The sequence below is a fragment of the Ovis canadensis genome, chromosome 17, assembly GCF_042477335.2.
Source record: "Ovis canadensis isolate MfBH-ARS-UI-01 breed Bighorn chromosome 17, ARS-UI_OviCan_v2, whole genome shotgun sequence".
Taxonomy (NCBI): Eukaryota; Metazoa; Chordata; class Mammalia; order Artiodactyla; family Bovidae; genus Ovis; species Ovis canadensis.
The window spans coordinates 63,222,208-63,357,219 of record NC_091261.1 but is presented as its reverse complement, the minus strand read 5'-3'; the positions used below and the strand labels follow the sequence as shown (position 1 = coordinate 63,357,219).

At 38.5% G+C, this 135,012-nt stretch overlaps 3 protein-coding genes across 12 annotated transcripts; 1 reads left to right on the top strand and 2 right to left on the bottom strand.

The window, feature by feature from the left end:
• Positions 1-16,872: 16,872 nt before the first annotated feature.
• Positions 16,873-39,350, bottom strand: ZCCHC8 (zinc finger CCHC-type containing 8). 4 transcript variants are annotated; one of them, XM_069557763.1, is made up of 14 exons: positions 38,684-39,350; positions 37,420-37,462; positions 34,037-34,111; positions 31,965-32,070; positions 30,736-30,810; positions 28,444-28,547; positions 28,266-28,331; positions 27,641-27,701; positions 27,032-27,174; positions 25,989-26,131; positions 23,174-23,295; positions 21,389-21,475; positions 21,016-21,133; positions 16,873-19,213 (listed from the first exon to the last, which is right to left on the bottom strand). In XM_069557763.1, the coding sequence occupies exons 1-14, from the start codon at positions 38,880-38,882 to the stop codon at positions 18,432-18,434; spliced, it is 2,124 nt and encodes a 707-aa protein (XP_069413864.1). In that variant the 5' UTR covers positions 38,883-39,350; the 3' UTR covers positions 16,873-18,431. The 4 variants fall into 4 exon arrangements, with proteins under 4 accessions (XP_069413864.1, XP_069413865.1, XP_069413866.1 ...); XM_069557764.1 differs by lacking the exon at positions 31,965-32,070 and having other exon boundaries at positions 38,684-38,980; XM_069557765.1 differs by lacking the exons at positions 28,266-28,331; positions 28,444-28,547 and having other exon boundaries at positions 38,684-38,913.
• Positions 39,351-44,554: 5,204 nt separating this feature from the next.
• RSRC2 (arginine and serine rich coiled-coil 2) lies at positions 44,555-60,836 on the bottom strand. Of its 6 annotated transcripts, none has more exons than XM_069557761.1 (11): positions 60,579-60,746; positions 56,530-56,686; positions 55,400-55,443; positions 54,524-54,601; positions 52,780-52,992; positions 52,112-52,315; positions 50,974-51,096; positions 48,529-48,608; positions 47,020-47,252; positions 46,582-46,671; positions 44,555-45,533 (listed from the first exon to the last, which is right to left on the bottom strand). In XM_069557761.1, the coding sequence occupies exons 4-11, from the start codon at positions 54,529-54,531 to the stop codon at positions 45,354-45,356; spliced, it is 1,131 nt and encodes a 376-aa protein (XP_069413862.1). In that variant the 5' UTR covers positions 54,532-54,601; positions 55,400-55,443; positions 56,530-56,686; positions 60,579-60,746; the 3' UTR covers positions 44,555-45,353. The 6 variants fall into 6 exon arrangements, with proteins under 6 accessions (XP_069413862.1, XP_069413863.1, XP_069413858.1 ...); XM_069557762.1 differs by having other exon boundaries at positions 47,020-47,249; XM_069557757.1 differs by lacking the exon at positions 54,524-54,601 and having other exon boundaries at positions 52,780-52,970; positions 60,579-60,836.
• Positions 60,837-60,932: 96 nt separating this feature from the next.
• On the top strand, positions 60,933-130,067 carry KNTC1 (kinetochore associated 1). 2 transcript variants are annotated; one of them, XM_069557755.1, is made up of 64 exons: positions 60,933-61,041; positions 63,141-63,319; positions 66,637-66,757; positions 68,231-68,346; positions 69,190-69,268; positions 70,046-70,123; positions 71,623-71,657; positions 71,894-72,004; positions 72,981-73,074; positions 73,443-73,495; positions 73,707-73,822; positions 74,314-74,368; positions 74,910-75,008; positions 76,126-76,169; positions 76,275-76,340; positions 76,436-76,511; positions 81,134-81,259; positions 81,350-81,439; positions 81,838-81,891; positions 83,183-83,244; positions 86,109-86,220; positions 86,925-87,068; positions 87,254-87,310; positions 87,414-87,509; positions 88,981-89,097; positions 89,188-89,331; positions 89,761-89,859; positions 90,555-90,658; positions 90,805-90,904; positions 91,347-91,481; positions 92,298-92,417; positions 94,003-94,075; positions 95,169-95,233; positions 99,156-99,436; positions 100,489-100,661; positions 101,286-101,383; positions 101,951-102,089; positions 102,675-102,731; positions 103,233-103,396; positions 104,074-104,178; positions 104,475-104,603; positions 105,242-105,358; positions 106,398-106,507; positions 107,841-108,048; positions 109,449-109,538; positions 111,168-111,339; positions 111,426-111,484; positions 111,615-111,831; positions 112,998-113,071; positions 114,163-114,373; positions 114,491-114,600; positions 116,901-116,947; positions 118,344-118,422; positions 120,227-120,345; positions 120,725-120,860; positions 121,513-121,608; positions 121,990-122,046; positions 123,794-123,848; positions 124,157-124,220; positions 124,620-124,749; positions 125,827-125,916; positions 126,391-126,536; positions 127,565-127,655; positions 128,783-130,067. In XM_069557755.1, exons 2-64 carry the CDS (start codon positions 63,191-63,193, stop codon positions 128,798-128,800), a joined length of 6,612 nt encoding a protein of 2,203 aa, XP_069413856.1. In that variant the 5' UTR covers positions 60,933-61,041; positions 63,141-63,190; the 3' UTR covers positions 128,801-130,067. The 2 variants fall into 2 exon arrangements, with proteins under 2 accessions (XP_069413856.1, XP_069413857.1); XM_069557756.1 differs by having other exon boundaries at positions 60,986-61,074.
• Positions 130,068-135,012: the final 4,945 nt, after the last annotated feature.

Genomic DNA, 135,012 nt, shown 5'->3' with positions numbered 1-135,012 from the left:
AAAGTTAATTTTAGTTTAGAATGTTCCTTTTGTCATTATGGAGCAAGGCTTCAGGCTGCTAATGTTAATTCTCCTTCCTGTGTTTATTTCAGGGAACTTAAGTGCGAAAGAAAATCAGTTTGTTTTTTTTCCCATTATATAATCTGTATACAATGCTTCTGGTCTGGCAGTAAAATTACAAACATTAGCAGCAGTAACAACAACAAAACACATGCAAGTGCTTGCGCACATACACACAAACACACACACACAGGCTTTAAACCTAAATGCACAGAGTCATAAGGCCAATTTTATCTAAGTGAATTTATTCACATATGATATCTCCTTCAGAAAACAGAGCCAAAGAAAGAAAGAAAGAAAGAAAACAGAGCAAATGAAGATGATGTTCAAGTTGTACTGCTCAAGAGGAAAAGGTACAATCTCTTCCCAACAGACACCTTTTACTTTCCAGCTATTCATGTCTGTTAAAAGCTGCATTAGAGGGACTCTCTGGCAGTCCTGTGATTAAGACATTACCTACCAATGCAGGGGGTGTGGGCTCAGTCCCTAGATGGGGAACTAAGATCCCACATTCCTCCAGACCAAAAAATCCAAAACATAAAACAGAAATGATATTGTAACAAATTCAATAAAGACTTTAAAAATGGTCCACATCAAAAAAAAAAAATCTTAAAAAGAAAAACTGCATTAGAACACTACCTCCCAAGAAAACCAGCCAGTTATAGTTTCCATGTCTTCCAGCTATAAATACAACCAGCATAAGAACAAACAATAATGCCCTGCTTTAGATCTCTGCCTCTGAATAGCACAGGCTAATTACTTGCTATAATACTGTGTCCTTGTGAGAACAGGAGGTATAGTATTATTATCCCCATTTCACAGATTAAAGAACTGAGACCATGTAAGTTAAAAGCTCAAGGCTACTGGAGTAACTGAAGGCTGAAATTCAAAGAGTTCATAGGCCTTCCTCTAAAATTGATGACTATGCTTTTTAGCAGACTCTTGGCAACTGTCAGGTTGAGCCAGGTGAAATTTCTGGCAATCTTTTCCTGTGTTAGTAGCTTAGTCGTATCTGACTCTTTGCAACCCCATGACCTGCCAGACTCTGTCCATGGAATTCTCCAGGCAAGAATACTGGAATGGGTTGCCATTCCTTCTCCAAATCTTTCCCTGTAGCCAGTCAATATATCTTCCTGTGTGGATTACTGCTTTATATGTTACCATTATTCCATTGGATTGTCTTTAATTTTTTAATTTGATTACAGAGGTTCTTTATATATTCTGGATATATATGTTTGTATATAGGTATATATATATTCTTTCCCCAATCTGTGGTCTATTTTTTTTCAGTTTTTGAAAATGCTGCTTTTCTTTTTTTTAATATTTATTTATTTATATTAGTTACAGCATGAGGGTTCTTATTAAGTTGATAAAAAAGTAATTGCGGTTTCAGACCATAACTTTTAAATCATTATAACTAGGCTCAAACACATTTTTATTAATCAAAATAGGAACCATTACAATCAATATATTTTTGCCAACAAGAAATAAGTTTGTTTATTTCTGTGGCATAAAAATCCGTGCTTCAGGATTCAATAAACTCTTGGAAAGCTGCTTTCCAAGACCAAATGTCTGCATCCTGCTGGTTGTGGAAGTTATTTTTCCTGCTAAAAGTTGTCAAGATGCTTGAAGAAGTGGTAGTCTGTCGGCGAGAGGTCCGCCAAGTATGGCAGATGAGGCAAAAGTTGTAGCACAATTTGTTCAACTTTTGAAGTGCTGGTTGCAGTTCAACGTTGTTGTGGAGAAAAATTGGGCTATTCTGTTGACCAATGCTGGCTGCAGGCATTGCAGTTTTTGGTGCATCTCATTGATTTGCTGAGCATACTTCTCAGATGTAATGGTTTTGCTGGGATTCAGAATACTGTAGTGGATCAGACAGGCAGGAGACCACCAAGCAGTGATTGTGACCTTTTTTTGGTGCAAGTTTGGCTTTGGGAAGTGCTTTGGAGCTTCTTCTCGGTCCAGCCACTGAGTTGGTCATTGCTGGTTTTCATATAAAACCCACTTTTCACCACACATCACAATTCAATCAAGAAATGGTTCGTTGTTGCATAGAATAAGAGAAGATGACACTTCAAAGTGCTGATTTTTTTGATTTGTGGTCAGCTCATGAGGCACCCACTTATCAAGCCTTTTCACCTTTCCAATTTGCTTCAAATGCCACATGACCCTACATAGAATGGTCAATACTGAGTTATTTTTTTTTCTCATGTAGTTGTAAGAGGATCAGCTTTGAAGATTGCTCTCAACTGGTTGTTGTCAACTTCCAATGGCCAGCCACTACCCTCCTCATCTTCAAAGCTCTCGTCTCCTTTGCAAAACTTCTTGAACCACCACTACACTGTTCATTCATTAGCAGTTCCTGGGCCAAATGTGTCGTTGATGTTGCAAGTTGTCTCCACTGCTTTATGACCCATTTTGAACTCAAAAAAATTGCTCAAATTTGCTTTTTGTTCAACATCATTCATATAGTCTAAAATAAATATAAACAGTAAGTAATAAGTCATTAGCAAAAAATATAGTGAGAAATGCACATTAAAATGATATATAACATAACCACATTTATTTAAGTATGTATTCCAATATCAAACATCAAAGTTCAACAGTGCAAAACCGCAATTACTTTTGCACCAACCTAACCGTTGGAGCGTGTGAAATCTAGTTTCCTGATCAGGGATAGAACCCGGGACCCCTACTTTGGGAGCATGGAGTCTTAGCCACGGGACCACCTAGGGAAGTCCCTGAAAATGCTGCTTTTCAATGAACAAATGTTTTTAAAACTCTTGTTCACAAAGTATTCTACTATGCTCATGCTTAGTCACTCACTTGTGTCCTACTCTTTGTGACCCCATGAACTGTAGCCTGTCATCTCCAGGGAATCTTTCCGACCCAGGGATCAAACCTGGGTATCCTGCATTGCAGGCAGATTCTCTATTGTCTGAGCCAGGAAGCTATATTTTCTTATAAAAAAAAAAAATTTAAGGGCTTCCCTGATGGTTCAGTGGTAAAGAATCTGCTTGCCAATGCAGGAGACATGGGTTGGATCCCTGACCCAGGTGAACCACATACCTTGGAGCAACGAAGCCTGTGTGCCACAGCTGCTGAGCCTTCGCTCTGGAGCCTGGGAGCCACAAACACTAAGGCCATGTGCCACAATTACCGAGCCCCCGGGAGCCTGTGCTCTGCAGCGAGAGGCCACTGCAATGAGAAGCCCTCGCACCAGAACTAGAGAGTAGCCCCCACGCACTGCAACTAGAGAAAAAAATTTGCACAGCAACTAAGACCCCGTGCAGCCAAAAATAAATAAATGAATTTAAGTTTTGCTTTTCACACTAAGACTTTATTCTCCTGGGATAGATTTTTGGGTATGATGTGAGGCAGCAAATCAAAATTGTTTAATCTTATTAACAATATAAAATCATATACATATAACTTAGTTAATGTTTATGGGTACTATATAAAAGTTAACATACATTACATAATACATGTTATATATATTAACTTATATATAAATATATATTAACATGCATATATAGTCACACATACTATTTAGCTAACGCATATATTTGGGAGATGACTCTCTTTCCATGTCAGAAGATGCAGAATTCCTCATTTTTTTCAATTATTACAGGATCATGAGGGTGCTATGATTTAATGAGACTCCTATCAATAGATGTTTAGGTTATTTTTAGTATTTGCTACTACATTCGCTGCTTCATTAAACAATCTTGTACATTGTGTATTTTGTATTATGGACATATATTTGTAGGATTAATTCTTAGATTATAACTATTTAATCTAAAGTATATACATTTAAATTTCATTTTTAGGTTGCCCTCCAAAAAAGAATGAATCAATTTACAGCTCCACCAGCAATGTCTGAGAATGTCTGTGCCCCCATACTTGAACCTTTTCTGAATGCAAAATCAATATTACTCCATCAAAGACAGGCCATCAAAACTACCTGGAAATCACTGTGCATAGCTTCCTGTCAGATAAAGCTATTTGAGTCCCTGGTGAAATTCCCAAAGCTAAAAGAAGATAAGGGGGCTTAAATCTGCAGTGGCCAGTCAGATGCAGAGGTTCCTATTCTGTTCAAAATTCTTACATTGTAACAGCGATGATTTCAGCACCTAGTCTAACTCAGCCTAGCTCAAACAATAAATCTGTTTGCAAAACAGGAATTGTGGAGCAGGGTTGAATTTCAGGTCTGGTTGATGTAGCAACTCAACTTTTTCAAGAACCCACAAACTTTTATTTTTCCCTGCCTTTGGCAGAGTCTCTTCCTAAGGCTGGTGGTAAGATGGTTACCAGAGCAATGGATAATACACATTTCCTTATTCATGTTTACATGTGGCTTTCTAAGCACGCACACACACACACACACACACACATATCCTCTGGCTTGCCTCTGCTTGCCTCTAACATACATCTGTCCATTCTAGACATACCACAATCAGGGTAAATTGAGTATTGCATTCACCATATGTCCTACACTGCTTCGGTTTTCAAAGGCTATGCTGGAGACTATTAGATGCCTGCCTCCGCCAACTGGGGGGAAAAAAAAAACTTCCTTTTTTCTGCACCTGAATTTTCCAGCACGTGGATATACAGAATGAAGGCTGTTTCTAAATGTGGCCCTGAGACTAAGTCTGGCCAAGCTGAAGTAACATGTGCAACATCTGGGAAGTGTCCTTAAAGGTAGAAGGCAAACCCGTCCCTTTCTTTTTTCCTTCCTGCTGACTGGAATACAGATGTGATGGATGGAGCTGGCATTGTTATGTTGACACCAAGGAGGAAAACCACTTGTTGTAACTAACAGAGCACCAAGAAAAGAGGGTCCTGTGTCCCTGATAATGGAGGTACAGAAGCATGCTAATTAGCTAATTGGGCATTATGAATCTCATGAGATCACCCTAAGAAAGTACTAGGAACTGAATGGCTTAAACAACTGTCATTGTCTCACATTGCTAGAGGAGGAAGTCAGCGAGGTTACTTCCTTCTGGGCACTCCAAGGGAAAACCTGTCCCATGCCTCTCTCCTGCTTCTGGTATTTGCTGGCATTACTTGGCTTGTAGGTGCATCATTCCAGTCTCTACCTCCATCTCCACCTAGAAGATGTGTCTCTTTGTGTCCAAATTTTCCTCTTTAAGGACATCAGTCAGATTGTATGAAACGCTCACCCTCCTCCAGAATGACCTCATCTTAACTAAATATAACTGCAACAACCCTATTTCCAGATAAGGTCACCTTCTGAGCTCCTGGATCACATTCAACTAGGTAATGCCAGTGGTAACATCTTCAAATAGAAGCTAAACTGACTAATTCTGGTACTAGCTGTCTTCCTCAGGAACATAGCCTAGCACCTCTAAGCTGATATCTAAGAACCAAGTCTAATCATCAAAGTCATTAATTTCAATAAGCATCCCTTTCACTGTATTATAGCTTCAAGAAATATAATCTTTTCTCGAAGTTACTCTTGGATTTCTCACCTCTATTTGACTAAAGTCTAATGCATTTTGATTAAACGGCAGCATTCTCGGCCACTCTGAACTTTCAGTCATACTTCATGGTCATCTTCTGATGTTTATCGTGTCCTGCCACATCGAGTAGTTAATCATTGCTTTCTCTTTTCTCCCAGGACTAGAGGCCTTATTCCCCTCTGCATAAAGATGTCTCAGAAGGGACTACCCTGGCGGTCCAGAGGTTAAGACTTTGCCTTCCAGTGCAGGGGATGTGGGTCTGATCCCTGGTCGGGGAGCTTACATCCCACATGCCTCACAGCCAAAACATAAAACAGAAGCAATATTGTAACAAATTCAATAAAGATTGTTTAAAAGGTTCACATCAACAAAATATTTTAAAAAAAGGAAAAAAGACGTCTCAGAAAAGTATAATGCATAGGGTAGGTGCCACGCAAATATTTATGCCATATACTATCTTTTTCATTTCAACAGGATTGAATTTGTGTCAACTTGAAATTTTATCAATATAATGTCTCATGTCAATCATGTGACACAAAATATATGAGTTTAAACTTGGATGTGATATTTTGGGCCAATCCTAAGACAAACAATTCCTTGAGTAATCTATTTTTGCTAGCCAAATGGATAAGGGTAGAGTGTTTTCAAAATTCAGTGTACTAAAATTAGTGTGGCTTGTTAGCATTACCATTTGACATTGTTATCCCAGGGGTTTCTGATTTTAAACACTATCTTATTCCACTTAATTTTTTTCCTATTCTGGAAGTTACTTGTTTTTAATCTCAATTTCCAAAACAGGTGAGTTTCAAAACCATTTTAAAGCATATTATCATTCATACTTTCTAGACAGAACAGATTGCGCTAAGTGTTAATGTGATACATGAGAATTTTCAGTTAAAGAACTGAAGTGACTTACAATACTTTGCTTGAAATATATATGGTAGTAGATTTTCAAAAATAGCCACGTTTTATGGATCATCTTCTCAAGATGTGGAATTTTTTTACCTTTTAAAAATATTTTGGCCACATGGCATATGGAATCTTAGTTCCTAGATCAGGGATTGAACCCACAACCCCCTACAGTGGAAGTGCAGAGTCTTAACCACTGGACTGCCACGGAAGTCCCAAGAGGTGGGTTTTTTTTTTTTCCCATCCTTTGAATCTGAGCTGGTCTTTTCAACTTGCAGTAGAATTTGGTAAAAGTGACATTGTATGAACATCACATTGTAGGCTCAAGAGACCTTGCAGCATCTGCTTCTGCCTTCCTGGAATGCTTCTGCTATAAGTAAATGAACTCATTCCAGACAACTGAATGGAAAGAGGGGTCTAGCTGACAACAAACCCCAAGTGCCCAGCAATGGAAGTAAAGTATCTCGGGCCTTCTGTCTCCAGTCAAGCTACCAACTGAATGCAGCACCTGAATGAACTTCATTGAGATGAGCAGAACCACCCACTCAACCTACAGAATCATGAGCAATAATGAAATGCGAATGTTTTAAGTCGCTCAGTTTTGAGATCATGTTACACAGCAATAGGTCGCTTCAGTCGTGTCCGACTCTGTGCAACCCCATAGACGGCAGCCTGCCAGGCTCCCCGTCCCCAGGGTTCTCCAGGCAAGAACACTGGAGTGGGTTGCCATTTCCTTCTCCAAGGTAACTGATACACAGTCTTTAATATGACATTACTAAATTATTAGCCAAGTCTCAGTTTTACATATCAACAAAAGTCAGAGTTAGATGTAAAATGCCCAGAAAGCAGATGCTGGAGATAAAATTGGCAAAAGTTAAAGAATGTGTTATTATTTATTAATTCATTTATTTATTTTTGGCTGCACTGCGTGGCTGTGGGATCTTAGTTTCCCAATCAGGGATTGAACCTGGGCCGCCACAGTGAAAGCACTAAGTCCTAACCATGGGACTGCCAGAGAATGCCTGAAAGTTAAGAATTTAAATTCAACTAAATTGGATAATAATTACATAACATTTATAAATAAATTTTATTTTGGGGGGCTCCAAAATCACTGCAGGTGGTGACTGCAGCCATGAAATTAAAAGATGCTTTCTCCTTGGAAGAAAAGTTATGAACAATCTAGAGTGAGTGAAGTTGCTCAAGTCGTGTCCGACTCTTTGCGACCCCATGGACTGACTGTAGCCTACCAGGCTCCTCTCTCCATGGGATTCTGTAGGCAAGAGTACTGGAGTGGGTTGCCATTTCCTTTTCCAGGGGATCTTCCCGACCCAGGGATTGAACCCAGGTCTCCCACATTCCAGGCAGACACTTTAACCTCTGAGCCACCAGGGAAGCCCTACAATCTAGACAGCATATTAAAAAGCAGAAACATGACTTTGCCAACAAAAGTCTGTCTAGTCAAAGCTATGGTTTTTCCAGTAGCTATGTATGGATGTGAGAGTTGGACTATAAAGAAAGCTGAGCGCCGAAGAACTGATGCTTTTGAACTGTGGTGCTGGAGAAGACTCTTGAGAATTCCTTGGACTGCAAGGAGATCCAACCAGTCAGTCCTAAAGGAAGTCAGTCCTGAATACTCACTGGAAGGACTGATGCTGAAGCTGAAAAACCAATACTTTGGCCACCTGATTTGAAGAACTGACTCATTGGAAAAGACCCTGATGCTGGGAAAGATTGAAGGCGGGAGGAGAAGGGGATGACAGAGGATGAAATGGTTGGATGGCATCACCAACTCAATGGACATGAGCTTGAGTAAACTCCAGGAGTTGGTGATGGACAGGTGTGCTACAGTCCATGGGGTTGCAAAGAGTTGGGCATGACTGAGCGACTGAACTGAACTGAACTGACTGTGCCCTTTGGCACATGTATATAAGATCATAGAATGGAATATATCATTGCCCTTAAGGTTTATAATGAGATAACTTTCTCCATAATTGTTCAATAATAATGAATAACTTCCTTAATAACTCAGAAAAATGAAAGATGAAAGTTTTTTAAAAATAACTGTTCAAGGACGCAAGTTCTTAGACAATTGGATTACTATCCACAGACTCATTTATCTTCATTGTATTTTAAAAATCAATATAACATAAAGAGAAAGTTATACACCAATATTTTTAATAAATATAGATATAAAATTCTCAACAAAACAGTAGCAAATTGAATCCATCAGTATATAAAAAGGATTATACATTATGTTCAAGTGAGATTTATCCCAACAATGTAAAGTTGGCTTAACATCTGAAAATCAGTTAATGGGATACACTGTATCAATAGTGAAAGCCACTCAGTCGTGTATGACTCTTTGTGGCCCCATGAACTATACAGTCCATGGAATTCTCTAGGCCAGAACACTGGAGTGGGTAGCCTTTCCCTTCTCCAGGGGATCTTCCCAACCCAGGGAGTGAACCCAGGTCTCCCGCACTGCAGGCAGATTCTTTACCAGCTGAGCCACAAGGGAAGCCCTGTATCAACAGAATGAAAGACAAAAACCACTGGATAGGGGCTTGCATGATGCTCAGTGGTGAAAAATCCTCCTGCCAACGCAGGAGACACAGATTCAATCCTTGGTCTGGGAAGATCCCACATGCCTCAGAGCAAATGAGCCCACGCACCATGACTACTGAGCCTGGGCTCCAGAGCCCAGGAGCTGAAACCACTGAAGTCCACACGCCCTAGGGCCTGTGCTCCATCCACAATGAGAAGCTGGCGCACCGCAACTAGAGAATAGCCCCCGCTCGCAGCAACCAGAGAAAGGGCCACACAGCAACGAAGACCTCGCACAGCCCCAAAATTAAATAGTACATACAATTTTAAAAAAGGAAGGTTTTAGAAAAAACAACACATGATAATCTCCATGCAGATAAGGTATTTGACAAACTTCGATACTGCTTCACGAGCAAAGGCTAAATGAACTAGGAAATCAACATGACCTATCCCATTGTAACTGAGGACTGTTCAATAGATCATGTTCTGTGCCTCCAGTTTTTCACTTTTGTGAAATACACTTGGCTACAACTTCTCCTTGAGAGCACAATATGATCTACCTACCTATGATTTGCCTACACACCCAACATTCATCCGAGAGTGAATCGTTCACACAAAGCATGTTAAACATGAGGGCAATTTTGCTCAGAATGAAGAATGAGCTTAGAAAATTGCTTTGGTTCCTCAGAAATGAAATGCAGTTCATGGTGAAGGAAGCCTAAGTGAGGACAAAACCCAGAAATACATTAAGATGGGAGGGATCTTAGAGATCTTACCTTGTGCGTGAATACACTTCTCTGCCAAGATGCCAGCCCGTCTTTGAAAGGTAATAAACAAGTATGATATTCCAACTTCCAAATCTAGTCACTTAACCAACAAGGATTTATTGAGCATTTACTAATGCGCCAGGCACTGTTCTAGGTGCTTGGGACATATCACTGGACAAAAAGATTTCTGAGTCTGTGGAACTTAAATTCTAGTAGGGGACAAAAGTCAATAAACAATAACCCAACTAATTTGATAATATGTTAGAGAGTGAAAAATCCTTACAGAGAAGAGGAAATCAATATTGGAAGTAATTGGGTGTGTGCATGTGTGTGGAGGTTTATTTTTCAAAAATATTTATTTGGCTGTGCTGCGTCTTAGTTGTGGCATGTGGGAATCTTCATTGCAGCATGCAGAATCTTTCAGTTATGGCATATGAATTCTTAGTTGCAGTATGTGGGATCTAGTTCCCTGACCAGGGATCAAACCTGAGCCCCTTGCATTGAGATTGCAGTGTCTTAGCCACTGGACTGCCAGGGCAGTTCCAGGTGTGTGGACTTTTAAATTGGTGGTCGGGCTGGTCTCAGTGAGATGAAATTTAAGCAGAGTTGAAGGAGCTGAGGGACTTAGCCAACTGGATTTCAGGGAAAAAGCAGTCATGGAAGAGACAGTCAGAACAAAAGCCCTAAGGCAGGCCCTAGACGCCCTTCCTCTCTGATTGCTCTAATGTGAGGTTCTTAACTGTGAGTCACCACAACTGCAGGATAGAATTCAGGGAAACTGTTTCCTTCAATTATGAAGGTTGGCAACCCTTTCTGCTCCTACCAACGCCTGCTGACTGTCCTAATCTTTGATTCTCTAAATTATGAAACCACATTATGTCATGAAAATACATTGTTTCACCCACTCTAACACAGTAGAGCCTCAGGATTCCTCTGTATATTCTCATATAAAAGCATTAAAGCAGGATAAATAACAAGGTCCTATGGTATAGCACAGGTTTCCCAAGTGGCTCAGCTGTTAAGAATCCGCCTGCCGATGCAGGAGACTCGGGTTCGATTCCTGGGTCAGGAAGATCCCCTGGAGAAGGAAATGACAACCCACTCCAGTGTTCTTGCCTCGGGAATCCCACAGACAAAGGAACCTGCTGGGCTACAAGTCCAAGGGGTCACAAAGAGTCAGACACAACTTAGCAACTAAACAACAATAATACTGTATAGCACAGGGAACTATATACAATGTCCTGTGGTAAACCATAATGGAAAACGTGAAAAAGAATTATATATGTACAACTGAGTCACTTCGTTGTATAACAGCAATTAAATACAACACTGTTAATCAACTATGCTTCATTAATATTTAAAAAAAATCAACAAAGACAACCAAATGGAGATGTTGCTTATTAAATAACTGAAAAAAATATTCTAGAATTCAAGAGGATTTTAGCAGCTAGTCATGTAGATTTGAAAATCATTTGTACCTAGATGGTATTGAAAGCCATGGGGTTGAATGAGATCACAGAGGTTTGCAACAAGCAACTGTGCTAACCCTTTCTTTTGTTCACTGGATGTTATTGCCTGTTGTTAATTAAATTCCCAATGTTAAAAAATATCAACAGAAAATTCAAAAGTGCACAACCAAAGCAAAAAACAAAACCCCCCAAAAAAACAACCCCAAATTTCCACCACCACCAATACCAAACATTAAAGTAAACTGGAGCAATACAAGAAGCAGAACTGTAACTGGTCTAGAGTCAAAGATCAGGACAGGCATGGAAAGCACGAGGTAGGAACAGAAGGACACTTGTTAGAAGGCCGTGAGAAATTTGCCCCAGGTCTAATCCCACAACCTGTCCTAATTCTGTTTCATTTGTCATTCTTGCTTATGACTCATGAACTAGCTGCTGGCATGATGTCACCCCTCTGGAGGAGCAATCTCAGCTGTCTACTGTGACAGAACGCTGAGTCAGGGTTAGACCCTTGCTTTTTCAGTAATTCTTCATATTACAAAAATCCCAAATGTGGCCAGATTGTTGAATTTTATTTTATTTAAAAAAATGCACTTCCAGGAAATTCCCTGGTGGTCCAGCGGTTAAGAGCTCATCTTGAAATGCAGGGGACACGGGTTTGACCCCTGGCTGGGGGGACATAAGATCCCATGTGCTTCAGGGCAGCAAAGCCTGTGCACCATACTAGAGAGAAACCTGAGCACTGCAACTAAGACCCAATGCTGGAATAAATAAATAAATAAAAATATTTTTTAAAAAATGCACTCCTGATAAACAGAATCTCCCCTTTACCATAGATATAATAAAATAATTAGGTTCATAACATTTTTTTCTTTCCCCCAGCCTGATCTGTTTCTCTGGTTGGTTGGGTTTTAAGATATTTTGAGTTTTTTTTTAAAATTTAATCCTATGTAAAAATAATGCAATAAAATGAAAGACAATGTCATTGTCTTTTCAGCTTATTCCAAAAGAAAATCCAAAAGAGAGGGATATAGTAGGGTAGAGTAGACCAAATCTAGACAGCAATTAGTCAAATCTACATGAAAATAAACCTGGAGAATTGCATAGAGGGTAGTCTTACTAATCACACAATTTAAATAGTAGGGATGGCCTTCCCTGGTGGTCCAGTGGTTAAGAATCCACCCGCCAATGCGGGGGACTAGGATTCCCACTTGTCTCAGGCAACTAAGCCTGTGCACTGCCACCACTGAAGCCCGTGCAGCCCAGAGCGCATGCTCCTCAACAAGGAAAGCCATCACTGGAAGTCCACGCACCGCAGCTGGACATGGAGCCCCCGCTTGCCACGACTAGAGAAGGTCTGTGCTCAGCAATGAAGACCCAGCACAGCCAAAAATAAATAGGTATTTAACAAATAAATACACAAATCCCATGGGTGGAGGAGCCTGGTAGGCTGCAGTCCATGGGGGGCTAAGAGTCGGACACGACTGAGCGACTTCCCTTTCCCTTTTCACTTTCATGCACTGGAGAAGGAAATGGCAACCCACTCCAGTGTTCTTGCCTGGAGAATCCCAGGGACGGGGGAGCCTGAGGGGCTGCGGTCTATGGGATCCCACAGAGTCGGACACGACTGAAGCGACTTAGCAGCAGCAGCAGCGGAAGGGAAGTAATTTTTCAATAACAGCTTCAGTCAATAGCTACATTATTGGAATATCAGTTGGTGAATATCCTGTAAGAATGTGAAACTTCTGTACTTCAAAGGACACAATAAACAAGTTAAAATATACATGACAAATTAAGAACATAATTTTGCAGTACACCTGAAAACAGAGTTTTTTAATGAAAGGATTATATATCATTAAGTAAACTAGTACAAGAATGAGCAAAGGATACAAAGACATTGCATAGAAGAATAAAAATAGCCCATAAACCTAAGATATTGAATTAGACTTATAATCTAGAAATGATACATTGCATGCACATATTTCCACAAATATTCAGATTTCATTGTATTATTATTGTAAACAATATTTAATAAAACATGGTACACTATTGTACAGCCATTAATAATAAACATTCAGATTTCAAATACCGACAAGGAAAGTATAGTATAACCTCGCTTTTGTTAAAAACCGCTTATACATACAACACATTAATAAAAAAATTCTTCAGTTCAGTTTAGTTGCATGTATTTGCTCAGGAAGACAATATACCAAACTATGAACAAAATTTTCTCTGAAAGTTGTGGTTATAAAGGATGTTTATTGTATTCTATATCTCAATTTATAAAGCAAACGTGTATTATAAGCCACAACAAAATCAAGAATTTCCATTTGGGGAAAGAAAAAAAAGTTTGGGGTTTAGAAAATTATTTGGTGAGAAAATATATTTCTGTACCTTATGAAGAAAAAAAGGATGTGGGCTTTCTCTATGGGTTATTTTCCTTCAAATTTATGGCTTTGTTATTCTTTCTGCTTATAACTTTAAAAGTAACCATTTTAAACCAAGAGAAATCAAGCATCATATGTATTCTTTAAATGGTTATGAAAGAGTGTAACTTAATTGCAAATAAAAATGTCTTAGAAGTTCGATCCAACTCATAGGCATTGAACATCAGCTAACAGAAGGGTATGGGAGGTGAATTTTACATTTTTTGTGGATGACAGAGACAGGCCTAGCCATAGAGTGATGAAATACAATTTATATTTTAAGGTATAACAAAAAATAGTTAATATAAAAATTTCTCTGCTGGTTTGGGTCTCCTCTCTTCCCTCTAATGTGTACTCTGCATCCACACTGCGTTAACCAGATATTCACAGCAAAAATAACTGCTTAACCATAAAGGCCAGTTTTCCCTTCTGACACCAAACCTAACTCCTTAGAAGACAATTTACTTACTGATGACCTTATTAATGTCACAAGCTATATTATTCGTAGTCTGCCTATTTTACAATTTGCATTCTGCCTATTTTTTTCTTGCATTACCAAATGTGTGACTGAGCCTCTGATAAAAATAATGACTAGGTGACTTAATCAATGTATAGTTCCATAAGATCCATGATTGTATAGCTCTAGATATGGGAAGAAGCAATAAGAAGGAACAATTTCCTGGACAATAACAGACCAGTAAGAGAAATTAACAGGGGCCTAATTCAGCAATGGCACATTGACAGGCCTATCAACAAAATCCCCATCTGACCTCGGAATGATTATTCCTAGGGTCATGACAAATTGATCACAAAATGCCTCCCAAAACCTTAGTCAAAATTAAGATCAAAAGGGAGGGGATTGTAAAGAATGTTGCCCCCATCCAGTTCTACAGGAATCAAGTCATGAGCCACTGTAGTCACTGTCCTTCAACACACCCTGAAAGGAATTCAGGGCAAAGACCAGGATGAGGATTTTGTGCTCTGGGAAAACTGGTAGAACTGGCTCTTGGATAGATATTTTCAGGAGAAAACTTTATGAACCCAGTTTCTTGCAGTTTCCCATACTTAGAAAAGGACTCAAACCATTAACTGAGGTGTCTATTCCTTTTGAATAGCAGTCAGTTTCAAAGATATGCGCACATACCCCTTTGCCAAAATCACATATTCCCTGACCATCACCCTTACCTCTTTGGAATAGTTCGGAGATTTCTGCAAGACTGTCTCACAGGCTATAATCCTCTGGTTGGCTTGGATAAAATATTCCATTTCTTTCTTAGACTGACTATGGATCACCTTTACGAGGGAGGTATTTTAGCTTAATCTTATTTTATAGCCTCACTCCATTTCTCCCATCTCCCTCCCACAAAAGTTGTTTCTTTAGGAGACAAATTTAAAAAGATATCTTCTTTAAGACAGCTGTCACTTTTCCCCCCTCTACTCCAACATTTCAATATAAACATTCTAGCTAGAATGCTGGTGATTTTCAAAACATGCTTATTCAGAGATCTCCATGTTATTAATAGAAAGAGCTCTGTAATTAGGAACTCTTTAGAAATGCTTTAACAAAATAATTTAACCCTAAACATTTAAAAGTGAATTTGTACAAGTCCAACAAATACATTGAAAAAAAATTTTTTTCCTAGAGGCTAAAGAAAAACACAAGTTCTTAGGAACTGAGTCCTACCTTATAAATTCACAATTGTTACAACACCCTTGTTGGTTTTATGTGCTAATGATAGTCTACCAACTATGAGGCAGAAGGGCAAAATGATTCCAGCAGAGAAACTAAAGAACAGAACCAACCAGGAGGAAGCTTCTTGTTGGCACAAAGTAAACTATACTTTTGCCCATGTAAGGACATGCAAACTTCTGAAAAAAGAAATCAGTCCTTTGGTATTTTAGAAAGGAAAGTGCCTTCTTACCTGCTCAAGGAGCTGACAAACAGCTAGCTGGCCTTGTTTTGGTGGCCTGTGTGACAATTCACATTCCTTTTCACTGAAAGGCAAAGATTAGATACGGGTCCCCACCCTGGCTCCAAGTCCATCCTGAAGTACAAGTGTTTGGTTATGACCTCACCTCCCCACACCTGGAGACTTGTCACAACATGGCCAAGTCCAAACAATAACTCGCTCCTCCACCCAACACTCTTCCTAATACTCCAATACATGGGACAGAATACATTTGAAAAATGGGGCACCTTCTTAAGGCAACTACTTCCTGCTTTTCTGAGTTCCCTTCCATAAAATGTCTCCTCTCAAATTATTCTGAATTCTGCTTTAGGATTCTCTTCCTCAAATACCAGTTGGGTGAGGTCAAGTCACACTGCAAAATCTTCAGCAGATCCTTAGTCTTAATAAAATTCCAACCCATAGTAAAGCAATCAAGAGTCCTTAGCATCAATGAAGTCTTTTTTCTACCCCTACCATCCTACATTTCTTGAGTGTTCCTGCCTGGTTTTCCTCATGCCATTTCTTGTATATTCCAACGCTCATTCTGTCTACGGAAATCTGTAGTTCTACCTACCTTTTCTAAGGATTAGCTTAAAGGTTCTTTGTTCCAAAAGTTTTCAAATGCCCTCTAAATGAATATTGAAACTCCTGGCTCTGTGAATTTAAAGGCAGTCTTCCCTAGCTGCCTCTCCCACCACCCCAGAATAGCTGAGGTACCTTGCCCACGTCATATGGCCATGTGATAAATCTCCTAAGAGGAAACCATCCATTTTCTCCTACTAGTATCCAAGCTCTTCTTAAAACAGATTCTATTTTACAGTTTTCCTCTATTAATGCCCCAAAGCACACAGAACAACTCAACACAAGTGTGTCTTTAATACGTAACTGAATAAATCGAGAAATAGCAATCAGTTGAGAATCTAGTGCTTTTCTGGAGCTTTTGACAGAGAGGCAGTACAATGGATATGGATAGTGGGGGTCTGAGTGATCAAGATTAGCTTCACCACATTACTTCCCTGCTGTGTCTCAAGCATTTCCTCTAAAAATGAAGCTAAGGATCCCTACTTAATATGGTGATTGTGGCAATCGGATAGTAATGCACAAAGAACCTCAACACGAACTGTCTGTGGGACATGCTATAGAGATAACAGTTAGCTATCTCTGGTCATAGGAGACCGCAATGCAATGTTTAAGGGGGTAGTTAAACAACTGTGTGTATGATTTAGGGAATGGTCAAGTCTTCAGTTGGACTGGCCTCTCAACAACCATTTCTTTTTTTTTTTTGGCTGTGCCTTGTGGCATGTGAGATCTTAGTTCCCCAACCAGGGTTCGAATGTGTGTTCCCTGAAGTGGAAGCTAACCCCTGGACCACCAGGGAAGTCCCAACAACCACTTCTTGAATGCTGACAAGTCCCCTTGACTTCTCCATGCTGCTGAAGTTTCCTCAGGTTATATACATAATGTGAAGAAGACATTTACCTAACAGAAATGTTGAGTATGATAATGTATGTAAAAACACTATGTAAAACTATGGTAAAAGATCAGTTTTATTATGGACTTTGACTCAGACAAAAAAGCCAAAAGGATTAAACATTTTATTCAATTTCTAGCATGTTCTATTAGGGCCTTGAAAATAATTTTTCCCTTTTCATATAATTTCCCTTCTCTTTACTGTTTATAGAACACTAAATTTGGATACTCAAAAGTTGCCAAAATGAAAACTAAACCTGGAAGGGTTATATTTTGCACCCTCTGCTGGCCTCTGAGGAGAATAACATTACCTAAGACTAATTCAAGATCATCTATATGTTTATTTTCATGGATCTGACTGTAAAGATGTCATGGCATTCCACATAAAGACAAAAACATAGTTTCAGCTCTATATTATGTATCGGACAATTAAACACAATTTGTGTATGCCTACTTTTTGTTTGTAACAATTATCATAGGATTCAAATCTAGAAAATTGTTTTTGTACAAAGGCTAGCTGCCCACCATTTATTTTTTCGAAATAATTACTTTAAAAGATTCTGCTGTTTCTATTGATATATTTAAGGCTGAAATCCACTGAAAATACCCAAACTTGTAACGTCTTAATTTCCTTTGCTACCACTAATGTTTGCAACCACATAATTTACTACCAAACTTACAAGGTTGTATATACTAACTGTGAATCATTTTTTTATATTCAAAGTCTTAGATTATATATATGAAAACTAATTTATTAAACCTTTGTACACAAAGATGAACATACCTGTATAGCAAGCTTATATGAAGAATGAAGTTACAAAAAAGTAAAAGTGTTATTAAAACGGATGCATGTAAATCATTTACAAAAATACCCCAAATGGTATAAAGCTGCTCATCCCTGATTTTTCTCATTTGGTTGTTAAGAGTTGAAATATGAATTTTAAATGGTTAAATTTTTTCTTTTTAAAAAGTGATATATTAAACTTACGTACAGGATAATTAGCAAAATGTAGAAAGGGAAAACGATGTACAAAAGACAGATTAAAAACCATCACTCCTGACAGACATTCACAATCCAAAAATAGTATAAACCTTAACAAACTATCTCTAAACCGGCTCCTCCCAAGTTTTACCTCCCCCCAAGTTTTTATCAGTGAGAATAAAATATAGTAAACCTGCAAGCTCAGTCTTTCTGTTCTTAAAAAGAGGCCTGACCTTAGACCACAATTAAGCCTTGGATAGATTTTTTTTCTTTCACGTGGGAGGGACAAATAGGAAAACAATTTTACCTGTCCATTTAGTCCTAATTACCAGAACACAGTTATAATTAAATAGCACTGGGTGCTATGTCAAGCAGTCATTCAGAAGTCTTCTTGTTCTTTTGCTGGTTTCGAGGTGAATTCTTTAACAAGTTTCTTATCCTGAGGTACATTCCAGTAGATTCCGCCATGTTCTCGAATTCAAACGGTGTTATTCCGGTTGCAAACTTGCTCATGTCGGGGATAGCACTGTGGGCCTTCGTGGCTGCTGCAGGACTGCAGTCCGCATGAAGGAGCTGCTGGCTGCTCCCTCCATTCCTTACCTCACTGTTTGACTCGACCCTGCCGTGGTCAAGAGCACCTTTAGGGTCTACCTGAGTGGACTCTTCCTTTTCCTTCTGGCCAAGCAAAGCAGTCTCAGAACCTGGGCTCGAGGCTTGCTCCTCTTCCGATTTCTTTGCAGCAGTGCCTGGTACCTCGGCCTCCCCTGGCACCTGCCTTTGGGATGTTTTTCCCTCTGGGACAGGGAGGTCAGGTTCGTTTGGACAAGGTGAAGAGGCCACCGAATTCCCGGTTAAAGGTGTGTCTACAGGAATATCCGAATCACTGTTGACGCTCTCGGCCTGCTCCAGGGCCGCCCATATCTGCCTCTGCTGTTCTTCTAGTTCCTCCAGAGTCAGCGCGTCCTCGTCCATAGTCACGGATGCCGTTCTCGTCCGAGGTGAGTCACTGGGAGTCAGCGGCGGGGTGCCCTTGGGGAGTGGAGGAGTGAAGATGGGCGGAGGGGTGCCCCGGGGGAGCGGGGGAGGCGTGCCAGGGGGCAGCGGGGGCTGAAACCGAAAAGCTTCGCTGTTTGGGGACCCATGCGGGACCTCGGCATCTGAAATGAGGATGTTGAGATACTGAGTTGTCATACAGCACTTGATTTTACTAGCATCTATTATTTGAACTCAGGTGAATCCAGAGGTTTGATTGCAAAATAACAGGCTCAAGAGAGGAAAACTGGATCCTCAGATACCCGCTGTGTAAGGTGTACTCAGTGGTGTCCGACTCTTTGCAACCCTATGGACTGTAGCCCACCAGGCTCTTCTGTCCATGGAATTCTCCAGCCAAGAATACTGGAGTGGGACGCCATTTCCTTCACCAAGGGATCTTCTCGACCCAGGAATCAAACCTGCATCTCCTGCATTGGCAGGCAGATTCTTTACCACTGAGCCCCCTGGGAAGCATACCATCATCATTGTTTAATGGCCTCAGTCCGTCTGAAAAGAACATCTACAGTGGGAGAAGTCAGGATCTCTGGTGCCAGGAACTCTAACCGAGGGTAACACAGTAGGAAATCTGGCTGGAAATGAGGCTGCCTAGACCCTTGAGTGGGCAGATGTGGAAGAAGCAGCGGAGGAGACAACTGGGAAACTCCCTGGCTTATTTCCCAGTTCTGTACCCCAGTCTAGATTGTTCAACTGAACTGTCGGTTCATGTGGTCAACTGGTCACTGGTCATCACTATTTGGGTGTCTCACAGACACAAGGGATCTGACCTGTATAAAACAAGCAATCTTTTCCTGGAACTCAGACTCTTCCCCCGTTTGTTAACTCGTTCACTGGCACCACCAGTAGTATCTGGTTTAAGTCTCCAAAACTGAAACCTAGTCACCAGAGTCCTCCTCCTTTCCTTCCGCCCACACCCGGTCCTTAGCTCTCTGGGGTCCACCCTCTCCCACAGCCTGTCACAGCTGCTACATTATTTTGGGACCATTACTGTTGGTCAGGAATATCAGAGTTGTTCCTGCCTCTCGACTCGTCTTCCTTATACTCATCTTCAAACAATTAGTCTTTCTAAAACACAAATCTGGTCCTACTAACCTTTCCATCTCATTAGAAACCCTTTAGTGCCTTGCCATGATCTAGAAGTTCAATCTCCTCTGTACCAGATGAGGCTCTCACAACCAAACACTTGCCTATTTTGACTACGTCATTTCTTATAGCCCAGTCTGTACTCCAACTATCACACTGTTGGTGGACAAACATGCCATGATGCTTCATGCTTCTGTATTTGCATTTCTGACTTTCTCAAATGCCCTAACCCTACTCATCTCACCCTGGTCACATCCCTCAGGACCATCACAACCCTGCTTGACCACAGGTTCCATGGTCAACCCAGAGGATTCAGACAGTAAAAGACTAGGGGAGTACAGAGGGCAAGGCCTTTGTTCCCTTCCCTTGGCTTTCTGAAAGGATGGACTTTCCTCACAGTCTCTTTCCTGGGGGGAGACGGGATTTCGTGAATTTATACACTTGGGAAGAATAGCTGAGAAAGCCTGACTCAGTCCCGCCCTTCCTCCTCTTGGGAATGAGCTGCCAAAGGGGAATATTTTCCACTGTGTGTCTCAAAGCACTGCCCATCTGGGGGCCAGTCCAGATCCAGGGCCGCTGGGACTGGGTGCGAAGATTTGTCTAAAGAGCCCGGTTGGCGGGCCCATCCGGCTCTCACACCAAGCTATAAGCCTTCCAATTCGGCTCTGACCAGCAACAGTGGGGGTGCTCTGATACTCAAGGATAAAAGGGAAGATTTACTCTTGAGTTACTGCTCATTAAGACCTTCCTCTTTCTTAGGGAACTCAGCAGCATACAAACTCGTCCTACTTTCTCAATGAAAGCAGAACCACGGGGTGGGACCTACCCGAGTCCAGTTCCATGTCGGCGGGTGAGGCTGCTGCGCTGTCTTCCTTCTTCTGCTTCTTTGGACTACTGGGGCTGGACTGAGACGAAGACCTTTTGCTGCTAGGCTTCATGCTTGGCTAACGGAGAACCAAACCAAACACAAGTGAGTTGGGGGAGACCAAGCATTACACTCCATCCCTCCATTTAAACATGATACAGAGGACCAATCCAGGTAACTGATGAATGTAGTTACCTTTTTCCTTTGGATTCATCAGAAAACATAGAGCGCTTTATATACAAACAAAAAAAGGCAACAAGATGCCCATGAGTTACAAAACCCCATGGATGAAAGCTATACATTTTTCTAAACCACACTCTGAAAATCTATTTACCGCTTGGAAGTTAGAAGTTAGGTAATTGGCAAACACGTCCTTCTGCTGACACGCCTGCATTGGTATTGACCCAAATATCCTCCATTCCTATCAATGAAAAGAGAAGGGAAAAAGAAGTGTGTATTTGGAAAATGTCATGCTCTGAAGTCTGCTTACAGTAGGTGAAGTGGTGATATCAAATTACATTCCTGCTTCATATGTGACTTTTCCTTTTTGCAGGGGGTGGGGGGTAAAAATAACAGTGTGCTGAAAGGGGAAAAAAAACCCCAACTCTGCCCGTATAACAGGCAGGACAGGATACTAAAAGAATACTTGACAAAACCACTTGGGCAAAAAAGGCTCTGCCTACTACTGAGAAGTTACAGGCAGTGACGACAGCCTCTCAGCAGCGTGGCTGGTCCCCACGCCCCTCCTGACACTAACCAGTACTGTCCATAGGCTGTTCCTTGCCCCTTTCTCCTAACTTGCTCACTCATGCTGTTTTCTACCTTCTGTCTTTTCAAACTGAGTAGTAATCACTCCTTTCTCTCTTATTGCCAGTAACACATTCAACAGCGGCTCCCAACAGGAATCAATTTGGGCTCCTGTGAAACCAACAGACTCTAGGGACTAAGTTAAGTCTAAGGAGAGGGGGTGCTCAGGAATGTGTACTTCTAATGCGTACCCCAAGGGGATTCTGATGTAGGCTGGGACTTGGACCCAATTTGCAGAGGCACTGATAGTTTGTACACCCCATTTAGCCAGCCCTTTACTAACTACACACATCTTCAGATCTGTTCACCAGACTCTTAAGTTCAGACCTTTGGCTGCTTCTCTACTGCGCAGTCCCCAAGAATAGCTAGAATGATTTTTTTTTTAAAGTCATTTACTTATTTGGCTGCACTGGGTCTTAGTTGCAGCATGTGGGATCTAGTTCCCTGAGCAGGGACTGAACCCAGGCCTCCTGCGTTGGGAGCTCAGAGTCTTTGCCACTGGACCATGAAGGAAGTCCCTAGAATGCCTTTTTATTAAAATGTCACCACCACCATCACCACTACTACAGTTAGTTGTTGAATCCTGAAACATAAGATAAAAGTTGGAAAAGATTAAGTATAGCAAACCTTTCTTGTATTGGAGAAATTTTACTTTGTGGGGGGAAAAGAAGGAAAAGTAGGAAAAAGTTATAGTACATGTAGATTGATTACAGGTAGAAAAATACTTCCCAAGCAATTCTGTAAAACTTACAATACTGCTTCAAACCACCCCATGTTGTTAAAAAAGAAATAATAATCTTTTAATTTTAGGATAGCGTCAGATTTACAGAATCTAATCATTCTATTTTAGTTCCTTAGGGCATAAAGTCAGAAAAAACTGGGTTTTCTTTTTGACGTATTCAAGATTTCATTTAACATTCTAGTCAACACAAAGGAAATTAAAAAGTTAAACTCCTAAGTAACACATTTTGTTGTCGTCGTTCAGTTGGTAAGTCATGTCCAACTCTTGACCCCATGGACTGTAGCACGCCAGGCTCCTCTGTCTCCACTATCTCCCAGAGTTTGCTCAAATTCATGTCACATTTACTATTTTTTTCTGGCCACACTGCATGGCTTATGGGAGCTTAGTTTCCCAACCCAGGATTGAGCTTCCACCCTCATCACTGAAAGTAGAGAGTCCTAACCACTGCACAGCAAAGGAATTCTCAACCTTTACTTCTTTATGAGACAGTAATTGCTATATAAGGTAACATTTTGACAGTTTACACAAATAATTTTATATCCCCAAAGAATATAAAACCAATATACTTACATCTGGAATTCCTCTGGGAGTAGATATATTAAAACCTGGATAGTTTACCAGTTTCGAGAGATCATAAGTGACGCTTTTATTTTGCTGTACTTCTCCAGCTTCTGTCTCTCCATCAGCACCATCTATTATGGGTCATCAAAAAGGTTAATATTGCTAAGTGCCCATATAAATCCCTCTCTGGACCAAAAGCAGACCTGGAAAGTGCTTGTATTTATGGCCACAAAATTATTCTGAGAATGGCTTTCATTATTTGTCTGAACCATTAGATTAGAATTCTTAAACAACACGGACATACCATTTTGATAAAAATATAAATATTGAAAAACTTGGAAAGTTTAGTTCTTCCATGAATTCCTTAAAAGTCTATTTTGCACTGATTTTATGATTTGCCTAATGCTCTATTCCAGTTCTTTTATTTAAGAGACATTTATATAATGGTTACTATATATGAAAAATGTTTTCTTCTCAGATGGTACTTTAAACAGTTTGTAAGTTTATAAGTATTCACTCACTTATTCTTCACAACAACCCTAAGAGGTACTTACTACTAATACCACTTTACAGATGACAGCAATCCTTGAAGGATGGTTGAGAACTACTTCATTCTTTTTGAAAAGTACTAAGTAAAGCGAACATTTATGTTGCTAATCCCATGTCTATATACCTAAGGCAACCAAATGGTTGATGAGAAGTTTTTCTTTATAGAAGTTTTCAGGATAATAAGCCAAGAAGTAATGAAAGAATGAGAATACAACCACTGTGCCATCCCCAATAATTAGATATTGGCAATGCTCACCAATGACTGGTTTTACCACCACTTCACAGGAAACAGGGACAGAGAGAAACATACTAAAAGGAAACCATGGGGATGATCAGCAAAATCTCAAAAAACCCAAAAGGACAAAATTCAGAGCTTTGTTAAAAACAAGAAAGGGAACTTACAGATTAAAAGACATTTAAGAGACTCTCAATTATCTACAATCATGTGTCCAAAGAATCCCTAGGTGAACAAATAAATTTAAGGAGACCAGTGGGGGGACTCCTCTGGTAGTCAGTGGCTAAGACTGCATTTTCAATGCAGGGGACCCAGGTTCCATTCTTGGTCAGGGAACTAGATCCCACATGCCACAAGAAGATCAAAGATCCTGTGTGCTGCAACTAGGACTAGGTGCAGCCAGATAAATTTTGTTTTTTTTAGAGAGAACAGCAGACTTGCAAGCACCTACAGAAAGTGGCATGAGTAATGATAATTTGAATGTCAGCATGACTTGGGGATATAAAATATTAAAAGGACTGTGCTAAATATACTTTTTGGTACTACGTGAGAAGGGGGGCTTGGTAAATGTTTTGTTTTTATTTTAATGACCTAAGTAATATCTAGAAACACTTTCTTTTCTAATTTAGAGCATTAGAGATAATACTAAAATCTTAAGAGCAATCCTGTTTTCCCTCTCAGGGATAACCACTGTTGAGTTTGCTGTATATTGGTTAAGACTTTTAAAAACTTATTTACTATCTACCAGATGTCAGGCACTGTGCTACACGATAAACAAACATGTATGAACTGTGACAGGGCATGAAGAAAACACACAGGGTGCAGTGACAGAGACTGGCAGGACACGCAGGTGAACATGGGAGACCGACGTTCAAACCAGGTGGTCAGGGAAGGCCTCTGTGAGTCTAAACCCTAAAATCTAGATGGTTCTTTTCAAAAATATCTTTTACAAACATAACTCCTCATAGAAAATATACAGCATGGTTTCATCCATGTGGGATTTTTGTTTTTTAAGATCAACGGTACTGGTAGCAGCAGTGTTAGCACTGTCGTGTCTGACTCTTTGCGAACCCACAGACTGTAGCCTGCCAGGTTGCTCTGTCCCTGGGATTCTCCAGGCAAGAATATTAGAGTGGGTTGCCATTCCTTTCTCTAGGGGATCTTTCCAAGACAGGAATCAAAGTCGGGTCTCTCTCACTGAAGGTAGATTTTTTACCATCTGAGCCACCAGGAAGATCAACAGTATCATAATAAGTAAGCTATCCAGAAATTTATCTTTTAAACTCAGTATTGCATAAGAATCTTGCCATGGGAGCTCCATGGATTTACTCCATTTATTAAGTTCTACAAGGATTCTACCCCTTAGATCTACCACGGTTTACTTAGACATTCTCCCTTACGGCCTTAATGTTGTCTTAAAATATATATATATATATTCTTAAAAGTAATTTATTTTGGCTGCGCCGGGTCTTAGTTGTGGCATGTGGGATCTAGCTCCCCAACCAGGGCTTGAACCGGAGTCCCCTGCATTGGGAGCAGAGTCTTAGCCACTGGACCACCAGGGAAGATCCCTTAATGTTGTTTTTTATTTTTCACTACCATATTCAATGCTAAAAAGTATTTTCATATATAGACATTTCCTGGGGCACATGTGTGAATATTTTTCTAGATACCTAAGAGAAGTTTTAGATTATATTAATAAGAAGGTTTATTTATTCTAACTTTTATAGATCTCCTGGAAGAGACAGGTCACATTTCTGTTACTATTACTGAGAAAGGCAAGAGTTTATGAGGTCTAGCTGGAGAGCTACTACCTTGCTAGGTAGTCACTGAGCAAGTCCAGATAATTACTTGATAACTCTAAGTGAAGTTTTAGTTCCTTCCTTATAAAACAAAGGAAAATCATGATGTTTTTTAGTCAACTCAGTACACATTAAACAAGACAGCCATTCCCATTCTATTTTATTGTTATTCTTTAATTTAAAAAAACAGAAAGACACAGAACCCTTAAGTTGACTTATCTAACTGAACATACTATACCTTTCCCATCATAGAGCGCAAGCCCTGAGTTCTCCAGTTCGGCCTCTTTGAGCCACCCTGGTGGGTATCCTAGCTGGCGCATTCGATATATAAAAGGTGGAAGACTCTTGTCCGTCACACCCAGTGCGTCCTGGAGTTCCTCACTGAGTAAAAATAGAAGAGGAGGAAAAAAAATACTGTATTCTTGCTTGGATGAAGATACATACTGTTCTAGTATTTTAAACACATCCACGTCCTTACAGCACAGACTTGTGGACACGGCGGGGGTGGGGAAGAGGTTGGGGCAAACGGAGACAGCAGCATGGAGACATACACATCACCATATGCAAAACAGACAGACAACGGGAATCTGCTGCATGACTCACGGAACTCAAACCGGGGCTCTGTAACAACCTAGAGGGTGGAATGGGGTGGGAGGTTCAGGAGGGAGGGGACACATGCATACTTGGGGCTGGTTCATGTTGATGTATGGCAGGAAACACCACAATATTGTAAAGCAATTATCCTTCAATTAAAAAAAAAAAAACAAACCCACATCCATGTCTCATATTACACAGCATGTGGCACAGCAGTGCCATCAATCACAATACAGTTAAGTCCCCTACATACGAACCTTCAAGGTGCGAACTTTCAAAGACGTGACTGCCTCTTATGCTAGCTGTTGTAGTGTTAACTACTGTCCTTTTCAAGGAACTGTACTACAAGATTAAAATTATTTTTTGTGTTAGTTTTTTTATGTATTATTTGTGTGAAAAATATTAGAAACCTATTAAGCTATATACGCCCAACTGTGTTAGCTGGATACCTAGGCTAACTTTGTTGGACTAATGAACAAACTGGACTTACGAACATGCTTCTGGAAAAGAACTCCTTTATATGTAGGGGACTTACTGTAGATATCTTTTGGATTAATCGATGTACCTTTTATATAGAGACTTGCGGGAGAACACTTATTTTCTGATTATTACCCTGAAGATACACAGAACTTGTTCCAAAAGGTGGGGACATAGAAATGACATTCTAAGGTAAAATGACACAGGTACCTAATAACTCCTGGCTTAAATCTTCCAAATCTCTCTTCTACTTCTTCTGCATGGTATCGCTGCTGAAAATTCTGATTGTTTGTCTCACCACAGGCATCCATATACTCTTTTCTCTTTTCACTTATTCGAGCAGCATTTCGAGGCTAAATCGTAATGTGTTTAGAAAGAATGGTATCAAACAGTGTAGAAATATTTCAGAAATTAAATAAACATAAGCACTTTTCCTAGGTCAAGCACACAGATTATTTCAGTTTTACTGCATAAGGAGCAAGTATAAAAGAGACTGGATAGTTTAGAAAAATAAGCAAGGAAGAGAGGCAGTCCTTCAATTTCTTATTACCTTGGTACTATCACAAAGTTTTTAAAATAAATTGTCTAAACATGAATTCTCATCATGTTTTATTCATCTTAAATAGAGAGCACTGTAATAAATTATTATTTTTTAAAATAATGTCTTAAAACTTATGGACAAATTTGGAAAGATTTAAAAATTAAGGACTACAGGAAAGTAAGACAGGAAGTTTCTTTATATCGCACAATGCTATAGATGCATTGAAAATATTAGAAAGCTCTGGTTCAAAGATTTTTTTTTATATGAGAAAAATTTACCATTGGGCAATCTTTCATTTGATGCTCTTCAGAACCACAATTGAAACAGTGAGGCTTTGGCCTATTTGGTCAAAAAACAAAGATTTTCACAATGTAAATAGAAATATCAAAGCAAATCAATAAAATTCTGTGTGACAGCAACGTGTATCAGAACAAGAAAGCACGCAGATCACCAATTACTAACATCTGCAGAAATGACCTCACTTTCACCTCCTGTCCTAATGAGTTACGCAAATATTACTTTTGATCAAGTCTTTTAACCAAGAGCCCTTATGTTCCCGACTGATCTGTTACCTCTGAATTTTGTCAGTGGCTGATAACAGAAGGATTTGAGGCAAACAGATTATCATATTTTCTTTTAGGAAACTTGGAAAGGGGTAGATGGTTATAAGACAGCAATCAAAGACAGCAGTAATTAATCCTTTCCACCCACCCAGGCACATCAGGCCTGAACCAATGAGCTGCAATATGAGTGACTTAGAGATTTACTCTATGTCTATGTACTGAAATTCTGGTTTAATCTGCTTATTTATAGTAAGCCAGTAATATTAACTTTTCAAGCTATAAGAGTTTATGGTTTTGGTTAAAAAAGAAGAAGAAAACAAAAGCAACTCCCCACACAAACCTTTTTGCCTTTACTTGTATTTCTTGCCCTTCTAGAGAAACAATGTGGCTGAAGACTTGCTGGTACCTTTAGTGAGTTTTATTAAGGAATAGTTATCATAGTCTGCACAATTTGGTTTTTTTTAAAGGTGAACTTAATGGCAAGATGCATAAAGATCTTCATTCACTATGTAGGATACTTGGGTATTTCCCATCCTTCCGTAAGCTGAGGGTTTTCATTTAGTAGCGGTTGCCCCAATTTATCAAGGCAAAAATTAGTAAAATACAGGACACTTCCTACAACCTGCAGAAAACAAGTCAAAAAATATTGCTATTTAAGCAGAAAAAAAAAAAAGATGACATTAGATACTGTAAGACTATGATTAATTGTTTTTACCAACTTATTTCTGGATGATGAAATTACTAGAAATAATAATCAACTCCCTAGTGAAGGAGTCACATCCTGATGTGTCAGTAAAATCTCCATCACTGAATTCCCTCACGTTGCCTAGATCATGGAGTTTTTCCTGTTGGATTGCTACTGTCAGGGGCACTCCCTCCAGACTTAAAGAGCAAAAATTGTCAACAATTCTTCTATTTCCCATTTCTTTGCTTCCTTTTGTAGCAAGATCCTCAGAAAGCTGTCTTTATTTCTATATTCATTGTTTCCATTTCCTTGTCTCCCAATAGGAGAAAAATTCCATACAAATTTGGAAAAATTTCATACAGAAAAGTTGAAACACCATGAGCCCTCATCTGGATTCAACGATGGTTAACTGACATTTCTGTGTGCACATCGCTCTCTCCACACAAAAACATACTTTTTACTGAGCCATTTTTAAAAAGTAAGCTGCCACCACTCTCACCTTGGTCTAAGCTATTATTTGCTCCTGCTGGAGACTAACAACTTCCTACCTGAGTTCCAGCTTCCACATATAACCAGCTACCGCATTGCACCATTCACAACATGGCACCCCTAATACTTCAGTATGAGCCTCCTAAGAATAAGAACATTCTCCTACAAATCATGGTACCACCGTCACACTTGAGAAAACTAGTAACACTTTATATCATCTGTATCCTGTCTGTGCTGGGAGGATGAAGAGCCCACAGATTTTACTGAGAAGATTTATAAGACATGGACACAACTCTGCATATGTGATAAAGGCTAATATCTCCAAAGGTATTACGCAAGATCACCCTATAGAGTGCCAAGTGGAAAGACCAGGACCAGTGAGTACAAGAAGCACATTTCAGCTCAACCTTTAGAGAGTGCAAATTTCTATCAGAGATGTGAGAAATGAAGAAGTATGTCTCTCTTTTTCTTTTTTAAGGGAATTCCACGTTACTGAGAAGAGTCAAAAAAAAAAAAAAAAAAAAGACCAGGATGCTAGCTATCAGGGCACTTTAAAGAAAGATCCCTGACCTTGAACTGGATAACTTCATCTCCCTTCTAAACAATAAGGTTCTTGGATTTAAGGTGGCACCTGCCTAGGATCTTGCACACTTATTAGTCTAAACTGTGGTATGTCAATGGCACACAATACTCCATGAACATGAAAACTGGTCTTTCTTTAATGGAATCCAGGATTCCATCATCTTCTTTAAAAACTTCTTTAAAAGTTGCAAAATCACACATGACACTGCACTGACACTTCTGAATTTTGCATAGGCATCAAAAGGCCTACATACAGGCTCATCTCTGTTAAAAATCTTCTGTTTTTCACTCACTATATGAGTCTTTCAAATATTTAACATTCCCAAGTTGCCACTTGTTATACTAGTTATCCCTCTTGGATTCACCCATCTATAAGTTCCACAAGCATGCTTTCTATATTTTCATCCAAGTTCTTGAAAATGATGAGTGGGGAGAGGATGATGAACGGGTGGAATAAAGAGAATTTTTAGGGCAGTGAAACTGCGCTATATGAAGCAGTAGATACACATGGTAGATGCGTAATGGTAGATGCGTGTGACTGTATAAATCCATAGACCGTACAGCGCCAGAAGTGAACCCTAGCATAGACCATGGACTCTGGGTGATAATGATGTGTCACTGCAGAGTCATCAATTGTAACAAATGTACCATCTGGTGGGAGATGTTGACAGAGGGGGAGGTTATAAGTGTGTGGGGGCAGGGGATGTGTGGCAAATCTCTGTGTGTTTCACTCAATTTCTCTGTGAACTTGAGAAAAATATAAAATCTATTTAAAAAAGAAAAGAAAAGAGAATGAACAGATAGGATAGTCAGGAGAAAAAGTCCTCTGAGGTGTATCCATTGTACCCCTAGGTCACAATGAAATAGTTCTTAAAAAGCAAACTATAATATTTAGAAGGCTGAAGTCGACACTGTTGTTTAGAACAAATTTAATGAAAGAATGTGTGATCATTAGATGACACGTGACTACATCAGTTTACCATTTAAAGGCTCCCAATGGACAGAGGATAGGAAATATATCTGCAGAATTCAAAACTAAAGCGTCCAAACTTACACTAAAAGCTTCCTTATTATTAACGGCACTGGATTCTTCTACTTTATGGTCCTCTTCTAGCATAACACTGGATGGCTAACACAAAGAAAAATACAAGTTACAAAAGCTAAACAATTTTTAACAACTTTAAATTTCATAATTGAATGTGAACAAATTCACTTTATTTTCTAATACATACCATTAAGATATATATAAGTTTGAATTCATTGCTGTGATAATTAGGGGGAGTGAGAAGTTAAGCTAGGTAGGAAAGTTTATGAAAGCTATTTTCAAAGTGAGGAAGTTAAAAAAGATATAAAAGATAGTATCTTCTGAAGCATTAGCTTACACAATGACTTTTATGTTAATAAATATTAATTATGGAACTTTCAACATTTAAACTGACAAGACAGGCTTTATCTTCAAATCAGATAATCAAAAATTTAAATATATAAACTTGACATTGCTGGTCGATACTGATACTCAAGGCACAAAATTCTGAAGTGTTTCTTGAATCAAAAATTAAATAACATTCAGTACGGTTTTTATTGGTAAATGTATCCTGTTCCTTGAATCTTTAAAAAAAATTGTATATAATAGATGAAAACTAAAGGTGACAAAAATTTAGTAAATTAGAATACTCCATTCTCCAACCTCTGAGGATAAACAGCTAAAGATCCTTATTTGAGAGCCTCTACTTACCTTAACTTTTAATTAAAAAAAAAAAAAAGCCCAGAAATCATAATCCTGATATTCTTGAGATAAATTTATGCCCTAATATTCACACAGTGGAATCTCTCAGATTTCTTTGGGCATGCTACTGATTTTTAAAACAACTAGAGGGGGGGAAAAGGATGACATATGAACTTCTTCATTTTAGGAAAAAAAAAAACCACAAGAAAATCCATTTTTTATAGTCCCCACAAAAAGAGATGTTTTTCCCTGGCCTAAAATTAATTTTCTGCCCCAAACCATGTGTCCAAGTTAGGGAATGGTGCACAGGGAAAGGCTTTGAGTGTAGCCAGGTATGAATATTATCCCTAAGAAAAGCAATCACAATCCAAAAGAAAAAAGCCCCATGGCTGCATTGGTCAGATTGTGGAGAAGGAAGCCAGGTTGCAGGATGGAAAGTGAACAGACAATCTCAACAACCATTTTGGTTTTGATTCAAGAGGATCCCCAGAGTCGCCTAATAATTGGCAGTAAAACGCAAAACCTACTAATCTTAAAGTCTCTTAAGTTTGAAATACCTGGGGCAAAAGATTAAAGGAAGTCTTTTCCACATCATTTTTCTGCTGTTCCTCAAATCTTTTTACTAAATTTGATACAAATTCCTCTATTTCTTGATGATATTGCCTGCATAAGAGGACAAAATGGTCAGAACCCAGACAGAGTAAAACACTGACTTGACTGAAGTCATGCATTTTTAGAAGATGGCATGTGTTATTTTGTTTTTCAGAGTTTATATCAAATCACTGACTCTATGTAACAGTCTAATCTATTCTTTAGGGAAAAAAAAAACAAAACCCATTTTTGCCAAGTTAACAAAATGATGATGATTATCTAACACAGTGCCTGGCATATAACAGCTGGCAGATACTTACACAAAGACTACATGGATTTATAAATTTTACAAACAATTTGTAAATATATAACACATGAAAATGGTTCAAAATTCAAAAGAAGAAAAAGAGTTAGTTACATGACAAAAAGCCCCCTTCCTACCCTGTCTCACAGCCACTTATTTCTGCAACACACACACAATCAATGCATTCAGCTCTTCCACAGCCTCTTCCTACAGACTCTTTCTGCACACACAAGACAACACCTATGTAAATATGACACTGCAGGAAAAAAAAAAAAGACCAAAATGCAACGCAAGAAAAATGACCGAGGTCTATGTTCTCCAGCTCTCCAGGTCAAGAACCGTGTTCATCAAATACTCCTCGGTACTCAGTTCAGAAGTGGCCAAAAGAGCCAAATTCCTCTTCGTGGACTTGATGATTTGTCAGGTCTCTTTAGCCCTGACATCTAAGATTTCTGCAGGCACAACCCCAGGGGAGTGGTGCAGACATTAAGACTGTCAGGAGGGACTTCCCTGGGGGTCCAGTGATTGAGACTCAGCGCTCCCAATGCAGGGGGTGCACGTTCGATCCCTGTTTGGGGAACTGAGATCCTACATGCTGTGCAGCGTGGCCAAAAAAAATTTTTTTAATTAAAAAAAGAAAAAAGGTCTGCCAGGAGCTTGAGTTAGAAGCTGACTCTAATGGTGACAGTAGCCCTGAAGTCCCACGTGCCCAGCACCATGCCACCAGCTGTACCACTCCACAGAGCCTCAGGTTCCACTTCTGTGAGATAAAGTAGCCAATGGATCTGCCATGCAGGTTAACACCTCAATATGCTCCCTTTACCGTGCACAGCGTCTAAGATAACAACATGTGATGCGGGAGGGGGCAAGCAACTATCTGAAATGTCCATGACCATGCTTCAAGCAACGCATGGGCCAAGGCCTCAAACCATTTCAGAACATTCTAGCAAGCATCGTAGGAAAGCACTGAGTCATCCTAGACCCAAGAATACTGAAAACTAGCAAAGATCTAGTTCTGCTATTCAAAAAAAAAAAAAAAAAAATCACGTGGTAAGTTTTGACCATAGTCAACAGGGAAAACTCAGCTCCCTGATTTTGGTAGCGAAATGGTGGTAGCAGTGCCTTTTATTAGTGGCTGTCTATTGGGCTACTGGGGCTTCCCTGGTGACTAAGTGGTAAAGAATCCACCCGCTAAAAAAAAAAAAAAAAAAGAATCCACCCGCTAAAAAAAAAAAAGAATCCACCCGCTAATGCAGGAGCTGCAGGTTCAATCCCTGGGTAGGGAAGAGCCCCTGGAGAAGGAAATAGCAACCCACTCCAGTATTCTTGCCTGGAAGAAATCCCATGGACTGAGGAACGTAGTGGGCTACAGTCGATGGGGTTGCAAAGAGTCAAACACCGTTTAGTAACTAAACAACAACAACACTGGGCTCTTACAGGTGCTCATTTAGTTACCTAAAAGGTAGTTACTATTAGTGTCCTGTTTTCCAGTAAGGAAACTGATATGCAGAGAGGGTCAGTGACCTCTCCAGGTTCACATATGTAGAAAGCAGAGGTAGTCAGATTCAAATTCAGGTTTATATGACTGCAAAGTCCTGGCTCTTACCATGATTCCATAAATTTTAAGTAAAAGAATACAGATGGTATAAATACAGATGACAACAGCATATTTATATAAACATTGTATCATAAACACATTAGCTCATAATATTTAGGAAAGAAAAAACTACTTACTTTGAAATAACATTGTTCATAAATAGAATCTGTAATAAAGGTCCATCTAACTTAGTATTGTTCACCAATATTCCACTAGAACAGAAGTTAAAACATATTCTTAGAAGACATTAAAGTAAAACTTGCATATGTATATATAAACACTGAACCTTTATCATTTCTAAGTACCAAAGATCATATAATATTTTACAAATAAGATCAAGAACCACCGGGAACTCCGGTTTTCACCAATTTTACATACTTGAACAATTTTATAAAGATTATCTTTTACTTTACATATATATTTTAAATATTCCATAAAAAATTAAAAGCTGCAGTTCAGTTTTCAACCAAAAAGTTTCTTTACCTAATGGCTGTTTGTTTATAAATTGAGGAGAAGGAGGAACTGAGTAAACCAGCAGGTTACAAAGAATATAATTCTGAAAGAATCAGAATAAATTTGGCTTGGAAATATATAGGAAATGGAAACACTTTATAAATAAATGGGTAGACTCTTTTTGGAGGGCAGAGCACACTGCACTATATATCTCGGATCCAAAATTTTAAAGTAAAGATGTAAAATTACACTGTTTCTGGATGTGACTTTCAAAAACTGGAAAAAATAGAACTAGACTGCAGCCTTGAAATCTGCTATATATTCCTTCGGTAACCTGCAAGCAGCTGTATCTGATTTCTCCACCCCTTCCTCAAATCCTTGTACCTGTACAGCATGTGAAATCAATCAATCTGTATGTGGAACTGCTCACATCAAGTAGAGAAATAAAATTAAAATATGAAGACATTCAGAAACTTGTTTCAATTTGCACAAACTTCAGTTTTAAAAAAAAGATACATTGTGGGCTTCCCTGGTGGCTCAGTGGTGAAGAATTCGCCTGCTAACGCAGGAGGCACGGGTTCGATCCCTGGTCCAGGAAGATCCTACATGCCATAGAGTAACTAATCCCACCCACCACAACTATTGAGCCTGTGCTCTACAGCCCAGGAACTGCAACTTCTGAGCCCTTGTGCCACAACTACTGAAAGCCAAGCGCCCTGGAACCCGTGCTCCACAAGGGAAGCCACCGCAACGAGAAGCCCGCACACCACAACTAGAGTAGCCCACACAGCAACAAAGACCCAGCACAGCCAAAAATAAATAAATAAATAAAACTATCCAACAAAACAAAACACCCTGTTTTTAAAAACCACATGCAATTGTGTGGCTCTTGATTGGAGTTCAGTTTGAGCAATCAGGGATAAAGACATTCAGTTGGGGAAATCTGAATATGGTTGAGAATGTTATTAAGGAAATCATGTATTAAGTGTGATCATGGTGTTGTGGTAATACATGAAAGTTTTTAGAGAAAAGAATACATGCTGAAATATTTGGGGTAAAATATGTATATGGAATTAGAAGAAGGTGATATGTCAAAATATTGTTAAATCTAAGTGATAAAAAGGAGTATTAATTATACTATTGTTTCCACTTTCTGTACATTAAAAATTTTCATCATATAAAGAAGAAACAACAACAAAAACCAACTCACAATGTTTACTGGCTAAAAGAAAGAGACACTTTAATATGCAAGTTCCAAAAATAAGGGTTAAATCAAGACAAATGGGGTACAAATTTTATCTAAATTTTTTTCTTCCTTGGTTTTCTACAGAAAGTTCTGTCAGTCTCACAATGTGGAAAACCCTAATTCTAAATAAATGAATAAATATATGATTACTCCTTTTTCAGGATACTAATGCTTCCTTCTTATAAATTGGCAAAGCCTATAATGCTGCAATCGTTTGAACTCAGGTGATTGTAACCCACTTATAAAATAAATATTTAATGTTCAAATGATCGACTCTATTACAAAGTATGCGCCTGTCTAAATAAAAAATCTCTACATGTATAAAAATTATGATTTTTTTTTTAGGAATCCTACTCACATTCAATACATTTACTACCTAACCAGAAACAACCGTAGATCCACAGAGTGTCCTCACATAGATAGGAAGGAAGGTAGGGCATAGAGAAATTATTCTTTAGACATATTCTGAAATATGTTTAAATTCTAAAATTTTAGTCACCAATGTAGCAGGTTATTTCAGCTGGTACCAGGGACAAAAAAATTCCACGTGAAACTGCATCATGGCACCCCGAAGTCTGAAAGCCTTAACATACCACTCTGTGTAATAAATCTGTTTTAACAAATATTTTAGATTTAGTGACTACTAAATAAATGCACACTGAGAAATATTGGGGCCTTCCTGATGGCTCCATGGTAAAGAACCCACCTACCAATGAAGGAGACACGGTTCGCTCCCTCATTCGGGAAGATCCCACTTGTTGTGGAGCAACTAAGCCTGTGCGATTCAACTACTGAACCTGTACCCTAGAGTCCAGGAACCATAACTACTGAGCCCAACTGCCACAGCTACTGAAGCCTGAGCCCTAGAGGCTGTGCTCGGCAAGAGAAGCCACAGCAAGGAGAAGCCTGCACACTGCAATTGGAGAGTGTCCCTGCTCGCTGCAACTAGGGAGAAGGCAATGGCACCCCACTCCGGTACTCTTGCCTGGAAAATCCCATGGGCTGAGGAGCCTGGTGGGCTGCAGTCCATGGGGTCGCTAACAGTTGGAAAAGACTGAGCGACTTCACTTTTGCTTTTCACTTGCATGCATTGGAAAAGGAAATGGCAACCTACTCCAGTATTCTTGCCTGGAGAATCCCAGGGACGGGGGAGCCTGGTGGGCTGCCGTCTATGGGGTCGCACAGAGTCGGACACGACTGAAGTGACTTGGCGGCAGCAGCAGCAGCTGCAACTAGAGCAAAGCTTGTGCAGCAATGAAGATCCAGCATAGCCAACAAATAAATAAAATTACATAAAAAAGGAAATATCAACATGTAATTATCTATTAAAATTAGGTGCCTGAAAGCAAATTTACTCACTGTACCTTTTTCAAAAGCAACTCCTTTCTCTTCTTCTAAAATTTACCTCGCATTGTTTCTATTTACAGACACATTTTAATTGTGTAAATAAATCTTCAGCTATATCAATACTGTAATTTGAATTGTAACTTCCCAGAAATGTTCACTGAATAGAAACAACGTGAATAGGTTGATAACTTGCCTGAAGATAACTGGTTTTGAAGATTAAGTAAAAAATTTCTGGTGTTTCACACGTATTTTCACCCAGTCAGTTTCAAAGTTTAATGCAGTTATGAGAATTCAAATTTTACCCTCACAAATTAAAGGATCATTACTGTGCTTTCTTCAGAGTACATGGAACAAATAGAAGTGATACAAAAGTCCCAAATACTTTTTAAAAAAACAAACAAAAAACCTGTGATTAAATATTAATATCAGGACAAAATAAAAAGTACATTATAGTGCAAATTCAAGATCTCATACCTTGGTCGAGTCAAAATATTCAATTTTCTTTTAAGTTCTTGATGTTATTACTTGTTAAGGAGTATCGCCCTCATTAAACAGAAATAAGATCATAAAATTCAACTACTAACCTCACTTTTGATGTCAATGTTATAAACATACGTTACAAAAGTTAAAAGATAAATGTTTTGAGGACGACACATTTACTGACCTTTTCTGTTGCAGGACTCGTACCTGGATCTAAAAAACTAAAATACATACCCTTCCAACATGGTATTTCTAAGACAGGGTCATGTAATTCAAAAGAGACTAACAGACTGAAACCAAAAATGCTATTCGGACAACGGTGTACCGTCAGAAGTTAAACAGCCACTTAAGAAAACGTTCCAGGTCAAAAGCATCATGATAACTCAATAAGGTAAATGCAGCATAACAAACTGTTAAGAAATGAAAAATCTAGGATGGGATCTATGAATGTTCACCGCCAAATCCTTTCAACTTTTCTATCTTTAGAAATTTTCCACAATAAAATGTCCAGGAAAAAGGCATTATGAAAAAAATGGCTTCGAAAACCTTACACTAGAAAACAGTTCCTGAACCAAAATTGTAAGCTAAGTAAAAATAAACAAAAAATTTTAAAATAAGTTAACCCCCACCCGCAAACACCCAGTAAGAATATATTAACACATTTTACTAGAAAGCCTGTGGACACGTAACTATCAAACGGAAACGTAATGCACATTCCACACGGAAGCTGATTCAAAGTGGAAGAACTTTCAAATGAATCCCCAATGGTCATCAGGCAATGAACCATTTCTCTGTGCATGCCTCGGCTCCTTAGGAACCCCAACTCCGCAGAATAGGACCACTAACTTTGGCCCCGCCTTAAAGACACATCTGCGCCCAGGTCAAAGTAGCCGGTATCGCCTAATACACCACACAGCGTGTCTGCATCAACTTTACACTGGTTCCGAAAAAGGAGACCGGATAATGACTCAAAAGACGGGAAGAGACGTGGTGAACAGTCTATAACTGAACAGTTCAAACAGTCCGGAATAGCGCTAAAATCCCGCCCCAGACTCGCGGACGGGAGAAGCGAATGAGGTCGAGGAGACGAATCCCACAAGGAGAGAGGTCTGCGCCGAGGCCTCGAGGACAGCTTACGCAACCTGAACCCTAGATTCTCAGGCTGAATTCTGGCCCTTGTGGAATTTCCGCCTGAGCCCTCCCGGCACGGGCCCCACCACAAGCCCCGGTGACAGGGCCCAGCGAACGGGAAGGATATTCTCGGCGCGGAGCTGCTCGATGGTTTCCTCGCACTGCCGAAGCCGTTCCCGCAGCTCCGCGTCGCCAGTCCCATTCTCGTCCTCCTCGTCGCCATTGTCGTCCTTGAAGCGGGTATGAACGGGCTTCGGAGTCGACTCCTCGGGGTGGTCAAACGCCTCGAACAGCTCTAAGTCGCCAAAATCCACCTCCGCCGCCATTTTGGGTTGTGGGAAAGATACGAGAAGAGGCGGAGCTGGCCACCAGGCCGGAGGCGAAGGTTTTGTTGGGCGGAACCGCTCTCTACTGCCCCCAACGCGCTAAGCCACCCAAGCAGCGTTTCCTCCAAACGTAGGCCGCCGAAGTTGCACAAGGGGCGGGCCAGTCCTGTGAGACTACAACTCCCAGAATGCAGTGGCGTCTCCTTTACCCACTTCTGAAATTGCTTGGGACCATGGCATTCTGGGATATGTGGTTTCTAGGAGACTGTTAACTCATTGTTTGCATTGCATACTGGGATCGGTTGGTTTTAACGTGAAAAAAGCCGAACCAGATCAGAAAGTGTTACAAAGCGAGTTGTCCCCGTTTTGCCTCAAAAGCAGAAAAAAAAAAAAAAGAGCACGATGAATGGATTGTCACAGATTCTGGTGTTCGTCCCAAACAGCAATAAGGAACTCCAGTTTTGCCACAGACTACCTTTTTTGTTCTTGGAGAAGGTACTTCAGTTGATTGGACTTGTTTCACTTTTTCATAAAAAGCTAGCTTGATTTTAAATTATTTTAGATTTGTCCCTAGAAGCTTTTGGTGGTATCTCTCCTTCAATCAGCCCACTCCAGTACTCTTGCCGAGAAAATCCCATGGACGGAGGAGCCTGGTAGGCTGCAGGCCATGGGGTCGCTAAGAGTCAGACACAACTGAGCGGCTTCACTTTCGCTTTTCACTTTCATGCATTGGAGAAGGAAATGGCAACCCACTCCAGTGTTCTTGCCTGGAGAATTCCAGGGACAGGGGAGCCTGGTGGGCTGTCGTCTATGGGGTCGCACAGACACGACAGAAGCGACTTCGCAGCATCACTCTTTCATTCAACATTTATTTACCGAGTTCTGTGTGCCAGGCACTGTTCTAGGGGCTGAGGATGCAAGAGTGAGCGAAATAGAGATGGCCCTGCTTTCACAGGGGGTGCAGTCTAGCAAAAGAAACAAAAGAAAAGTGAAAGTCGCCAAGTAGTTTCCACCTTTGGGACCCTATGGACTGTAGCCTGCCAGGCTCCTTTGTCCATGGAATTCTCCCGGCCAGAATACTGAAGTGGGTAGCATTCCCTTCTCCAAGGGATCTCCCAACCCATGGATTGAACACAGGTCTCTCGCATTGTGAGCCAAGTCTTTACCAGCTGAGTCACAAGGGAAGCCCAAGAAGACTGGAGTGGGTAGCCTATCCCTTCTCCAGGGGATTTTCTGGACCCAGGAATGGAACTGGGGGTCTCCTGCATTGCAGGCAGATTCTTTACCCGCTGAGCTACCAGCTGAACTTGGGAAGCCCAAGTTCAGTTCAGTTGCTCAGTCGTGTCTGACTCTTTTTGACCCCATCGACTGCAGCACACCAGGCCTCCCTGTCCATCATTAACTTCCAGAGTTTACTCAAACTCATGTCCATTGAGTCGGTCATGCCATCCAACCATCTCATCCTCTGTCATCCCCTTCTCCTCCTGCCTTCAATCTTTCCCAGCATCAGGGTCTTTTCCAGTGAGTCAGCTCTTCCCATCAGGTGGCCAAAGTATTGGAGTTTCAGCTTCAACATCAGTCCTTCCAATGATTATTCAGGACTGATTTCCTTTAGGATGGGCTGGTTGGACTCCTTGTTGTCCAAGGGACTCTCAAGAGTCTAGACAACACCACAGTTCAAAAGCATCAATTCTTCAGGGCTCAGCTTTCTTTATGGTCCAACTCTCACATCTATACATAACTACTGAAAAAACCCATAGCCTTGACTAGACAGACCTTTGTTGACAAAGTAATGTCTCTGCTTTTCAATATGCTGTCTAGGTTGGTCATAACTTTTCTTGCAAGGAATAGGCGTCTTTTAATTTCATGGCTGCAGTCACCATTTGCAGTGATTTTAGAGCCCCCAAAATAAAGTCTGTCACTGTTTCCACATCTATTTGCCATGAAGTGATGGGACCAGATGCCATGATCTTAGTTTTCTGAATGTTGAGTTTTAAGCCAACTTTTTCACTCTCTTCTTTCAATCTCAAGAGGCTGTTTAGTTCTTCTTCACTTCCTGCCATAAAGGTGGTATCATCTGCATATCTGAGGTTATTGATATTTCTCCTGGCAATCTTGATTCCAGCTTGTGCTTCATCCAGCCCGGCATTTTGCATGATGTACTCTGCATATAAGTTAAATAAGCAGGGTGACAATATACAGCCTTGACATACTCGTTTCCCCGTTTGGAACAAGTCTGTTCCATGTCCAGTTCAAACTGTTGCTTCCTGACCTGCATACAGATTTCTCAAGAGGCAGATCAGGTAGTCTGGTATCCCCATCTTTTTAAGGATTTTCCAGTTTGTGGTGATCCACACAGTTAAAGGGTTTGGCATAGTCTATAAAGCAGAAATAGATGTTTTTCTGGAACTTTCTTGTTTTTTCAGTGATCCAGCAGTTGTTGGCAATTTGATCTCTGGTTCCTCTGGTTCCTTTTGGGAAGCCCAAAAGAAACAAAAAATACACATATATGTTCCTGATCTTGGGTCAAAATGGATGTTGATGGGAATTCATCGTATTAAGAAATAAATATGCATAATAAAAACACAGGAAATTATTGAAATGTAATAAATTTGAGATTTCTGTAGGAGTCTAAATTGAGGAATTGAGGTTTGAACTGAATTATGAAATGTTAAGAGGGCAAAGTTGGTTGTGAGCATGGGGGATGGTATTAAGAGTCTTAGGGTGGGACTTCCCTGGTAGTACAGTGGAAAAGAATCTGCCTGCCAGTGTAGGGGACAGGTTTGATCCCTGGTCTAGAAAGATTTCATACACCTCAGAGCAACTGAGCCTGTGAACCACAACTACTAAGTTGGCTCTGGAGCCCTTAAGCCACAACTACTGAAGCCTGCTCACCCTAGAGCTCGTCTCTGCAATGAGAAGCCACCACATGAGAAACCAGTGCACCACAATGAAGAGTAGCCCCCACTCTCTGCAACTAGAGAGCTTGCATAGCAATGAAGGCAGAGTACAACCAAAAACAGATAAACAGAAGTGGAGGCTTAGGCAGAGTGGAGCAAAATGTGGCTGGAACATTAGGCAATTACTCACAGACCACACTAGGGATATTCTTTCCACTCCTATAATTGGGAAGTCATTTCAACATTTTAAACAAGTGATGTATCCATGACCCACAAATTTTCAATGTGATAAGATGATTGTGATTCCATGATTGGAAAAGGATTGGCATGGAGCAATAACATTCTGATTGTAGTAGAGATTGCCATTTCATAATAAAATCAACAAATGTTAGCTTGGATTAGGGTAGTGTCAACAGTAACATAGAGCTGATATTCAAATAGAGGATATTTAAGCGGCTTCCCTGGTGGCTCAGTGGTTAAGAATCTGCCTGCAATGCAGGAAACCGGGTTCGATCCCTGGGTCGGGAAGATCCCCTGGAAGAGGGCATGGCAACCCATTCTAGTACTCTTGCCTAAAGAATCACATGGACAGAGGAGCCTGGCAGGCTGCAGTCCTTAGGGTTACACAGACTGGAATGACTAAGCAGCAGCAGCAGCAGAGGATATTCATAAGATAAAGTAACAGGTAACTGAAGGGTTGTATATGGGGAATGAGAGAAAAGAGTGAATTATTTGCCCAGGTTGACTTAAGAAACCGGCTGAATGATTGCTTGAAATTGAGAAAAACTGATGTTGACTATGTTTGGGAGTAAAGAGCAAGTTCCATTTTCACTATGTGGTAACTTGAGGCAATTTTATCCTTAGAGATAAGTAACTATTAATAAACTAGTAGAAAAAATTCTTGAAGCACTGGTGTATTAGTATATTGAAGGTAGAATTTTAGGCCCCAGTGGAGGCATGCATTAGTCAGGTATTTGAGACTAAACTCCAGAAAGAGGTCTGAACTAAAGATTAGCATTTGACTGGTTCAAATTTTTATGGAAAGCCAATACAAGGATGATAGGAGAATGAGTCTGCATAATGTAGAATGGGAAGTCTGGGCCTGAGTCCTAGAGGGCTGGGATTGAGAAGGATGAGACAACTGCAGAAATTGATGAATGGCCAATGGGAGAACTTGGAGAGGGCTCCAGAGAAATTAAGTACTTATTCTTAAAATCATCTTTTGGCCTATGAAATGTAACTTGGAATGATAAATAACACAATTTGTTTCTACCTCCTTCTACCAACCTACCACTTAAAATGGAATTTACATTAAAAAAACAAACAAACTGGGAGTTTTATTTCAAATTTAAATCACAGTCATCACCCAAATTGGAACCCTCATCTTTAAATTTACTTACCCACCAAGCCAACTGCATTTACATAGTTTATTAGACCTTGCCTCAAATAGTGTGGTCTTATTTTCCTGCCTGCCTAGCTACCATGTCTTTACAGAACCTACTGGACCATTTATGTTCCTGTTGCATACAAAAGTAAACCCTACATCCATCAGAAAGTACCAGGCTTTGAAAAAGAAAGCATAGTAGTAGCCAGGAAAAAGGGGAAACAAAGTTTAACCACATAAAAACTATGGAGTGTATCTTCCTATGAAGTCATTTCCAACTGACCAAGCAGTTAACTATCCCTTGCCTCCAGGACTCCAGTAATTGTTTCCTAAAGTTTAATCATGCAAATTACAATAACCTATATGCCTCCCTCTAAATTTATTGTCCAGGACAGTTGCCCTGGGCTGTATGTGGCTATTATAGTCCAAGTCACTCAGTCCTGTCCTACTCTTTGTGACCCAATGGACTATTGCCCACCAGGCTCCTGTCTATGGGATTTTCCGGGCAAGAATACTGGAGTGGGTTGCCATTTCCTCCTCCAGGGGATCTTCCCGATCTAAGGATCAAACCCAGGTCTCCCGCATTACGGGCAGGCTCTTTACCATTTGAGGTATAAGGGAAGCCCAGGACAGGTTTTTCACCACAGGACCACCAGGGAAGCCCCTACTCTTTAAATGTAGCTAGTCCCAACTGGGTTAAAATACAAAATATCCACTGGATTTCAAAAATAAACATGAAAATAACAAATGAAACCTCAACTAAAAGTATGTATTACTATTCAATTATTTAGACATTATACTAAATGAATCAAAATCAGCTCCCTGTTTAAAACTGGCTACAAAAATTCTTAGAATGGACTGTTATTCATAATGTATGGCCAGCACCTAAAATACCACAGAAAAATACAGGCAGTTTAATGTGTGCTCTCCATAAACCCACATTGCATTACAAGCCCACAGACTTTAACAAAACTGATTTCACAAGGTGCAGCTCAATAGCAAATGTGAATTTGGGATGACTTCCAAAATGAAAAACCATGGTGTTACCTTCCCCAGAAACTTAACTTTGTCACTTTCTTAAGGCCTCTCTCCCTAGAATTACTGTGCTCTGGGAAAACTAAACATTTATCAGAATGCATTAAGTAGTCTTCCCTTGTTCTACTGTGCTGCCACATTGCGGAAATGTTTTTCAAAGGGCTTTTCCAGGGAAAGCTAAAAATTATGAATTTAATAGAAGTAAATGAAGTACAAGTTCTGTAGTCCCCTCCTTCTGCAAATCTATGCCCTAAAATTTATTCAATTTAGTGACAAAGTGGTTTTCTCTTTTAGTACTTAAGTCTACGCTAGAGAATTCTAAATGGATAATGAGGAAAGGGCATACAAAGAACTTGTTATAAGGCACTTTATTAAAATAAAAGTGCTTACATCCCTTTAATGTATTAATCTATTTCCTGAATAACATATGGAATATTTAACAAATACTGTACACCAATTCTGTCCCTTGTAATAGTAGGAAAACAGTATTATTTTAGTAAGTTTTTTCACTGCTCCCAACTTCCTTTTTACATTTTTGCTCACCATGGTATTGCCTATAGCATAGTTGTTCTTAAAAAAAGAAAAAAGGAATTTCCAGCCAGTGTCTTCTAACAGAAATTGCAAAACGCCATAGAAACCATAAAACAAATTCAAATAAGAATTCCAGGTAACTTAAATTAACACCAGTCTTGAGAAAACCAATTTTATTATCATTACCACCCAGCCTATCTGTGCTGGATTATGTACCAAATGGCCAGATCTTCTAAAGAACATCTACATAACATTTCTTTCATGTTTCAAGAGATGAAAATAACTGTACAAGGTTAAGTACAAAAGGTACACAAGACAGCGGACACCAAAAATTCATGTATGAGATATTTATCCCACCTGCAGCTTTTATATATTTGAAAAGTAGAATTCATGAACTAAAAAATATTGTCCTTCTATAGTCCTGTCAAGTTTAATGGAAGTGGGTTTAACCTGATTACAACACTAACACCAGTATCACTGATCTGATATTTACAAAAAAATCGTATTTTTCAATAAATTAAAGTCAATGCAACGCCCATGCAAGCTAGAATGCCAGCTGTTCGGTGATCAAGGACCTGGCATCAGAACCAGTCTGTAAGAGTCCCCAATATAGTGTGGTCTTCAAACCGTGTCCATTCCTCGCATCGATGAGGTGAACCCCAAACCCATTCCTCTCTGTGTGTGGGTTTGTGATCTTGCCATTTCATACTGAGCATCTAGATTTCTAAACACTTCTTCCTGCTGTTTCAGTGTCTTGTAACTTTCTTCATCAACAGAGCTACATCCAGCTTCATCTTCACTCTAAGCAACAGATACAAAAATATACTATTAAGATGAATTCACCTAGACTAGAAAGTACTTCTCTCACTTAAAAGTCCTGGTAGATCATATTTTTGCAGTATATACTTGATCTCACTTAGCTTTAATTCGTCGTTCAAGGCAATGTTCATTCTTGGTACTGGGATAGAAGATGTTAACAAAAATCAACTTCATTCAGTGGGAATGAGAAAGAACATGTAGAACATGAAAAACTATGTGAATAAATGTCTGGAAGAAAAGTAAGTAGAAAATGGGGATCGAGTTTCATCTTTTCAATGAAAAACCAACTCCCTTACTAATGACCAATATTTGAACGTTTGTGGACATTATCAGGTTACTGTACAAAGCCTAATACTGTACTTGTATATCTAATACAATATTCAGCAAAAAACCACAACCTTCTACATCTCCTTTAATGGTCCACTGACTGGGAAGCTGCCTTCCAACAGTGGACGCAGGTTCCATTCCTTGTCAGGAAACTAAGATACCACATGCCATGGGGCAATTAAGTCCATAAAAAAGACCCTGCATGCTACAACTAAGACATAATGCAGCCAAAAATTATATTAAAAAAAAATCTTTCTTGAAAAAAATAAAGAAGGTCTGATGACAGTTAAACCTTAACACTCTATCAACAAATATTTAATCAAATTTAACACTCTCTATTGTCAGCTAGTGATAATTTACTGGTCTAGAGTGTTTTCATTTATTTTCTATTCTCAAAATTAACCTAGAGAATATAAATGAAAATGCACTAGATCTATAGCAAAGGGAACTATGCTTAATGTTATGTGGCAGCCTAATGGAAAGGGAAGGGGAGAATGAATACACGTGTATGTATGGCTGAGTTCCTTTGATGCTCATCTGAAACTATCACAACAGTCCTAATCAACTGTACTTCAATATAAAGCTAAAAAAAAAGCATTATGAAGTATCCAGAGATGGCATATCACTAAAACAATATTTGAGAACCAATGTTACCCTAAAGATATAAATTAACATGAGTTTTAATACAAAGTGTCTAACTCACCTTAATACCCATTAATTTCCTAAATTTGACATTTTGGTCCTTGTTTCCAAAATTCAATTTCTCCCATATTTCAGCAGACTGGGATTTGTCCTGTTAAGAAACAATAAACTTTTAGGATATGTAAAATTTAAATATCTTTTATTAGGATACTAAAATTTTCCGTAATTCAGCCTAAGTAAAAAACCATTTATGACATTCTATCAATGGAGTTGGTAACTGTCTTATGTAAGACATATAAACTAAGGAACTCTTTCCCTTTAATAAATGTATGGGCATACTGGTTTTCTCTGAAAGTCTCACTTAGATCATGCATTTTCCCCCCAGTATTAATAACGGTAACAAGAAAGAGAAACCCAAACCAAATTATTCCAATCCAAATCCAAATGAATTTTTCTAACTTAGAAATCAACAATAAAACAGGGGAATAAGAAAACTTACTCCTTCTTTCTTGCCTTGCCATAGCATTTTCCTTTTTTTCTCTTGTTCAGCAAATTTCATTGGATTCACAGCTGCTGGGTTGTAATAGCTAGGTACAGCTATTCCGGTCTCTGCCAAAGCTTTCGCCTGCAAGGCTGCCATCTGAGCTGCCATAGCTATCTGAGGAGTTACTTGTGTTCCTGACGCCAAGAGGGCAGCAACATTGAGAACAGAACCTCCAGTAGCAGCAGCTGCTGATGAGGAAGCAAGTATGGATTTTAATGAAAACAAGCATCTTAATTTATAGTAACATTTATATGCAAGAGCTACTAAGGTGCAAAAAGGCAGAATATTTTCACCAAATATAAAAAAATGACTTGAGTGTTAAGCTTATAAAGCAATAATATTCTAGCAAACAATGTATTCATCAATAGACATTTCTGTATGTAACTCTTTGTATGAACTAAAACTTCATTTTCTTCTCTGAGGATAAAGAGAATTCTGTAAACGTGAAACAGGGGTACGATTTCAATGGAAATGAACTATGGTGACTGTACCTAGACTTTTAATAACTTTCATTTGTATGATTCTTGATAGGTCACAATATGATTTCACTATATCTCATTTGAAACTCATAAGAAACATTTAAAACTATTAAACAGGTTGTTGTTGTTTAGTTGTTAAATTGCGTCTGACCCTTTGCGACCCCATGGACTATAGCCTGCCAAACTCCTCTGTTCATGGGGTTTTCCAGGCAAGAAGACTGGAGTGGGTTGCCATTTCCTTCTCCAGGGGATCTCCTCGATCCAGGGATCAAACCCACATTTCCTGCACTAGCAGGCGGATTCTTATCACTAAGCCACCTGGGAAACCCAAATAGGTTATTACACTCACTTAACAGATATCTGGCCCAAGTCTTATAAAGTATCAGGTCTGGTACTTTTACCTTCCAGATTACATTTTATACAAGCTCTCTTTGATCACCTCTAAAACATCGACAGGCAGTGCATTTGTGTCACATATAAAAACTTGGAATCCTTAAGCAGTGATGGCTAACATGCTACATGAACAACAGTAGTCACTATTCACTTGTCAAAATTATCTACACTGACCAAATCAGAAATTCAGCACAAAAAAAGTTTTATGAGGTAGAAAATTACACTAAAAATAACATATTCAGGACTTCCTGGTATTACAGAGAATAGAAACCTGCCTGCCAATGCAGGGGAAACGGGTTCAATTTCTGGTCTAAGGAGATTCCACATGCCATGGAGCAACTAAAGCTCGTGTACCACAGCCAGTGAGCCTGTGTGCTGCCCCTAATAAAGACTGTGGACCTGGGGCATGTACTCTGTAACACGAGAAGCCACCACAATGGGAAGTCTGAGCACCGCAACTAGAGAAAGCCTGTGCACAGCAACAAAAACCCAGAGCAACCAAAAATGGTATTAAAAAAAAAACAAAACACATTTACAAGTCAGTAATGATTTTTTAAATGCCATACATCCATAAAAAAGAAGAAAGAGTTACCTGCAGCTATTTCCTGTTGTTTTTGTTTTTCAACCATTTCCTTTTCTCTCTGTTCTTGTAATTTCTTTGCCCTTTCCAACCTGTCAAAGACAATTTAATAAGAAATAACAACATAAAGCCAACATTTATCTCTATATACACATGTGTAGGCACAAAACACTATATAGAATTTTAAATAAATTTAGTATTTTCCCCAAACTGACATCTGCATATGAGAAAAAAAGCAATCATTCTTAAGATGGTATCACAGTCACAATCCAATGGTATTTCAATACTGGTTTTAAACATTTTTAAACTCACTGAATAGCCAACAATTCTAATTGCTTTTATATACGGTTCCCGGAGAATGGTTAAAATGGTTAAGAGATAAAAATTATTCAGTCTTCATCAGTGCTGGTTACAGGAAAAGGATAAAATTTAACCTTGCAAATTTGAAATACTGAAAAAATATATCTGAGTAAATTTTAGGGTATGTTCAATAATTTACAGAATTACCTAAAAGCTTCTTAAGTGAGGCTGATTGGGGTAAGGCCAATCAAAACATGCAGATGATATTTATATTTAAACAGACATTATTGGTCTCTAAATTAATGGAAATTAAAAAGGCAAAAATAAAATTTCTAAAAGGGCAAGGCAAACCCTACCTATAATCTAATAAAACAGGGAAAAAACTATTAGAAAATTATTTTTAGGAGATGAAGAAATTAGTAAAGGAATTGGAAACATGAAACACAAACTCATCCCCAAGCAAAATAAAAACAAATTCTGGTTCACACTAAATTCACTAATGAATACAAAATGTGCTGTCAAGTCAGCGCTGCTATATTACAAATCTTAAGTAATGTTATCTTCATAATAAGTTCCTGAAAGAGAAACCCCTTTTCTTCTCTGAAGACTCCTTGATTTACCAATCATAAGTTAAACACTGCCCCCTCCCTCCTTTTAATATGGTATAAAGAGGCAAGGATTGGATAAAAGTTTTTTGCGGGAGGGGAGCAGTGGGCACGGTGGGTAAAATACAGTGGTAGAAAACTGGCATTCCCTTTAACAATTGCTGAAATTTACATAAAAGGAATACAGCAATCTTGCACACATAAAAGAAAGGCATGTAGTAAAGCCTTGAACTTGTCCTTGGAAACAAAAGTTTCTGATTAGAATTAATGTTAAAATGTAGATTTATAAATACTTAAAAATATTTCAAACGCAGTTTTAAAATTCTGTTATTTAAAAACAAAAAAGGAACAAAAAAAGGTCTATATACTGTAGTTTAACAACAAACGACCACCCTTCAAATTTCAAGGTAGCCAAAGAATAATTTGGTATTCTGAAATTAGAGCGTTTCATGTATTGTCATCTGAAAATCACTCAGGAGACTAAGTCAGTTTTAGAGGCTAGTCACAGACTCAACTTTAATAAAATCAAAAAATAAAACACAAAAAAATTCATGATCAAAGTTAATGGACTATTCTTCATAAATCAGTTCAGATATTGTGGAAAATTATTTCCTAACTCCGTTGATTTTAGTTTCAGGAAGAAAGTGATTGACAACTTTTTGTTTGCATATTTTAAATGGCCATTGCAGGTTTGAAATCAACACCATTCACGAAGGTGAATGGAATGAGGAAGGGGTGAGCTCACACCTTTGCTGCTGCTGTTCAGCTGGAGTTTCTGCCAGGCTGGGTTCGCAGGGCAGCAGCCCATCAGGTTACATTGAGATAACTGTATTTTTGTAATGAAAAAAAAAAATACAAACTCAATTTCATAGAGAAAAAAAAATCAAAATCAAAAGATTTTAGTTTTCAGAATATGGGAAAACCTGCAAACAAGGGCTTGTATTTTACTTTACTTCTTGCCTCTATCAGGTAGTTCAGTCAATGGTTTTGCAGATTTAGTTAGATAGCCCTGTTGTTGTGTAGTCCCACAGTCAACCATCTTTGAAACATTAGAAAATTTAAAAATACAGTGATCTTTCTATGATATTAGCAGTAAAAATTTTAAGATCAAATAAAGTGGTTTATTATTTGCCACCTTCAAAATAAGAAAATTATTGACAGAATTCTACTTATTGTTTCAGAGACTGTTTTCTTAGGAACAAAGAAAGTAATGACAAAGCAGTTTTAGAGACAAAATGAACAGAGTTCTTAGATCAGATTTAGGATTTTTAAAAATGTTTCCAATTGCAAACTGAAAATATTTATGTCTAGAATGGAGAAAAATGAATAAATTAATCATGGAAGAGAAAAAGAGCAACTGCTGCAAAGTACCTTTTCCAGAATTAACAAACCACTTACATAGCTCTGTATCACAAAGGTGCCACAAGTAGTCATGGCTACATTTAGTTGTTTGAATTCTTCTCTGACTGAAAGCATTCATTTGCCCTACACAATTGAGTATCCATTTCAAGATGAAAAGGAGAAAAAATGCATCAAACAAAAATATACACACCTCCGAGCTAAAGCTTCTTGTGCATCCATTGCTGTGTTTCTGCCTCTAAAGGGAGGTGGACTAGGAGTTCGGCTCAAACTTCTGCTAAATCTTCTTGGTTTTTCAATTCTCTTCTTCCTATCTCTTTAATAAGTCATATTTTACATGTCAGTATGGCCAAGTAATACTTTACTGAGTCAAAATCATGGTTACATAGTTCAAACTGTGTAAGACTAGTTTTCCATAAATTCACTATAAGCACTCCTTTTTCAGATGACATTTACGTTGTTTCCAATTTCTTGCTATTATGCCCAATGTTGCAAAAGTTAAGAGACATGTACGTTAGTAATTTTACACTTGTGTAGGTCAATACATGTGCTTCCCTGGTGGCTCTGCAGTCAATAATCGGCCTGCCAATGTAGGAGACACAGGTTTGAGCCCTGGGTCAGGAAGATCCCCTGGAGAAGGAAACGGCAACCCACTCCAGTATTCTTGCTTGCAAAATCCCATGGACACATCTTGGCAGGCTATAGTCCATGAGGCAGCAAAACAGAGGGACATGACTTAGCCACTAAACAATAAGGTCAGTATGTAGAATAAATTTCTAGTAGTGGAATCAATAGGTTAACTGATTAATAAGTGTAAATGCACTTATACCCATATTTCAGCCTTTTATAGGGTGTTTGACTTAAGGAGCAATAAATTAGCAAAGAAGCTTCCCCACTAACTTTATACCAGTACCTGTGAATATAGATATACTATACTATTAGTCCATGGGATCGCAAAGAGTCGAATACAACTGAGTGGCCTAACTGAACACTATTAATAACTGCTTTGTAGAGAATAAACCTATTCTTTGAGTACTTATAATGAAATTATCTCCATTGAACTTCCAGTTTCAACAAATTAAAGCCTCCTTCCAATCAAGGCAAGTTTGAACTAATAAGTTCATCTTCTGAATATCTGAGAAAATAAACCAGTATGGTGGATTGAGCCCATGTACTGACTTGGCTTTCAGATACATCTGGGACCAGGTCCTAGCTTCACCATTTAAGAACAGTATGATACTGAACTTCTTGGGCAAGTTACTTAACCTCATTAAGGCTGACCTATCAGACCCTGTTCCTATCTGAGTTTATTCAAGATGATGAGTACCTACCGACTTCTACTCCTTGTCCTACTTCTGCTTCTACTCCTGTGCCTGTGTCTTGATCTTGAGCGGGAACGAGATCGGATCCGACGTTTTCTTTCCCTGCTTCTGGATCGTGATTTCTTCCTCTCTCTGCTTCTGGATCTTGACTTCTTCCTATCCCTACTCCTGGATCTTGACTTCTTCCGCTCTCTGCTTCTACTACGATGACGCCTGAAATTAAAGCACACAAATTTTCAGTTATTTAAGAGTTCTGTGTTCAATTGTAAACATTATAAATTACCTGCAGCATATGCAGCCAATACTCTTGTGTTGTATAACTGAAGTTTTAATGAAAGGAGTTACACAAAAAATAGAGCTTTGTTCTTATTTGATGATGCTTCCTAGAGAATAACATGATAATATAAAAAATGCAATGTTTCCTACCCCAATTTAAGATTTAGTTTAATAGTTAGCAGCAAACAAATCCTACACCAGCAATGTAAGAGGACTGTTATATGGGCAAACTATATATAGTTTTCAGCAATATTTTTTTTCCCACTGTAAAAGACAGATAAATCAAAAAGTTAAAAATTCCAAATTTTCTAACCAAGATTTTGTTGTGTTGCTGTTAATGTAAACCTTTTATGTAATTTAGAAGTTCTGTAGAAGGCATTAATTTAGGAAAAACTACTTACCTTTCACGAGACCTAGACCTTGAGTGACTTCTGCCTCTTGATGATTTTCTTTCTTTGCGTTTGTGTCTATCCTCACCATTTTCAGATGAATTTAGCCGCTCTCTTCCTTTATCAGAAGAATGTTCTTTGTCATTATGTTCCTCAGACTTGTGTCTCTTAGATGACTTATCTTTGGATTCGTGTCTTCTTGCCTGTTTTAAGAAGAAGTTGGTTCTTTCAGGAAAATAGTGCAACAAAGAGAGTTAGTATGGGTATCAGAAGCAAAAATGTTGTGATGCAACATTAGTAACCTTAGGAGTGTGTGGCAAATTTAAAAAAAAGATCTAGTTTCACATCACCCAAATGTTGCAAATATATACTACTAATTTTACTTTTTCCTTATACACCCCCAAATGCAGTTTTTACCCCCAAATATTTTCAATATCACAATCAAAACAATGACTTTCAACGTTAAAATAATATAAACCATTATTTCAGAAAAACAGAAATCCCTCATTTCTTTTATCTAAAAGGGAAGTACACATGTATCAAAATTTTTTCAAATTTCCAACAAACCTTTTGGAGAAATAGACCATATATATATATAAACACAACAACTTCTAAATCCAGAGTACATAATAAGTTAACAATAATGAAGATAAGGACACAGAAATGCAGCAGAAAATGCATTTCCAATTAGGTAGTTAAGTAAAATTAATCTAAGTATTAATATTTTCTGCAATTTCAAATTACTTTACGCAGAGTTAAGTGTCCTTTTTATATAGCTATACTGCCACATCCTTTCTTAAAGACGGCTCTTGATTTTTCTCCCAATGTCTACACTGTGAAGCAATCACTTTTCATCTTGCAATATCCCAACAGGCTTGGAGTTCTATTACATTTCATGTACCTAGGGTAGAAAATGGCAACCATATCTTTTAATTTTTATGAAATCAAACTAGGTATAACACAATTAATCCCTATACCATTATATAATACACACTTCCCCCATATTCTGAAGAATTATAAAAACTGAGGCTTTTTCTTTCACAACATATGCATTCAGAGACTGAGCTAAATCAATTGTATGATCAAGTCTCTACCCTACACTCACTGAATTACAAAGTGCTAAATGTTAGATTCCCCCACACTAGGATTTGTTAGATCCATCCTATAGCTAAAGCTTACAATCCTGGACATTTCAGAATCACAATTTTAAAGCTAGAAGGAAACTCAGATCCTCTAATTCCCCTTACTTTATATACGACTAAGACCTGAAGTCACAAAGCTACCTATTAGGAGAGTTGAAACCAGACCCCATATTTGATGCCCAGACTACGAGGGGACAGTTAGCTCATAGGTTCCAAACTAGACCTTAGCATATTTCCAAAATTAACTTTTCTTAAAAACAAAAAACTCAGTCAAACATTCTGGAACATGCATGATGATACATCTGAAAAGGGTCATAGTATGTAATTCATTATTTTGCAGAAAAATAAGAGACCTGGAGACACAGCTAAAGTTTAGTTTCAATGCCAGTTCTCTGTATGAGCTTATAAAACACTATTTTTTTGATTTTGCCATATGGCGGCAAAGTGGAAAAGCTTTAAGTGGTTAAGCTTGCAAAAGTTTTAGAGTTTATTTTAAACCAGTTTTCCAAACATAACATTACTATTATTTTTAAAAAGAAAAAAAACCATTTAAAACCCTTAACTGATTTAAGATATACTTAAGGGAAATAGGAGTTTGAATGACTAATAGTTACCTTATCATGAAGTAGGCTTATTATTTTGCTATCTGAGTCTGCAGCGTCTTCAGTTCAGTCTCTTCGCGCATTAGCACGCTGAGTATGATTTATTATAGAAATGTTATCATGTGAGCTAAACAAAATAGTCATTTTCACAAAAACTCTCCTAAATTAAAAATGTAACAGAGCTTCCATTAGGGGAAGAGGTGAAGTCCCTGCCCACATTTATTTACGGAGTCCCTTGCCCAGCCCCCATGAGACTCTCCTCCCTTTTGGCTTCTACTCCTGCTCTTCCTTTGTTGGTTCGCTCCTGTCTTCTCAGGTGGGCAAGTTATCTCTTCTGCAACACAGCTGCTGTTCTCATCCTCAAGTTTGGCTGTCACTGCCACCTTTCCAGCTGTCCCTCACTGACGCTTTTATTTCAAAATTCAGTATTACTATTAGGCAACTAGTTTACTAGTGAAAAGGACTCTTGTTACCTTCCACAAAGAAAGAGTAGCCCATAGATATCGAGAGTACTGCTACTTAAGAATGATTGCTATTTAAAAATCCTGAGCAGTCGTAAGGCATAAGGAGACTTGGGACTTCAGATTAATGGAAGCTCTGTGCAACAGGCCTAAAAAACCAATTATATTCTTCATATGAAATTTTTATGGTGAATACTTTCACAACATAACATATTAATAGTTTCTGAATGAACTTTTCAAATAAACAACTATCTTCTTGAAAAAAAAAATGATGAATCCAAATCATGCTTATTTTATAACTCAATTAAACCTTTTAAATTTTAAGTTTTGGTACTTACCTTGACAATATCATATATTCACACAAACAATTCTACCAAATACTTTACAAGTATTTTAAAGTGCCTATTCACTACAAAGTGTTAATTACCTCTTTGCTTCTGCTCCGGCTCCTGTGTTTTCTTCCTTCATTATCTGTAAACACACAAAAATTCACTATAAACAAACATATAAAGACATCTCAAACATAAATTCCAAAACTCACACAAAGAACATTTCTGTCCACTTGCCTAACTAAAGAATTTATTAAATATTTAATAGTCAAGTAAAGCCTCTAAGGCCTATTTTTTATGGCAGGGGCGGGATTATTTTATGCCATATATTTGAAACAAATCAAGCAATCTGAGTAAACCAGAATATAATCAAGTAAGTAAGCAAAAGAAGTTCCACAAAAAGTCCACGTTCTATGACACATGACCGAACAGAAACTTTTAGGTGGCCACAGATTCTTAGTATTTTACAAAACATTCTGTCCAGTCCATCTTGTTTCCTATTACACAGCAAACTTATAAAGAAGTCAAAAGGATGTTACAGTTCAGAAAAGTTCCTTTAAAAAGTAGTTGTGATGATATTGCACAGTTTCCAATATATAGATAAAAGTCACACTTAAACCATTTTGTAGATGATTATCTGTGGGTACAAAAGATAAATAACTAGGCCCCAGGTCTTAAAACTTTTATTAAACTCATTTCTATTTTACTTCTCATTTAAGTACCTCATTAAGTATTGATTCATTAGCAATACAGCATGCTTTCTATGCCACATCAGTCTAGTTTTTAAAAAAAGAAGTTAAAGAGCATTTCAAAACACAACTCTTGCTTTCAGAAATAATCTAACATTAAGTTAAAAAGAAAATCAAGGTTAGAAATGTTCTTGTAACTTGGGTCAAAGATGTTAAATTCAAAATATACCACTGCCCAGACTGCATCTTTCAAAATAGTTTTGCCTGTGTTAAAAGGACAAAATTTAAACCTCTACGGCTAATATTACTGTGACACAAGTTTAATCATACAGTTTGAAAAATTATGAAACTTCTGTATGTATTAGGACATTTGTAGTCCTCATAATTGAAAAATTCTCCACCAAATTACCAATGCACTTTTTCACTATTCATTTCTCAATTCGAAGAACACATATTAACTGTATCAGTAAACTAATCTTTTACATGTCCACGTGGATTATAAAAATGCTGGTAGTGATATTATTTCTAGCGATTCTTACCTGACTTTCGTTTTCTTTCTCTTGACCTTGATCGTGATCTTGAATAATGATGTTTTGAGGCTCTAGGAGAAACAGATACATCGGACTGCTCTTTTTTCTTATCTGTATCTGGGGATGTTTTTTCTGGGGCTAGTCCATCTCGTTCTGTGTCACTAGCCTGCAAGTTCAAAGAAAAATCTTTGTAAATTCTTAATTGCTTTTAAACTGTTTTCAATTTCTTAAGAGAGAGAAGGAAAGGCACTTATCCTTAGGTTTTACACAATTAAAAAAAGAAAATCAAGTAATCAGAACAGCTGATTTCCAACTGGCTAAATATGCTTTGTACTTGGTAAGTAAGTCTGAGTAAACTGAAACGACTAACCCAATACCAAACAGATGTATGTAACAGGATGGATTTTTAAAAATCATTGTTTTACATCTTTCAAAACACCGAGGAAGAGGAAAATAAGTGTACAAGTGTTTCCAATAAATACTTAAGCGGAGAAGAGAGTCCATTTTAGATCTCTGAATTCATTTAGTTGCCTTTACTACATGAAAGTGAAAGTGAAGTTGCTCAGTCATGTCCGACTCTTTGTGACCCCATGGACTGTAGCCCACCAGGCTCCTCCATCCACGGGATTTTCCAGGCAAGAATACTGGAGTGGGTTGCCATTTCCTTCTCCAGGAGATGACCCAGGGACTGAACCCCGGGTCTCCCGCATTGTAGGCAGACGCTTTACCATCTGATCCACGAGGGAAGTTCAAGTTACTACACGGGCATAACTTACAAAGGCATTTTAAATGAGCTGTGAAAGGTTAAAAAGTGTGAGGACTGTGACATCTTAAAAAGCAGAATGCTTCTAGAATATTATACAAGAAAAAAACCCCAGATAATTAACTTACCTATCTGAGAACCCAATCTTAAGTCTGCCTCTCCTCAGATATGGAAAAATTGTTTCTGCTTTAAAGCATTTTATAAGTTACACAATATAAACCTTAAAAATGGAAAGGAACAGTCAAGTGTACACTCACTCTGAGAGACCTGATTTACCGGAGAGAGTAGGGTCCTTCATTTAACTATCAGCTCTTTGTTTCCCAGTTTACAAAAGGGAACTATTTTTTTTAAAGGAAACTTTCTGTGCCTTGATTATGACAGAGTACTCAGCACAGAAATCAACCAATAAATGAAGAAACTAATTCCAGTTATTAGTTTTCCATTAAAAAATGCATTTCTGTAAGAAATTGATTTAAGTAAGTCATGGGAGAAACTAGAACCTTAATGTTCTCGAGTCAGATTCTGATAAAAGGCACGGAAAACAGCTTCAGTATATGTGGAAGGTGGTGACCCATCTGACCAAAGAGGGAATATGAAAGAGTCAATACGTTAATATGCCTGAGGAGCTAATTACTTAGGGCATGAATTGGCAAAGTATGGCCCCTAAAAATGACTTTTACATTTTTAAAAGGGTTGTTAAAACAAGCAAGCAAGAAATGTGACAAGAGACAGTATGCTGTATGTGGTCCACAATGCCTAAAACATTTACCAACCTGCTCTTTACAGAAACAAATTTGGACTGGATAAATGGTAAATTACTATACATTTTCAGCAGAAGGAATAATCACATGATAATGAACTTCTTCTCTTAGGAAAATTAGTCCAGAAAACAAACGCCAAGCAAACTAAATGGACCGTAATTTATCAAGTGAAGTTTGAGAGGCTGCATTATTTCACTGACTTTTTTCTGAGGGTCAAAAATGCACCCAACTCACTCAATGCTGGACACTTCAGGAATAAACTAATAAATTTAAAGGGAGGGATTTACAGACTGGGTTAGGATAAAAGACATTATGTGTTAAGCATCTAACAATATTACCAAAAAACAAGTGGAAGCACATAACTACTGGGGAGGCTCATTCGAGCATACTTGCTTCTTTATGTGTGGGTCGTATCTGGAGTCAGAAAACTTTTGTGCAGAAAGGCTCTCATCCCTTAGAATCAGACTCAACTTTCATTCCACAGATGGGATTCAGCAATATGAGCTGACTCACCACATAAGGTACTCTATCTGCTGTCTACTATTAATATATGATACTCTTATCACACAACAAAAAAGGATTCTGATTTTCACACTAACACTGATTATTTTCTTTTATTCTTGTCCTCATCACTATTCTTAAGGATTGTTTCTAACAGATTTATGATGTGTTGGTCAAGTTACACTGAATATAAAGTAAAGCAACAGCAAAAACTTCAAGCACTGTTATCTCTTCTCTCAGTGCATGCCACTTTTCTGTCCAACTGAAACAGCATACCTGAAACCACTGGCACATCTCATTCACTTCTACAAACATCATGACTAGTTAAAAATCTCTCCATGGAAATGCCAGCATCTAGCCCAGATCTTAAGTTTTCAGTCAATAGTTTATTTAACTACATGCTTAACATTAAGGAAGTCCAGCAATAGGGAAGCCAAATGTCCTTGACCTAAAGGAAGGCACTTTGTAATACGGGGTAATAACACATTAAACAGCCATTTTCATCTGTAAAATATATACTACAAGACGCCAACAAAAACCAACGTATCACTAAACAGATGAGTGGCCACTTAGACCACTCTAAGCTTTTATGTCCTTTAGGATATTTTACAGTAGTTAAGATCTCAATTTAGTAAGTACCTGTATGTAAATCTTAAATACTAATTGTAAAAATGCCCTTCACTCTAGCATTTGCTCTATTAGAAAAACATCATGGTTTCTTAAAATGACGCTCAAGACACAATAAACTAATGTGTTCGCAGTGCAAAGAGAAGTACATTGGACTAATACTAGGCTACATCTCCAGGGGATGGTGTCTTTCTATCAAACAAGGCACAGAAGAAACAAATGTTTTTTAAGTATCTGAGCTCAGGTAAAACAATATTCTTCCAAGTCACTATTTAAACAAAAGAAAACACTAAATCGATTATTTGCACAAATACCAAATAGCATGCCGACTGTTTGAAACTGGTTCTAAACCAGTTACCAAAAAAACCCAGTTCTAAATCAAATCGATTAGGAAAGGGGTGACAGGGAGGGGCAGATTAACGATTTCTAATGCCAGATAGAGTACTCCAATGATTAGGCTGAGTAAACTACCAGTTTTTCTATATATGATCCTATTTATTTTCAAAAGCGAGAAAACAACTTTTTAATCAGTGGAAAAGGATGCAAAATGTTTGCAATTTTCTTTTAACCGGGTAAAGTAAAACGAAATATTCCCACAATAATGCGATCCATCTGGATTGGGTATCATATCCAAAGTAGGCTTATTTTACACAAGAGGTAATTGAAAAATTCTAATTTTCATTTAAAATTAAACGGGCCAATGAAGGACTCAAATTTAAAATAACAACGGCAATGATAGGGCTTGTTTCTCAAAGACTTCAAAACGGAGCATCATCAGTCCGAATTCGTAGTTTCAAAGTCTTCTCCTAATTAAATCGAATTTCTACTCCCTTCCAGAAACTCGTTCCCCAGATGCTTACTAAGGAATAAACTAAGGTTTACGCAGACGCAACACTAATTGAAATTTTGCGATTAGAATTGTCTCATTGAGCGTGGGCAAAATGATCGCTCCTAGACTGCTCTCTTTTCGCCTTCTGTCCCTTACAGGCACCGCCTTTCTGACCCAATACTTTTCAGAGACGACCCCTGATCCCTTTTCTCTTTTCCCCAGCCCTCTCCCACTGCGAACATAAATGCCCAAGCTTTAACGAAATTCAATAAACCCACTAACTAGTGAGTAAGCTAAACTGCAGTCAGTCCTGTGAGCCAAAAGAACAAAATACTGGGAAAGAGGCAGGAAAGTTCTGGAAAAAAAAAAAGACACTCCCTGCTGCTCCCCACCCCCAACAACAGCGCCTTATTTCCCCCTCCCTACAGCAGCCAGCCATGATGGCGGGCGCAGAAGAAGGCCAAGGCGCCATTTTGTCCACACATAAGCGCGGACAACAGCCCTGGAAGCCGCTCATCCCTTCTTTGGAGAGTAACAGGAAACTATCCACGATTTTAAACTCAAATTTGGCACCCACCGCCATAGTCCAGAGTCTTGGCCGCAACGGCGGCGCCTCCACTTGCCACTTTTCACAGTACTGGCCGCTTCGACGCTTCGCCACAGACTGAATCGCTCGCGCAAGAGACCCGGATGGCACAAAGGGGAAAAGGCACGGCGCACAGCACAGCTTGCTGGGAGGAAAAGGGGTGGGGATAAGAGTTTCTGTAGCAACGAGGTTAGACGGTGATTGGTTGTTCTTTTGAAGGAGCGGGTAAGGCGGGGAGAGGGCGGGGCCAAGGACGTACCACAGAAGGCTCTGCGTGGTTTCAGAACTGGTGGAATTTAGGGTGGGGCGACTTCCTATTTCTCTTCTAGAGCAATCTTGGCCTCCCCTGGTCGCCGTAGAAGGGGTTGGGCTTGGTTTTCTCCCGCCAATTTAAACCTGTGGCAAAGACCCTTAAGACTTTAGGAGCGGTTGTGGGAGCGTGGATGCGGGTGAGGTAATTTTGAGTGTTTAATTTCTTCAATTGCAGGTGAGGAGGGGGAGCCACGCTACTATAGGAGCTGGGGGGTGGGGTGGTTTTAGGTCGAAATAGAAACCTCAGCTCAGTTTGGGGTGTTTTCCTCTTAGGACGCCTATGGGAGATGGGTTGGAGTTATTTCTTGCTGGCCCTTGTCTAACTTAAAGCACTTAAGCAAGGAGGCCTATTTGAAACTTTCATTTCGTTTAATTCGTTTATGTGTTCACTCAGCACCCAGTATAATCTCAAACTTAATCACATCACAGGCCTACTTAGTATTTCCACCCTAGCACTGAGGATGAAAGCCAATCTTGTAATCAGGGATTCATTGGTTCCACCTGTTGGTTTAGCCCCCGAAATATCCCATTCTTCATATGGCCCTTCAGCAGCTCCAAACTCATTCCACCCTTTGCATCTTTGATATTCGGCCTGTATCTTTGTGTCCCCAGAGCCTTACATAGTTGCCTTGTCTTGTTATTCAGATCTCAGCTCAGTTGTCATCTCTTTCCCTGCCCAGATTTTTTTACACGCCACCCCCCATTCACCTGAGCATTGTTTGTAGTTGTGCGTTTACTTATTTTTTTTTTAATAGGGAAGCAGTATAACAGTAACTGGCATGAATTTGAATCTTGTCTAGCGACATCGTTAACTCATTTTAGGTGTCCATGGCCCTTTATTTAGTCCCTGATTCATGCTTCTCAGCTGTAAAATGGATTGTTGTGCAGATTAAATGAGTAATACATTCAAACTGTCTTGCCTACTCAGTACCCCATTTATTTTTGTCTGTCTTTCCTATGGGATTTGAATTTCATAATGACAAAGACCTTTTCTGTCTTCTTCACAGATGTATTCCCAGCTCCCAAAACAGTGCCTGACACATAGTAGACATTCAGTAAACGTTTGTCAAACGAGTGTGACATACCTGGGAGGCTGATAATATTTCTCTGTTCTTACAGATGGTGGGACTCTGAAACTCATAGAAGTGTTTACTTCAGCCTGTCTTAATCTCCTCCCAATTCCTGCCCAAACACAGCCACTAAAATTATTGTCTATTCTAATGTGCCTTGTTTTCGTGCCCTTGCTTACACTCCTAGTAAGAGCTCTTCCAATATTTAAGAAGCTCCTGTAACCTTAAATACTAGCTCAAATGTTACCTTCTTCCACCAATACAGTAGTGGATTAGCTGCACTTAAAAGTGAGTGCTTGCCATGAAACCAAGCATTGTTTTGTGACCGTTTGAAACTGGCAGTGACCTTTCTGGCTATGTACAACTGTATTCCTATTTTATAGAAGAGAATTGAGGAACAGAAAGGTTAAATTACTTGCTTGACCACAACAGATTAATGTAAAAGAGCCCCAAGTCAAAAATCATTTCTTTCCTATACTGTTACCGTCAAAGATTTAAAATCTCTGAGCAGTTTTCAAAACAACTGTAACTTTTTGGTTATTTTCCCCTCCAGTCTTGATCCAAGCATTGCTTTTCATTTTCGTATTCTATGCCCTGGAGACCCAGTGAAATGAGTTATTTAAGTCCTTGCTGATGAAATAGTTAAGTGACTCCTAAGGTTACCAACACACTCTGGTCCAGTCAGAAGCCTAATCCGTTTTTTTCCACCTCTCCTTAACATTTTCATTTATGGTGTAACAATCTTGGAAATGTGAGTGGACATGGTTTTTTAAGTTCGTCTGGAACCATAACCAACCTAAGGTATACCAGACGATATGCATTCAAAAACTTCACTGTTTTTTGCTATTCTGGTTAAAGATTTTTTTCAAATGAAAGCTTGTTATAATTTCACCTAGGTATACAAAATACTAGAAACTCTAGGACACATTGGTAAGATCGAAATTGCTTGTGTCCCTAAACTAGTATGTTCTTCTCTAGTTATAATCGTAGTTCTAGTTCCATTTATCTTATTGATCCAAAGTGTCTAGTGACAGAAATAACACAGAGAAGTCTCTGTTTATTGGTGTGTATGTGTATATATGTATACATATATATGTGTTTTTAATAAAGCCTTTTTATTTCCCAAGGAGCTGGAGTCTATGCAACAATGTAATTTGGTCTGATTTTACAGTTGTCATAGGGAAGGCAGTGGTTCCTGATCAGGAAAACAATCTCAGAAACATGTGGACTGATATTGAGCTGCTAACAAATGATGATACAGGAAGTGGGTACCTAAGTGTTGGTTTAGGAAAAGAACACGGAACTGCTTTATATCAAGTAGATTTACTAGCAAAGATCTCCTCTGAAAAGGTAATGGTTATGTAACTGTTTTCATTCACAAAATTTTTACTGTGTTTAGTAAGACTGGTAGCCACATGGTAGTTGTTTTATAAATGAGTATAGTCCTTTCACAGGGATTCAACGTTTAGTGTCAGGTTACTGGAAATTTCCATCTGAATTCCCTATGCATCATTTTAAGGTCAATACTCCAAACCTAAACTTTTCATAGTTCCTCTTGGCATTTTAGAAACACAGATGTATGCAAAAATGATACAAAGAATATCTACCACCAGCTTAGGAAGTAAAACATTACCTAGAATTGAAGCAAGCCCCTGGGCTCCCTCCCTGATCCCAAGCTCTTCTCATACTCCTACCACTGAGGTTGAGATTGTCCTATCCTTTCCATGAATTTCTGTCTGTATTTTAACTTTGTTCTTTTAATAACTACTCCACCATTCTCGTACCAGGCTTGAAACCTTATTCTCTGCCATCTATGGAAAGTATTGCTATTTGATTTTCCTTCTCAGTAATTTGCTTTTGATAAAATTTTGGTGATCATGGCAAACAAATGTTTCTTTTAGAGAGAGTACAAATGATCTTCTGTCACAGTATTATAGCCCAGGATTCCTCTACTTCTCATAGTACGTTAATGTAATGTTTTAATTAGCTGATTAAGGAAAAAAGTTTTAAAAGAAGGAAAGACCAGATAAGATTTGTAGTTTTTAGAGCTAGAAAGGGAGGGCCTGAGTCTCTGGGAACGTTGTTCATCAAAGGTCTCAAAATGTAGGCTTTTGACTTTTGCTTCAGATGAGCGTTAAAGACGCTAGCAGATAGAGATTTTCAAAAAATCATTCTTTACGCAACTTGTGTCCTGTTGTCAGCCTGTACTGCTTTATGGCATTTGTAAATCATGGAATTTTACCAGCAGCCTTAAAAGATGGAAGTGGCCCAGGCCCCTCTTGATCTCTGAGGGCTACTGTTGAAAAAGAATAGTATGTATGGAGCTTTGAATTCAGTTAAGAACTGAAATTTCATCAGTTGTTAGCTTGGGGCATTACTTGTAGCAAATACTGTGTTTGCAACCCATGCTTGCATTTGGTAACTCTTTTTAGGATTTTTCCTTAGACAGGACACAGCAATAAAAAATACCTAGCTGTGCAAGTCAGTGTGTGCCAAATACCAAATGAATGGTACAGACAATACATATAGTAGGAGTTCAGAGAATGGAGAGCTCACTGTGGGTTGGGACAATCTAAGGAGCATTTCATAAACTAGCACCTGACTTGGGCCTTTAGAAGAAGGGGAAATGAAAGCACAACTTAACCAAAATATGTGGAATGCAGCAAAATCAGTGCTTAGAGGGAAACTGCATGCATATATTCGGAGAAGGCAATGACACCCCACTCCAGTACTCCTGCCTGGAAAATCCCATGGACGAAGCCTGGAAGGCTGCAGTCCATGGGGTGGCTGAGGGTCGGACAGACTGAGCGACTTCACTTTCACTTTTCACTTTCACGCATTGGAGAAGGAAATGGCAACCCACTCCAGTGTTCTTGCCTGGAGAATCCCAGGGACGGGGGAGCCTGGTGGGCTGCCATCTATGGGGTCGCACAGAGTCGGACACGACTGAAGTGACTTAGCAGCAGCAGCAGCAGCATGCATATATTAGAAAAGAAGAAAATTCTAAAGTCAATAATCTTAAGTTTCCAGTTAGGAAACTAGAAAAAGAAAATGGACTTTCCTTGTGGTCCAGTGGTTAAGACTTTACGCTCCCAATGCAACAGGCACAGGTTTGATCCCTGGTTGAGGAATTAAAATCCCGTTGCACAGTGTGGCCAAAAAAAAAGTCTCAAGGTTAAGAGCAATCCAGGCAGAGAAAACAGCCTGAGTTAGATCCCTGGGAGGTGTAGCAGTTTCTTCTTTGGTGTAACTTTTCACTGTTTGAAGAGAAGAGTGTAAGAAGAATCAGAATGTAGTTTTCAGGAATTACACCTGCAGAAGGTGGCCACTGAAACAGATGTAATATGAGCCAATTTATCAAGCATATGCTATAGACTAGGTTCCCTTCTAAGCCCTGTGCTCTTGTTCAGTGGCTCAGTCATCTCCGACACTGCAACCCCATGGACTGCAGCACGCTAGGCTTCCCTGTCCTTCACTATCTCCCCGAGTTTGCTCAAACTTGTATCCGTTGAGTCAATGATGTCATCCAACCATTTCATCCTCTGTCACCTGCTTCTCCTCTCCTTGATCTTTCCCAGCATCAGGATCTAAGCCCTTTATATGAATTAATTCATGACTCTCCAAACCAGCCAGTGTTGTAGGCATTATTATTGTTTCTGGTTTACTAGAGAGTTAGTTGAGGCATTTGCTTGAGATGACTCAGCTAGTGAGTGACAGCATTCTCAACCACTGAGCTGTCCAACTGCTTCAAGGTACATATGTGTGGGAACCTTTAATCATCAGAAGCTGCAAACTGGAGACTCATATTTGCTTGCAGTGTTTTTTAAAATGTTGACTGAGCTGCCAATATTTAAAATGTAGAATATTTCACATAAAGATGCAGATTGTCTTGGTAAATTGGAAGCTGTGGCCATGCCAGGGTCACCTTTCCATGGGGCTTTCATTTTGCTGACTCTAGTTTCTGTAGGGCCTTGTGTCCTTCATTTCACAGTACACCACAGCCCCCCTCCCTGTTGTAGCCCGGACACTGAGACTTTATGCCAGTATTGGTTCATTCACTTGTGTTAACACCTGCTGGTTTCTCCAAGCATAAGGTCGACCCTTAGGAAACAAAGGCTTGTACTTGGGAATCCTTTGCCCTGTGCTACGGCAAACAGAGGAGCCTGGCGTGCTGCAGCCCACAGGGTTGCAAAGACTTGGACATGACTTTGAGACTGAGCAACAACAGCAGAAGCAACCCTGGACTATATCCCTGTTTCGGGTTCTGATGGGATTCAAGATGTATCATAGAAAGAAAAGCTTGGGACTTCCCTGATGGTCCAGTGGCTAAGACTCCACGTTCCCAATGCAGGGTTCAATCCCTGGTCAGGGAACTAAATCCTATATGCTGCAACTCAGAGTTCGCATGCCACAACTAAAGACCCTGCATGCCACAAAAAGATCCAGGATCCTGTGTCCCACAACTAAGACACGATGCAGCCAAATAAATAAACATTAAAAAAAAAAAAAAAGAAATGCTTGACTACGAAGTTATATGGGCTCAAGAAAAGAGGCCTGTCAAGTGAAGTTTTAAACTTGGGTGCTTAGGATTATGATGACATTATTAATAACTATTGTTAAACATGTATAAAAATGCTTTATTTTAGTCCTACCTTTCCCTCCTCCAGGCCTCATTAAATCCAAAAATACAAGCATGCAGCTTAAGTGATGGGTTTATTATTATAGCAGACCAATCGGTGATACTGTTGGACAGTATTTGTAGATCTCTTCAGTTACATCTTACATTTGGTAAGTCTAACGTAATGCAGTAAACAAATTAGAAGTCAACTATATCTTGCTACTAATTTCTATAGCATTGCCTTTTCTTTACTCCATTATTTATAAGACTTGAAATTAAACTGATTTTAAGAAATGAATCTTGAGTAAGAGATGGAAAGGACACTGAGATGATCCTTTCTGTCAATAAGTCTAGGGAAAAGCATACTAGGAGAGCAACAGTTGATTTGCGTGGTTTTTGTATTAGTAGAAAACTGGGCTTCCTTGGTGGCTCAGCGGTAAAGAATCCGCCTGTAATGCAGGAGACACAGGTTTGATCCCTGGGTCAGGAAGATCCCCTGGAGAAGGGCATGGTAACCCATTCCAGTATTGCCTGGAGAATCCCATGGACAGAGGAGCCTGGTGCGCCACAGTCCATGAGGTCGCAGAGTCAGACACCACTGAAGTGACTTAGGACACATGCATGTTCAAGTTCCTGGATCTTGTGTATAATTTCAATACCATCAAGAGATATTTGAATACTTCTAGCACTATAAATGTTTAAAAAGTGCTTATGAATGAATTCCTATTGGATTAAAGAGCTTTAAGTATGTATATGCAAATATGGACTTAAGAGTAAACTAAGGGACAAACAAGTCAGAGGTTTTGTTGAAAAATAGGTGAAAATATTGTGAAACTTTTTCTGAAATTTTGAGAGAAATTGAAGTGTTTGTGTGAGAACAGCTGAAAAGTAATGACTTATTTTAAAACAAACTTAGCTGAAAAGGAATTAGAAGGTATGCACGTGAAAACAAAATCTTGATTTCAACATGTAGGAGGAAAACCCATATTTTGTGTAATCTTAGCATATCTACCCTGATGGGGCCACAAGATGCAGTTTCACCAATGGAAAGTGAGATTCTGTCTACATATAGTACTCTGTGTACAGATATTGCTAGTGAATAATTTTAGTTATAAACAATTTACATTCTACTGCCTTTTGTCTTAGTCTTCCCCTTGCAGTCTTCACATCCCCCTGGCCTTCTTCCTGTTGTGCAGACAATAACTTAGTCACCTCCTTCAAATTTTTGTTCAGATCTGACAAAGGGAGCTGTCCTGAGCACTCCAATTAATACCACATGGCTCTTCCGAGCTCTGTTTCCCTCCTCTGTATCACTTTGTTTGTGTCATATAATTAGATTGTTATGCTGACTGTTTATCATCTATTTCTGCCTTAGCATTTGAGTTCCATGAAGATGGGACTCTTGGTAATATTCTCAGATGTATACAGAAGGCCTTGAACAATGCTTAGCCTATCAGTGCTCAGCAAATATTTATTGACTAAGAGTCAGTAGCATTCCTTTTGGCATTAATCACTACTTTCCTGAAATATTTAAAAGAAGCTTCTTAAATAGTTGACTTTTAATAACAAAATTTGTAATTCTTTGTATTGAAAATAAACATTTTTGGAGGAAGCTTGGCATAACTTTGATTTGAAATTTTCAGATACTGAAGTGGACGTAGTTGGCCTGTGTCAAGAAGGAAAGTTTCTTTTGGTTGGGGAGAGAAGTGGCAACCTACATCTTATTCATGTAACATCAAAGCTAACATTACTCACCAATGTAAGACCTTGTTACCTTGTTATGTTTTTCATATCTATTATCTAAATTCTAAACTATCTCTTAGCTAAAAACTCTAGCAAAGTATTGCTTGATTTGTGTTTTAAATTAAAAGAATAATACTTCTTAACGTTGAATTTAAGAATCATAGCTTAGAAACTGAAAAAATGCACCACCTAAAAGTTAAGAATTATGTTTTATTGGGTGGACTTTCTGAGAACCTCAAGTCCAGGGGGCAGTCTTTCAAGATAGCTCTGAGGGACTGCTCTGAAAAAGTAAGGGAGGAGCTAGGATATATAGGAGTTTTGCAAGACAGACCATATAGTCGGAAGGTCAAAAGAGCACTGTTAACTAAAGAAAATCAGGTATCTCAGGTTAATGAATTTAGTGTTTTCTGTGTATGGGAAGATGCAAGAGTGGGCTCACTGAAATCATTCCTTGATTTATGCACCTTTACCACCCAGGGCCAGTATCAGGTGCTTCCCCATCCAGAGTCCCCTAGGTGTACACTTGGAGTAGCTGCCGTGGCTGAGGGCTGGCCAGTGGGCAGCCTGTTCGTCTTCATCCTGAGTTCCCTCCTGGCTGTATGTGGCCGCAGCATCCTTTGCTGATATGGCAGGCGACATTTTTTAATCCACAAAACATGACATAAGTGCAAAACTGAAAAATTGCAGTTTGAAGACTGTATACTTGTCCATAATAGTTTTCCATTTCAAGACTAAAATGTTTGGGATATAGGTAGAATTATTGCTAATGATAATTGATAACCCTCAAGTTTAAAGAAAATAATCTTTGATTGTATTTTTCTGGGTTTAATCTTATTATTTGATATTAATTTGTAATTAGGCATTTGTTCAGAAAGCTAACGATGAAAATCAGTGTACTTACCGGAATCTTGTTATTGAGAAAGATAGTTCAAGTGAGGGTAAGTTTTTAAATTTCTTTTTAAATATCTTCTTAATAATGTTCAGTTAAAAAATCAGATTTGTATTTAATACATTAGATAAATTAATTTGCTCTAGGTGGCTCAGTTGGTAAAGAATCCGCCTGCAATGCAGGAAACCTGGGTTTAATCCCTGGGTTGGAAAGATCCCCTGGAGGAGGAAATCAACCCACTCCAGTATTCTTGCCTGGAGAATCCCCGTGGACAGAGGAGCCTGGCAGGCTATAGTCCATGGGGTCACAAAGAGTGGGACATGATTGAGTGACTAACACTTACACAAAGTTAAACTTTTGGGGTGCAATTAATATTGTTTTAAAAAATAAGTTTATTTTAGATCTTTTCAGAGGCTTAAATGTTAACTCTTCTTAAATAATATATCCTAAACTTTTTTTATAGTTTTAAGAGTTCTGTAGATAATTAAGGATATATAATGTTCTTTTAAAATGTTCTTATGGATTTTAGTATATTTATTATACTTGCTTTTAACAGATATTAACTGGACTTTATTTTGATGTAGCTGAGATTATTTTTTCCTGGCAAATGAAGTTTGGTTTATAAAAGTTTCTAAGAAGTAATTTTGTTTTTACAGATAATTTACCAGCTCTTTATAAATAACTTTTATCTGTGTTGCTACTATGTTATTTGGTTATTAGACTTTAAACGAGCAAATGGACATATTTTTAAGCTAGATCCAGACTCTGGTTTAAATTTTATATTGATGTGCCTTTTAAAGAAGCTGGCTTTATTTTATTTTAATAGATACCTATTATATGCTGCTTCTTACAAACAATGGACTTTTTTATATTACGAACCTGCAGCTTGTAAAAATTCAACAAGGTAAGTAATGTATTATTTTATTACTGATTTGCAGTGAAATTTTTTTTTTTTTGAGCAAAGGGCTCTTTCTTAATCAATAATTTTATTAATTTTTTGTTTTCACTGGGTCTTCATTGGTGAGCAGGTGCTTTCTCTATTTACAGAGATCAGGAATTCTGCTCTCCCATTGGGATGTGCAGGCTTTTCATTGTTGTGGCTTCTCTTCCGTTGGAACACGGGCTCTAAGGGAGCATGGGCTTCAGTAGTTGCAGTTCCTGAGCTGTAGAGCACAGGCTCTGTAGTTGTGGTGCATAGGCTTAGTTGCTTCTCAGCATGTGGGATCTTCCCAAACCAGGAATTGAACCTGTGTCTCCTGCATTGGCAAGCATAGTCTTTACCGCTGAGTCACCAGGGAAGCCCCACGGCAATATTTCGTACGAGTTTTCCAAGTGATTTTAATATAGTCTCTGAGAATATTTTAGTGTAACTCTATTCTTTGATACTGGGTATACTTTGAGTATTTATAATATACTTATTCTCCAAGTTAGGGCTGCAACAGAATCTGAAGAAATATTTATTTATAGCCTTCGAGGGCTTTACTACTTAGTCGGAGAGACGAGCGATATGCTAGCATAGTAATAAATGCTTTTTGCTGGAATGAATGAACCTGTAAACTGAAATGATTACGTTAACAATTAATAATACAGAGCAGTAATCTAGAGTGTGTTAGTGAATTGTGTGGATCCTATATCCCTCTGAGCTGACAGAGATTGAGGAATTGATTCCAGGCATGTATTCAACAATTGTTTTTTTAAAGATCTACTATGTGCTAAGAAGGCTTCTCAGGTGGCACTAGAGATAAGGAACCCGCCTGCCAATGCAGGAGACATAGGAGATAAGAGTTCGATCCCTGGGTTGGGAAGATCCCCTGGAGGAGGGCATGAAAACCCACTCCAGTATGTTTGCCTGGAGAATCCCATGAACACAGGAGCCTGGTGGGCTACAGTCCATAGTGTCACAAAGGTCACAGAGAGTTGGACCCAACTGAAGCGACTGTGCATGCGTGCATACCTGTGCTAAGAGTGTGCCAGATCCTGGGGATATGAGGAGATTTAAGATACACGGTTCTCTAAAGTTTGAGGAAGGAGCCAGACAAGTGACACAGCTCTTCCAGAAGGGAGTGCAAAGTGAAGAAGACACCACAGGTAGCACTTCAGAGCTTGCCTAGGAGAGTTGGGACAGGGAGAAGACTGTGAGTAGGAAGAACCTCGGTGAGCGAACGTGTGGAGAGGCACTATAAGGATGGAAGACCCGCTGGCGGGTGCCCTGAGTACAACGTGCCATCGCAGTTTATTTCTTTGGTCAAGGGCAAAACTGAAAAGCCACCAGCACTTTATTAACTTCTGACCAGTTGTTCTTCTCACTAGATTGTATATAATTCATCCTGACACAAAAGGGGAGACTCATATGTATTTTATTTCATAGTATAAATTTAGCCTACTTTCTCTTTTTTCATGCAGCGATTGAAAAGGCAGACTTCAGTACAGCTAAGACGGTAAGAAGACAAAACCACACTGTCTTCTTAAAACTTAAATGCCAGTTTAAAAAAGTGTTTCTGCATAATTGTCTGATGGTTGATTTGGGGGAATTAGCATGATGAAACATTTTAATGACATTCCCATTAAAAGATACATTTGTAACTATTGACTTAACTGATTTTTATCAATCTTTCCAAGGAGTTTGGAATATGGAGCATATATATAACATTCTTATTTTTTTTAAATCTTGCAGTTACAAGGACAAATCAAGTCCAGCTTTACTTCTACTGAGAATTATCATACTCTCGGTTGTCTCAATCTTGTGGCTGGTGATTTAGCAAGCGAAATCCCTGTGATAATTGGGGTAATTCTTTTTTTTTTTTATAAAATGTCAAATTTCTTTTTCTGAAATGTTTCTTCATTAAAACATAGTTTTGGCAAAATTTTGAATTTGTAGTGTATAGCAGAGACAGGGAAATTAGAAAATTTCATGAAATTAACTCATTAAGTTAACTAAGTTTCTACATTGGAAAAACTATTGCATCTTTATTTTCACTAATCTCTACCTGACATTTAGCATGTCTTTCAGTTAGGGCTTCCCAGGTGGCTCAGATGGTAAAGAATCTGCCTGTAATACAGGAGACCTGGATTCGATCCTTGGGTCCAGAAGATCTGCTCAAGAAGGGGATGACTTCTAGTATTCTTGCCTGGAGAATTCCATGGAGAAGAGCCTGATGGGCTGTATAGTCCATGGGGTTGCAAAGAGATGAGCGACTAACACTTTGACTTTTCATGTCAGCTATGAGTGCAACAGCAGCGAACAAAACACCTAATATCATATTCACGGAGTAGGCAAAACTTCTATATTGTATTATATTATTACAGCATTTACAACATTTTTGCTTGCCAAATTTATATATTAAGCAGGCATTTTTCCCCATCTAGTGAGTGTATCCTGTTCAGTATTTCATTGGGCTTCAAATATTTTGAAATGAATATTTATGAATTTTTTTCAAATAGTAGTTATTTTAATGACAGTACTTCATCAAGCACTGTATTTATCTCATAATTCTAGAGGAAGTCTTAAAGCTTATCTGGTGTCTCTAAGTTGCCTAAAAGTGCCTGCTCCTTATTAAATGTTCATGTGGTAGGAGTTCACTCTTGTTTCCATTCTGTTCTCTTGAAAACTAAGAGAGGAACAGGATAACAGCTAGCTGAACTTGAATATATATAAATATATTTTGAAATTAGTCACATGTACAACTTTGATGTTTCTACTTGGAAGAGAGCTTGGGTCTAAAACCAAGTTTGTAATTGACATACTGTTTTCACTTCTGTAGGGAACTGGCAATTGTGCATTATCAAAATGGGAGCCAGATTCTTCAAGGAAAGGGATGACAGTTAAGAGTGTTATTGATTCAGAGATTATCAAAGGTAAAAATAAGTTAATGAAACTACTTTTGGTAATTGAAAGTGAGTTGTTATTTTCATGTCAATATGCTAAGTCTAGCATGTGGACGGGCCATTTTAGCAAATAACGCTTGCACACAAGCCAGCTTATTAGTCTATGATTGTCTGCATATTTGACTTCTTGGAGTGTTACAGTTGTTACTCTTCGTTCTGGGAGGTTTTTTGTTTTAGTAGTCATCCAGAAAAGTAGAGGGGAGGGAATAAATGGGAATGGAAACTTCTTGTTTACGTGTACTTCTGCCTTTTCATAAGTATGTTAGTTTACTGTCTTAAATATAGCAATACGTAACCCAGAAACGTAGTCCTTACACACCTTGCTTTCTCTTTTGTAGGTGCAAAGAAGTTCCAGCTAATAGACAACCTACTTTTTGTTCTTGATACCAATGTATGTTTCTGATACTTCGCCTTAAGTATTTTCACTTGGTATTATATTTAACAGTGGAAATGTTGTTAAACTTAACCAAGACAACTACTTTAGCTGGGGTGAATTACTGTCTTGTGTAATGTACTTTATTTTAGTTACATATCAAAAGATAGATTCCCAAATGTAAATTTTTAGTCATTAAAAGGATGTATCAATGAAATGTCTCTTGCAGAACGTGTTGAGCTTATGGGATATTTACACCCTAACTCCCATATGGAACTGGCCTGTGCTTCATGTAGAAGAGTTTCTTCTCACCACAGAAGCAGAGTCACCTTCATCAGTCACCTGGTACATTATGACACTTACATTGATTTCCCTTCTGTTAGAACCAGGTTTCTTGCCTGGTTCTGATCAGATCTTTGCTAACCCGTGGTCTGTACAATCCATGGAATTATCCAGACCAGAATACAGGAGTGGGTAGCCTTCCCTTCTCCAAGGACTCTTCCCAACTCAGGGATTGAACCTAGGTCTCCCGCATTGCAGGCGGATTCTTTACCAGCTGAGCCACCAGGGAAGCCCCATTATGTGTTACATTCCAAATAACTGTGAACAGACTGACAGGGTAAAGACTATTTCATTGTTAGCCATTAAGAACAAATAGGTTAGGCAAAAACCTCCAAGTGAAAGTGTTAGAAAGAGTGTCAGTCTAGGCCATAAACACTGAGAAGTCAAATTCATTATCTTCTGTGTGAATAAATTTTTGTACAAGGATATCACTTTGACTTAGCTTATGCCTAGCAACTGGCTTATGTGATTCACTTAAACCTTTTCTCTTTCAGGCAAGGGATTACAAATCTCAAATTAGTGGCTCTGACAACTACTACTAATAAGAAGGTTTGGGAGAATTTTTTTCATATTTGTCCGTATTAAGTGTTAGAAATAGCATTAATACAAAACTAGTTGTTAAGTAGTGCTCGAAATACATTAGCTCTTAGTTCACACAGGTACTTGACAGATCAGAAATAACCCTGCAGAGCTCTTTTTTCTCATCTAAAAAAAAATAGTATAAATCTCTGTTCCATACTTTAATTGGAGCATTTCCACAAGAAAATGCTTATTATAGTGATACTTCATACTTCTGACACTAAGGAATTACATTTGCCTTAGTTACATTTGCCTTACATTTACATTTGTCTTCCAGATTACATTTGCCTTAGGTTCAAATTGTAAAATGGACTCCAGGTAGTGGATTTAGAAGATGGGATAGGATGTAATTTTATATGTAACCTTTAAATAATACAGTAACAGATTTACTTATTTTTTCATTTAACTTTGTATCAAATATTTTCATCTATGTCCTGGATTGTGAAGTGCTGTCTTGTGCTTAAAGGTTTATATTGACCCAAGACATTCATTGCTGTCCTATTTTTCTTAGATGAAAAACCTCGTGGTCTGTTCATTACCTGCAATGGAAATACTGTATTCTTTGGAAGTATCTAGTATTTCTTCTCTGGTGCAAACAGGAATTAGCACGGTAAGGTGACATGTATTTTGAACTACTTTATAGCAACAACAACAAAAACAATTAAGAATAACTGAGTCAAAAATGAGTGGAACCTAGTGGAATACCTGGATAGATCTCAGGTTTATAACCATATTTATTATTAGCAGAGGTCCTGAGATACATTTATTTGTAGGGGGTCAGTTTTCATTTAAAAAGACAAGAAAATTAATTGACTAAGACGTCAGTCAATTGCATATTCAGTTTTTTTGTCTGTTCACAGGGAATATAAATGATCATTAATTTGGTAGAGGTTATCACTTTTTACTTATTTTTTAACTGTTATCCTAAAAAAAATTTTTTTACTATGTTTGATCTCTTTTTTTATACACACGCCCTGTGTTTTTTCCAAACCATTTGGAAATTGCTTACAGACATCATAACCTCTCATCTCTAATTTCAGCAGGTATCTCCTAAAGAGTCAAGCCATTCTTCTAAAACATAGTCATCACACTCACAACATTTAACATTAATGCAATATTATTGTGAAATACGCCATCCAAATTCAAATTTTACCAATAGTGCCAATCACTTGAGAACTTTTTTTTTTTTTCCTAACCTAGGATTCAGTCAAGCATCACAAATTGAATTTTGTTGTTGTGGTCACATGGTGGTTTACTTTAATCTCTAAAACTTTCCTAGTCTTATTTTGGTCTATTCCGACACATTTTCTTGAGTACCAGTAGAATGGTTGAATGTTCCTCCATTTGGATCTGTCAGCCTCGTCATGATTAGATTTGTGCTGAGCTTTCTGGCCAGGATCCTGCATAGGTGATATTGTGTCCTGACTGGATCACGTTAAGGGACTCAAGTTTACTTGTCTTGTTATTGGTGCTGTTAAATTTGATCACTTGGTTAAAGCATATCTGCCAGATTTCTTCCTTGTAAAGGTATATGTTCCCCCTGATAATTAGTAAGTAATTTCTGTTGTACTATTTTGAGACTATGGGAATATTCTTTTCCTCAACAGTTTTTCCCAGTAATTTTAGAATCCATTGATGGATAATTTCTGCCTAAACCAGTTGTTACTGTAGTAACTATAAAGTGAATTGATTCCATTTCTCAATTTTAAACGTTTTTGTTATTGTAGGATACCATATACCTTCTGGAAGGAATTTGCAAAAATGATCCAAGGTACGTCATATTTTGTTTATCAGATACATCATTAAATAACACCACAGTTAAATTTTATTTACTAACATTAAATGACAATTGTCAATATTAACATGTTTTTTTCAGTCTGTCTGAAGACTCGGTCTCCATTTTAGCACTCAGATGTCTTACAGAAGCTTTACCGGAAAATAGGTAACTTCTCCTTTTCTTCTAAGCCTTACCTTAATGAAAGACTTGAATTCCCTGATTAATAAAAATTTTACTGAAATTTCTTTTCAATTTTTCAGATTGAGTCGGTTACTTCACAAACACAGATTTGCTGAAGCTGAGAGCTTTGCCATTCAGTTTGGACTAGATGTTGAGGTAATTATTCATGTATTCATTCATGCATTAAAAGCATTTCTTCATGTACTAGAGGCTAAGGAGACAAACAGGTAAAACATGATTGAAATTTAGTGTGATCAGACCTGTAATTAAGATATGACCAAAATAGAGGAAGGGATTCAAAGGAGAAATTGAACTTTTAAGTAGGGTGGGAAGACTTCCTGGAGGAGGTAATTTTATGTCATATCTTGAAGATATTCCTGATAGTCCTGGGAGAGGAAGGGAATTCTAAGTATTAGGACACATGAAGAAAGTAAGGGATGGGACTTTCCTGGCAAACCAGTGGTTGAGGCTTCACCAACCAAAACGGATGGGATTGCAGGTTTGATTCCTGGTCAGGGAGCTAGGATCCCTCATGCCTGGAGGCTGGAACACCAAAGCATGGAGCAGAAACAACATTGTAACAAATCCAGCGAAAACTTAAAAAGGAAAAATTCATCCCTTATTAAAAAGAAATTCACACATATTAAAAAGAAAGAAAGTGAGAGAGTCTTATGGTTTCCAGAAACTCCTAGTAATTAGTCAGGACTAGCATATAGGTTCAATGTGCATAGAAAAAAAAAGGAGATGATGGAGAAGATCAGAGTCTGGAAGGCTTTGTGTGTACTGCAGAGGATTTAGGTTTTGTTCTGCAGGTGATAGGGTGCTACTAAGAATTTCGGTGTATAAAGAGGGGAAATTGATAATGGGATTGAACCCATATCTCAGTTGGAAGACTGAGCCAGTGCAATGAGGTAGAGACGTACAGGACGGAAGGCCAAGAGAGGTGTGTAGAAGGTAGAAGCCGTGGGGCTCAGTGATCAAACGGGGTGATAATGTTGGGAAGGGACTTGCAGGACTGCTCAGCACACTAGTTGGAATGTGATGATATGACTTAAAATGAAGAGTGTTGTGGAAGAGTTAGAGATAACATATAAAGGGTTCTGCCTATGAACATTGCATGTGTGACTTCCCTAGTGGCTCAGTGGTAAAGAATCTGACTGCCAATGCAGGAGATATGGGTTCAATCCCTGGTCTGGGAAGGTCCCACATGCCAGCGAGCACCTAAGCCCGTGTGCCGCAACTGTGGAGCCTGTGCTCTGGAAACGGGGACCTGCAACTACTGAAGCCTTGTGTGCCCTAAGGTCCATACTCGCCAACAAGAGAAGCCACTACAGTGAAAGGGCCATGCAGAGGGTAGCCCCTCTCACCGCAACTAGAGAAAAGCCCTCACAGCAGCCAAGACCTAGCACAGCCAATAAATAAAATTATATGTTAGAAAAAACATTGCATGTAAGGGATCTTATAAAATGAGGCTCTCTGATAGGAACCTGGAGAGTGATCTGAGCTGAATCTAGAGGTGGATAACATGGGAATGGCTCTGACCTCTCAAGGAGAATGTGGAGAGTCAGAAGAGATCTGAGTATGAGATACAGGGCACCACCACATGGAACATAGAGGAAGAAGGGCAATGAACACATTTGGGAAGAAACCCACACAAATGTGCAATTGGAGAAGCCAAGGAAGAAGAAACTTTGAAGTTTAGGGAGGAGAATCCCTGGCGGTCCAGTGGTTAGGGCTGCTTGCGTTCACTGCTGAGGGCCTAGGTTCAATCCTTGGTGGGGGAACTATGGTCCCATAAGCCAGGAGACGTGGCCAAAAGACAAAAAGTTGAGTGGAGAGTGATCGGCAGTTGCAAATATTACCGATAAAATCAAGCATAAAAACTGAAAGTTGTTGAATTTGGTGATGAGGAATTCATTGATATCCCCTGAAAAGTCATGGTAAGTAATGAAGGAGGAAGCCTAGTGGTAGTGAAGAACTAATTTTTCCTTTGTGGGTGGTGAGTATCCACCTGTTTGTTGTTTAAAAAAATGTATCATTTTGGGGACTTCCCACTGATCCAGTGGCTAAGACTAGTAATCCCAATGCAGGGGGCCCAGGTTTGATTGTGGTTAGGGAACCAGATCCCCACATGCTGCAACTGAGAGCTTGCATGCTGTAGCTAAAGATCCTATGTGCCACAAAGACCTGGAGTAATCAAATTTTTTAAAAAAGGAATGGAAAAATGTAGCATTTTATATTATATAACAACCTAAATGGGAAAAGAACTTGAAAAAGAGTAGATGCAGTGCATATGTATAACTGAATCATTTTTCTGTATACCTGAAATCATCACATTTGTTAATCAGCTGTACTCCAATAATTAAATTAAAAGTTTTAAAATATAGCTTTTTAAAACACACAAAAGAATTCCATTTATTGTTTAAAAGTGTATATGAAGAAAGAAGTAAGTAAGTTAATGGGATAACAAGCACCAAAATTAAGATAACAGATACTTGTAGTTCAGGGAAGGAGGATGACGTGTTTGGAAGAAGAGAATGAGATCTTAACCTATGTTAGTAATTGCTGTGGCCAGCACAGCAGGTAGGGAATCGAAAGTGGTCAACGCACAGTTTGGGAAAAGGGAACTAGAGACAGAATTAAGTCTTAAAGATGGGACCAGGGGACTCAAGACCTCTTGGGTCAAGAGCCCTGTTCCTTGGAGCCACATCACTTTTATTTAGTGTCTTGGCAAGCAGAAAGTATCTTGTGTTACGATGAAGTCCGCCTCCTGTGTCCCTGGTCACGTCACCCATTTTATTGATTACTTTAAACTGTCTGTTATTTTCTTGTACAAGGGCTATCACCTAGCTGGAGGTCATAGACCTGCATATGCCTTGGAAAAACATCTTAGTGTGTGCACAAGCAGTGTTCTGAACTTGCGCTGACCCGGCACTCCAAGGTCCACAGAATGTTTTTCCTTAGCTTAGCAGAATGTGACAACCCCAACTGATCAACCCGATGTACTTTTATTTGGGTTATGCTGTATTGCTATATTTTGCTTTTATTCTTTTCCCATGGCTATTTTCTCATGGCTTAGCCAGAGCAACAGGTGGCTATTAACTCTGCAAGTAATGTGCTTTATTTTTTTTAATTTGAGTGATAAATATACAGGTATTTGTTGTGTTTTTATCTTTGTAAACATCTGAGAGTTTCTAATTTTTAAAAAGGTAAATAGAGCAAAAAATCAAAACCAGTGAAAGGTGTTTTCAGGTACTGGAGTCACAGAACTAGAGAAACTACTCTTTCATATTTTTTTTTAAATTTTATTTTTCTCTTTTAATAAAAAAAATGGGTGTACATGTGTTCATATGTGCATCATGTGTACATATCATTTTTAGTTTTTGGAACCAGAAAGCCCATGTTAAAATTGGTATTTTGTTTATAAGAAAGGAACCTGAAGTACTTCCCTGGCAGTCCAGTGATTAAGACTCCATGCTTTCAAAGGAGGAGTCTCTTGTTTGATCCCTGGTCGGGAAACAGATGCCACATGCCCAAAAGATAATTAAATAAAATTAACAGAAAAAAGAAACCTGAAATTTTGGCTTTGTCTATATTCAAGTTGTTTCTAGCTGCTAAAGAACCTTTGATGGAAAACTAGACATGAAACATCATTGTGTGGTCATCTTCTAAAAACCAGCTCCATTTATTAAAAAAATTTTTTAAATTAATTTGGCTGCTCTGGATCATAGTCGCAGCACACAGGGTCTTCAGTCTGTAGTTGCAGTATGTGGGATCTTTGGTTGGGGTGTGTGAAGTCTTAGTTGTAGCGTGTGGGATCTAGATCTCTGACCAGAATCAAACCTCAGCCCTTTCATTGTCAGCATCGAATCTTAGCCACTAGATCACCAGGGAAGTCCCTCCATTAACTTGAACAGCATAATTTCAGATCCTCTCTTGAGTTTCAGGTTTTTTGGAGGGGGTTTGGAAATTTTTATTTTGTTGACTTATTTATTTTTGGGTGTGCTGGGTCTTCATTGCAGCATGCTGGCTTTCTCTAGTTGCAGCACATGGGGGCTTCTTGTAGAGCACAAGGCTCTAGAGTGTGCAGGCTCAGTAGCTGTGGCTCACGGGCTTCTCTAGTTGTGCCATGCAGGCTTAGTTGCCTCATGGCATAGGGATCTTAGTTCCCTGACTAGGCACTGAACTTGAGTCCCCTGCATTGGAAGGTAAATTCTTAACCACCAGAGCACTTGGAAAGTCCCAAGTTTAAGTTTTCTCAGCCTTACAATAGGGATCTTAGTATTAACCCGTAGGATTATGATGAGGTTCAAATGCTTACTTACGTTTTTATGAGAATTAACTGAGATAATTCACATAAAGCTCTTAGTACACTACTGGTCACGTCTAGTGAGGACTCAGTAGAAATGATTTACATAACTTTGCAATCTGGATTACCTTTCAATTATCTAAGTGTTACCTTTTTTAATGCTTTTTTTAAAAGATATTTATATTTATTTATTTATTTATTTATTTATTTGGCTACACCAGGTCTTAGTTTTGGCATTCGGGATCTTTAGTTGCAGTATGTGAAATCTAGTTCCCTGACCAGGGATTGAACCCAGGCCCCTGCATTAGGAGCACGGAGTCTTACCCACTGGACCACCAGGAAAGTCCCAATGCTTATTCTTGAACTGCATGAATATTCACTTTTTTCTTTTTTTAGCATACAGCATAAGGTTTCATCAACAAGTGTTATTTTGCTTCACGTTTCTTGATGTAGCATGTTTATATTACAGCTTGTTTACAAAGTAAAATCAAATGATATATTGGAGAAACTAGCTTTGAGTTCTCTGGACACCAGTGAGCAGACTGAATGGCAAAAACTTGTAAATGAAGCTAAGGAAAATCTACATAAAATCCAGGTATGTTTTCGCTGTTGAATACTAGAATATTCAGATTGATGGACTGATCTGCATTGTGTTGCCTTACCATGCCTGGCATTTATGCAACAGGATGATGAGTTTGTGATGAATTACTGCTTGGAGGCTCAGTGGATAACCTATGAAACCACCCAGGAAATGCTAAATTATGCCAAAACCAGGGTAAGTTTTTCTAATGTTTGTTCATGCTAATTTGTCTTATGCAAAAGAAATAACTTCCAGAAAGCTGAATTGTTTTTCTGTCAGTGATCTTTTTAAAGTGCATTTTTAATACATATATATTTTTTGCTGTTCCAAATGATGCCATTTTTTGCTATAGATGGTTCTCACTGATCTTTGAATGAATACTATTGCTAGTTATATTCCTTAAAATCAAGGTGTAATAGATGGGCAAAATGTGAGCTGTTTTCATGAAATGCATTGTTTTTAAGATATATAATTTCTTTATTCATCTCAGAGTTCAGTGCAATTTAATTTTTAAAAATGATTTTTTACTTTAATTCACAGAATGGAGAGCCTGATATAGCCAATATTCTAACTATGTTTCTTATTCATCTTAGCTTTTGAAGAAAGAAGATAAAACTGTTCTTGTCTATTCTGATGGCTTAAAAGAGGTAATTGCATTAGATTTATAGGTTAATTTGGGGATGAATGTACTAATAGAATATGCTTTTGACTTCAAGATAGGTCTGTACTTTTTCAAGAGCAAGTTACTTTAATACATTTTTCCTTATTGCAAAATGGGAATAATAATAGTACTTAAGGGTTATTTTGAAATAAAATGAAATATTTCCTCTTAAGTACTTTTACATAGTGATTGCTACCTCAAATAATTATAAATTATGATGATAGTTATGATGGTGTCAAAAAATATATGTGTGTGTACATGTACATACAGATCTTCGTAGACTTATGATGGAGTTATGTCCTGACCAACCCATCATTAAGCTGAAAATATCATAAGTCAAAAATACATTTAAGAAACTTTCCTGGCAGTCCAGTGGTTAAGACTCCATGTTCCCAATGCAGGGGGCACAGCTTCCATCCCTGCTCGGGGAACTAAGATCCTGCATGCAGATAAAAACAGTGCATATAATGCATCCAACCAACTGAACATCATAGTTCGGCCTCGCCTACGTTAAATGAGCTCAGAGACTTACATTAGCTAAAGTTGGGCAAAATCATCTAACACAAGGCCTACCTTGTAATAAAGTGTCAAATAGCTCGTGTAATTTATTGAATACTGTACTGAAAGTGAAAACACAAAATGGTTGAAAGGGTATCAGTTGTTTGGGATTTTGTGGCTGAAGGGGAGCTACACCTTCTTAATTCTTCCCAGCATTACAAGAAAGTATTGTCTTGTATATTGTCATTAACACAGGAAGAGATCAAAATTTGAAGTGTGGTTTCTATTGAATGCATATTGATTTTCCACCATCATAAAGTCAAAAAATCTTAAGTTGAACCATTGCATGTCAGGGACCATCTATATAATTTTTAACTCTTATCTCAAAGTAAATGTTTAGTACAATCCAGCTAGGTTTTACCAGAAGGTCATATTTATAAATCAGTGGGAAAACTAATTGATTTTGAAAGACACTTTCCCTGCTAAGCTTTAGGCACTTCCTATATCATCCATTGGGACTGAAACATTTGGAAGGCAGATTTAAAGGCACAGTTCCTCCTCTTTGCAGTTTTATTGCAATGACTGATTGGAAATGTTTCCATCAGTCCAAGTTTTATGTTTTGTGCTAAATAAAGGCAGTCATATTTACGGGTATTGACTTGTAATGCAGGATAAAAGGAAAATATGTGCAAGACTTCTAAAACAGAATGCCTAATTTTGGGTGTTTTTTATTTTAATGTTACTGCACACAATATTCAGACTGTCGGATTTCTTTTTAGGTACTAAGGGCTCATGCAAAATTGACTACTTTTTATGGAGCATTTGGACCAGACAAATTCAGGTGTGTACATTCCCATTTTTAAGTTTGGACTGTCATAAAAGATACAGCAATGCTTTGAATGAATTTGTGTTTCTAGGGAGTGAATGATAGAAAACGTTATCTTCCCTGCTAAACTTAAGGCACTTCCTACCTCATCCAGGTAAGGCAGACCACCTTACCTGCCTCCTGAGAAATCTGTATGCAGGTCAAGAAGCAATAGTTAGAACCAGACATGGAACAACAGACTGGTTTCAAATTGGAAAAGGAGTCCTCAAGGCAGTATATTGTTACCCTACTTATTTAACTTATGTGCAGAGTACATCATGTGAAATGCTGGGCTGGATGAAGCACAAGCTGGAATCAAGATTGCTGGGAGAAACATCAATAACCTCAGATATGCAGATGACACCACTCTTATGGCAGAAAGTGAAGAAGAACTAAAGAGCCTCTTGATGAAAGTGAAAGGAGAGTGAAAAAATTGGCCTAAAACTCAACATTCAGAAAACTAAGATCATGGCATCCAGTCCCATCACTTCATGGCAAATAGATGGGGAAACAATGGTAACAGTGAGAGACTATTTTTTTGGGGCTCCAAAATCACTGTAGCCATGAAATTAAAAGATGCTTGCTCCTTGAAAGAAAAGCTATGACCAACCTAGACAGCATATTAAAAAGCAGAGACATTACTTTTCTGACAAAGGTCCGTCCAATCAAAGCTAAGGCTTTTCCAGTAGTCATGTATGGATGTGACAGTTGGACTATAAAGAAAGCTGAGCACCGAAGAATTGATGCTTTTGAACTGTGGTGTTGGAGAAGATGCTTGAGAGTCCCTTGGCCTGCAGGAAGATCAAACCAGTCAGTCCTAAAGGAAATCAGTCCTGAGTATTCACTGGAAAGACTGATGGTAAAGCTGAAACTCCAGTACTTTGGCCACCTGATAGGAAGAACTGATTCGTTGGAAAAGACCCTGATGCTGGGAAAGACTGAAGGCAGGAGGAGAAGGAGATGACAGAAGATGAGACAGTTGGATGGCGTCACCGACTTGATGGACATGAGTTTGAGCAAGCTCTGGGAGTTGGTGATGGACAGGGAAGCTTGGCATGCTACAGTCCATGAGGTCACAGAGTTAGACATGACTGAGCGACTGAACTGACAGCATCCATTGGGTTTGAAACATTTGGAAGGCAGATTTAAAGGCACATACCTTTGGCCATAGCAATTCACTTCTGGAAATTAATTCTATTAGATATACTAAGGTGCGCCAAGAAAGCATTTATAAATATGCAGTATAGCTACTTCAAACATAAGTTTATTTATCATGATAAACTAACAACGAAGGAAGCTTTATTTTTTTCCTTGTGGCTCTTCAGTTACCCCAATACTATCATTAAACATTCTACCTTTTCAGTGCTGACTGAAAATGTTACCTTAATTACATATTAAAATTCTCATGTGTATTTAAGTTTCTGAAATATAATTGTGTTCACTTGATCTCATCTCTGTTCATTCACCAGTATCCAATAGTTTTAATTAAGGTAGCTTTAAAATGTCCTATTAACTGATAGACTAGTCCTACTATGCTTATTTTTCAGAATTTGGGGGATTACTCTTTTCTGTATGAAAGAGTCAGAATCAGCTTATTCAGTTTTTTAAAAATCTTATTTTTGTTGGATTTTTTTATTATTTTTTTTAAATGGGAATGTGCTGAACCTAAGATCAGTGTGGGGAGAACCACTATCTACAATATCAAATCTCATATTTAACGACAGTATGTGTCTTCCTTGGAGGAGGAAATGGCAACCCATTCCAGTATTCTTGCCTGGGCAATCCCATGGACAGAGGAGCCTGGTGGGCTGCAGTCCATGGGATCACAGAGTCGGACACGACTTAGCAACTGAGCCCACACACACGTGTCTTCCTACTCATCCTGTTCTTTTCTTATATTCCTGAGTGATAGCTACTCAGTTATCTTCATGTAGATTTTGTATACTTTATGTGAATTTTGTTCTTTCTTCCTATGATTACAAATGGAACTTTATCATATTCTCGAAAGAATATAGAAGCTATTGATTTTTTTTTGATTTTTTAAAAATTACTTTTAAATCAGTTACCTTATTGAACTCCTTTTTTTTTTGCTTAGAGTAATATTTCAGTTAATCTTGCTTTTTCCAAGTATATTATTATATATGCAAATAATGATAATTTTGCTTCATTTTTTCCTCATTTCTTGCCCAATTTCATTGACTGATACTTGTAGAACATTATTAAATAATGGTGGTAAATAGACATCCTTCTGTTATTCCTGATGTTAGTGAAAATGCTTATTTTGTCTTATTTAATCATGACCCAGGCTTGTAGAGTATTGTCTTTTTGTCATTTTAAGGAAGTGTTCATCTTGTATTTCTGAGCTTTAATTAAGACTGGGTAGTCACTACAGCATTATTGATTATAGCAAAAGACTGGAAATAACCCTAAGATTCACCTGTGGGGGGTTTAGTTAGATTATAGTAAATCCATGCCGTGGAATCATAAGTAGTCCTTAAAAAGAATAATAACTATATTTACTCGTTTGGTACAAGTGCCAAGATAATATAAAATGAATTTTTTCAAGTATAAACAGTATATATTAAAAATTCATGGAAATCATTCATTTAAAATTTAAAATGGTTGCTTGAATATGTAGTGATTATTTCAGAAAGGGTCTATAAGAAGAGCTGTGCCTTCTGGGGGAGGGAAATACAGGAATTCCATAGGTCTGGATAAGAAGGAGACTAACTATAATCTTTCGTATTTTTTTTTAGTTAATATGTATAATGATATCCACTTGTATAACCTTACTATATATTTTTAAACTATTAGCTTCTTTCCTGTTTTTGACTTTGCAGTGGTAGTTCTTGGATTGAATTTCTGAATAATGAAGATGACCTTAAGGATATTTTTTTACAGCTGAGAGAAGGAAACCTTGTTTGTGCACAGTACCTCTGGCTGAGACATCGGGTAATTTCTTTTGCATTTTTTTCTGAGTGGCTTTATAGTTCCCTAGAGATGTTATTGAATCAGTATTGGAAACAAATGAGGTGGCAGGAGTGACTGGGCAATGGGGCGTTTTCAGACTGTTTTGATAAAAGAGAAAACTGTCCTCTGATGATATTAACTCAGAGGAAATATGATGATAAAATAGGAATTTACATTGTCCCATCATTCAGAGTCTAGTTGGCTCCTAAACTTAGCTCAAGAGGTAACATTCTATTAAACAGCTTATTGACACAGTTTATTCACACCTTCTTTGTGAATGGTGGAGAGCATAGTCCTGTTGCAGCTCAGATAGTGGTAAAGCGTTGCTTATTAGAGTTGCTGCTCTAAATCACCTGAGTAGTGATATAGGATATTAAGTCTGAAGAGCAGGATCTGGGTGTGAAGCTGTTAAAGACACATGCTTGTTAGGGTTTATACTGTCACCTTCAGTTAAGTTTTCCTTAGAATGGCATCTCTGCCAGTTCCTCTGCCTCAATTTATTAGCTTGTATTTGCTGCCGTGAGGTTTCATGGAATTTGGCTACCAACTCGAATCATTTGCTTTAAGGGTCAGTATTAAATCAGAAAAATATTTCTTGAAATAATTTCCTAATAAGTCTTTCCCTCTTGGGAGGCTCTCAGTTTAAATTTGTCAGATAAATCTTAGTTTCTCACTCTATGATTTAGGCAAACTTTGAAAGCAGATTTGATGTGAAAATGCTTGAGAACTTGCTCAACTCAATTTCTACACCAGTCTCTCTGCAAAAGCTTTGTCCATGGCTTAAAAACGATGTGATCCCATTTGTGAGAAAGACTGTACCTGAAGGACAGGTAAGTTGTTGTCAGTGTTTCTACTCTGGATGATTCAATTTTATTTTTTACTTTATATTGTTAAAGATTAAGTCATGCTAACACCAGGTAGTTCATTTTAGTATCTCTTTTGAAAGATTATTATGGAAGTTCTAAATGATTTCAGTGATTATCTATTTGTACTTTATATGATGTATCTATTTCAGAAAATTCTTGCGAAATGGTTGGAGCAAGCAGCCAGGAACCTTGAATTAACTGATAAGGTAATACCAGTATACTTAGTAGTAAAGAGACATTTCAAGTACTCCCCATTTTACTTTAAAAATAAAAACATTATTTTTAATGGTTTCTAATATTTTTTTAAAGGCAAACTGGCCAGAAAATGGGCTTCAACTGGCAGAGGTATTTTTTACAGCAGAAAATGAATTGGGATTGGCATCCTCTTGGAGTTGGAGTTCCTTGGTATGATACAAAAAAGAAATTTTTAGTAATAAAATATTTGATTCTTTACCGTCTTAGCCTCCAAGAGAGCCCAATTAAAAAGTATTTAATTTATATTAAAAAGTTTGTCTCTGTAGTTAGACATATCTGCCTCTTACATTTTCTTTCTTTGTGTTCTTTTGTTGTGTACATTTACAATCCACAAAAAGGAAAATTAGCTTTTTTTCTTCCTAATGTTTCTGTCACAACTTCAACCTGTCCTAATGCACTGTTTTTTTCTTTACTGAACCAAAGGGAAACAATATATAAACATACTCCTAAGTAGCCTAGTTGGGATTTTATGTATTAGTAGCATTTCATAGTCCTTTAAAAGGCAAAACTTAATAATGCATTAGGATTAGTTTTTAAAAGCTATATCAGGTTTATTTTTATTTAAACTAGTAAACTACTTCTAGTTTTGATTGCCTTTCTTAGACATTCCAACAGTCATAATGGCTTAAGAATCAAAGAATTTTTTAAATGATCAAATTGAAAAAAGGTTGGAACTTTCTGACTGACCAAAAAAATAGTGACGCTAGAAGGAGAACTGAGAGCAGGAATATTGATGTCACGTATAGTGTTAGTTTGAGATTAATGAACTGAATTCATTATTTGGTTTCTAAATTTCTTAAGTTTATTGATTTTTCCCTTCATATTTCTGGAAACTAGAAAGCATTCATTGTATTAAAAAAAAAAGTGCATTCTTGTATTTTAAAAAATGTTCGTTGTGGGGGGGTACCATAATTTAGTTTATAAACGAATATTGAGACACCTCAATATATAATCTCAACTCTGAGGTATCAAGTACTTAAGGACCAGAAGGTGTGACTTTTTGGAACATACGTACATTATGAAATTACACTTATTCCTTAATCCTCCTGCTTTCTGATACAGCAGTTTCTTGTTATTATTTATATTTACTGATGATTATATACTATTAAGAATAAAATAAGAATTTTTTCTGTAGGTTGCAAGCAGTATATTGATATTATATAATCTTTATATGTTATAATGTATAAAGTATATTGATCATTATATATGTTTTTCCACAAGAGAGCTTTTCCTCTTTCTCTTCCCTAATTGCCTTTTATCAAGTGAAAATTCTGTGTCTTGTATATAGCTCTAGGAAATGTCATAGCTTTATATCTGGTTTTCATCTGTAGCTTTATATCTATGTGGTTGGAACATTGAGGACCATCTAAATGATGTTTGTGTACCTAAGTATATTTGGGGTTCTGAAAAAATATTACACTGTATTAATAGTTTTTTCTATTTTTTTAAGAAAGAAAAATTTCAGATTTCTATTGGATTCTGATCTGTTAATTTGTACTAGTTAATTTTAGTTAGACTTATACAAAATTTAAAGGCATAAGTTACTAGTTTCCTCTTATTTGTCTTTCCCTCACACATTTATTTCATATCTGTAACAACTTCAACACTTTGGTTTTATAAGGATAATCAAAACACGGAGGAAGTATGTCAGTTAAGGACTTTGGTAAATAACCTTCGAGAGTTAATCACACTGCATAGGAAATACAACTGCAAATTAGCCCTCTCTGATTTTGAGAAGGTAAGTAAAAGTCTAGATTTATCAGAATTATTTTACCACAGTCAACATGACTAGAGTTTGCATTTATGCCATCTTTATGTTGACATCCAGGAGGATACAACCACCATTGTATTCCGAATGTTTGATAAAGTGCTGGCCCCCGAGCTTATTCCTTCCATCTTCCAGAAGTTTATAAGAGTTTACATGCATGAACATGACTTACAGGAGGAGGAACTGCTCCTTTTGTACATAGAGGTAACTTCTCTTTTTCCTGGATCCGTGCAGTATGTCGTTGTATTAAATGTTTAACTCTTTGAGGAATGTGGATACTTAACATTAGGATTTGTGCAGCGTATTGTTGTTAAGAATGTGAGTTAACTCTGCTACTAATTGACTGGTAACCGTGACACAATGGGATAATATTAGGGCTTTCTGCAAATGGCTGTTGTGAAATAATAGAAGTATGAACAAAGTTTTCTGTGCCATGTAAAACTGAAGACCAAGGTTTTGGCAATTTTGCACTGTTGACCATTGTTCATCATTCATAACTAAGTAGAAGTTTTTGGTTTTTTACATATCCATACAAGCTGTTTCTCTGTATTTATTTATGTGTGTGGGGATTGGTTTTGTTTCTTTGTTTTCTAGTGAGTTTTAAATTTAAACAAAATGTTTGTCTCATTTTAGGATTTACTGAAGAGATGTAGCTCAAAGTTCACCTCACTCTTTGATACAGCCTGGGAAGCAAAAGCCATGGCAGTTATAGGGTGTTTATCTGACACAGATGTAAGTAAATAGTCATCATGTATGTTTTTCTTCTGAGCATTGCATCCTTTCTTAAAAGTTTTTTTTTCTGGCCACAAAAGCAGCAGATACTTTTTGCTGTTCACCTGGAACTGCCGCAACATTGTTAGTTGGCTATATTTCCCAGTACAGAATAAAAGTTTAAAGTTTGAAAAAAATAAATATCAAAAAGCAAAACCAAGAAAAAGCAATACATATTTGTTAGGAAGAATTTGTATAATATTAAAAAAAGAATAAAAAGAAAATAAAATCACAATCACCCATGATTCTTTTTTCTCATGAAAATAAAAAGTGGAAAGTCTTCTCATTCCCACCTGCAGAAATACTGCGTGGATATTTGAATGCATGGATTTCCAGCATTTCTATGGTCTTACAAACATACAGTTTTTAATATATTTATCACATACCTTTATTTTGACTTCACACTGTTTTTAGTCATTATTGTAAAATGTGAATAAAATCATAGAAAAGCCATTTTTAGACAGAGACTATAGAAAATAATGACTTAAGATGTGTGACTAATGGAAGAAATACATGGTTTTGCTGTCAGAAGATGAAATATTCTCGAGTTTCCTTACAGCAGATACAGGGCACCTGCTGTAGATTGAGCAGCATTGTTAATTTGCATGAAACGTAAATCCAAGGGCTAGTCACTGTTGGTGTGTGTGTCTTGGTAGCTCATATTTGATGCTGTGCTCAAGATAATGTATGCCGCCGTGGTCCCCTGGAGTGCAGCTGTGGAGCAGCTGGTGAAACAGCACCTAGAGATGGACCATCCCAAGTAAGATTACAGTCTCCTGATATACTTTTTCGGTGTTGGATAAACTGTTTTGAGTTGAAATTAACATTTTTTTCTGTCCTTTACTGTGTCTCTTAGTATTTCATAACAAAGATAGTCCATGTTAATATCAATAAATTTACTTGTAGGGTCAAGCTATTACAGGAAAGTTACAAACTAATGGAGATGAAAAAACTTTTACGAGGCTATGGAATAAGGGAGGTGAATCTCTTAAACAAAGAAATAATGGTAAGTCCAATAATTGAAGACTCTTTTAACACTTTTGTTCCACTTCTAGAACACCATGGGAAATGTGACCGGGTTTTACATTCTTAAAGATTCATATACCTAGGTTCTTCACTACTTTCCTTTTGTTAGATAGGATGTTAACAGAGTGTTTGATTAGTTATTAAAACAGTAAAGACAACAGATAATTAAGGAGCTAAAGAAGCAGATTACATCATAATTTGTGTACTGTAAATATATATAATTTTTACTTATCAATTAAATCTCAATAAAGCTAAGGGGAACCAAAAAAAGTGAAAGGATTGTCATTAAATTCAGAATACAAATTGTGTTTTAATTCTTCATACAGTTTAGTTTTTGCTACATTCTTTTAATTACATAAACATGATTTCTGGGTTCTCTGTGAGATTTCATAACAAAGAAATATGAATTCTCTCTATTTCAGAGGGTGGTTAGATACATTCTCAAACAAGACGTCCCATCTTCTTTAGAAGATGCTTTGAAGGTGGCCGAAGCATATATGTTGCCTAAAGATGAAATCTACAGTCTAAGGATTATTGACCTGATTGATAGAGAACAGGTGTGAAAGGTTTATATTATTCTTACTTTTATCCATATGTGGTTTCTTTGTTTTGAGTTTTTTAAAGATTTAACTATCAAATTATACAAAAAGACAAGCATTAAAGCAAAGTTATACTAACATTAGGCGTTAGATTGGCCTCTATCTATAGTTTTTTTTCTTTTAAAGTATTTTGTGAGTACCTAAAGAGCTTGCATGGGAGAAGGCAATGGCACCCCACTCCGGTACTCTTGCCTGGAAAGTCCCATGGACGGAGGAGCCTGGTGGGCTGCAGGCCATGGGGTTGCGAAGAGTCGGACATGACTGAGCAACTTCACTTTCACTTTTCACTTTCATGCTTTGGAGAAGGAAATGGCAGCCCACTCCAGTGTTCTTGCCTGGAGAATCCCAGGGACGGGGGAGCCTAGTGGGCTGCCGTCTATGGTGTTGCACAGAGTCAGACACGACTGAAGCGGCACAACAGCAGCAGCAGCAGAGCTTTCATTGTCTTTGGTAGTTAACAAAGCTTAGCTCATGTTTTATGTATGCTATAAGACCCTTTGTTTCCAGAATAGGATGTGGGTTTATTTTTGTATTTTTAAGTGTCTTTATATAATTCTAAAACTGTTAGGCATACCTGAGAATTACAAAGGGTAGTATTTTAATTTTTTTGTTTTCTGTCATATGAAACAATTTTCAGATGTTTAAACCATGGAATCATAATCTGTTTTTTAAAATGATATCATTTCATCTTTAAATAATAAAGTTAAGAGGTAAATCCAAATCATTGCTTCCCAGTACCAGCTGTTTTTTCTTCCTTTCAAACTCTGATTGTAGGGTGAAGACTGTGTCCTTCTGTTGAGGTCTTTGCCTCTTGCTGAAGCTAAGAAAACTGCAGAAAGAGTAATCATATGGGCACGACTGGCTTTACAGGAAGAACCAGATACTTCTAATGAGGTGAGATTTTTACTCAATAAAATGAAGATAAATCCAGTTTTTATGGCTATTTATCAATAGGATAGAAGACAGACTCACAGGTAAGAGTATTTGTCCTTCTCAGTGCTACAGTGGCCTAATATGAAAATCCCCGTTTACTGTGTCAAAAAGTTATCATATAGAAATAAAAAGCAAATATGACTGCCTTGGAGCAGGGCCTCTGTGCCCACACTGAGTAATCTAGGATCTGCAGATCAGAAGGAATAATTAAAGCACCTGTTGGACATAGTTTTCCCTGATGCCTTAAAGTGTAAACAATGTTTTACATTGCATGGGGCATAATCATTACTCTCAAGTAATGTCAGCCACAGAAACAATGTATATCTAATCTGAGAACAGAACCTTGAAATTTAGAAGCAGTTATCAGAAAGCCAATTTAGGATAGACAGATAAGGGACCAAAAACCTAATTTATCCAGGGGAGGTGAGTTTTTAGAACCTTTGCAGATACTTACTTGCCAGTCTTTCTCAGTGATTCACTTCAATCTTTTCCTTTTTTTCCCATTGCAGGCCCCCCCCCCCGCTTTTTTTTTTTTTTTGGAGGTGGGGGCTGCTCCTGGTCTTAGTTGCTGCATTTGGGATTTAGTTCCCTAACCAGGGGTCAAACCCAAGCCCCCTGCATTGGGAGCATAGACCACCAGAGAAGTCTCCACTTCAGTCATTTTTTTACCTTTAGGGAAATGATTTTTTTAAACACCTAAAATTTATTATCCTCTTATTGTTTCCTAAGCATTAAAGTACTTCAAATGGATTACCATTTCTTCCTTATAGTAAAGCAGTAAACATTGCTGTGAAGGAGGCCCTGTTGTTAGCTCCTTACTGATTGAGTTTAGAAACTAAAATTTTAAAATTAGTGGCTTTCCCAAGAGTATTTGGAAAGTGGCAGCGCCTCATTTAAAACTCTGTGTTCTCAACCACCAGCTTCAACTACAACCCATGATCAAAATGTTTGAGTACTTCATATGAACCCGACCCTTACTAAGCCTTTTACATACATCATTTCTTTAAATTAAAGCTTTTCCCAAGTTGGTTTTCTTATCTTAAAAAAAAAACTTTTTTTTTTTCTTTTTTGGTCTTGAGGATAATGATTATTTCTTAGACTTCTGATTTCTATACTAAACAAGTTCAGTTTTTTTAACTTTTCCAGAGAGCTTTATCCAGATGGTTTTCTCAAATAATAAGTATAAGCTTATTAAAAGAAACAAAATCCAAATGCTTATTAATTACAGTGTAACTGAAAGGTGATGTGGGAGATTTGCATATTCTGTAGTTTCCCTAAATCATACATCCAAGAGTCCGTTTGGTATTTCTCGTATTGGGGTCACACAGAGTCGGACACGACTGAAGCGACTTAGCAGCAGCTTATATAGTATTCATTTGTCATCCTTTCCTTGAGTGCCCAACTCCCTATAACACAGACCTTACAACTGTTCAGCCATTTCTATTATTTATTCTGATTCTGTGCTTTTTATGTATTTGTTTATATATGCACTACCTATATAATGGCAGATAGAAGAAATAGACTTCATTTGCATTTCTCTTTTTAGGACAAGGCCTGGAGACTGTCTGTAGCAAAGACATCAGTGGACATTCTTAAAATACTTTGCAACAGTCAGAAAGGTAGTTTCCATTTCTCTTCCCTTACTTTGGTTTAGTTCTAAAATTGATCCTTTTCAGGAGCAGCTATCAGTGACATCTGCCATACTGGTGCACAGGCTCTGATTGTATCTTTTTGTTTGCTTGGCTCTGACTGTATGTTTTCATTCGTTTGTTTGTAATATTTATTTATTTGACTGCACCAGCTCTTTTTGCAGCATGTGGGATCTAGTTTCCTGACTAGGGACTGAACCCGGGCTCCCTGCATTGGGAGTGTGGAATCTTAGCCGCTGGACCACCGATGAAATCTTCTGATTGTCTTGTTTGATCCCACACATTTTTCTTCAGGAAAAGCCTTCCTTGCCTTATTCTTTTGATTAGCAGTGTAAGAGCAGAATCATCTAAGAGTAGCTCATCATTTGTATATACTTCAGTGACTGTTTAATACCAGGCTAGATTTCTCTGGTGCCTTACACTGTTTACTCACATTGCTCATTTACCATTTGATTATGACTGAGGAAAAAACCATTTAACCTTGAACTTAAAACAGTTAGCAAGGGACTTCCCCAGCAATCCAGTGATTAAGAGTCCACCTTCCATGGAGAGGGGGCTCGAGTTTGATCCCCAGTCAGGGAACTAAGGTCCCATATGCCCTGAGGTGTGGCCAAAATGTTTGAAAAAATAAATGTACTATTTCCAATAAGAAAAGTTAGAACAGACGAATAATTACCAAAGTAACTCTCTTGGGGGAAAAAAATCTAGAATTTATTTCAGAAAAATTGCCATTTCTCATGTAACCAAAAAACTTCTCTTTTCTACTTTCAAAGAGAATACTTAGGTTTCTTCTTTTTTAATTGGAGGATAGTCACTTTACAGTGTTGTATGGTTTCTGCCATACATCACCATGAATCAGCCATAGGCTTACTTCTGTCCCCTCCCTCTTGAATCTCCCTCCCTAGATTTCTTTTTGTGCTTACTTAAATTGTCTTCTATCAGAATCTGAAAAGAACTACTGAAGATTTGAGAAAACCAAAGTGAATTAAAATTTTAGCTTTTAAAAATTCTGATACTATCAGAATTTGGATGTCTTCGATAACTTTTAAAAATTGAATTACAGACAATCTACAGAAGGATGAATGGGAAGAAACCTTGAAACAGTTTAAAACTGTTGCTAGCTTACAGGTAAGTTAAGCCATGTTGGACATTATTACCTGGCTAATCAGTGCATTTGACATAAATGATCAGTTCCTCCTTAAGATTTTCTGCACCAGCCTTCAGGAACTTTAGATATACTGGTTTTCCTTTTCTCTTTTTTAAACAAGTAATTTTATTTATTCATTTACTTTTGGCTATGCTGAGTCTTCCTTGCTGTGCAGGGTTTTTCTCTACTTTCCAGTTGCAGTGCTCAGGCTTCTCATTGTGGTGGCTTCTCTTGTTAGCGGCGCATAAGCTTCAGTAATTGTGGTGCAGAGGTTCAATAGTTGTGGTTCCCGGACTGTAAATCATAGGCTCGATAGTTGTGGTGCCCAGGATTAGTTGCTCTACCACTTCAATCCCGAACCAGGGATTGAACCTGTGTCTCCTGCATTGGGCAGGTAGATTCTTTACCACTGTCTCTTTTTTTTTGGAAGCAGCTTTAATACAATATAATTCACACACCATACATCTCATCCATTTGAAGTGTATGTATAATTTGCTAACCCTTTCGATGTACTGCATTACTGTTTAAATCATGGTAAGGTACATACAATGTAAAATTGGCCATTTTAACCATTTTTCAATATACAATTCAGTGGTGATGACTCCATTCACAATGTTGTACAACCATCATCGGTGTCTGCTTTTTATCACCTCAAGCAGAAACTTTGCATCGTTCAGCAATATAACTCCCCATTCCTCTCTTCCTGCAGCGCCCGGTAACCTCTAATCAACTCTTTATCTCTATGAATTTGCCTCTTCTAGAAATTTCATAAAAGTGGAATCATGCAATATTTGTCCTTTGGTGTCTGACATTTTTTGCTTAGTATAATGTTTTCAAGGTTCATTCATGTTGTAGGATGTATAGAACTTCCTTCCTTCCTCTGAATAATATTCCACTGTACAGCTCTACCACATTTTTGTTTATTTCTTGATGGCCCCTCAGTTTGTTTTCACATTGGGGCTGTTGTCAATAATGCTGCATTGCCCGTGGATGTACAAATATCCATTAAGTTCCTGCTTTCAGTGCCTTTGGGTATATACCCGGGAGAGGAATTGCCGAGTCATATGGCAATTCTGTGTTGTTTTAACTTTTTAAGAAATGTTCTCTCTTTTTTGAACTAGTCAGTTGTTCATGTAAGATTCTAACTGTTGATTCTTGACCCAAATACCCGCATATAAGCGAAGGGGAACTAAAGAGTCTCTTGATGAAGGTGAAAGAGGAGAGTGAAAAAGCTGGCTTAGAATTCAGCATTAAAAAACTAAGGTCATGGCATCTGGTCCCATCACTTCATGGCAGATAGAAGGGGAAAAAGCAGAAGCAGTGACAGATTTTCTTTACTTGGGCTCCAAAATCACTGCGGATGCTGACTGCGGCCATGGAATTAGAAGACAGTTGCTCCTTGGAAACCTAGGCAGAGTATTAAAAAGCAGAGACATCACTTTTCTGACAAAGCTCTGTATGGTCAAAGCTATGGTTTTTCCAGTAGTAGTGTGGAGATGTGAGAGCTGGACCACAAAGAAGGCTGAGTGACAAAGAATTGATGCTTTCATATTGTGATGCTAGAGAAGACTCTTGATAGTCCCTTGGGCTGCAAGGAGATCAGACCAGTCAATCCTAAAGAAAATTAACCCTGAATATTCAATGGAAGGACTGATACTGAAGCTGAAGCTCCGTTACTTTGGCCACCTGATACAAAGAGTTGACTCATTGGAAAAGACCCTGATGCTGGGAAAAATTGAAGGCAAAAGGAGAATAGAGCAGAGGATGAAATAACATCACTGACTTAATGGACATGAATTTGAGTAAACTCCAGGAGACAGTGGAGGACAAAGAGGCCTGGCGTGGTGCAGTCCATGGCGTTGCAAAGAGTTGGACACAACTTAGTGACTAAATAACAACTCTTTTTAAACTATATTCTATCAATCGTTTATGCCTTTTTTAAAAAACCATTTTGATTTAAGGTATCTGTATAGATTATTTAATTCCAATGACCCTGAATGATGGCTAATAGTAGCCATCACTTACTTAGTTCTTAGCATGTACTATACATGATTCTAGGGGCTTCTCATGTGCTATCTAATTGTCAGAGTAGCTCCCCACAGAGGTTACTATTACCATTCTCCTTTATAGAGGAGGAACTTGAGAAACCATAGTGTTTCAAAATATTGTGAAAGACAGCAAATTTTATGTAGAAACCGGTCCAAAAGATGACTATCTACTTCATAATGTCTTTTTTTCTATATAGTTTCATTCTAGGCAGTTTGCTTTTTCTTGAAAATTAATTTCTGTTCACTTTGAACGGATTAACTGTCTTCAGATGTGAAATTTGAAATTAACTTTATTTTGGCTCCAGGTCTTTCCTAATGTGAAAAGACTTTGTAAATAGAAGGGCTATCAGGGCTCGCCGATAAGTAGGAAATGGAGTACATACAAGGATCTCTTTGTGAAAACTTGAAGTAAATGGCAAATGTAACTCTCAACTGTTTTATCTCGAAGTATTAAAAGAAGAAATAATTTATCTCAATTTATTGTACCACGGTTTCTCAAAGAATAGCCTATGGAATCCCAGGGGTCTCTGAGACCCTCTCAGGGAGTCCATCAGATTAAACCTATATTTATAGGAAAAATAAGAAGTGATTTGTTCTTTCCATCCATATTCTCTCATGAGAGTAGCGGGGTTTTCAGAAGCTTCATGCTGTGATAACATTGTCACTCCAAAGGCTGATAGAATGTGCATTTTTATATGCTCATGTATTTTAAATTTTTGTTTAATTTCTAATACAGTAGACATTGATATCTCATTAAAATTTGGGGGAGGGCCCTATTTTGCTTTTTGGTTGTGCTGGGTCTTCATTGCTGTGCAGACTTTTCTCTAGTTTCAGAGAGGAGGGGCTACGCTCTAGTTGTGATGCTCAGGCTTCTCGTGGTGGCTTCTATCGTTGGGCTCTTGGGCGCACAGACATCAGTAGTTGCAGCTCCTGGGCCTAGTTGCTCCTCGGCCTGTGGGATCTTCCTGAACCAGGGATCAAACCTGTCTCCTGCACTGGCAGGCAAATTCTTGTCCACTGAGCCACCTGGAAAGCACCCCTCAATAGTTTTTAAGAGTATAAAGAGGTGCTGCACCCCTAAAGTTTGAGACCTTCCATTTTAAACAATAGATGTCTTCATGTAAAGCACCCAGGCCAGGACTCAGCATGAGTTAACTTCTCCAAATTCTTGTTACATTTGAAAATTGCAGATCTTTTAAAGCAACAGTTTTGATCTAAGCAAAGCTGTGTTTAGTTATGCTACTATTTGTGGAGCATTCCTTGTGCCAGGTGTAGTGGGGAGAGGCCAAGGATGCTGCTAAACAACCTCTTGTACCCAGACAGCCTCTGCAGGAAACAGTTATCTGGCAGGTAGAGAAACGCTGCTCTAAAGTGTGGTGTCAAAAAAGTCCCCCTCACTTCCTCTTGGTGCCCTTCCTCAGGCTTCAGGAGGACTTTTTTTATTGGGTTGGAAAAGTAAATCCTAGTTCTGGAGTTAGAAGCCAACCAGGAGTTATTACAGAAAACAGCACAGCTGGCTTCTTCAAGCTGCCAGGGTGGAATTGCACAAACCTAGTACTTAACCCCTTTCTCCTTCTGTTCAGGGTTAGGTTTAGAATTACTGAGAATTGCAGTAGGTTTAGAATTACAACAGAATTACTGAGCCAAATACACTCAGCAGTGTTGAAGTTAGGAAAACCCTGGGTGAAAGTGATATTTTCCCCAGTCCCAACCTTTATATAAGTTACTTTTGAAATATAGAGACTTAAATTCTTAATTTACAAGGGAGAAAAGAGAGATTCATGACACACCAGTGATGTTCAGCCATGGATGAACTGAACAGACATGGGGCTTTGTCTCGCTTGCCTTACTGCAGGAGAACTTTGAGGTCTTTCTTTCATTTGAAGATTACAGCAAGAGTTCTCTGGTAGCAGAGCTCCGGGAGCAGCACATTAAAGCTCACCAAATTGCACAGGCTAAACACAAACCCTATAGGCCAGCAGAGCCCCGGGCTGCTGAGGAACAGAGGCTGAGCGCTGAGTCCAAGCTGCACCGACAGGCGCTGACCCTGCAGGTGTCCAGGCAAGAGCTGGAAGCCGAGCTGACCTTGAGGGCCTTGAGCGATGGGAACGTAGAAGCTGCCTTGAGAAAATGCAGGTGAGTTCTTAGTCCTCAGATCACACAGCTCATCAGAAAGGAACACCGACTTCATTTATTTCTTTGATGATAAGGATAGGGTTGGTGGTAAGTCAGAAAGAGAAATACAAATACCGTATATTAACACATACATGTGGAATCCGAAAAAATTGGTATAGGTGCTCTTATTTACAAAGCAAAACTAGAGATACAAGCATAGAGAACAAGCATACGGACACCACGGGGAATGGGGGAGGGGGATGAGTTGGGAGATTGAGATGACACATAGATACTACTGATGCTATGTATGACATAGATAGCTAATGGGAACCTACTGTATAGCACAGGGAACTCTGCTTTGTGGTGACCTAAACGGGAAATCTGGGGAAGGCAATGGCACTCCACCCCAGTACTCTTGCCTAGAAAATCCAATGGACAGAGGAGCCTGGTGGGCTGCAGTCCATGGGGTCGCACAGAGTCGGACACGACTGAAGTGACTTAGCAGCAGCAGCAGCAAACAGGAAATCCAAAAAAAGAGAAAAGAGTATATGTATGTATCTATACTCATATATATACAAGAGTATATGCATGTATATATAAAGAGGATATATGTATACATATAGTTGATTCACTTTGCTGCACAACAGAAACTAATACGACATTGTGAAGCAACTATAATTTAATCAACAATTTTTTTTAAAGCTATAAGCCTAATTTTCAAGAAGCAATAAAAAATGTAAAAAGATAGGTAGGGCTGGTGACCCTTTCACTTCCGCAGAAATGACTCTTGGTTTCTCACCCTGAGAGCCTGTCTTGGTCGCCTGAGTCAGAAAGAGGGAGTGTAGAAGTCTAGTAACTGACCCTCAAGTATCTGAGTGGTTCAGATAACTGAACCATTGAGTGTAGGTCATCCTGCACTACAACACTACCCCAAGCGAGTTTTCACTGTAGACTGTGAAAACATTTAAAGACATTGTACATGCTGGTAGTGATTATACATTAGTCCAAGTAAGGCAAACACATCTGCTTCCCATGTGAGTGTTCTAACTTCTGATACTGGCTTTCTTCTAAAGGGACTTGTTTAAATATCACTGCAATACCGACACTGGGCAGTTCCTGTTCCTGACGTGTCAGAAGCTGTGTCACATGTTGGCCAGTGGTGTTCCAATGACAGTACCTGTGGGTCTAAATCTTCCCTCCGAGATACACGAGCTTGCATGCCAGGCTGCCACCATCTGCAGTCCAGGTGACAAGATTTATAATCTACATAGTTTTATGTTCTCTGCTTCATTCCATTTTTGTGTAGCTAATGCTCTCCTCTTACAACTGGCCATGTGAAGGTATGGAGAGATCGTTACCCCCTTTCACAAAGGGGCACTTATAATTGAATCTCTGTGGGGATTACTATTTTTAAATATTCCCAAAGTTAGCAATGTCATTAAAAAAAAATATTTATTTATCTATTTGGCTATGCCAGGTCTTAGTTGTAACAAGCGGGGTCTTTAGTTGCAGCGGGTGAGAGCTAGTTCTCTGATCAGGGATCGAACCCAGGCCCCCTGAATTGGGAGTGTAGAGGCTTAGCCTCTGGACCACCAGAGAAGTCCCAGCAATGTCATTTCTGATTGTTGACAATACTCATTTTCAGGGGATGGTGAAATTCCTTTCCTCCCCATATCTGATCTTACTTTCCAGTCAAGCTTAAGAAAAATATTGACCTGTATTATTTAGGGTAGTCAAAGCTATGTGAAAACCTTTCTGTCTACTTTGTGGCCTGTCTTAGGATTTTGAATGATAATTATTAGAAAGATTTGTTGTTGTTGTTATTCTAAACACATAAAATAATAGTTTAATGATTTTTCTCCACTTTCAGATTTTTTACTGGATGCCTTAGAACTCTGTAAATATACTTTGATGGCAGTGGAGCTTTCCAGACAGTGCCAAATGGATGATTGTGGAATTCTCACGAAAGTAAATTGCTCTGAATTTCTTTCCCTTAAACAAAACCCCAGCCCAATCCATTATACACCACTTTTAAATTATTTGCATAGTTTATAAAAATACTGAATCAACCTCTTATATTTTCTTACTGTACACCAGAGAACTACTTAAGGACGTGAGACCACTTCTCTTTTCTAGTCACATTTATTGGCTTTAATTTGCTGCACTCTTTTGAAACAGTGGGCCTCAAACAAGGCATCTCTGGACATTGTCCAGAGTAACTATTTATTTTATTTTATTTTATTTTATTTTTTGGCCTCACAGTTTGTGGGATCATCCCTGACCACGAGTGGTACCCGGACCCCCACAGTGAACATACCAAATCCTGACCACGGGACTGCCAGGAAATGCCCTGAGCAATAATTTAACTTAAAGCAGCATTATTTTAAGCCCTCGATCAGAAGAAACAGACTTTATAGTCTGGCTAAAATTACACTGGGCTCTAACAGGTCTGATTCTGGATTCTACTCAGTGAAGAGGGTATCTGTGTCCCACAGTGTCCTTATCTATGTGTTTTCGGTATACTTTGATATTTAGACTTCTTTCGGAACTCATAAAGATCCATATGAGGAGTGGTCTTACTGTGACTTCTTCAGTGAAGATGGAATAGTTCTTGAGTCACAGATGGTGCTCCCTGTCATCTATGAATTGATTTCGTCACTTGTACCTCTGACTGGTAATTCTCATCTGTAATATTTTTTTCCTGTGTATTTCTGGGTTTGGAACTGGAACTACACACAGTAACATGGATGAATCAATTGTAGGCATGAGTGTGTGCGTGCTAAGTTGCTTCAGTCATATCCAACTCTATGTGACCCTGTGGACAATAGCCTGCCAGGCTCCTCTGTCCATGGGATTCTCCAGGCAAGAATGTTGGAGTGGGTTGCTGTGCTCTTCTCCATATTACAGGCATAATGCTGAACAAATGAAGCAAGGAATAAAAGAATACATATTGTATGATTTCATTTACATAAAGAACAAGCTATAAGGAGGCCATGCTGTTGGAAATGAGGATAGTGGTTACTCTTGGGGGGTTGACCAGAAGGAGACAAGGGGGCAGTTTTTGGGAGCTCTTAGTGTTCTGTTTCTTGGTCTGGATGTACACTTTTCTGTGTATTTTTCTGTATGTATACTTGGGGTTTTTTATTTTTTAAGTAGCAGATTGCTTTAGAATGTTATTTGATAAGAGCACAATATTAAAGTATCCCTGGGACTATGTGTTCTATGAAAGAGTTATTATTGAATTTATTCTGTTTTGTAGAAAGCAAGAGATATCCCTTGGATTCTATGAGTTTACCATACTGCTTCGCCAGTGAAGGTATTTGGCTTCAAACATGTATAACCACTGTTTCAATTTTGTAAATATGCCAGTACAGAAAGTTCTTTAAATCCTGAGTATGAACCTGATACAATGTCCTAGTTTCTTAGTTACTACTGTTACATTGTTACTCTTCCAAACAGTCAGGAGAGTGGGTCATTTGGCTTATCTAGTGTTAACTTTTGTGAATCTGTTCTACACTTTGGTCTTCCAAGTAGAGAAATGGTTTTCTTCAGCTCATGACTTAAGGCATCTCAGAATAAGCAAGTTAAAATCAAAGTACCTCCATACCCATGTACTTAACTATTTCCCGGTTTCAATCAGACCTCTTGTTAACTCTCATTTACTAACTTTGAGAACCAATTCTATGACTATTATGTGCATTGAAGAAGTAGACCGTCCCTGAAGACAGTTTCCAAATATGGTCTTTGTTTTAAAAAAAAAAAATCTAAAGATTAAAATACTTTTATTCAAGTAAAATTCTTTTTTATCATTTCACAGGAGACAGCCTGATGTTACCTGTTATCAATTCCATCTCTGCCTTGCTTCAGAACCTTCAGGAATCTAGTCAGTGGGAACTGGCCCTAAAATTTGTGATTGGTTCTTTTGGTACCTGCCTTCAGCACTCTGTGTCAAGCTTCATGAATGCCAGTTTGAGCGAAAAGGTATTATTTCGAGAACAAATACTTTCAGTTTGCAAGAATATAGATACAAAAGCACTGTTAAACAATGGAATTGGGGCCCACGTTTTCCCATTTGGCGTTGTAGTGAGGAAATGGATTATTTGCCAGGTTTAGGAAACATCTGTTGAACATCTACAAAAATGTATACTTGCATTTTATCGGAAATTGTCCATCTGCTCTTTGTTTTTACTGTGGCCGAAACTATTGTAATTATTACCTGACAACATTATGAAAAGACTCTAGAAGACAAGGTATCTATCGATAACTTGCTTATGAAGCTGGTCTCAGAAGGAATTGCATTCATTTCTACTACTCTAATTGATATTTACTAAATGCCAGTTTTTCTTTTTTTAAAAAAAACAGCTTTATTGAAGTACAGCTTTCAAAATTTAAATGCACGTATTTTAAGTATGTCGACCAATGTATTTTCACCTTGTCGCCAACATATAATCAAGGTACAGAGTATTTTAAAAGGTTCTATTTTTGTCCTTTCCCAGTTAATTCCCCTTCACGTCCCAGCTTTCTGTCATTATAGATTAAATGACAGTGCTGTTTGCATAGGATGGTGAATTTTCAAAGTTCCTTAATATTTAAGGAAAGTTTTCAAAGCGCTCATAGAAATGGACCTGAGGATTCTTTCCTTTTTTTTTTTTATTAAGTTGTTTGAAGAGGCCCCATTAGTTAAATCCAGGCACCTTGTTATGGAATTGAAAGAGAAAGCTGTTACGTTTATCAGGGGAAATGCCACCACACTCTTGTACAAAGTGAGTATTTGTTTGTGCTAAGTTCCTCTCCCGCCCCACTGCCCCAACCCTGACTGCTTCTGAAGGTGTGCTCTGTCACATAGAACTTGCTAGAGTTGCTTTCCTTAAATTTGTAATAGTGATAAAAGACATGAAATCTAAGCAGCAAGTCGGAACTATTTTACTATAAATAACTTTTTGTGCGATGCTTGTTCTTTCTTAGTCTAAAATGAAATTTAGTGGCAAATCAGCCATTAGAGACCGAGTTCTGTTTTAATTGTGAGGAACTTGCTTCTCCAGGTGCTTTATCCCTACAGGTATTTAATTGTCGCCTGGTGGATCTCGACTTGGCACTGGGGTACTGCACTCTCTTACCGCAAAAAGAAGTCTTTGAGAATCTCTGGAAGCTCACAGATAAAGCATGGCAGAATTATGACAAAATATTGGTATGACCTAAGGAGGCACACCTTTGGTTCCTGAAGAATTGAAGATTTAGCAAAAGAAATAAAACTGGCCTTGCCACCAGATTTTCAAGATTTAGCAGAAGCATCATCAAGCTAACTCACATGGTTTTTATTAGCTTTTCCTTAACTAGTGACACACCAGAGATTGCATATGAAGATCCTAAGCATTGCTTAACCCAGGGAATTGTATTTTTTTATTTCCTAAATCTGTATGCAGCCACAGAACCTCACTGCCTATACTTATTCTAGTGTATTTGAAACCTTAGATTCACGGGCCAGTTCTTTTTCATAGGACAAGTTTAATGGATGCGAAACTTGTCTTTAATGTTTGTTTTAAAATTTGCCCTTTGTGGGGATTTTACTTGTAGTATAGCTCAAATTGGGCCTTTTCTTATGAAAGAAATCCAGACTAAATTTATGGCATCACACTAAAAGCCAAGTTACCAAAGTAATTATTACCTAAGTGTAAGTAATGATGGTTTACAAAGCAACATGTAACATTCCAACTGTTACCATAAAGAAAGACTGAAGATTATGATTTTTATCGTTGAGTTTTGCATAAAAAGTATCAAAACATTGTCTATTTGCAACTGAATTTTAATTCTATTTTAACTTTTTAGGCAATATCTCTGGTGGGCTCTCAGTTGGCCAGTCTCTGTCAGGAAATAGAAATGAAGTTTAAGTTCTGTGAACTCAGTACTGATGCCCGGTGGGGTATTCGTCTTAGTAAACTTGGTGTGAGTATTCTTCAAGTGCTGTGAGGTTTCATCCATTCTGATAATTACCCAGTTGAAAAATGTAAAACAAAGGACTCACTGTCCTTTCCTTTTGGAGAGGTTGCTTAAGCTCATGCTCAGTGACTTAAGTTGTGTCCAAATCTTTCACAACCCCATGGACTGTAGCCCACCAGACTCCTCTCCTCTGTCCATGGGATTTTCCCAGCAAGATTACTGGAGTGGGTTGCTGTGCCCTCCTCCAGGGATCTTCCCCACCCAGGGATTGAGCCCATGTCTCCTGCTTTGCAGTCAGATTCTTTACCACTGAGCCACAAGGAAAGCCCTTTGGAGGGGTTATATGTAAATATAAACTATGGCACATAAGTTTTAGGTAAATGAAGTACCCACATTTTCAATCTCAAAGAAATAAGGACCTTTTGCCTCATTTTCATTTTGCTCTATTTTTAAGTAAATTAGAAGCTTGATATTTCATCTACTAAGCCTCCTCATTAGGAATGTATCTAGTATTAATTGACATTTAAAGCTATTCCAGGGCAGCCCTTTAACATCATACTTTATTGTGTGTTAGTAAGTTAAAGATAATATATGTAAGTGTAAATACAGGTGTACTAAGCTTCAGCAACTCCTTCCAGGAGAAGTAAGTGGCCCTTGTTTTTCAATTTGCAAAAACAAAATCCTGTCGTCTTTACTGTGAATATAAAGCATTTTATTTTATTTGCAAATAGTTGGCTTATCAGGAGTGGAACCACTGTAGAATATATTTTGAATATGTATTTTGAAGCCTCATTCCTATTCCAGAATGGGACTGTTTGTTGCTAACTGCCATACTTTAGTGATGAAGCGCCAGGGGTTAGTATGACTGAGATTTTGGACCTGAAATTTCAGAGTGATGCTCAACTTGAGTAATGTAAAAGTTGAAGGAGCTATAGAAAAATGTTTCTCTGTAAAATTGGACAGTGAAAGGGCACAACACGATGGTACCGTTATTCTGATACATTTCAATTTAGCAGGTTTTTTCTTTTGCTCTTATTATTTCTAGATTTCTTTCCAGCCAGTTTTCAGGCAACATTTTCTCACCAAGAAAGACCTCATCAAAGCTCTCGTGAAGAATATAGATATGGACACAAGCATCATTCTGGAATATTGCAGGTTATTCTTTAAACCTCAATGGTATTTTTGCTATTAGCGTTACAAACTGGTAATCCTAATGAGAGAACACAGTGATTAACAATAATTATTACACATGACCCATGACCTCTGATGTTTTCTTTTACTCAGCCCCACACTGAGTAAATCCAAACCAGATTAAATTCTCTTATATCACCTTTTAAATTCACTGTTTAGTGTTTTCCCAGCTTGCCTCATGATAAGCATCACCTAGGGCCCTTAGTTAAAAATACTGATTCCTGGGTCCCTCTGTTGGTTCTGATTCAGTGGATCTGAGGCCAAGGACTCTGGTCTTAATAGGTGTTCCAGAATCCAGACCATTTACATGGTCAGAGAAGCTTGGGATGTTCTTCCAAGCAAGTAAACTTCTGTATCAGATCAACTTAGGGGCTCAAAGCAGTCTTAAATTAAAATTGGTGGAAAGTATGATTTAGGGAGAATTTTTTTAAAAAAATAACTTAAAAAATCTAAGAATAAATGTTATAGATACAGCTTAGTGTAATAAGAACAGTCAAACAATTTGTAATTTACATTTGAGTTTTATCTGTCTGATAAATTTAGGTATTAAATCTGCTGACCCATTATTAGTTTCAAAGTGGTTTTCCACACATCTCATTTCACTTTTATTGTATATTATCACCAGTTTACGTATGAGTGAACATACCCCTCTCAGGTGCCCTGCGCGAGGTCAGATAATAAGTGATCATTTCTAAAATACCACGGATGGCGTAACCCTCACCCAGTTTGTGACAGATGAGTGGAATCTTGAGTTCTTGATAGTGAGACTGCTGAGTGCCCTTCCTCACCAGACAGGGATCTAGTTCTTTGTCCTTGCGGGTGGTGGGGAGTATTGTCCCTGGCTGTCACCATCCTGGACTTGCAAGTCAGGATGCTACTCATAGCTCTAAGTAGCTCTGATTTACCTATACTCCAGTGTAACAAAACTGCCATTCTTCAGTTTGGACTGCTGCAAAGCCAGAATGAGGTACACACACACCCTCTTCTTTTTTAATTGAAACTGGGAGATTTTTGCCTGTTGTTTTCTGGTATTGACCTCCTTTGTGAAATTTAAAGAGCTCTAATTCTGTCAGGCTCATTTCACCATCTTTATGCTCACATGGCATCGGTGATTTTTCTTTGGTTGACAGTGACTCTTTTGCCTCAGGCAGTCCCACTGAATAAATTTAGATGACCTTTAGAATTTCAGGGAATGACTTTAAAATTGTCGTGTGTAAACCTGAGTTTTCTGCGAGAAGCTCTGTCTACAAAGGCACGCATTCTGGGAGATTCATGTATAACTGAATGCTCATTTCAGCACGTTTCAGCTGGATGCTGATGCGGCCCTTCAGCTGTTCATTGAAACACTCCTCCACAACACGAATGCCAGCCAGAGCCAGGAAGATGTGAGCGCAGGATCCGCAAAGCAGCCCCGCTCCAAACTCCTGGCCAAAGCCCTCGAGATGGTTCCTTTACTGACAAGCACAAAGGATTTGGTCATCAGTCTTAGTGGAATACTGCATAAGGTAGATGAATGGTGAAATGAATGCATCAGGTCATTTCAAACAGCCCTCCTACCCTTAACTAATTAGGTATATATGGTAACAAATTGGAAAAGTAAGTCCTATGTTTTTCTGTAAAGTATTTTCAGAAAATTTTAGATTTCTGTTTTCTTATTATAATTTAATATAGTACTTTTCCTGTTTTCCCCCTACCCAAATAAAAATAGCCCTTTTTTTCCAGACTTTTAAAAATAGCACACATTCTTTGAAAAAGATCAAACTACAAAGAAGGGTATAAATCAAAAAGTAAGTTTCCCCATAATCCCATTCCTATAAATAAAAAGTTAATAGTTTGGTAGATATCTTAGATCTTAGACTAAATATACTATCTTTTTACTCTTTTTTTCATTTAACATATTTTACATGTCAATAAATAGACATCGCTCCCATTTTTGGTAGTTATGTATTTATTATTCCATTATGTGGATGAAATATCCTGTGTTTAACCAGGCTTTTATGAATGGACTTTTATATTGCTTGCAAATTTTAATTACTCTAAGTTGTTACAAGGAATATCTTCATACACACATTTGTGCTCTTGTCTGATTTTTCTTGTTTTTAGGGAATCTTCTAAGAATTGGAACTTTGAGGTCAAGGGGTAGTTTGATGGGGGAATGAAGGTGGATGGATGGGGAAATAAAATTATATGACTGCAAGAAATACTTCAGTTAAAGTTTTGTCTGTCATTCAGCCAAAAATAATATAGACCAGCTCAAAATTTATAGGTACTATAGAAATCATCTTCTCACTTTGTTCAGTGTTATTATTCATGTGAATTTAGTTGCCATTTAAATTTTTTTATTTAAGTAATGGTATGTGGGCAGAAACGGAACAAAGGAAATATTTCCTTTCTCTTTATATGCATATATAGATACCACCCAGCTAGTTTTTGTAGCTTGTATGTGATTATAGCTGTAATGAAGTTCTTTGAAAAGGTTTTACTGGGAGGCCCACACTTTTAATTATGTCATTTCCAAAAAAAGGTCAGTTTTATCCTGTTCTAATTTTCTCATCATAAAAGACAGAAATAGAATTTTAATTTAAAAACCTTATAAAATAGTAAAATTTTTATATGTTTATTTTTCTAGGCTTTTAGTCCCTTAAGAACATTTTTCTTTATTCAACCAACTTTGCCTCACACAGGTTTTTTAAAAAAGAGCTTTCAAGATGTTTTAAAAGCACACGTGTTTATTCTAAGAGTTGATTTTAGAGATGAGAAAATGTTAGTTCATTTTTTAAAAGAATAATTTAATACGGTAATGCACTGAGGTGTTATATTTGTAATCTGTGCCGATGAACATAACTGGCAACATCAACTAGCCTGGCAACATCTTTAGTTTTGATGTATTTTTGTTTTTATGCAGTTGGATCCCTATGACTATGAGATGATTGAAGTTGTCTTGAAAGTCATAGAAAGAGCTGATGAGAAGATAACCAACATTAATATTAATCAGGTAAAACAAATATATCATAGATTTTAAATTTATGTTTTAAATTTAGATCATTTTTTAAAAATTACTGTTATTTGGTGTCTTTCTGAACTGTTCTCTGAGCTCCTTTGAAACTGTACATTTTTTTTTTTACTCTATTTCCTTTTCTTTAAAGGGATACAGAGTAAAAAGAGTTTTTTATTCTCCATGCTTTATCTTATTTTATTTTTTGGCCACGCCTTGTGGCATATAGGATCTTAGTTCCCCAACCAGGAATTGACTCTGCACCCCTTGCATTGGAAGTATAGAGTCTAGTACAAAGTCTTAACCACCAGAGAAGTCCCCTCTCCATGTTCTATCTTAATCCAATTTTTACTCTACAGGGGCAATTTAAAACTCGCCAAAAGTACAAAGCCATTAAAAGACTGATATAGAAGAATTAAGGCAAAAATATTTGTCATCTGGCAAAAAAATCCCAAAGCATGTAAGACCCAGAATCAGATTTAGCTTTCTATATTAGATAGGTCCTGGACTTAATTCTATTTGAGTACTTGCAGTAACTTACTGGGCTTCTTCCCTGGTGACTCAGATGGTAAAGAATCTGCCTGCAGTGCAGGAGACCCAGGTTCAGTCCCTGAGTTGGGAAAATTTGCTCGAGAAGGGAATGGCCTCCCACTCCAGTATTCTTGCCTGGAGAGTCCCGTGGACAGAGGAGCCCGAGAGCTACAGTTCATGGGGGCTCGAAGAGTGGAACACGACTGAGCAACTAACACTTTTTTTAGTTAACTTCCTATTCTTTTACATATTTTGGTCATAGGAACTTATATATTTTCTCAAATTAGCTTTTAAAAATCAAAAGAAAATGGGTTGATTTAAAAAATAGTACAAGCCCCAAGGATTTCCCAGGCGTTCCAGTGGTTAGGATGCAGCACTTTCACTGCCGGGGTTCAGTTCCTGGTTGGGGAGCTAAGAACCTGCAAGCCTTTAGGTACAGTTAAAAAAAAAAAGTTATACGAGCCCCCAAAATATAAGAGATAAACTTAAAAGAAGATGCATGTGTGCACAGTCGCTCAGTCGTATCCAACTTTTTGTGACCCCGTGTAGTGTAACCCACCAGGCTCCTCTGTCCGGGGGATTTTTCAGGCAAGAATACTAGAGGGGTTTACCATTTCCTTCTCCAGCAGATTTTCCTGGCCCAGGGATCAAACCCATGTCCCCTGCATTATCAGGCATATTCCTTATCACTGAGCCACCTGGGAAGCTATGGAAGCCCTGAGAGAGGACATAGAGGATTGATTTTAGACCTACTGCCTATGTACTTAGAATGAAATCGAGTATTTCTAAGATACATCTAAAACTATTTGAAGAGACTATAGAGAACTTCGAACTGTGGAGTTAAGACATCCCACCAGCAACAGCATTGTGGTGGTTTAATTTCCAGTGGAAATTAGTGTAATTTCTTTAATAATCACAAAAGTTATGGTTTAGAAGAATAGTATAATCGTTTAAAAGGTAAAACTACTAAAGGTTTTGATCATCTTTATCAGGAGAGACTGTCCCAGGAATGGAATCCTGTGATGGTATAGAATTAAACATAAAACTCTTAACAATTAGTTTAATCTCACAGGAAAAAACCTTTTTATTTTAATACAGGCACTAAGTCTTCTGAAACACTTGAAGTCATATAGAAGAATTTCTCCCCCAGTGGACCTAGAACATCAGTATATGTTGGAGCACGTCATAACTTTGCCATCAGCTGCCCAAACTAGACTGCCTTTTCACCTAATATTCTTTGGCACAGCACAGAGCTTCTGGAAAATTCTCTGTATGTTCATTAACCTCTTTTGAATTGTTCTGAATAGTCAAAACCTTTTCCATAGGTAAATCATACTATCTTTGTTTCCTTTCCAGCTACAGAACTCAGTGAAGAATCCTTTCCAACCTTGCTCTTAGTTTCCAAATTAATGAAGGTAATGGGTTAAAACTGTGAAAGTGGTATCTTTGTTCTGTAATTCTTTCAGCCCCTCTGCAGAAAAATTTATGTAAAGCCTGTAAAAGTGAGCATATAAGTCAGTCATAAAGCTTTTCCCTTCTTTGAAGTTCTCTTTGGACACTCTGTATGTGTCTACAGCCAAACACGTATTTGAAAAAAAGCTGAAGCCCAAGCTCCTGCAGTTAACACAGGGCAAATCCTCGACACTGATTAACAAGGAGATAGCCAAGATCACTCAAACCATCGAATGCTACCTGTTGTCCATAGTTAACCCAGAGTGGGCCGTAGCCATCGCCATCAGTCTTGCCCAGGATGTCCCAGAAGGTATGGATTCTTCCTTTAACTGAGCTTCAAATGGTTGGCTGTGTTGTTTTTGTAACTTGTAAAAAAAAATGATGCTTCTTTCATTTCCTTCTCTTTCTTTTAAGGAGAAGAAGTATGATAGCTTAGAAATGTATGGGCTGTCCAGTGGTTAAGATTCCATGCTTCCAGTGCAGTGGGAGGAGTTTGGTCCCTGGTCAGGGAGTTAAGATCCCACATGTTGCATGGCATGGCTAAAAAAATTTTTTTAATATAAGTAAAGAAATATATTTGCCCCCCTGTCCTCACTTGTAGCACTGTCATATGTTAGAGAGGCACCAGTGAGGGGACTTCCCTGGTGGTCCAGTGGCTAGGACTGTGCTCCCAGTGGCAGGCGGTCTGGGTTCAGTCCCTCGTCAAGGAATTAAGAGCCCACATGCTGCAACTCGAGTATTTTTGAGATAACATCTAAAACTATTTGAAGAGAGTATAGAGAACTAAGAGTTCAAACGCCACAACTAAAGATCCTGCCTGCCACAGCTAAGACTTAGAGCAGCTAAATAAATACATTAAAAAAAAAGAGGCACCAGTGAACTAAGCAAGATGCTATGTTGCTTGCTTGGGGCTTAGTGCCAGAGGCACTGCCCAACTTGAGTATAAACTCATACCCTCTCATTTCCAATCATACGTACTTTCTATAATGAAACCTTAGACACTGTCGCGTGGTCAAACAGGTACACAAACACTTATTGCCATGTTTTCAGTTGTAACAAAAGTCGAAAATAAGTAATTTTTCTAAATGCTCATTTGTCAAAAACTGGTTAAAAAAAAGAGTATTCATAGAATAGAGTACTATGTAGCTGATATCTGAGATATATATTAAGTGAGAACAGCAGATTATGTTCCATATATGATCTTATCCCATTTGGGATAAAACGCTTGTACACACATGTGCACACTTGCACAGAGAACTTCCAGAGGAATGTAGAGGTCTAGGGAATGGAAATAGAAGCTGAAGAGATGGCCCTCTGTGGACTGCTTCCTACTTTGTCTCCTTCTGTCCTGCTTAAATTGTTTTTTTTTTACAATCAGTATGCCTTTCTGTTGTTTTAAAACTGGCTAATTTGACTAAAATACATAGTCTTGAAAGGATTATTATTTTCTTTTAAGTCTTTTCTTTATCTCTTTAGGTTCCTTCAAGATGTCCAGTTTGAAATTCTGCCTGTATTTAGCTGAGAGGTGGCTCCAGAATATTCCATCTCAGGTGAGTCTGAACTGTAAGATGGAAGGCCCTTCTTTCCTTCTTTCTTAAATTGAAGTATAGCTGATTTACAATATTAGTTTCAGGTGTACAACATACTGATTCAAAATTTTCATGGGTTACACTCTGTTTATAGTTATCATAAAATATTGGGTTATATTCCCTGTGCTCTACAGTATATTCTTGCAGCCTATTTACTTTATTCATAGTTCATGCCCCCCTCCCAGCTTTCCTCTCCCTACTGGTAAGCACTAGTTTGTTTTCTCTATCTGTGAGTCTATTTCTGTTTTGCATATATACTCATGTGTATTTTTTAGATTCCACAGATAAGTGATGACATCATACAATATTTGTCTTTCTCTGTCTGTTAAGCATAGTACCCTACAGGTCTGTCCATGTTGTTGCAAATGGCAAAACTTCATTCTTTCTTATGGCTGAATATATTCCTTTATATATATATATATATATATATATATATATGTATGTATGTGTATATATGTGTGTGTGTGTATATATATATATGTATACACCTCCAGTACACTTGCCTGGAAAATACACACACATCACACAGAATATCTTCTATAGCTATTTTTCTCTCAGTGGACACTTAGGTTGCTTCTGTATCTTTGCTATTATAAATAATACTGTTATGAGCATTAGGGTGCAGGTTCTGCTTTTTTTTTTTAAGGTTCACATTTCTATTTCTTTTTTAAAACTTATTTTTAATTGGATGGTACTTGCTTTACAACATGGTGTTGGTTTCTGCTGTACCACAGCGAGAATCAGCCACAAGTATACATATATTCTCTCCTTCTTGAACCTCCCTCCCCTGCCCTCATCTCACCTCTCTGGATTGTCAGAGTCCACTTTCTTTTTAAGTTAAGTTGTGCTCTCTAGCATCCCTTGTCAGCCCACCCTGGTGATAGATATTTTCAAGGGTTGGGGACCTAAACTGGAGAAAGAAGATGAGGCTTGGTGTAGATACTAAGGTTGTGTAACTAAGGCAGGAAGGGACCTTGATTGATAAAGATGGATTCTTAGTCTCACTGAAGATTTAGAAAACAAGTTTCTGTTTGCTTGGAATTTTTTAAAAGGATGAGACACGTGAAAAAGCTGAAGCTCTGTTGAAGAAGCTTCATGTTCAGTACCGGCGATCAGGCACGGAAGCTGTGCTCATAGCCCACAAGCTAAACACTGCAGAGTATTTAAGAGTGATCGGAAAACCAGTACATCTCATTGTCAGTCTGTACGAACATCCCAGCATAAATCAAAGAATTCAGAATTCATCTGGGAAAGATTATCCTGGTGAGGGCAAAACTCTTTTTGTATCTTTCCATCCAAGGAGTATTATCCTTTTGATTCCCTGGTATCTTGCATTGAAAACTTGGGGTCTTTTTTAATTCTTTATCTTGAATATCTTAGATATTCACACAGCTGCTAAAGAAATAGCTGAAGTCAATGAAATTAATTTGGAAAAAGTCTGGGACATGTTGTTGGAAAAATGGCTGTGCCCGTCTGCCAAACCTGGTGAAGTAAGTGCTTGCTTTGATGGTGTCTGTTGTTGAGTATGAGCCAGTGGCGTCTTCTCAAAGAAGAGGGTAATTATTTGTCTCGCCATGATATGACTTCTCATTAGAAGTACAGAATCTTAGAAGGAACATTTGAGCATTTTAATACCTTCTGTTATCTGATGAATTTTAATGAAGTTGTTTACTTTTTCTTTTCCTTTAAATATTATTTTGCAGCTAGTCTATCTTTTCTTTTTTCACTTGCCAGTATTTTTTTAATTGAAGTATAGTTGATACATTCTTCCTTTTAATTGATGATTTCAGATGAACTGTTATATAATAGAAGTGGCCTATGCTTAGAATTTAGGATCATATGATTATTTTTTATTTCAAAATAATTTTAAAGGTACAGAAAAGTTGCAAGAATAGTACAAAAGAATAGCTGTGTATCCTCCACCCAGATCTGTCAGTTTTTAAACATTATGCCACATCTGCTTCTTCATTCTCCCTATAATGTGTTTACCCATAACATTTTTTCTGAACCCTCTGAGAGTAAATTCCATGTGTCATGCCCCTTAACCCTTAATAATTAGGGGTATAATTCAAAGAGCAAAGATTTTTCTCTTATTGAACCACAGTATAATTATAAAAATCAGACACAATTTTGATACAGTATTGATAAAATACATATATGTATATGTTTGTATACTTGAATTTATGGTCCATGTTATAGTTTAACCAGTTGTGCCAATGATGTTCTTTACAGTAATTTTCTTCTCTGAGACCAGAATCTAATCCTGGATTATGTGTTGTATCTGTCACGTCTGTAATTTCTTTCACTCTAGAACAGTTCCATAACTTTTCTGTCTTTCATGACACTGACATTTTTGAACAGTTCGGGCTTGTTATTTTGTCAGTGGCCCCTCCCCTTGGGCTTTTCTGTGTCCTCATGATAAGACTGGAGTTTTGCATTTTGGGCAGTATGTTACCTGGGTGATAAGGTGTCCTTCCCAGGGTATGAGGTTTAGAGGCACATGATGCCTCTTTGCCCAAATAGAGGGTGTGAATTTAGATAATTTGGTTACACTGTTGTCTATTTCTCTCAGACACAGTTACTGTATTTCCTTTTGTAATTACTAAGGGAGGTGTTTTGAGACAGTGTAATATCCTTCTCTTCCAATTCCTCCCCAAACCACCCATAGCCCTGACTTAGTCTCTGTTGATGATTTTTTACTTAACTCTTTTATCTGTGCTGAGACTTTGTCTTTTTTGGAGGGTGCAGACTCTTTGGTTTGCAAAATGTCTCATTCTGGATTTATATTTCTGATGTTTCTCATGATTAGATTCAAGTTATGGATTTTTAGCAACAATATTCTATGGGTGATACATTTTCTTCAGTGTATCACGTAAGGAGACACATAATATCAGTTTTTTAGAAATAATATTAACATATAAATTCGTGATGGGATTCAGCAATCCAAATGCAAAATTTTCTGCACCGTTTCTTCTGAGTTTTCAGGGAGAACCTAATTAAGGAGATTCTGTAATTCTTCTGATCACCTAGGCAGGTATCCTTGGAAAAAAATTTATTTGTAAACAAATAGTATAACTGATGTGACATTAGCTTTAAGTGTTTACCAAGAGCAAGGACCATGTATCAGTGGAAACAGAAGAGTTAGAAGCATATCCAGGCCACGTAGAATCTACGGTAGACACTCAAACTCCCATGTTTTAACATAGGCATAAATCTGCAACACTAAACTGAAATCCCTGTGAGACTAGAAACTGTATTTATACACCTAATGCACCTTAATGCATTTCTGTGTAAGTCCCCTTAAATATATACTGAATGAATGGACAACTCATACAGTTCACAGTCCTTTCCTTTTAAAAGTTACCCAGTGAATGTAAACCCCAGGAGGACAAGAATATTTGTTGTGTTCACTCAGGGAGCCCATGTGCCCAGAATTATGCCTTGTGCATGGTAAGCACTCAGTATGTATTTGTTGACCGAATGAATTTGAGTAAACCCATTTTTAAAGCAAGAATCTTCTCATAAAGTGATGAATTACACTAATTTCTTATCTGTAAATGTAATTGTTTTAAAAATCTTTTTTTCCCCCTTTGTTGTCATCAAACATGGAGGTGCTGGGAGTTGAACCCCAGGCCTTGCACACGCTAAGCGTGTACTCGGCCACTGCACCACACCCCCTCCTGTAAATATAATTTTGCATGTTGGACTTTTTCATTTAATAGACTTTCATAAGCTTATGTAGTCAACCAATTTTCTTCTGTTTTTAACTTGTTTATCCACTTTTTCAAAGACACCATCAGAATTGTTTGAACTTCAAGAAGATGAAACGCTACGAAGGTATTCTTCCTTTACTTATTTGTCTACACCCTGTTCCCCAATAGGAATCTTACCAATGATTTTAAAACCAATGGTTTTAAAAAAGGCTTTCTTAGTATAACTCAGATCAGAACCTCTGAGAAGAATCAGTTCATTGACACATGACTATGAGTGTGTTTAAATATCTCCAGTCAAATAAATAAGAAACAACCAAGATCCAGAGTTTCTGAATCCTCTGTGAGTTCGTACATTTAGCAGAGAATGTACCATGAGCAAAGGAAAACTCTTATGTAGCCAGGACTCCGACCCCAGACTTGTACATGTTCTCTGTCCCTGTCGAGCTAGGCTGGTTCAGATATGGGCCACCAGGATTCCTTTTTCACTTCTAACCTAAGACTGAGACCCAGAAAGGCACACTGGTGTCACGTACTGTAAGTCTGATTGGTGATGGCTTGCTCTCTTGAGCAGACTCTTATCGTTGCTCCAATCAGAAAACATGGTAATCCATTAATGATGCTTGGCTTAGGCATGGGAGAGGGAGTGGTGGCATGCATGCCAGCTTCTTGCCATTTTGGTGTAGGCCAGAAGTGTCAATAGGTCGGGTTACTCATGAAGCTCTACACCCTACATCAGCCCTAGAGATCCGATAGTGAGAGAGGATATAGGAAGATAAATCCCAGAAAAGAATTTCTCCTGATCTGGGCAGAACTGGTCTAATACCCCTTCCAGGCTCTCCTTTCTCTGGGCACTCCCTCATCCTTTGTTAGTCCTTCAAGAGCAAGAACACATTTGTCTGAGCAAGAGGAAGCTCCTGGAGCATCTGACCGAAGCAGCCAGCATGGAAAGGCTTAGGGGGAATAGTTCATAGAGAAAACTCCCAAGATGGAGATCCCAGAGAGTAATTCATGGCAATTTCATAACTTCCTGTCTTTTCCCACTGGAATCTCTATCCCTTCTTCCTCCAATTTGCCTGATCCATCTTTCCCTTCTCTTGGGGGCCTGGGGGAAGGCAGGCAGTCTTCCCTGAGTCCCAAGGTTAAAATGTGCCACTAACAAGGTCCTATGAGTTAAAACACAAGTTTCCATGTATAGTGATGTTCAGTGTACTTTGCAGCTATGGTTTGTATTAATTTCTTAACCAGAGAGATTTAAACTATCAGAGGTTGCTTAGCCATTTTCTAGGTGAGAAGAGTGAGGCCTATCTTTTGTGTCTTTATTATCTTCTTTAGCTGTGAAGGAACCCAAGAACAGATTAAGCATCCTTTAAAGGGGAAAGTAAACAGTGGCCTTGACCCATAGCCCTTCAGGCCTTTGTTTGGGCTGTCTGATGCCGTTTTTTTATGGATAATAAAGCAAATCTCTTGTTTTGCTAATCAGTCACTAAATTAAAATCTAAATATAATAAATATTTTTTCAGAGTCCTGTATCTCCTTCTGTCTCGTCCAATCGATTATAGTTCAAGAATGCTGTTCATCTTTGCAACATCAGCCACAACCGTAAGCTCTAAAAACTTGGTTAAAACTCATCTTTGTATCTCATATCTCAGCTTAACATTTTTCCCCGTGTATTACTATTGACAGATGACTAACAATGCTTTCTCTGTACTTACTCGAACTACTCTGTCTTACTTTGTAGATGAGGTTTGTAGTATCTGCTGAGTTCCATTTAGTGCTGGCTGCAGCAACATCCTATTTTGCAAACTGAGTGGTACAACTGTTGGCTGTTCCCACGGGTTATCCACATTCACTGTCCTAACACCCTGGTCCAGTGTTAGTCACTCAGTAGTGTCCGATTCTTTGCAGTTACATGGACTGTCACCTACCAGGTTCCTCTGTCCATGAGATTTCCCAGGGAAGAATACTGGAGTGGGTTGCCATTTCCGTCTCCAGGGGATCTTCCCGACCCAGGGATTGAACCCGGGTCTCCCTCACTGCAGGCAGCCTCTACTGTCTGAGCCACCAGGGAAGCCCCCAGTCACATTCCTAATACCAGGGACTCCCAACCAGCAGGCCTGAGAGAAGTCTCAACCCTGGTCTCCAAGCCCTGCCTGACCTGTCGCACCCCCTCCCCGCTAAACTCTTAACTAGTCAGAACTTCCCCTCATCCGTAAAAACACGTGACTGACCTTCAGGCTTGTCTGTATAGGAATGCTCTCTGGGGAACTTTCCCGGCAGCCCAGAGGTTAGGGCTCTGCGCTCTCAGTACCGAAGGTTTGCTCTCTGGTCAGGGAGCTGAGATCCCACAAGCTACAGGGCGTGGTCAAAAAAAAAAAAAAGGTATTCTCTGAGGCAGTTGGAGCTGAGGGAAAGGAAAGATGTAGGTCAAAGGATGGAAGGAAGAAAGGGAAAGGCTAAGATGCTGATCGTTTGTCCTTGATGACAAGCTGTGGGAAGGAAATCCCTCTTTCTCTTGGCATCTTAGTTTATCTGATAGTTATCCTGGCAAGTAAGTAAAAATGATGTTCCTTGAAAAGTACCAGCTTCAGCTCCCAGCTCAGCCATACAAGTGCTTTTCCCTGAGAAAGTCATCGCACTGCCTTGTGTTTATGTGGACTTCCTATTGTGTCACGTAGACATTAATGAATACATTTTGATTAATTAATAACGTGTATGCAGACATGAACTCAGTTATATATTCAGGAGTTGAGGTTTAATAAAATGAACTTTTACTGCTTCATCAAGAACCCTCTTAAGTGGACATCTCTCTTGTTTTCAGTGCTGAAAATGTGAAGAATGCGGCGGCTGTCACAGCCGTTCCTACCGTTTACCCACCAGTGCTTTTGCAGCATGAGTGCACATACTGGGTTGGTCAAAAGTTTGTTCGAGTTTTCGATGTTAAATAACATCTTATGGGAAAAACCTAACCTGAACTTTTTGGCCAACCGGTATTAACAAAGTGTAAATGGTAGAGTCCATCATGGTATTATTATGAAAGTGGTTCTCACCCTGTTCTTTCTGAAAGACTGTGAGGAACCCTTCAGCCCCCAGGCAGGGTCCCATGGAACACAATTTGAGAACCACTGAACCCGCTCCCCCAAGGGCAAACATAGACTTTAATCTTTCTCTTTTTTTTTTCCCCCCTAATTTGGCCATGCACATGGCTTGAGGGATCTTAGTTCCCCCACAAGGGATTGAACTTGAGCCCTGGGCAGTGAAAGTGCAGAGCCCTAACCACTAGACTGCCAGAGAATTCCTGGCTTTAATCTTTTGAAAACCAATATGGCTCATGTCACCTAGGCTGAAGCTCAGTTACCCAACTAGAAGCCACGGGTGCAGCTCTAAAACCTCTTTGGTCTTACAGATGCTCAGCATGCACCAGCTCACTTTTGCCCACAGAACTCGAGCCCTGCAGTGTCTCCTCTATCTGGCTGACAAGGAAACGATAGAATCTCTCTTCAAAAAATCCATCGAAGAAGTAAAGTAAGTGGAATTTTTAAAATTGTGTTAATAGAAAACGGGTCACTCTTTGCAACCATAGGTTTTAAGCCTCTTAGTTCAGAATATTGCATTAGAGGGGGCTATGTCAACAAGATGCTCTTGTCTTGAGAGTCCTTATTCTGGCAGAGAGGAGATAGGCCCTGAAGAACATCTTGTCTCTCTCGAATCTTTGAGACTTTCAGAAACTGAGTGTTTTCTTCATTTTCCTCCAGTTGATTTCTTTCTAATATTTCTTGACTATATCTTAGAAGCCTCAAACAGACATGTAATAGACCAGTCCAATATTTCTAAGTGTTGGCTTTTATTTTAAACATAAATGTGGCTAGTGAGGAGATTCCCATTTCCTGCCTCTGTTTTCCAGATCTTACTTGAAATGTATAACTTTTCTGGCATCATTTGAGGTGCTGAATATCCCTATCACGTATGAATTATTTTGCAACAGCCCTAAAGAAGGAATGATTAAGGGTCTTTGGAAAAACCACAGCCACGAACCCATGGTATGTACACCGAGATACCTGCGGTGGCGGCCTCTATCCTCTCAGATGCTGCCTGCCCACCCCTCAGATCCCTGAAAGACGGATCCAAAGAAACCCTTGGTTCCTGAACAGGTTTGCTGCTCTGAGAGCTTTTCTGTTTTCCTCTCCTGGCAGGTGACATAGCAACTTGGAAGTCACCTTACCTCTCACCCAAAAGCCTAAGGCCTAAAGCCATCCCTTCCTACCAGTGCGGGGTGGTGGGGGGAACACTTCTTTAATCCCCCCAAGCCTATCTGTCCTCATCTAGACAGACTGTCCTTGTGCAGGAAGTTTTATTCCTCTTCCTTCTAGTTACCAGTGGGAGTTCAGTCTCTGAGGCAGCTGGAACCCAGGACAGGAAGGATATGGGGCCAACAGGCAAACTGTTCTGGGACGCAAGAAACAAAGGGGGGAGGAGGAGGAGCCTGAGATGCTGTTTGTGAGTCCGTAACATCGAGAAAGAAAAATGATTTTTTTTTTCTTTCCCTAGACAGATGAGGGTCTTCATTGAAATTAGGCAATAGACACAGGTTGGCTGTAAGCATATTTTGTCTTCAGCTATCCTACCTTTTCCAAAGATGGTTGAATTTACTGGGGTCTTGAAACAGTATGATTTTTTTTCCCCCTGCTTCAGGCAGTAAAGTTGGTGACTGAGCTTTGTTTAGAATACAAAATCTATGACCTGAAGCTTTGGAATGGACTCTTGCAAAAGCTTCTTGGCTTCAATATGGTAAGTAAAACTCAGTGCCCTAGACTGCGGTATATTTTAAAGATTTTGCACAGCACCTCCTAAACATTTTGCACTGATACTTGTTACTGAACAGATGTATGCAGAAAATGTTCACTCTCATTTGGTTCATGCCCAACTTAAAGAATATGGCATGAGGCCAGAGAAAGTGTAGCCTCAAAACTGACATAAATTTCATTAGAAACAAACAGAAGATTCCCTGACATCTTTTGATGTTTGTGGATTTATAGGTGACCTTCTCTGGCGACCCTCAGAGAAGATACATTTTCCTGATATTCTTTGTGAAAGTTTCAGACTCCTAGATTGGACTTTGGAATTTTTTATTTGGGTAATCTTCAGAACTTTTCTGTTTTATTTTTTCAGATTCCTTATCTAAGGAAGGTTTTAACAGCCATTTCTAGCATCTATCCTCTGTGGCAGGTATGTAGTTTTCTAAAATAAATTTTATAGAATTTAATCTTTAGACCCACTGACCTCGTGACTCACAGGTACCCTGGATGAAGTAGTCAGTTCCTCAGTGAAGCTGCAGGGTTCTGTTCCTTTAAAATGGTGCCTGGACCAGGAATACTCAGCTCAAACTTTGCCTTCCCCAAGACATCACTTCCCCCAGTCCTCTAGGCCTCATGAATCACATCTCCATTTATGCCCTTAAAACACATGGGCGCAACTATAACACTGGTCATGATATAATTTATTTATTTTAAAAACGTTTATTAACTTATTTATTTGGCTGCATCAGGTCTTCGTTGCAGCATTTGGGCTCAATAGTTGTGGCATTTGGGCTTAGTTACCCAGCAGCATGTTGGATCTTAGTTCCCTGATCAGAGATAGAACCCCTGTTCCTTGCATTGCAAAGCAGATTCTTAACCACCAGACACCAGGAAAGTCCGGTATAAATTATTTTAATCACACATGTGACTGCCCATCTTGGACTTTGAAGATTCCTAAAGTCAGAAACCCTGTCTGATCCATCTTTTCTGAATTTCACGTGTTGTTACATACACAATCACTATACATATATGTGATACATATAATATATAATATGTGAGTGCTGAGTCACTTCAGTCATGTCTGACTCTTTGTGACCCTACGGACCATAGCCCACCAAAAAAATATATTTTACTTTTAGTTTAATAACTTAGAACATATGCTAAGTAAAACATGAAAATTTTCCTTTACTACTTCCCTTCATAACCTCCCCAGGAGTGACTACTGTTCTTTGTTCTCTTCTAGAGTTTTCCTATTATCATATAAGCAGGTGTATGTATACATGCATGTGTATATTGTGTGTGTGTGTGTATGTATTCATTTTTGTACATATAAATTAAGTCACATTATAGTTGAAGTGTTTTTTTCCATGTAACGATGATATCTTGAAGATTGTTTCCTATTAACACGTACAGATCTCCTTTTTTATTGAGATATAATTCACACGTAAAATTTACCCTTTTAAAGTATACAATTAAGTGGCTTTTAGTATATTCACAGACTCACAGATAGAGAATACAAAGAAGTGATTACCCAGAGAGAAACGGGGAGTGGCAAATTAAGGATATAGGACTAAGAGAGAGAACTGCTGTGTATAAAACAGATAAGCAGGACTTCCTTGGTGATCTAGTGGCTAAGGCTGCACTTCCAATGCAAGGGGCCTCGGTTCAATCCCTGGTCAGGGAACTAAATGCCACAACTAAGAGTTCACATGCACAGTGAAGATCAAAGATCTTTCATGCCGCATCTAAGACCCAGTACAGCCAAAATAATAAAAATAGATAAACAGCATGGACATATTACATAGCATACAAATTATAACCATTATCTTATAATAATCTTTAGTGGAGGATAATCTGTAAAAATACTGAGTCACGATGTTGCATACTTAAAACTAATATTATCAATCAACTATATTTCAGTTTTTAAAAATATAAATGAGAGTATTTTGTAGAGCAAAAAACAATAATAATAAATAAGCCAGGATTATGTGTTAATATCCTAAAATATATAGTATGAGGAATATTCTAGAATCTTGATGATCTAGAACAGGGAGCTAGCAACTTAAGATTTTGGTCTTAAGGTCAAGAATATAAGCTCTAAATGTATATGGTTCTGTGACTGCAAAACAGTTCATAAGATCCCAGACATGAGTTCTATAATACACGTGTTTCCACAGGTTCCCTACTTCAGCAGAGCTTGGCAATGTGTGGTTCAGATCCCACTACTTTCAGGTATTTTTCTGTCCCCTGAAATGTTGACAGTAGCATTTTATAGTTTTGTGTATAGACACATTATTGGGTTTGTTTTGGTTTCTTTGTGTGTGTGTGTTTTAGTGTGGACCATTTTTAAAGTCTTTCTTGAATTTGTTACAATATTGCTTCTGTTTTTTATGTTTTGGGTTTTTGGCCACAAGGCCTGCGGGGATCTTAGCTCCCCAACCAGGGTTCAAACCTGTGTCACCTGCGTTAGAAGGCAAAGTCTTAACCGGTGGACCACCAGGGAAGTTCCTAAACACATTATTGTTGCTTTTTATTTTCAGCCTCTTGTCCTTTAAGCCCCAGTCAGCTGTCAGATTGTTGTGAGAGTCTCATTGCTGTTCTAGAGTAAGTAAAATATTTTTCCTACCCCCAAATCAAATTTGTTGCTTATAAAATTCCTTTCTAATAAACATACCTTATGAGTAATGCCTTTTTCCTAGGAAGTTAAGCACACCACGTGATTGAAGATAAAATATCTCTATTATTTTTACAGTGTCTACTTTATGTGCAGTGCAGCTAATGAACTTATATTCAGTACGCATTCTCTAAAATTTGTACCTAGGTTTTTTTTTTTTGTTTTTTTTAAATTTGTACCTAGTTTTAATGTAAATGTAGAGTACCTTTTGTGACTACTGTAAATCATATAGTTACGTCATAGATTTTTAGTCTTCTAAGTATTTGTTGCTCGACATGTATAGACTTGAATCTGACAGGTTATTAACTAATTAACATGCTCTCTTGAAGATGTCCAGTTTCAGATGACCTCGACATGATCAGAGTGGCCAGACAGTATGTCCAGTTAGAGCTTCCAGCTTTTGCATTAGCGTGTCTAATGCTCATGCCCCACTCAGAAAAAAGGCGCCAGGAAATAAAGGTATCTGACAAATTACTAATCTGGGGCTGCCAAGGAGGTGGAAGGTCTCACATTGCATGTCCCCTGCCAAAGATTGCAGTTTCTTTTCATCAAACCTGTAAAGCATGAGTAGGATAGGTTTGTGTTGGGGTCTAGTGGGACGTATGACTGAAAGATAGATGAAGGCTCATCTTGGAAAGCCTTAAGAGGAGTTTGGACCTTATTCTCTATCAGTGGAAAACAGTGAATTTTCCTGCAAGTGCAAAGTGAAATGCTCAGGCGGTATTTAGAAGGAAGTGATCCACTTGGGCTTGGTCAGAAGAGAGAGGGAGCAAGAAGTAAAACTCCTAGGAAGCCCTTGCATTTGGATAGAAATTCATCTCACCTGATGCACGTACAACAGCCTCGTGACTAGGCCAGGGAAGCTTGAGGAGGTGAGTGCCCATAGGAGGGTGGTGGCAACAAAAACAGACCAGAGGAAGATGGCTTGCGTGCAGCTTGACTTGGTGATTAGTCGTGGAAAATAGAAAAGTCAGGTTGTGTGTGGGTGTCTAACAAAGGCACATGAGCATTCTGAGGACAGAACTTTTAAAAATAGCTCCCGTCCCCTTTATACTATAGAATAAATAGAACAAAGCATTTTGAACTGTTTTATAATGATTTCCCCATGGGTAGATAAGCCAGTTCATAAAGATCTATATAAATGAACATACATATTTTTTATTTGTCACTTGCTCTATTTGTTTCATTTTTTTTTTCAAAGCCATCTGTGCCTATCCTTGACTTTCTTCTCTTTTGACTAGTCTTAAACTCATTTGTTGATGCTTTTCAGAGTTTTAGTATTTAAATAGATTCCTTCTAGCACTTAGGATGACAAAATGTTTATTAAACAGCTCTTTGCTGTTGAAATAGTTATTTGTAAAATGCTTTCTCCTTACTTCAGTAATTTTGATGTTGTTGATGGAGGCGGTCTTTTTTCTGTACTAGATACGCTTTAAGATATTTCAAATGTAAATACGAAAACCTTCCAGGTTTGACAGAAATTAGTAGTGATTATACTTTTCTATTAATTATATTTTGATTTTTTTTTTTCTCCAGAATTTTCTGGGCTCGTGTGACCCTCAGATCATTTTACAGCAATTAGAGGAGCATATGAATACTGGCCAGTTGGTAGGGTTTTCACATCAAGTAAGTGGCAGTTTCCTCTCCCTTTTGTTATGAAAAATTTGTTATTGGGAGGTAATCAATTTTCCCCAAACCAAGATTAAGCTGAAAAGTCACCATCTCCATCTGTTTGTTAATGTATACAATTACGTCGCTTTCATTAAAGCCTCAGTAAATTTTTAAGTCAGAGACCCTGGGTGTCCTGTTTACTTCTGTGCACAGTGGAAAATCTGTAGCCTTCAATGCTTGTCACTGTGAATAGATTTTCCTCAAAAAAAGAATCCCGAAGTGCTTAACAACAATAACTTTTAATTTATTCACTGTATGCTGAAATAGGCCAAAGCAGTCCCCCCCATCCCCCAGCCCTCTCCCTCAAAAGGAAGGCTTAGTCACAGTGCAGTGATAATTAAACATCTAATTGTCAGAAATGCTTTGGTATTGAAGGAGACAACTGGCATTTAACACATTTTGAATATAATGATACCTGTTATTTTATAGATTAGAAGTCTGGTGCTGAAAAATATCATAGATAAGAAGGAGTTTGGGATTTTGGCAAAGACAAAATACTTTCCAGTGTTGAAATCACACATGATGAATACCAACAACATCACTGAACTTGTAAACTATTTGGCAGATGAATTAAGGTAAGTTGATAAAATTTTTTTTTAAACAACTTAATGTAAAAAAAAAAAAAACCTTAATGTAGAATATCCTAAAATTTATCTTTACTTTGGAGGAAGATATCAAATAATTATAAAGCTATTTGTTTGTAATTAAAGGCTCTGAATATTAAACCGTAGCATCACTACATTATGCATACCATACTGCTAACACATACTCAGAAGTAGCTGTTTTGTAACCCAGTCTCTTGGAACATGAACTTGGAATCAGACAATTAATCAAGCTGCCTGAAATCCCAAAATAGGTATCTCACAGTCCTACTCTAAAACCCAACATTACAACTTTACTCCTTAGACACTTGACTAGAGGCAATGACAACATCATTTTTGCTAAGCTTATCTAATTTTCCAGTACCCACAAGCTTAGAAATAGTATCCCTTGGGATGGTGTTGGGAGCAGATTTGGAAATTAAAAAGAAGGGCAAAATGAGTTGACACTGAAGAAAGAGAAAGCTCAGTCAGGACTGAAATGTTTCCGGATCCATCCCTACATTTGTTTGGTCTAACTGTGCGGATCCCTGGGAACTGCCTCTTTCTCAGTACCATGCCATGGATTTCTTTTTCTTTTCTTTTTTAAATTTTTATTTCTTATTTGGTTGCACCAGGTCTTAGTTGCAGCATACAGGATCTTTAGCTATGGCATGTGGGATCAGCATGTGGGATCTTAGTTCCCTTTCCAGGGATCAAACCCTGGTCCCCTGCATTGGCAGCATGGAGTCTAAGCCACTGGATCACCAGGCAAGTCCGATACCATGGACTTCTTTCTGCTTGTTTACCACCTGTGATCCAGCCATAATTAGAGGTTGTCATTTATGAACAAGTAATATTTTTTGAGGTAACGTTGATATATATATACTAAGCTGCACGTGCTTTAGGTGTGTCATTTGATAAATCTTGATGTGCACCTGTGAAGCCATTGCCATAGTCGAGATGGCAGACCTGCATATCACCCCCACATTTTCCTCATGCCCTTCTTCTCTTTGGTTTCATAGTTTAGATGACGCATCAGTCTTTATAACTGAATATTACAAGCATTGTGGGAAGCCCATACCACCAGGCACCACTCCCTGTGAAACTCTGAAGGTAAATCTGGCCCGAGTTACTGGGTTTTAACCTGACACCATTTCTATTTCTAGGGTCTTGATATTGAGCCAGCCTGTTCTGAAGATAGATGTATTTTTATGTGCAACTGCCTGTATTTTCACAGTTCACTTTTTGTGTGACAGAGTCCCAGACTCGGAATCAAAGGCCTTGGTTCTACTCATTTGTGCCAGGAAGCAGCCATTTGGCCTCAGGCCAGTTGCTGTACCTGAGTGGCCTGTGGTTTTCAGATCTGGCCCTCCCAGCCTTTCAGGTGCTCTCAAGAATCACGACTCCTTGTGGAGTCTTGTTTTTAATACAGGAGCAGGTGACAAACCAAGTTTTATTGTATTTACTTATTTGGCTGCACCTCGAAGCTTGTGGGATCTTAGTTCCCCACCAAGGGACTGAACCCCGGGCCCACGGCAGTGCAAGTACAGAGTCCTAACCACTGGATCACCAAACTAAATTTCAAAGCACATTGATTAATGTTGTGCTGGAGTTTCCATCACTTTTATTTCTTTTTCTTTAATTAGCTAAGACATATATGTCCAGTATAGAAAAACAAAAATCTGCCGGAGAAAACAATAATAATAACAAAAAAACTGAACACTTGAAATCTCAGTAACCAGAGATAAGATCACTGTTAACATGTTCATGTGCATTCTCCCAAATGCTTTTGTGTATAAAAACCGCACATAAATCATTTTTAGTCTTGTTCTGAACTTAAGTATAAGGTAAAATTTTTCATTTTGATCTTGTTTTGGTAGTTTTAGTAAACATAATTAGGTTATTGTGGTTTTTTCTTCCATTGGTCCAGATCAAGCATATTAAAATATTTAGCCTACATTTTGTTAACATCCATTAGTAACTTCCTTTGTTCATTTCCAGTCTATTGTGATCAATGGCGTAAGATTACTTTTTTCAAAAAGGGAGAGTATTGATTCAGGAGGCAAGTTTGTGGCCCTTAGAATGTATCTGTTTTTCTCTGATCATAGTTGTCTAAAATGCAAAATAACCTCATACATAGATTTTTAGCAATATAGTTAAGCCTTTTCTGTAGTTTGTCAAACAATTTTCTGTTTAAAACACTGACACTCATAAAAATGCTTGTGTTTCTTCCCATTTAGATGTTTAATGGATCCTAATAGATCAAAGTTTTTTCAAGAAGAACAAGAAGTTTGGAATCTGTTAATAACTGACACTATTTATTACAGTTTTTAAATTGTGCAATCTGTGTGCAATAGCTATTGTCAAATATTCCCCAAGAAGTAATAACTAAGATGCTTAATAACAGCAGAACTGCCTGATAAACAACTCATGTCCCAAATTAATAAATCTTTTCCTTGCCAGTTACGTGCATAACTTGTAGAGACTCTGTTTTTTTGTACTCTATATGAAGAAAAGTATTTTGTTCTCCCAATAAGTAAAGCAACTGCTTACATCCTTCTCTTCCACCAATGTAAATAAGAATATCAGTCTCTTTTTTTTTTTAAGTCTTTATTGAATTTGTCACAATATCGTTTCTGTTTTATGTTTTGGTTTCTTGGCCACAAGGCGTGTGGGATCTTAGCTCCCCGACCAGGGATCAAACCTATGTCACCTGCATTCGAAGCTGAAGTCTTAACCACTGGACCGTCAGAGAAGTCCCAGAATATCAGTCTTTTTAACTGATAGTCATTCGAGTAAATATGTCTATAATCTTTGCTGCCGTGTGTATCCATCAGTGGCCAGCCAGATGTACAGAAACCACTCTAGATAGTTGAAGCGGAGAAGGATTGAGTGTCAGGAACTGATTACAGAGGTGTCAAGAGGACTGAAAGGCAAAAGGGAGATGAAGAAGGGGCACTGGAGAAGCCGAAGGGAAGGGGCTATTAGGCCTAACATCAGAACCTGCCTTTGGGGACTTCCCTGGCAGTCCAGTGGTGAAGACTCAGTGCTTCCCATGCAGGGGGCTCGGCTTCCATCCTTGGTCTGGGAACTAAGATTCTGCAGCAGCACATAAAGTGGGAAAAAAAAGAGAAGAAGCTGCTTTGGCTCTGAGCCGGGGATGCTGCTGTTCCAGAGACTGAGCCTCCTCCCCCTGGCACTGCTGCCCCTGCAGCCCTTGGTTATCCTCCGCTAGTGCTGCACTGCCAAGCCCCCCCTCCAGTAGGAAAAAAAAACAGCAGCATTTTGCTTTCAGCAACCTTCTAATTCCCGTGCCTGTGCCAAGAAATGACAGAGCTAAACAGAAGCCATCTGGCAAGGAGCCTGAGAGATGAAGGCTGCAGGCTGTAAGCCCCTGGCAGGACAGGAAGGAAGCTGGCTGGAAGGGCTGCGTGAAGCTGCAAACCTTCCACCCAGCACACAGAAATGTTAATCACACTTCTTTTGGTTCTACTTGTGAATAAACTGGAGCTGATAATACTAGAATTCATTTGCCTTTGTTTGGCTTGTTGAGAAAAATGTTTCTGTATAGGAAAGTCAACGTAATACGATTAAAAACATGGGTTTTGGATAAATAACAAGTCTGGGTTTGACCTCCCTGGTTCCATCACCTACTGTGATTTCCAAAGGTCTTCAGGAAACCTTATTCCTACCAGAAACAGATGTCTCCTTTACTGCATCCTCCCAAAAGGTGGGCAGTTTTTCTTTTTAAAACTTTTTGCTAATTTGATCAGTGAAAATAGTGTCTCGGTATTTACGTTTGTATTTCTTTAGCATCTATGTGATTAATCCTTAAGAAAACTAATTATAAGGCTGAGCTCACAAGTAGAGCCTGTGATTGTTATTCTTGGGCATAAATGTGCAAGGAACAAAAGGGTCATGTGGTGGCACTAGAACGTAACAAATGGAAATGACCATTCCGCTTCATCAGCAGTCGCCAACCTTTTTGGAACCAGGGACTGGTTTTGTGGAAGATAGTTTTTCCACAAATGGGGGTTGGGGAGTGGGTGTGGTTTCGGGATGATTCAAGCACATTACATTTATTGTGCGCTTCATTATTATGACATTGTGATGTATAATGAAGTAATTACATAGCTTACTATAATGCAGAATCAGTGGGAGCCCTGAGCTTGTTTTCTTGCGCTCAAGCAGTAATGCGAGCAATAGGGAGTGGCAGTAAATATAGATGAAGCTCCACTTGCTCGCCCGCTGCTCACCTCCTGCTGTGTGGCCTAGTTCTTAACAGGGCACCTGCCGGTACTGGTCCACGGCCCAGGGGGTTGGGGACGCCTGCACTTCCTGGGCTCAAGCTGGGCTAAAAAGGATTTCTTTCTCCATCTTAACACTGGTTTCATTGTTCAGAGTAAAGTTCTGGATGTTAACTAGATTTATTGTGGTGATCACTTCATCAAATATACAAATAATGAGTTATGTACACCTGAAACTATTATTACATGTCAGTTATCCGTCAATACAATAAAATAATTTTAGATTAGAAATCATATCAAGTTGGTGGAAGATGAATAGACATGCACACAAGTTCTGATAGGGAGCAGGTTAGCTTTTTTATTTTTTAAGCTTATTTTATTTTTCGGCTGTGGTGGGTCTTCGTTGCTGCATTCAGGCTTTCTCTAGTTGAGGCGAGCAGGGTCTACTCTTCGTTGCAGTGTTTAGGCTTCTCATTGCAGCCGCTTCTCTTGTTGAGGAGCACAGGCTCTAGGCACACAGGCTTAGTAGTTGTCATGCAAGGGGTTAGTTACTCCTCAGCATGTGGAATCTTCCAAGACCAGGGATCAAACCCCCGTGGCCCTTGCATCATCAGGCAGTTTCTTAACCACTATATCACCAGGTAAGCCCACAGGTTAGCTTTTAATATGCCCATGAAGTGGTTTTTTGCTATTGGGCTGGAAGAAGCACAAGCTGGAATCAAGATTGCCGGGAGAAATATCAATAACCTCAGATATGCAGATGACACCACCCTTATGGCAGAAAGGGAAGAGGAACTAAAAAGCCTCTTGATGAAAGTGAAAGAGGAGAGTGAAAAAGTTGGCTTAAAGCTCAACATTCAGAAAATTAAGATCATGGCATCTGGTCCCATCACTTCATGGCAAATAGATGGGGAAACAGTGGAAACAGTGTCAGACTTTATTTTGGGGGGGCTCCAAAATCACTGCAAATGGTGACTGCAGCCATGAAATTAAAAGATGCTTACTCCTTGGAAGAAAAGTTATGACCAACCTAGATAGCATATTCAAAAGCAGAGACATTACTTTGCCAACAAAGGTCCGTCTAGTCAAGGCTCTGGTTTTTCCTGTGGTCATGTGTGGATGTGAGAGTTGGACTGTGAAGAAAGCTGAGCACTGAAGAACTGATGCTTTTGAACTGTGGTGTTGGAGAAGACTTTTGAGAGTCCCTTGGACTGCAAGGAGATCCAGCCAGTCCATTCTGAAGGAGATCAGCCCTGGGTGTTCTTTGGAAGGAAAGATGCTAAAGCTGAAACTCCAGTACTTTGGCCACCTCATGCGAAGAGTTGACTCATTGGAAAAGACTCTGATGCTGGGAGGGATTGGGGGCAGAAGGAAAAGGGGACGACAGAGGATGAGATACCTGGATGGCATCACCGACTTGATGGACATGAGTTTGAGTGAACTCCGGGAGATGGTGATGGACAGGGAAGCATGGCATGCTGCGGTTCATGGGGTTGCAAAGGGTCGGACATGACTGAGTGACTGAACTGAAATATATTTGAATTTAAGTTCAAATACATAATTAGGATCTTTTTTATTATTATATCTATTGTATTTTTATTAGCCATGACCATTATTTTTATTTTCCACTCATCTCCATACAGCCATTCTCCATCCCCTTCTCTAAGCATATTCTAAAAACTCAGGCTCAGTGGTTGTGGCTCATGGGCCTGAGAGTTCATGGGCTCAGTAGTTGTAGTACACAGGCTTAATTGCTCCGAGGCATGGAATTCTCCCAGACCAAGGATCGAACCCATGTCCCCCATACTGGCAGGCACATATATCCACTGCACCACCAGGCATGTCAGTAGACAAAGATCTTGATGAAACTTTAAAATTTTTATATTCTGGGACTTCCTGGTGGTCCAGTAATTAAGACTCCATGCTTCCACTGCAGGGGTGCTGGTTTGGTCCCTAGTCGGGGACTTAAGATCCCCACATGCCCATGTAGCACTGCCCCAAAAATTATATTTTAAGACAAGAAACATTGAAACGAAACTTTATCTGCTTGTGTTGGCCTCCTCCCTCCCCTCCAGCATGCACTGTGCATCATTATGCATCAACCAGACCTACCCTGTGGCAGAAATACCCGCTCAGCCATAAAACCCAATTTTTCTTCTGGCACTAGCCATGTAACTAGAAGATACCATTCCTTTCTCAGTCCTATAAAGTGTCATGATGACCCACCACTCACATCGTATGTGCAGATATCTTCAGTGAGTGCTATGTAAAATGCCAATATGTTGGTTTCCTTATAATGATTGGTTCAGTACAGACTGGTCAGACCTAATGGAATTTTTTAACTTAAATGCTTATGACCTTATTGATGTTACTAGCTATATTATATGTATTCTGCCTAATTCACAAGATTATTGTTTCTTGCATGGCCAAATGTGTGATTGGTCCTCAGATAAAATGAATGATGACTAGGTGACTTTGAGATGATGGATAATATTGTTCTACAAGATCAACGATTGTAATAGTGTAGCTCTAGATATGGAAAGAAGCAACAGAAAGAACCATTTTCTAGACCATAGCAGACCAGTAAGAGGTAGTGCAGAGGCCTTTGGTTATAGTTAATAGGGCCTAGTCCAGTAACGTCTGCGTGTGTGTGCTCAGTCATGTCTGTCTGTGACCCCATGGACTGTAGGCCCCCAGCTTGTGTGTGTGAGTGTGTGTGTATATGCACGCTCAGTCATGTCTGACTGACTGTGACCACATGGACTGTAGCCCATCAGGCTCCTCTGTCCATGGAATTCTCCAGTCAAGAATATCAGAGTGGGTTGTCATTTCCTTCTCCAAGTCCAGTAGTAACACAGCACCCTGCCCCCTACAAAAAGGAAAAAAGGCCCATCAATGAAATCCACACCTGACCTGGAAATGAACATTCCTAGCATTGTGGGACAAATTGGTCACAAAATACCTTCCAAACCTTGATTGCAATTAAGACTGAAAGAAAGGAGTTATAAAATAAAGAATGGTGCCCACCATCCAGTTCTACAAAAATCAAGTCATTAACTGCTATAGTCACTGACCTACAATACACCCCGAAAGGAATTCAGGGCCAAGATCAAGCTGATCTTTGTGCTCTGGGAAAACTGGCAGAACTGGCCCTCAGATTGTTAGATATTTTCAGGAGAGAATTTTGTAAACCCAGTTTCTCATCTTCCTATACTTGGAAAGGCACTAAACTTGCTATGGTGTCTGTTCCTGGTAACTAACCGCAACCTTCTACCAGTATGTCTGATAGATTTCATGTTCCCCTTCACTGAAATCACATATATACTAACCTCCCCCTTACCTCTTTGGAATCGCCCTCAGAGCTATCTGAGTCACTGTCTCCCAACCTATAATCCTTAGATTAGTTGGAGTAAAAATTTTCATTTCTTTCTTATACTATTGATTTTTTTCATCAAATACTCTCTAGGAAGATTTTCTATATTAAAAAAAAAAAAAAAAAAGGTTATTTAAGACTTCCCTGGCAGTTCAATGGTTAAGACTGTTTCCACTGTAGGAGGTGTGGGTCTGATCCCTGGTCAGGAAATTAAGATCCTCCAGGCTGCTTGATGCAGCCAAAAATTTTAAAAAAGTAAACAGTTCTCAGTAGATCTACCAGGAAAAGTCACCCCTCTTTGGAGGGTCACATTCTTTTCCTTAATTTGGCTGCACCAGGTCTTCGTTATGGCATGCAGGATCTTTAGTTGTAGCATGCGAACTCAGCCATGTAGTTCCCTGACGAGCGGTGGAACCCAGGCCCCCTGCCTTGGGAGCACAGAGTCCTAGCCACTGCACCACCAGGGAAGTCCAGGGTCACATTTTTTAAAGCACAGTGTTTAAAAACTGGGTCTCGGTTGCAGCCCAGTATTTCCTGCCCATATACACCATGACTTACATGTGGATCCAGTCCACCTACCTTTCTAGCCTCAGTGTTCCCACTCTTCCCCTTTCTCTGGCCAGCCTCTCCCCTTCCCCAGTCACTTACTAGGCCATAACCATATTTACTTCCTTCCCAAAACTATTAAAAGTTAACCTTTGTCGCCTTCTCTATTGATCATCTCACGATTCATTAATTTGTCCCCAAACCTTAGAACTGTGCCTCATGTAGGAGACTTTTAATAGGTCTGTATGAGATAAGTAAATTCTGGCTACCCATTTTTCAGGGTAAAATTCCTTCCTTGAATGTT

What these genes read in the sequence shown, in the direction of transcription:
- ZCCHC8 (XM_069557763.1), bottom strand. Translation starts at nt 38,882, where the DNA reads ATGGCGGCGGAGGTGGATTTTGGCGACTTAGAGCTGTTCGAGGCGTTT. An exon ending in TGCGCTCTATGATGGGAAAG is followed by an intron (nt 23,296 to 25,988) that starts GTATAGTATGTT and finishes GACCCATAATAG; the next exon opens with ATGGTGCTGATGGAGAGACA. An exon ending in CGACATGGAACTGGACTCGG is followed by an intron (nt 19,214 to 21,015) that starts GTAGGTCCCACC and finishes TCCTCATTTCAG; the next exon opens with ATGCCGAGGTCCCGCATGGG.
- RSRC2 (XM_069557757.1), bottom strand. An exon ending in AGAAAGAAAACGAAAGTCAG is followed by an intron (nt 55,444 to 56,529) that starts GTAAGAATCGCT and finishes GTGTGTTTACAG; the next exon opens with ATAATGAAGGAAGAAAACAC. An exon ending in AGGTCTAGGTCTCGTGAAAG is followed by an intron (nt 52,316 to 52,779) that starts GTAAGTAGTTTT and finishes CTTTAATTTCAG; the next exon opens with GCGTCATCGTAGTAGAAGCA.
- KNTC1 (XM_069557755.1), top strand. Translation starts at nt 63,191, where the DNA reads ATGTGGACTGATATTGAGCTGCTAACAAATGATGATACAGGAAGTGGG. An exon ending in CCCTCTCTGATTTTGAGAAG is followed by an intron (nt 89,098 to 89,187) that starts GTAAGTAAAAGT and finishes GTTGACATCCAG; the next exon opens with GAGGATACAACCACCATTGT. An exon ending in ACTTTGCAACAGTCAGAAAG is followed by an intron (nt 94,076 to 95,168) that starts GTAGTTTCCATT and finishes ATTGAATTACAG; the next exon opens with ACAATCTACAGAAGGATGAA.